This window comes from Babylonia areolata, chromosome 18 (genome assembly GCF_041734735.1).
Source record: "Babylonia areolata isolate BAREFJ2019XMU chromosome 18, ASM4173473v1, whole genome shotgun sequence".
Classification (NCBI taxonomy): domain Eukaryota; kingdom Metazoa; phylum Mollusca; class Gastropoda; order Neogastropoda; family Buccinidae; genus Babylonia; species Babylonia areolata.
This window is the reverse complement of record NC_134893.1, coordinates 52,535,095-52,679,273: the sequence shown is the minus strand read 5'-3', so window position 1 is coordinate 52,679,273 and position 144,179 is coordinate 52,535,095. Positions and strand designations below refer to the sequence as shown.

General features: G+C 39.9%; 5 protein-coding genes and 2 non-coding genes across 11 annotated transcripts in view; 6 read left to right on the top strand and 1 right to left on the bottom strand.

Moving 5' to 3' along the window:
• The window catches only part of Trnak-uuu (transfer RNA lysine (anticodon UUU)), a 73-nt gene extending 25 nt beyond the window's left edge, over window positions 1-48 (top strand). Inside the window, exon 1 of the tRNA in view lies at window positions 1-48. This exon is cut by the window's left edge and continues 25 nt beyond it. This is a non-coding gene — a tRNA (tRNA-Lys).
• A 1,691-nt stretch (window positions 49-1,739) lies between these two features.
• Window positions 1,740-1,812, top strand: Trnak-uuu (transfer RNA lysine (anticodon UUU)). The gene has a single exon. It is a non-coding gene; the product is annotated as a tRNA-Lys (tRNA).
• Window positions 1,813-5,207: 3,395 nt separating this feature from the next.
• LOC143292057 (uncharacterized) lies at window positions 5,208-12,685 on the bottom strand. 4 transcript variants are annotated; one of them, XM_076602233.1, is made up of 5 exons: window positions 12,571-12,684; window positions 7,613-7,663; window positions 7,377-7,418; window positions 6,882-6,968; window positions 5,208-6,117 (listed from the first exon to the last, which is right to left on the bottom strand). In XM_076602233.1, the coding sequence occupies exons 1-5, from the start codon at window positions 12,632-12,634 to the stop codon at window positions 5,645-5,647; spliced, it is 717 nt and encodes a 238-aa protein (XP_076458348.1). In that variant the 5' UTR covers window positions 12,635-12,684; the 3' UTR covers window positions 5,208-5,644. The 4 variants fall into 4 exon arrangements, with proteins under 4 accessions (XP_076458348.1, XP_076458349.1, XP_076458350.1 ...); XM_076602234.1 differs by lacking the exon at window positions 7,377-7,418 and having other exon boundaries at window positions 12,571-12,685; XM_076602235.1 differs by lacking the exon at window positions 7,613-7,663 and having other exon boundaries at window positions 12,571-12,658.
• An 818-nt stretch (window positions 12,686-13,503) lies between these two features.
• LOC143292887 (core histone macro-H2A.1-like) lies at window positions 13,504-23,541 on the top strand. Its single transcript, XM_076603553.1, has 8 exons — window positions 13,504-14,171; window positions 14,925-15,031; window positions 15,555-15,803; window positions 16,790-16,897; window positions 17,851-17,941; window positions 19,522-19,611; window positions 20,366-20,540; window positions 21,992-23,541. Exons 1-8 carry the CDS (start codon window positions 14,000-14,002, stop codon window positions 22,152-22,154), a joined length of 1,155 nt encoding a protein of 384 aa, XP_076459668.1. The 5' UTR covers window positions 13,504-13,999; the 3' UTR covers window positions 22,155-23,541.
• An 11,518-nt stretch (window positions 23,542-35,059) lies between these two features.
• LOC143292886 (heterogeneous nuclear ribonucleoprotein D-like-A) lies at window positions 35,060-53,415 on the top strand. 2 transcript variants are annotated; one of them, XM_076603551.1, is made up of 10 exons: window positions 35,060-35,312; window positions 38,825-38,865; window positions 40,733-40,860; window positions 41,118-41,270; window positions 42,269-42,400; window positions 45,047-45,164; window positions 45,626-45,853; window positions 48,788-48,826; window positions 52,683-52,754; window positions 53,274-53,415. In XM_076603551.1, the coding sequence occupies exons 1-9, from the start codon at window positions 35,143-35,145 to the stop codon at window positions 52,748-52,750; spliced, it is 1,077 nt and encodes a 358-aa protein (XP_076459666.1). In that variant the 5' UTR covers window positions 35,060-35,142; the 3' UTR covers window positions 52,751-52,754; window positions 53,274-53,415. The 2 variants fall into 2 exon arrangements, with proteins under 2 accessions (XP_076459666.1, XP_076459667.1); XM_076603552.1 differs by lacking the exon at window positions 48,788-48,826.
• A 22,034-nt stretch (window positions 53,416-75,449) lies between these two features.
• LOC143292885 (uncharacterized) lies at window positions 75,450-119,575 on the top strand. Its single transcript, XM_076603550.1, has 11 exons — window positions 75,450-75,691; window positions 89,539-89,632; window positions 95,501-95,660; window positions 98,887-99,032; window positions 99,835-99,929; window positions 100,808-100,960; window positions 102,682-105,318; window positions 106,597-106,704; window positions 107,713-108,093; window positions 109,356-116,288; window positions 118,896-119,575. The coding sequence occupies exons 2-11, from the start codon at window positions 89,542-89,544 to the stop codon at window positions 118,899-118,901; spliced, it is 10,710 nt and encodes a 3,569-aa protein (XP_076459665.1). The 5' UTR covers window positions 75,450-75,691; window positions 89,539-89,541; the 3' UTR covers window positions 118,902-119,575.
• Window positions 119,576-134,942: 15,367 nt separating this feature from the next.
• Window positions 134,943-144,179, top strand: part of LOC143292056 (uncharacterized) — an 11,098-nt gene continuing 1,861 nt past the window's right edge. The window contains exons 1-6 of the mRNA XM_076602232.1: window positions 134,943-135,250; window positions 136,537-136,746; window positions 137,856-138,022; window positions 138,745-138,883; window positions 139,651-139,791; window positions 142,114-142,284. Of these exons, the coding sequence (XP_076458347.1) occupies window positions 136,564-136,746; window positions 137,856-138,022; window positions 138,745-138,883; window positions 139,651-139,791; window positions 142,114-142,284 (801 nt within the window). The 5' untranslated portion in view covers window positions 134,943-135,250; window positions 136,537-136,563. The remainder of the gene's footprint in view (window positions 135,251-136,536; window positions 136,747-137,855; window positions 138,023-138,744; window positions 138,884-139,650; window positions 139,792-142,113; window positions 142,285-144,179) is intronic.

The window sequence follows — 144,179 nt, the reverse complement described above, 5'->3', positions numbered from 1 at the left end:
ATCAGACTTTTAATCTGAGGGTCATGGGTTCGAGTCCCATATTGGGCGCTGTCTCTCTTTTTTTTCTTTCTTTCTTTTTTTTTTTTTTTTTTTTTACTTTCTTGGTTTTGTTCACCAGCCTAGAAATATGTGTGTGGTGCGATATTTTCTCATCCTGCCACCATGATCAACTGCATTGCAGATATCATTATTTCTTCTTTTTTTTCTTTTTTCTTTTTTTATACAATGTAGTACGTGTACTATACTAGCCAGCTGCCTAAAGCTCTGTCTCTGTGAGAATGGCTCTCTCTCCCTCAGTTTTTCATAGACAACGACAGACTGACACTCTGTCTGGCTCTCTCTCTTTCTGTCCTCCTCCCCGCCCCATCCGGCCCCTCTCTGTATGGATCTGACGGTCACACACACACACACACACACACACACACACACACACACACACACGTTTCATTCAGTTCCCAGTCTCTCTCTCTTTTTAAAGGTTCAAAGAAATTCATCTCCCACTTTAGAGTAAATCGTTGCTGCAACAGTTTGGAAGTTTTGCTGACTGAGGACGGAATATTGCTCAGTTTCACGAAGGTAACGTTTCAATGGGTCCAGCGCCACTGACAGTTTCAGTTTCAGTTTCAGTAGCTCAAGGAGGCGTCACTGCGTTCGGACAAATCCATATACGCTGCACCACATCTGCCAAGCAGATGCCTGACCAGCAGCGTAACCCAACGCGCTTAGTCAGGCCTTGAGAAAAAGAAAAAAAAAGGTGAATAAATAATAGATAAGCTTACATAAATAAATAAATAAATAAATAATAATTATAATATAAAAAAGGTAGTAGTAATAATAATAACAATAATAAAATAAAAATAATAAATAAATAAGACAACAATGATGATAAATAAGCAAATAAATGTAAAACATGAAGACACACATTCACACATGCACCCACTCATGCATAACAGATATGCACCAAACATGCAGTTTCACAGATATGAAAGCACAGTCAAATACATATAAACGTACATGAGCTCCAACACACACACACACACACACACACACACATTACCCTGCACCTCCTCTACCCCCCTCCTCCACACACTCATTTCTAGTCTACGTATCGAAGCTCAGTCCACGGCACACACACACACACACACACACACATACGCCCATATCTCCCACCCCCAACCCCACACACATATATACAAAGATATATACTATATATATATATATATATATATACGTTCCAATATCCTGTTGCTCCCACAGTGTAGGCATGCATACACTCACATACCTCATCCTCTACCCCACCTCCCCCCCCCCGCACCCCCACCTCCTCCTCACACACACAGACACAGACACACACACACACGTGCGCAGAACTCTCCTGACACTTGTGTACACTTACACTCTCGCACATGCACAAACGCACTCAAAAACACAGACCCACACATGCACACAAACACACACACGCACAGAGGCTGCCACTGATTGGCCGCAAGAGGGATGGGAAAAGATATCTGATGCCAAGAACGTGGCGTCTAGTGTGTTGCTCAGTCTATTGTATTTGGAAAAGCCCACAGAGACTCTGTTCCGTTTTGAAGAAATTTGCCGCGCAATGTTGGTTTGGAAATTATGCCGATATTTGTTTGATTTGCAAAGCATGTGCTCTACCTTTCATGTTAGACTTACGGCCGCTCCCTCTCACTGTCTACAAAGAGTAATCCCTGGCTGTCCTCAATCTGTCGACAGCCCGGTTAGCTCAGTCGGTAGAGCATCAGACTTTTAATCTGAGGGTCATGGGTTCGAGTCCCATATTGGGCGCTGTCTCTTTTTTTTTTCCCCTGCAGCAAGAGAAATCCGATGCGATATTCAATTTCACACCATCATCACAGTCATTACCCAAAGTACAGGGACTTATCTATATAAAACATCAGTCTGTTCCGTCGTCATTTTTTTTCTTTTTAAAGTTTTCACAGTGTATAGCCATTCGACCTTCAAAGTCCGCCAAAGAAGCCCGACGGATTGCAAAAGGAACTCGACAATCCATGAATCACAGTTTGAAACTGTTATGCCACTCTAGGCCGCATTTTTCGCGACAGGAATAACCCGTTGGACTCTTTTTCCACCACTAAAATACGGAAGAAGTTTCGTTTTGAGCGGGCAACCATTTTCGCTCTTGTGGATCAAGTTGAAGAGGACTTGCGCTACGACGTGCCACGTCAAGGATCCCTGACATCTGTGTGTGTGTGCGTGTGCGTGTTTGTGTGTGTGTGTGTGTGTGTGCCGTGGAAGCTGCGATACATAGACTAGAAACTCCGAGTGTGTGGAGGAGGGGGTAGAGGAGGTGCAGGGAAATTTGTGGTGTGTGTGTGTGTGTGTGTGTGTGTGTGTGTTGGAGCTCATGTACGTTTATATGTATTTGACAGTGCTTTCATATCTATGAAACTGCGTTTTGGGGGCATATCTGTTATGCATGTGTGGGTGTATGTGTGAATGTGTGTCTTCATGTTTTATATTTATTTGCTTATTTGTCATCATTGTTGTCTTATTTATTTAATTATTTATTTATTATTATTATTATTTTATCATTATTTTCATTACTACTATCTTTTTTTTTTCTTTTTTTTTCATCATAATTATTATTTATTTATTTATGTATGTACGCTTATATATATATATTTTTTTTTTTTTTTTTTTTTTTTTTCTCAAGGCCTGACTAAGCGCGTTGGGTTACGCTGCTGGTCAGGCATCTGCTTGGCAGATGTGGTGTAGCGTATATGGATTTGTCCGAACGCAGTGACGCCTCCTTGAGCTACTGATACTGATACTGACACCAACTCTACAAGTACTTTTGGCACTGCGTTTTTACGCATCAGGGTCTGAACAAGACATGATAGGCGAGCTGACAGGTGTCGATCAGTCCACTGTCAGCCGTACAGTCGACCGAGTGACCAACGCCCTGCTGTTAAGACGAGTGAGTGACACCATCAAAATGCCAAGCCCTGCACAAGTCCGACAGACTAAAGTTCTATGCAATGAGACGATTCCCAGATGTGATTGGTTGTGTGGATGGCACACACGTACCAATCCAGGCACCAAGAGAACGCGAATTCGAGTTCGTAAACAGAAAACACTTCCACTCGATCAACGTTCAGGTAAGCAACTTCACGTATCAAGCATAGTCCCGTTACTCTGTGTGTGTGTGTGTGTGTGTGTGTGTGTGTGTGTTTGTGTGAGACGATCAATGTGTAGTGTGTGTGTGTGTGTGTGTGTGTGTGTGTGCACATCAATGTGTGTGTGTTTGTGTGTGTGTGTGTTTGTGTGAGACGATCAATGTGTAGTGTGTGTGTGTGTGTGTGTGTGTGTGTTTGTGTGAGACGATCAATGTGTAGTGTGTGTGTGTGTGAGCACATCAGTGTGTGTGTGTGTGTGTTTGTGTGAGACGATCAATGTGTAGTGTGTGTGTGTGTGCACATCAATGTGTGTGTGTGTGTGTGTGTTTGTGTGAGACCATCAATGTGTAGTGTGTGTGTGCACATCAATGTGTGTGTGTGCGTGCGTGTGTGTGTGTGTGTGTGCCTGTGTGTGTTTGTGTGAGACGATCAATGTGTAGTGTGTGTGTGTGTATGTGCACATCAATGTGTGTGTGCGTCTGTGTGTGTTTGTGTGTGTGTGAGACGATCAATGTGTAGTGTGTGTGTGTGCATATCAATGTGTGTGTGTGTGTGTGTGTGTGTGTGTGTAGGGAGGGGGGATTTGTATTCCTTATTCTTTTTTTTAAACTCTGTTGTGCATGGAATGCCCTATTGGCTATGGCCTACAGGATACTCCGGCACGCAGAAGAGGGTTAAGAAACACTTTTGACAAAACTATTACTATAGCCAACAGGTGTTCAAAACATAGTGTCATAAACCTACATAATCTTTAGCACCAAGTGCCTTGTTGGCCATAGTAATAATATGGCCAAGTATGTGTTCAAATCATACAATATGTCAAAAGTTAACCTTTCTAATCTTGTAGCAAGTTGTTCAAGAATTGCCTTGTTGGCCAAAATGTTTGCATGTACAGTGGTTTGCACTTGTGTATTGACCAACAGGGCATTTCATGCACAAGTGGGTTCTGGGTGTTTATAGTGTTAAACTTTAACCCCTTTAAGTTCTGTATAACCTTGTACACCCTCTAATGTTTAGAACAACTTGCTGGCTATGCTGTTAGCATGGACAACAGGGTGTTCTATGCATGAGGTTTAACAGAGACCCTGTTCTATTTCTTTCAATCTTTTTCTTTAATATAAATAAAATGGAACAGCATTAACCCTCATGCATGGAACGACTTGTTCGCCCAAGAGGGTTAAGCCTCAAGGGCTTCAATTACACCGCCCTTCCATATATGGTTTACTAGATACTTAGTGACTTACAGTTTACAGTGTACATTTTTTTAGATGTTTTTCTTATTATGTTTCAGGTGATCTGTGACGGAGACTTACTTTGCCTCAACGTCATTGCCAAATGGCCAGGTTCTGTGCATGATGCCAGGATGTTGCGGGAATCAACATTTTTCTGTGACATGGAAAGTGCCAGGCCTCCTCTGAAAGGCATCATCTTGGGTGACAGTGCCTACATGCTGCGCATTTGGCTTATGACACCCATCCCCACACCAGCCAGCCGGAAAGAAGAGCGATTCAACTTCGCTCATAGTTCCACAAGAACCACCGTGGAACACTGCATCGGTGTAGCCAAGCAGAGGTGGCAGTGCCTTCGTGCCCGTTTGCGAGTCCAGCCAACTAAAGCATGCAAAGTAATACTTGTATGCTTTATGCTGCACAACCGTGCCAGAAAGGCAAATATGCCAACACCTCCCTCAGATTCTGAAGCTAGCAGTGATGAAAATGCTGATGTTGATGCTGGAGATTCTGATGACGACGTACTTGCTGCACAGCCTGTTCTGACTGAGAGAGCCAGGCTGACAGCTGGGAAGGAAACCCGCAGGAGGATTATTGATGAGAATTTTTTGTCAATGTAAGTAACATTTTGGAATTGATATAACTAACCACTCCCAATGTATGTCTCGAGAAATGAGCACCTCTCCATTTTCACACACAGCCATCTACAGACACATGCACACATTGTACACACAAGTCCATGAACACTCACATTCAGTGTTTCTCTCTCACACACACACACACACACACACACACACACACACACACAGTGACACACATATGCCCAGAGCCAGCTTTATGCAAATCAACAGGTTCTTCATTGTCATGAAATAGTACAAAGCCTGAGGACCATATTTGAAAACAAAACAAAACACGATGCACTGATGAGATGTTAAACCCGTAATGAAAAACCTGTTAATTGTTGAGTTCAGTCACTCAGTATGAACAAATTATAAAGTGCTTGAACTGAAACCTCTAACAGTAGATTCTTGGGGTGTCATGATTAAGCTAAGAACATTTTTTTACGTTATCACTCTGCAAGAAAAAAAAAACAGAAAAAAAACTATCATTTCTACATCACATACAAAATGCAATATCCACCCATCTAACACAACTACAAACAGCCCCTGTACAACTAGCCCGAACCATCAAACACCTAGCCAGCCTACCTATTTTCCTCATCAACGAACATAAAACTATATTTAATACTCATTAACCATTCAAAAAATCATTTGCAACTGAGGGCTGAAGGGACTCGAACTGAGCCATCTGGAGTTCTAATTTCCTGAGTTCTAGTTCTGTTTTCTTCTGCTGCAGTATAATTAGTGTTGTCTGTTCTTTATTCTTCTGTATCTGAGTTTTCAAAAACTGTTTATTTAACTCTGTTTCAGATTCCTCAGATGGATCTGACTGCTGGGATGGGTGCTTCCGCTTCTTACTGGTTCTTGGAGGATCCTGTGGAAGGCTGGTGGATGTGGAGGAAGATGAAGAAGGGGCCCGTGATGTAGAAGGCTGCGGTGTTGGGAATGAAGACTCTTGGACCTTCCTACTGCTAGGGGTATTAGACTGCGAAGAGCATGTGGCGACTGGTGTGCCCATGAATGGTATTGGACTGACTGCACAGCTTTGTCCACCATCATCCTCGGTGTCCAGGTCTGGCAACATGACAACACTGGGTCCAGGCTCTGAAACATATAACATGAATGCAATACTTTATCAACCGGGATGACATGACAATGACAGGGTTAACTTATGACATCAAGTGAAGTATACTGTATAGTAATTATAAGTATTTAAAATTTCAACCCTTCACTGCCGTTTTTGCTCAGGCTGACATAAGCGAAGTATAGCATTTCAACACGTGTTAACCCTCTTATGTATGTAGCACAAAATTAATAGTACAACCACAGGCGAAAACATCAAAAGAAAACAAAAATGGGATACCTTATTAAAAAAAAAACACAAAAAAACCCCACAAACTTTGTTCACTTTTCTATTGAAAATTTAATTTTTTTACAAGTTAGAAAATCATTGAAAGTGATATATTGTAAGACTTCAGAAGCAACAAAATGCAGCTGTATTTGGACAAAGAAATGGTACTAGCACTAGTAGCAAGCTGCAGTGGTCTCTCCGTCTTGCATTCCTGTCAAAATTCTGGGGGCTCCAGTAGGATCTCCATGCATAAAAGGATTTACTGCAATTTTCAGTATAGCTTAAGCCAAGGTGTGTTAATGAATGCCAGAAAAATGTTAATTGGAGGTAGAAGCTTCAGTTGTGCAGTTTCTTGAGTGTCAGCAGTTCCATTTGTACATTACTGCAAGAATGAATTAACCGTCTCATGCATATGCCCAGCTGGCCATGCAAACATCATGACCAACAGGGCATTCATGCACAAGAGGGTCAATGCTGAAGAAAATTTTACTGTCAGGTAAAAAAGAGGTATATTTACCTAGTGGCACACTTATGTTGTGGACAGTTGTTTCATAATTTTCTTGTGCAGAGGTAACCGTAGCTGATCTGCATGGCTGTTCTGTCACTGTAAAAGAAAAGATAGAGTATATTTACACATGGCTTGCACCAACAGAATAGATCATGCCTGATGTGTTTACACTACATTACAACACAAAGAACAAAGATATAAATGCAAATTACTTTCCAGAAATGTATACTTCAAAGGTAATTCCATGGAAAAATCACAAAAATTGTCTTGTCTATATACCATGGTTTATTAGTTTATGAAGGTAATTACTCAGCAAAAGTAGAAAATTACTGTTTCATAACATCACAGTTTTGTATAAAAGCTTTAGCAATGGTGTATAAATTATTATAATGTTTGTATGTGTTTTTTAACTTCACCCTATTGGGCATGGATCACCCTGCTGACCATGCTGATCAGCTGAATGTCCCAGGCATGAGTGTTAGTCAAGTGTTGTAAATAACTTGCCTGGTGGTAATGGAGTTGATGACACAGCTATGACAGATACATCTGTAAAACAAAAAATAAATACTGTAATACAACATGAGGCTCAAACTAAGTACAATGTACTCTCTCTCTCTCTCTCTCTCTCTCTCCCGTGCACACATTCTCAAACAAGTGCTGTCTATTGCCTCTCATTTCATGTTATGCTTATTCAATTATTGGCTAGAATATTCCAGTATAATTTTTAAACTGTATCTTACCAGCGGTGTTATCAGCTTGGTCCTGTGAGTATGTGTCAAATTCATCTGCACCTTCAAAGAAGAGAACCATTTTTGAATAAATCATTTTTTTTTCAAATTGAAAAACAACAACATTTTTTTATAAATAATACTATTCAAAACAATGAGATAAGGCCCTATAGTGAGCTTTCAGTTTCAGCCTACTCAGGACTTGAATTAGTGGAAATGTAATTGACTCAGCAAAACAATGTAATGTATATAATAATCAGTGTAATCTAATGAAAGATTTCGACACATTTTCCTTTGACCTTGTTTCAAGTTTGTGTGTCACTTCATAAAAGTTGATACATTTTACCACTATGAATGCATAAATTGAAATTAACCCTCTTAATCACAGAATGGCCATGACCAACTGGGTGTTGTATGGTTGAGTGTGAAAACCATGATCAAGCACACAGATCCACATATAAGTTATAACAGCGGTTGCAATTTTAGTTTGATTAGCGTCTGTGACTGAATGCTCAATGTAAGGCCTTATCCCATAAATGGCAAAAATGAAAAGTTTACTTTGCAAAAGTAAAAGTAAGTCTGCAGGGCACATGTGTCTGACCAAGGAACATAAAGAGGCCAAAGCAATCTACACAAACCTTCACAAACTGCTGACATGCCTTCAAGTTGAAGCCTCTTTTAAATTTACTTCATACTGTTCATCTTTCAAGTCTAATGTAGATTTTTGAAGTTTTTCACATGACATGATCCTTTGACAGTAATACAAACTGAACAGCATGAACTGCACATGAAAATTGCAGTGATGCTAATTAATACATAAATAACCTTTTCTATCATTCTTTCAGTGAGATGCTGAGATATAATACCAATATCGGTGCCAAATCTTATTTGTTATACACACACAAACACACACACACAAACACACACACACACTCACACACACACACTCACACACACACACAGTGAGACACACACACACACACACACACACACACACACACACACACACACACACACACACACACACACACACACACACACATACACAAGATTTACTTCTTGTTTCTACAGAGTAAAACTAAATGTACTTCGTTCAAAATTCAATAAAAGTCTCAAGGGTGTCTGTGGTAAATCTCAATGTTTTACAACATATCATTTACTTTTTGATTGTCAATATTTTAAGAAGCAATTAAAAAGACTTACTGTTAAAGACTCTGACTGCATTGTCCATTCACTTCCACTATTTCTCAAGGCAATTCATATGCTTATGAATAGTAGAATTGGTTCCTTTTTGTAATGTTTTTTGTAATTCTTTTTATATGTTTTTATTTATATTGTTCTTGTTAATTATTAATTTTATGTTTAAATGTATTCTTTACTCTTCACACATACTCACACACACATACTCACGCACGCACAGAGACACACACAACCACAAATACATGTACACGCGCGCGCGCACACACACACACACACACACACACACACACACACTATAGAAACATACAGTCACATTGTCACACACACATACACACACACTGAAACACACATCCACACACACGCGCGCGTGCACTCACACACACACACACACACACACAAACATTCGCTTATGAAAATCCCATTGGTTCGTTTTTGTAATGTTTGCTGCTAGTTCTTTATTATTATTTTTATTTTTACTCTACTTGTTAATTATTAATACATGTATTCTTTCTTCTACACACACACGCACACACACACACACACACACACACATTTAATTTATACACAGTTGTACACAAAGACATGCACTTCTTTTTCTCATAAGTTTTCTTCTCTGAAATGTTATTATGCAAACGCTGACATGCTGACAAACAAACTTAATGAACTGGGACTATTGTGTAACATACACAACTTTGATATTATTGCTTTAACTGAAGTATTACCAAAAAACTCCAAGGTTAAAACTGAAAATTTTGTACTTCCTGGTTATACAGGTTTTACAAACAACAAGGGAAGAGGTGTCAGTCTGTTCGTGCGGGAAGGGTGGGAGGTGTCCAGGATTGTAGAAATTGAAAGGATCTTTTCTCCTTCAATTTTTTGTAAAATATCATTACCTGGTAGTAACGAGCACATCATTTTTGGTGTAGTGTACAGATCCCCCAACTCAGATTATGAGGATCATGCTAGTGTAATCAAACTAATAAACTATGTATTTAACAGTTTTAAAAACAAGGTTATTGTCTCTGGAGATTTTAATTATCCAGAAACTGACTGGCAAAATGTGATAAGTTGTAAAAATGAGGGCCACCCAGCTACGAAATTTTTGGATTGTGTTCAACAAAATTACATTGTACAATTGGCTTCCGAGCCCACTCATTAGAGGTTTACAAAAACCTAATGTGCTAGATCTGTTGTTTACTAACCCTTATGAAAACGTCTACACTTTGGATTACTGGCCCCCTCTAGGGAAGAGCCACCATTCTGCCCTCTACTTTGATGTTCAGATCAAGTGGGAATATCCATCTGGTCACTCTGTGAAATATCAACTAGATAAAGGAGATTACGAAGGCATGAAGCATTACGTAGATGAGATAAACTGGGATGACCTTTTGAAAAATGAGACATCTGTGGATGAAACCTGGGAACTTATTCATGATGTAATAGTAAAGTCCATGAACAAATTTATTCCAAAAAAATCATTCAAACAAGGACCCTCCAATAAACAGAGACGTGATCCCATTCCCCAGTCACTTTTAGATAAAATTCATCAAAAGCGTAGAGCCTTTAAAAAATATAAGAAATATCCCACTAGTGAGAACTATAAAATGTATGCACATGCTAGAAACCAGGTAACATGGGAGTCAAGAAAAAACATGAAAGCTAAGGAAACTAAATTAGCTAAAGAATCTAAGCATAATCCAAAAGGATTCTTCCGTTATGTTGCAAGTAAAACTCTGCCAAGAGAACAAATTGCTAATCTAATAAAGGAAGATGGTACCTTAACACAAAATGACTCAGAAAAGGCAGCTGTGCTAAACAGATTTTTTGCTAGTGTTTTTACCGAGGAGAGTAACGTAAATGTCCCAGAGTTTTCATGTAAGACAGAGGTTACTGAAATTTCCAACGTGGAGGTCACAGTTGAACAGATGAAAAAAGCTCTAAAGAGCCTAAACCCATCAAAGTCCCCAGGACCTGATGAGATACACCCACGAGTATTAATAGAGCTTGCTGAAGTTATTGCTCACCCACTTAAGATCTTGTTTGATAGAACACTAGATAAGGGTGAAATACCAAAAGCTTGGAAAGAAGCAGAAGTACGTCCTATCTTTAAGAAAGGTAACAAAAATTCTGCGGGTAACTATCGTCCAGTCAGTCTAACATCAGTTGTCTGTAAAGTTTTTGAGGGTTTTATTCGAGATGCTCTCTGCCAACATTTAACCAAACATGATCTGTTATCTAGAGAACAGTTTGGATTTACCAGAGGGCGCTCGTGTGTTACACAACTACTTGTTGCATTACAAGACTGGTTAGTCATGCTAGATGAGAAGGTACCAGTCGATGCAGTCTACCTTGATCTAAGGAAAGCTTTTGATACAGTTCCCCATCACAGACTCATGAATAAACTAGGAGGCTATGGGATAAAAGGCAAGCTACTATTGTGGATCAGAGATTTTCTAAATGGAAGATCACAGTTTGTAAGTGTAAATAGTAGTAAATCATCAAAGGTTAAGGTAACTAGTGGTGTACCACAAGGTAGTGTTCTTGGCCCAACCTTGTTCATATACTTTATAAATGATATGCCTGGTGAGGTAGATTGTAAAGTAAAAATTTTTGCAGACGACACCAAGGCTTACTTTGCCATCCGAAATATAGAAGATAGAGATCACTTGCAAATGTGTATACATAATCTGGTTAAATGGACAAATACTTGGCTGTTGCAATTTAACAGCGAGAAATGCAAAGTTCTGCACCTTGGAAAGAATAATCCACAGTATCAGTACACGATACAGGAAAAGGGGGTAACTCGAACAATGGATAGTACAATAGCGGAAAGAGATTTAGGGATCACGATGGACCCAGAACTAAGCTTTGAGGCACATATAAATAATATAGTGAAAAAGGGAAATCAAATTTCTGGTATTCTGGTGAGAACAATAACTAATAAATCTCCCGAAATTATGATTCCATTGTTCAAAGCTCTGGTTAGACCCATTATTGAATATGGAAACTCAGTATGGTGCCCTTACCTTAAAAAGCACATAAATATGATTGAAGGAGTTCAACGCAGATTTACCAAGTGTATAACTAGTAATACTATTAGTACTCGTGATCTTAGTTATGAGGAGCGCCTGGCTCTTTTTAATATGCCTAGCCTTGAGTTTAGAAGATTAAGAGGTGATCTCATTGAAGTATATAAGATCATGCACAATATTTATGATCCTTGCACCACCTCTTCATTGTTTACTATGGCTAACTACAATAAAAATCAGGGGCACAACTTCAAAATAAACAAAACTAATTTCGTAACTAACCAGTTCCGCAAGTTCTTTACTAACCGTATCATAAATCTGTGGAATAACCTTTCCTATGACACCATCAATGCACCATCGGTAAACGCCTTCAAAAATCACATTGACAAAAAGTTTAAGAACCATGTATTTGCCACAGAGTTAAATCTTTACTGAGCTGTAGATAAATATAGTATACACTATGCCAGATTTAAACAAGGGTTTGTTCACAACAAGTGATCCAAAAGCACTTAAATGGACACTGATTACGAGGGCAAAAGGCTTTTAGCCTATAGCCAAACATTTCTGTGATTCTGATATACACACGCAAACGCTCGCTCAAATGCATGCATGTATTCACACGCAACTTACATTTCACTTCCATCCACCGCCCCTTTGTCTAATATCACCTACCAGTGAAAAGACGTAAAACTTAAAGAAAGTACACACACACACACACTAAAAAAACAAAAACAAACTCACCTTCTACACCAAATGAGCGAATTCTCTTACGACGACGTTGCTGAAAGTAGTATACTGCGGCCATTTTGAAACTCGCAGTAGGCTGAAGCCTTCTCGCGTAGGCTAGCGAAAGCTCTGCTGTTCAGGCTACCTTCAAGTCAAAAGCCTAACCCACGTGAGTGGGTCCGTGCATTGCGATTTAGCCGACCGTAGGCTGGCCTTGCGATCAAGGCTAGCCTTGAGTCCGTAGGCTGGATTGGTGCAGTACACACGGCACACAGTCATCATAAAGTTATGATAGTATACAGTGACGAAGTTCACATACTGATAATCACAGAACTTGCGAGCGACGTGTGTATTTTTTCCTCATGCAATGAAAGTTCAGCTTCATATTCAAATATATCTAAAAGTTTCACATTGTATCAGCTGAATGTTTTGTAAAAACCATACATAGGCCCCGTGCACAGTAGTGCTAGGCGTGCCTGAGTAGGCCAGAACAGACATCTTGATGAATAGGCCTAAATCCATCGATTCTCCGGTTCATAAACACCGCCAAATTTAATTTCAGTCACACAAAATTAGTACTGTATTTCTTTTGTTGACTGTATGCGTGAATCGTGTGTGTGTGTGTGTGTGTGTTCTGTAACATTTTTCACTTTAATTGAGATATCAGACGTGTAGTGTACGTGTGTATCTTTCTTTTTCTTTTTTTTTTTCTTTCTTTTTTTAAGTCAACATCATGATGGTTGAATATTTCTACGCACGCTTTGATAAGGGGACAGTGGATTAATTCATTTTTATTGTGACTTAATTCCCGGCCGGTTTGGTTTAGCAATAAGTTGGCCTAAAGATATACAATGCAAGTTAAACCAATAGACCATCATTACTTTTCAAAACACACAATAAATGACAGCCATGAAAATAACACGAACACAGCCAGTTACCAACTTTGAAGCCGACAGTTTTGCCCACAGCAGAGGTACATTGCGTGTGCTTGACGTATGCGTGTTCCGCGAAGCGACGATCGATGCTCCGCGAAGCAGGTTTTCCTCTCCTCCATCACCACCTTCTTCCTTTCAAACAAGTCTTGACAAAGCATACTTGTGCAATCGTCAAATCCCCAACCACTATCTTTGAACCAGGACGTTTAATCAGAAGCGCTGAACAGGCAGTTAGTATATCGAATTCACCCCGAATTTGCTAGAATCCTTTTCAAGCTGGACCCAGTGAAACTTTCAGATTAATTTTGGGGGGACTGTGAAGTTGCCAACCTTGACCTCGCACTGGTCTACTTGTTTACGCTTCCGGTGTAGATTTTACCTACCTACATCTTGCAGTTGGACAAGCCTAGCCCCGGCTTGCAGGTAAACCCGAAGCGGCTCAGATTTTTAAGAAGGCACCAGGGTCTTCTGGATACACCTTACACACAGGAACAGGGTGCATATTCGTCATGTCGAGCAGAGGCGGTAAGAAAAAGGCAAAGCAGGTGTCTCGATCTGCTCGTGCAGGAGTATTATTTCCAGTGGCCCGAATGCTCCGCTACCTCAAACGCGACACACACCACCTTCGAATCGGGAGCGGAACCCCGGTGTACTTGGCCGCTGTCATCGAATATTTGACAGGTTCGTGAGGATTTTATCTCGGCCATTCGTTTGCAGCAATGTGTATGAAATTTGTTGTGACTGCATGAAGCTTTATTCCACTCCTTGCAGGTCTACATGCACTGTAACATCGTCGTCGATTTATTGCTGTAAGGCCTTGTGGAGCCCGTAGTCATCGAATCACACTGTCGTTAGACCGGACTCAAAACCCAGCATAGAAGAGTCAGAGTTTTTGTTGCTGTATTTGATGTTGCGGTTTTTTTTGTTTTGTTTTTTATTCGATGTGAATAAAAAAAATATATATATCTGTACCACAGCCATTTAGACAATGACAGGCCAGGTTCAGCTGGAACCGTGAAATAAATTAAATATTTTTACACACACACACACACACACACACACACACACACACACTAACCTTGGCTGGGCGTGGAGGTACCTCAATAAGGAAGCAGATTGACATTTATATAAAAATCTATAAAAACACACAAATGTGCTCATGCTGCATGAAATATGTATGCCTACACACAGTTCAGACATATTTATGACTTGACTGTAAACTATTAGTGAACAAGATTTTTCTTTTATCCCCATCAGCCCATTTTTTTCTGTTGACATTTTTTTCTGTCATTGTTTTCTGCATCAGACAATTGCTCATTTTGATGTTCCTAGAATGTTAATGTTATGAAGAAAAGTAAGTAGACAGGATGAAACTTCAGTCAAGATTTTTGTTGTTGTAAATATATGAATTGCTATGTTTTGAAATGTTCACAGCTGAAATTCTTGAACTGGCTGGCAATGCAGCCCGAGACTTCAAGAGAGGCCGCATAACACCCAGACATATACTTCTAGCTGTGCGCAATGATGAAGAGCTTGATGTGGTATGTATTGTTTTGTTGTATTGTTTTTCATTTGAGATCACATTGTATTTTGTGAAACCATTGTGAATGTAAAATTATCATCTTTGAAGCTGATGTAGAAATGTATTTTAGTTTTTACTGATGCTTCCTTTGGATATTCATTGATCATATACATTTTTATTTGAAAATATGGCATTGAATGATTTTTTTATATGTGACAGAATTTTTGTAAGAAGTTGCAAAGATGGCAGATCAATTGCCTATCCCCCCAAAATGTATTCACATGAAAATATTTTTAATATTTTATTTTTATATTTTGTGTATTGAGTATTCTTGATCACTTAAATAAATAACATATCAAACAACAGAAATAGTTATACTATCAAGGTACAGTTTAAGTGCATTATTATTGGTAAGTCTGTCAAAAAAAAATTTTTTTTAAGTCATAAAAAAAGCATGACATGCTAATATCTCCATAAAATTTGTAGAAAAAAACAATTTTGAAACACCCTTTATATGACTTTCTGCCATATTTGTTATTCAGCTTTTCAAGAAAGTGACCATTCCGGAAGGGGGTGTACTGCCTCGCCTGGTGCTTAGTATGCAGAAAGCCAATGCCATGGCTGCAGGTGCTGCTGCTAATGCAACAACAGTGGCACCTGCTGCTTCCACATCCAAACCTTCTACTTCGAAGGCACCCGCAAACAAGAAAAAGGCCACAAAAGCTGCAGCAAAAATGATCAAAGCAGCTTTGGATGCAGCCAAAACTCCCACTGGGAAAAGGGGCAAATCGGTGAGATGTATACATGTATATAACAGAAATCAGAACAGCATAATAATGGGAGAAAACAAGTCAAGAGTAAACAACTCATTAGTTTCAATAAGATAACTTTCCAAAGGTGTGAAAAATGGGGGCTGGGGTGATAGCAATTTAAAACTTTTAAGGAATGGAGACTTGTTTGAATTATTAGCAAGAGCTATTTGCTATGCCTGACATTCATGAAGTTTCCTCACATGGACTTGTCCAATGTCTCTTAAAGCATTGAACTGTTCTCACACAGTCAGTACACTATCCAGAGACATCACTTGCAATACAGCTATGTCCTGTTTCCAAGGGAGAAAATTTCCAAATCTAATGCTTTCCCAAAGGTGCCAGGGAAGGGTAGCATTTGAAACAGGAGAAGATAAAACAAGGAAATATCTTGCAAAAAAAAAAAGGAAATGAAAAGAAGTAGAAATATCCATATAAAAAAAAAAACCCACCAACAACTGGATCTGTGCTCCTTGTACTTGGGGATTCAAAAGGATGCAAGGGAGGTCAGAATGTCTGAACAGCATGAGAGCTCAGCCAAGCAGTTTAACAAAATCAGACAAACACTGGTGTATGTGAAGTCTTGCTTACAACATACTGCCGACCTTTACTTGGATATCTACCATGAATTGTTGTCCACCCCGTAGTTATTGAATAGATCAACATGACACTGGATTGGAAAGCGTGTGTTTCAAGTATTGTGGACCATAAAAAAAAGAGCAGGTTAATAACAGACAAAAATGTTGCTGGCATCTTGTTTGAATTAAACAAATTGAACAAATACACTGACATAAATATTTGAAAGTTCATATGTCAGGTTTGAAAATTTACAGTGCTGTTACTGAACACAAGTCGCATCTGTTGGCCACAATGTTATAATCATTTTGGCATGTCTTTATTAAAGTTTTATCATTCAGTCATTAGTATCTTTCTCGAATTTGTTGTTTAACCATTTCATGATTTTTCAGGTATCCATCGCTGATGATGACGATAACGGCAAGCCATCGGGTAAAGGAGCGGTAGCAGCTGGAGGTTTCACCATTTTGTCAGAAAAGAAACTTTTCCTTGGGCAGAAAGTGAGTGTGTGTGAGCATGTGCTTGCACTTACATGTACATGTATCATTTGTATGTCACAAAATCCTACTGTATTTGTATAAACTGTGTGTGATTTTAGGTTCATGTTTGTACCCTTGATGTACTATCCCCCAGTTCTCCTTGTTACCCTGGTGCACTTAACAGTAGACAAATCTAATCAAGTCTGTTGTAAATAAGTGTGCATCAGATACTCTTTTAACTTTTGTTCCCATGCTGTTGGCAGTGTATAGGTGTTTTTAACAACTGTTGAAAATGGTTTAAACAAAAAGACATAGGTTGCAGAGGAAAGGACATTGAAATAATAGGGCTGCTATGTATGTAATGCATCGAAGAATTCAGTGTACACCGAATACATTGTAAAAATATCCACTCTAATTTTATAAGGGAAAGAAATGAAACGCTTAATATTACACACTTTTGAAGTTCACTTATTTATTCCTGATTGGCAAACTTTATTTCAACCCATCAAATTGATCTGCTTCCAAAGGGCAATCTCTATTTGATAATTTATGAGAATATGTTAATAGAGTTGTCAAGCTTAGAGGGCAGTTGACATAGTCAAAGCAAAAATTTTCATCGTTTTCCCTTCTGTAAAATAGTTGAAAAGAGGGTATTGTTCTTCAGATACAATCCATTCTGAAATGTTCTGGAGAGAAATGCTCACCAGTTGGGTTGTTTCCCATTAACTGTCTCCTGTAAGTAATGAAAAATATTGACACATCCAGCACTGCACATTAGTATGTGATGAGAAGACACAAGTTAAATGACAGGCAAAGGCCAATGCATATATACACACAAAAATCTAATAATTATATGTGATGATGGGCACATGACAGGTGGTTTAAGAAGGTATGTAAAGAAACATCAATATGTCGATTGAAATTAACCAACTGTGACTTGTGATATATACAGAACTTTGCAAACCTTTTTTCAGCTGACGGTGCTGCAAGGGGACATTGTCAAAGTATCTGCTGATGCTATCGTTCATCCAACTAATTCAACCTATCATCTTGGAGGAGAAGTGGGTAAGGCACAAGTACATGTTTTTGTTCCATCCCCCAGTTGTCCCCCTCTTTCTGCAGCCCCTTGCTTTTGTTGTCAGATATAAAGTTCTTTATCATAAAAAATGAAAAGCACATGTATGTTGAGTCTCTGTATTTTAATTACACATACTTAACCGTGACCCAACTAGTGCAGACTCCGGCAGGGGTCTGACATTCCTGTCCTGTGCAAACTACTATCCGCCTATGCGGAGAAAACAAAAGCAACTATGGCCGATAACCTCCCGGAAGTAGGTAACCTCCCCTTTGTCCCGCTAGCTAGCGCCCTCTTTTGACGGCCTTTTTGTAAGATAAATCAACAATGTAAGACCATAATTATTCAGGTTTCAGACAAAGCTTCAATCAACGTAGACAGGTGAAACATTCATATCAAATAACAAAACAGGACAAACTAAACATTGTTTGATTTGAAAATCACAGATTACTTGTTTGTCAGATGTTATCAAAAAAAGTATTTCTTTTAGGGAAAGAGAATGGATAAAAAATTATCTTTTTTATGAGAGAAAGAATAATGCCACTGGTAGGTTTTATAAAACTAACAGACATACATTGATCATACAATTTATTGTGGAATGGCAGTGTTTTTATGATTGTTTTTGGCTTTATTGATGGAAGTGCATGCCAGCCTTTAAAATGCTGAGATTTATACTCTGCATATATTGCTGGCCTATACATAATAGTGACTGGTTCTGATGTGGTTTTTTTTTTAAGGAAGAATATTAATGTGTCTGTTCATACCTTAACCTTTAGTCCACCTAGCAGTTTGGCAAATAACTAAATCCTATTTGCTGGTGATTTTCATGAAAAGAAAGGGGTAGGTGTAGAAAAAATATTCTGGAATAATTTCTAAACTGACAAATACAAGTATATATTTTCTGAAAGGGAAATCAATGGACAAATCAGAAAAAAAGATGTAATGATTAAATGGGTTTGTGACCCACAAGAATTCAAAATAGATATTTTGGAAGCATGATATTTTTCCTTTTCACACACACACACACACACCATCCCCAACAAGGGAGTGTATGGCTCAAAATCATCAGTCCAGTGTGAAACACTATCTTAAAGTAGGCAAACACATGACCCCTCATGCCCTACTTCACTGGCATGATATAATCTATACTTCCACCACTCTGAGGGTACTTGGGGGGCGGGGTATCATTGGAGTACCCCGAATGAACTCAAATTCTTTCGGCTACCACATGCTTAGCTTTTATGTTCCCACTGTCTGGCATTCACTGCCTGTGGCTCTTTGGCACCAACCAGCACTCCCTCTGTTCAAATCCCAACTAAAAACTCATCTGTCCTGTTAGGCATTTTTGTGATTTTTTTCTACACTCTTAATTTAAGCTCTGTTGTGCTCACAGGTGCGTGTGTGTATGTTTGAGTGTAGTTAGTCATTGTCAGGTGTGGCTGTAGGTGAATGGGTGATTGCCAGCACACTGAGTCTAAATTAACAAATGCACTATACAAATGTCATTTATTATTATTTATTATTATTATTTTTATTAATGCGGCCCGGCCTGTGTTTGTGTTGTCTTCAGGCCAGGCTATTTCCAGGGCTGGAGGTCGAGAGTTCCAGAAGGAAATTGATAACCTGAAAGCTGCACAGTCTTCTATAGGCACTGCAGAAGGTAAGTACCAAGCAGTTGAGTGTAATGCTAGCAATGTTCACATGAAGAAAGTCAGAAACATCTTCCTTCCTTGGGTTTTTGTTTGTTTTTTGTTGTTGTTTTTTTTAATCTAAATTCAATTTCTTGCTTTGGTTTTATTTTTCTCTCATATACCAGCGTCCAACTGATGGGCAATGCAAAGTAGCATTGGTTTGAAATTGTGTGGCATTACATTTGCAGGAGCTACATTTATTGCATTTGATTTCTTGTGTTTGTTTGTTTGTTGTTGTTTTTTTTTACTTAACACTCTTAGACCTTGTTCAGATCTGGTCTCCTCTGTTAATATTTGTTTTGTTCTTCCTTTGATTTTCTTCCTTTTGTACTTCCTCTTTCTTTTTTTTTTCTTTTTTTTTTTCTTTAACTTTGTTCTTACACTATTTTTCACAGATACTGAGAAGGTTTTTTTCAGATAAGCTGATAATCTGTTACTTGGCGTCACCTGCATGAGTGTGTCAAAGATCAAAACAGTTTGAAAGGACAGCTGAAAAAATGCAATATATGAAAAATGATAACAATGATAATAATAAATCAGACAGCTGCTTGTATGAGATCTGTATTGACAACAAGTATACGTAGTTATGATTTTGGGGAAATTTACGACCAGTGATGTGCTTGTGGAACTTCTGTGTTCACCACAAGTAAGGGTGTCTACGAGTCAGGAAAAGTCATGGTCATTGAGAGACTGTAGCCATGGCATAACTGTGGTCTATTTCAGCGGCCATATGCCCAGGCCGGAAGTTCCCAGCCAAGTACGTGATCCACGTCAATAGTCCCTCATGGGGCGACTCTGACGCCCAGCAGCAGCTGAAGGAGGCAGTGGACAATGTGCTGAAGCTGGCAGAAGAAAAGAATTTGAAAACGGTAGCACTGCCATCCATCAGCAGTGGCAAGTAAGTGGGAAGCACAGCTGTATGTATCCTCACCCTGTTTGTTTCAGTTTCAATTTCTCAAGAAGACGTCACTGCCTTCGGACACCTCTTTCTACACTACACCACATAGCAAATGCCTGATTAACAGCATAACCCAAAACACCTAGTCAGGCCTTGAGTGCATGCGTATATATTTATGTACCTATCAGAGTGGATTTCTTCCACAGAAGTTTGTCAGGGGACAGCATTTGTGTTGCCATAGATTCTTTTTGAGTGTGCCGAGTGGAAGCTGCAAATGGGACCTCTGTTTATTGTCTCATCTGAATAATTAGACGCTCAGTTTGAATTTTCAGTGAAATTTGGAGAACGTGCTTGAGCAGGAATTGAACCCAGGCCCTCTGTATTGGCAGATAGGCATCTTAACCATCATGTTTGATCCTCGTAACAAAGGGATACCTGATATCCGTCATTGTATGAGTCCACAGCCTTTTATGTTCTTATTCAGATGAGTATAAATTGAGCTGTGTAATGTGCTCCTGGCACACGAAAAAGAACCCATGGCAACAAAAGGGTTGTCCTGACTAAATGCTTCTGAAAAATCCATTTAGCTAGGAAAAGAAGTACAGGGTAATGAAACATGGGAGAAAAAAGGATGGTACTGCAGTCTAATGACACGCTCTCCCTGGGGAGAGCAGCATGAATTCCACACAGAAAATCTGTTGTGACAAAATGTAATACCATGCATTAACAAAGGGATACCTGATGTTCTGTCCATCACCACAAAAACAAAGTGGATGAGTTAGTGACTGAGCTGTGTGAACATGTTCTGTGAATGATGTTGTTCAGCAATGTCTTTAACTGCACAGCAAGCTCTTTTTTTCAGGCCTTGGACACATCTGGCTGTGGACATACAGACATGTTTCCAAGACCACTTGTTTGGGAATATCTCAGAAATAATACTGTTTAGTTTTGGTTTTGAACATTAGAAGAGAAAGCCTGGAGGTCTATCAGTCACTGTGTTAGTGTTTTACCACTGAGAAAATGTATCGGATATATTTCAGTTTGTGTACAATTTGTGTATAGCTCAAATATAGTTTCATCAAAAGAGGAAGCTAGTCACGGATACAGAGGGGAGGTAACCTACTTCCGGGAGGTTATCGGCCATAGCTACTTTAGTTTTCTCTGCATAGGCGGATAGTAGTTTGCACAGGACAGGAATCAGACTCCCTGCTGGAGTCTGCACTAGTGGGTCACGGTAAGTATGTTAGATAAACGTAATTTTAGGAAAAAAATTTCCTTTTCAATGTATAATTTTTATGCTGATAGGAACTTGTTCATGCACCATGAGTGGAACCTGTTGCACTTTATTTTCTATTTTCTCAGTACATATGTAATCTGTCAGTTTCTGTGAATCTTATACCTTTACATGTCACTGAGTCACTGTTGCTTCACATGCTGCTATCTGTTTTCAGTGCGGGATTCCCAAAGCAGACGGCAGCTCAAATCATCCTGCAGTCCATCAGAAACTACTTCAACACTACTGCCAGCAGCTCTCTCAAACAGATCTTTTTTGTGTTGTATGACACTGAAAGTGTTAACATCTACACCTCGGAGTTGGGTCGATTAGACTCATAATTCTCCACTGTTGTTGACTGATTACTTGATCATCATTGGTATCAGTGGTGTGTGTATGTGTGTACATTCTTTCTTTCATCATGAGTGTCATTTGTGTGTATGTGTGTACTGGGTTTTTTTCTTTTTACACTTCTGTGATTATGTGTTGGTGAAATGGTTCACTTCTGTTCTGTGTGTGAAAGTGTTCAGACCAGATCATAGGTGTTGGTATCATTACTACTGTTCATGGTTGAGAATTAGAGTGCACTGTGATGTTGATTCAAATTTTGAATAACTGGGAGTGGGATGGAATGTTCAATTGTAGATCTGTTGTTTGCTTCAGTCGTGTTTTAGTTCTTTCAGTGTGCCTGCTGTGATCAGTTAGTAATTTTTTAAACAATGTTTTGCTTTTACTTTTAATATTCAAATACATTTTATTTCTTTGTTTGCGAAGCAATACTAATGTGCAAAACTTTATTTGTGCACTTTCTGCTGTAATTGTATGACAAAATAGGGTAAACTTCTGTTTTGAACAGTATTATTAAACTCACGAATTACAAAAGATAACAGCCACAGGCTTTGTCTGTTTCTTTATCAGCAGAAATATTTTGCATACATCAAGTGGAGATTTTCTTTGCTTTTGGAGGTGTAGTGTTCTTCTCTCCTTTTTACCATATGAAAGTCTTGTTTTTGGACCAAACATGCATTGGCGCAGTAGCCGAGTGGTTACAGCTTTGGACTTTCAATCTGAGGGTCCCGGTTTTGAATCATGGTGACAGCATTGGTGGGTAAAGGGTGGAGATTTCTATGATCTCCCAGGTCAACATATGTCCAGACCTGCTAGTGCCTGAACCCCCTTCGTGTGTATACGCAAGCAGAAGATCAAATATGCACGTTAAAGATCCTGTAATCCATGTCAGCATTCGGTGGGTTATGGAAACAAGAACATACCTAGCATGCACACCCCCGAAAGCAGAGTATGGCTGCCTACATGGCAGGTTAAAAACGGTCATACACGTAAAAGCCCACTCACGTATATACGAGTGAACGTGGGAGTTGCAGCCCATGAACGGAGAAGAAGAAGAAGGACCAAACATGCAGACCAAGCAAATGATTTAGATAAGTAGGACAAAGAATTGATTTCTGTTGTTGATGCATTGGCTGAAAGTCCGACATATGAATATGACTGAGTAAAATCCACATTTGACTTTTACAGATTTAAGACAGTGAAAATGTATCTGTGATTTTCAAACATTTATATGTGATTCACTTTGTTGTTGTTTTTCTGTTTGGTAGCATTACAACCTTTTGTGGTTTCCTTTCAATCAGAAACACATTTCTGTGATACTTTATGGTAAGATATGCTGTTTTGTTGATAATAAAACTGATCACTTACAAGAGACAAGAACATGATGTGTTACTGGTTTGTTGAGTTTGGAAGACCAGAGAATATGATCCCACTTTACTAAAAAATTTTCATAGAAATTATCTGTTTCACAAACAGGACCTTGTTTCTCAGAATCTGACTTTTTAGACACATAATTTTTTTTTATTAACAAAATAAGTATTGATGATTAGTAATGATGGTAGGACAGCTGTGATCTCTCTCTCTCTCTCTCTCTCTCTCTCTCTATATATATATATATATATATATATATTTATATATTATATATATATATATTCCAGCCTTCTGATTCTGTAAATTTCTTCTCTTTTTTTTTAATACTTAAAAAAAAATTACTTAACCCCCTCCTTCCCTTGTCCCCCTGTTAAACCATCCTGCTCTCCCCTTTAGTCTTCTTTTTGTTTCTGCTTTTCTGGTCATCTCCCTTTTTCTAGAAAGTCTCCCCTAGCAATTCTGGAGATGTTTGCTTTAGACTGTTCAACTCTTGACTTAAGATAGTGTAATTGTAAATAGTGGAGAGGTAGGGATAGGGTATTTACTGTCTGCATGTTCATTCTGCAGTTTGCCAGTATGACATTTTTTTTTCTTTTTTACCATGTTTTACTTTTTGATACCAGACATATTGTCTATAGCGGTTAGTATTGCATTTGTTTTTGATACTTGAGATATAGTTTGTTGTAATTTCTATTACGGTTTTTTTGTGGGTTTTTTTGTTTTGTTTTTTTTTTCAGTCTAGAAGCCATTCATTAACAAAATAGAATGGCTGGAGTCTACAGCATAGAATTGCTTATTTATATTAGCATGTTTAATGGTGTGTTTTTTGTATGTTGTGTGTGTCATGACCCAACTGTAATGAATGAGAATGAATAGCATTGTAAGTGGGTTTTATCAGCGTGAAAATGTTGGTCATTGTGCAGTTTCAATAGCTCTGGTGAGAGCTTGTGTAGCTTTTTGGATGTCAAGCTATAGGTACTTGTAAATTATATTAACTGAGAATTAAATCATTGCAGTTGTGACACAGAAGCTGAACAAAAGTGAAACAAGCAGAGGGGGAAAGCAGTTTCCAGCTGTAGCAAAATGACAGTGAAGTAAAAAAAATCAGATAGACTGAAGTTCAGGCAGACATAGAAGACTTTTACCTTGTCCCTCTTTATCATTCTCTTTATTTATTACTATTTTCCTCTTTTCAGTCTCAAATATAATCTTCTTCCCTCCTTGCTCCCAACTTCTTTCCACCCTCCCTCTTACATATGGTATTTTCTTTCTTTCGGTGTGTGTTTGTACTTATGTCCTTGTGTGGGTGAATTTTGGATCAAAAGTCTTTTTCTTTGTATCTGCATCAATAGTACATGTAAGCGTATTTTTTTTTGTTATTGTCTTGGCTTTTTTCTTGTTTACAAAAATGAATAGTTTCAACATTTATGACAGTTTAACGGGATCTTATACAGCTTACAATTGTGTCAATGGTGAGTAAAGTTAACAGGAAATAAATACAATATTCACTGAAACGAAGGAAACTTTGCAGAAAAGATGAATAACTTTCTATGTACAAAATATGAACACAATGTTTTTTGTTTTGTTTTTTTTGCAAATATTTATTCATTTGGTCTTAGCCTGCAGTGATGTTTCTGTTGCAAATGTTTTCCTTTAAAGCCATGAAATGATGGGGATTGTTGGCTTGATTATTACGCAGTAACTGTTTTAATTCCTGTTGCAGTTGATATGTTCTGTCAGTTCATTACTTACGTGTGTGCAGTTATAATATTTGTAAAGTGTCCCCACTTCCCTCCATTCTCAACAGCCTCTTTCTGTATTTACTTGTTTTTCTTTAATAAGAGGAAAGCAACACCAAAACTCCTGAGTCAGAAACTGCTGGGGAAGGTAGGAAAGATTTTACTGTATATTCTAAAGTCTTTTTTTTTCTTTTTTTTCTTTTTTTAACCTAAGTCTAACAACCTGGTGTAAATAATGATTATTTGTAAGTACCCTATCTATATCTGGTATCTACGAGGTGTGTTCAAAAAGTATCCGACCTTTGTTCATAAAAACTACTCATATCCAGATACAACAAACTTACACTAATCTCCTTCAAAGTAGTCCCCTTGGGCTGCCACACACTTCTCCCAACAGTTCTGCCACTGTCGGAAGCAGTGCTGGAACGCTTCTTTTGGGATGGCGTGCAGCTGGTCCATCGCATTCTGCATGATGTCTTCTCTGGACTGAAATCTGGTCCCTTTCAAAGGCATTTTCAGCTGTGGGAACAGCCAGAAGTCACACGGAGCCATGCTGGGAGAGTAGGGAGCCTGACGAAGCACAGGTGTGCATCACCAGGGTCCTCAATTGGTCAATGATGATCTTATTTCAGGATGTTGAGGGCCTACCAGAAAGTGCTTCACTCTCTCCTGATGTGCGGCCATCTTTGAAGCGGTTATACTTCTCCTTTATCTGTGTGGTGCCCATTGCTTCGTCCCTGAAGGCCTGTTGAATTTGCGGATCATTTCCACTTGGGAATCGCCAAGCTTGACACAAAATTTGATGCAGTAGCGTTGTTCAAGTTTTTCAGTAATTTTGTCTAAAACAAAAATCTTGACAGCGCTCACTTACACTTCCTCACTCATCAGTGGTCTGCCGTTGACTATCAGCTTCTGCAGGCAAGAAAAAATTCACAAATGCACATTAGGGTCGCCTACATACATGCACCAAACCACGCCTCCCTAGCTTCATTTGTTTACATATAAAAAATTAAGGTCGGATACACCTCATATGTTCTGATTGCTGGTTAGAAGCAGCTGGTGCATTTGATGCTTCCACAATACGCTTGATTACACATGGCGAGAAACTTGAAGGCTTTCAGTCAACATGAGTCTTACTTCAAAATCAGGCTCTGGTAGAGTTCAGGCTTCAGCCTGCATCATTGCTGTTGTTGATGCCTGCAGACATTGACTGTATGGTGTTGGACATAGCTAGGTGTTGTAAACAGCAGCCTGGGCAGACAGTGCCATTACTGTCCCTAACCACTTTGTGGCCTATTTATTATATGCAGATTTTTCTTTTTGTTTTGTTTCTTTGTTGTTGTTTTTTGTGGGTTCTTTTTTTGGTCAACAGGAACTATTGTAAAGTGCCCAGAGCAACATTATATCATTATGTGCATTATGAATAAACTTATTGTTAACATGTCACCCCATAGGTTGAAAAGTGTTGTATTTTGCCATGTAAACTAGTTACAAAGTTATATGGTCTTATTTATCTGAGAAGCATTACTTTTTCTACCTGTCTGACTAGATGGGGGCTGTCAACTCCTTTGTTACTACCATTACCTTGTATCATTCTTGTGCCTAAAGTTTCAAACAAAATTTTGGAATAAATACATTTGATCCTGATTTATTTCATGTCAGATTGAACATAACGGCAAAGATCTGCGTTTTCCTCAAATAATTGTATGAGCCACTTCCATTGCAGCATATTACAATGTCATTAACTCTTTAGCCATACTCTGTTTATTTTTATTTCACAGATATTGTCATTTCCATCTGGTTATGGTGATTTAAATCTGATGCACTGTGTTTATTACAAGAAGTTATCCACTAGTTCAGAAACTTCTTCTTGCCCACATGTAAAAGTAAACTTACTGTTACTGAATCATGTGTATATATACTTATACACCATGTGTCCTGTGAACTTGATGCCTTCGATGCGGAAATGATAGAACATCACCATCTCATAAATGATCAAACATCACCATCTCATAAAAATCCTTCGGTTTTTTTTTTGTCTCCATGTAAACATGAATGATTTTTGGCAAAGTCTGGCTGATTATGTGTGCTGATGACATGAAACTAACTGTTAATTCAAGACCATTCAAGTACTACAATTTGTTTGGCTGTTGGCTTTATGACTGGTTGCCTGCATTTATCCTCCTCTGTTTCCACGCCACACACCTGCTCTCTCTCACACACAAACACACACACACACATGTCCATGTGTGCATGCATATGCTTACACGTTGTATAATACATAATGATAACCCAAAACAGGATCAATCAGACTAAAATCTCAATACTTAATGATGACAAATGCCCAGACTAAATCTTTCTTTCACAGATTTTAAAAGTTAGCATGTATGAACTCACACACATGCACACACGCACACACACACACACACACACACACAGGGAAGTGGATAACTAAGTGGTAACTTTACTGCAACTCCAAGTCTGTTGAACATCACAGTCTTCGCAACTCAGCCTCTGAAGCTCAGGGAGAAATTTATTTGCTGTAAAGGTAACACAACACTTCAGTCATAAAAGGTACATTCATTTCACTGTCAGAGATCTGAAAGGTGATTATGAGTGAAATACGCTGGTTTGTGGTATGAAAGATTTTTCCATTTTTCTGATATTGAATTGTCACATTATTATGATTCTGCAATGCAAGTTGGCATCTTGTTGATTGATGGTACTTCATGGTAAATACTTCAAAATTATGGTGGCAAAAATGGCTGATATCATCAGTGTGGTCCGTACCTTATTTATTTGGTTTCATGGATTTCTGGTAATGTGTTTATTGAATATCAAGTTATTGAATGACACAATTGCATAAATTATACATGTGTATACTGGTCATGCGAAAAGGTTTCCTTCTTCATTAACCTGTGGTTCATATTCAGATTTAAACATTGTGCTTGGGTCACTTTGTAGATAAGTTATTTTGTGTGATTTTTTCTTTTCTTTTTTTTTTTTTTTTTTTTAGATTTAATTTTTGTTTGTAGAAATTATGGTATCAGTTGATTTTTATGTTCAGATGGAATGAGCACATAATGAAATATCACACACACACACACACACACACACACACACACACAAACTCACACACACTCACACATACACACACACTCACACACACATGCAATGCATATACCAGTGCCTCGTGTACTGTCAGACCTGTACCACCCACACACCCCGGGAGTCAGTCACAAGGTTGAAACAAAACAGTATGTGAATAAGGAAGGGCTCTAACTACCTGAACTCACGCGGACAAGGGCAGAAAATCGGTTTTCATTTTAAGAAACAAATCATCGCTTTGCATGCAAATGATCAGGTGCTCTTCCATATGTGTGGTCTATTTACAAACTTGCTTGATTGTGTGGCATCAGTGGTTGCCAGGGTAATATTTCTGTTAAAAATTGTAACCCCATTTTCTGGCTCTGATACACTACACACACCCTCTTTTTCTGTCAGCAGTCTTGTTTTTCTGTCATCACCTTTTTATATTTATCTGCCTACTGATCCAGTGATGTTTATTTTTGCCTTCGAAAGTCACTTTGCTGTTCTTGATATGTGTTGTGTTTGGTAGATTGTTTTACTGTGATGCACAAGCATGTAGTAAAATTGTCAACATTAGAATGAACACTAATTGCCTTGTCACCAGATTTATTTGGCAATAGGTTGTTTTTGATGTATCTTTTGTGTGCCAAATGTATTTTTATTAATATTTCTGTTGTTGTTTTTTTTAATCAGGTGACAAATAGAGCAGAATGTTGTATCCAGTGCAGTCTGTGTTTGTAACCTGTCTTTGAAAGTTTAGCAGTTGTGATTATATATCTAATTTGCTTAATGTTGTACATTCAGTGTCTTAGCTTGATCTGTGTTCTTGGATTTGAGTTTTTAGTTTGTAAATGTTTTTGTTTTTAACATGCATTCATCCCAGATATGGCCTTCGCCATCCACTGAGCAAGAAACCTGAAGTGAACCAGTGTGATAATGACCAATTTCACATAACACAACATCAGTATTGAGATGGGGTGAAGTGGATTTTTAAAGACATTCATTTTGTCAAATTGTCTACATTAGAAGGTAAAATGTGATACATGAAATGTGTGTGATAGTTTATGGATTTAAATGAACAAAGATGCTCTTGAATGGAGTTTCGTTCTCTTTTTTGTGATATCATCTAGTTTATACATTAGATTCTGCAAGCTTCTGTTGTTTTTGTTCATCTCTCCATTATTCATCAGATTGTTATATCTTTTGTCTTTAATTCATATTTCTGGAATAAATGGTCTTCACGAGTAAACACTGTTGCCATTTGGTGGATGGAGGTGTGCTCATTACTTGTCAAACTGAATTCAACAAGTACAGAAGTAAAAGTACACATCTGTGTAAGTCAGTCAGTGAACTGAGGTAGGTTCTTTCCTAACTGTGTAAAACCCAATGAATAATTATTGACACCCCATGAATATGTATTATTAGGTAAAGAAGGTCCATGGTTTATGAATTTCAATGTCAAGTAGGTCCATGTTTATGAATTTCTATGTCACAACAATCAAAACAAATGAATAAATATGAATAATGTTTCATACACAAGTACAATATTTTAAATGCCCTGCTTTCCCTCCATGTAGCATGCAGAGAGTCTAATGAGTCGTAACAGTATCAATCAATCGACTCAGTTTAGTTTCGTCATAAAGAGACATGGAAATTTGGCTTGTGGGCAACAAGGTATCATCAAATATACTTTGAAACTTTTAGAGATAAAATAATTTCATGGTCAAAAAAAAAAAGAAGAAGAAAAAACAAGTATTGTGAAAAACAAACTCAAAACATTATACACATATGTATGACGGTTTTAAATTTGGTTACTTGTGTAAGTTTGATTATGACATGTGACTAGGTCAGTGGTTGCTGTAAGTGTTCAGAAACAATATACACGGACACATACATATACAAGAATATGTCAATGTTGCACTGTGTTCCACACATTGGTATGATTATGGAGGGAGTTAAGTTTGCTGTGCTGATGAAGTTTTCAACCTCACTTATGTTTTCCTCAAGACCAGTGAGTTGCAAGGGCCTTTCTCAGACTTGTGCAGGAGCACATTTCCACTTCCTACACTTTGTTTTTCCCATGAAGATAACCCATAAGGGTCTTTCTCAGATCTGCTGGGAAGACTTTCACAGATTCAGTTTCACCAGTTTGTTGACTGGTCTGCATGATTTCATGTGGAGTTGGCCTGGTGTGTTGGCCAGTTCTGGGGCCATGGGTGTAGCTCTGGCTGTGGCCATCTGTATGGGTGGCTGCTGTCTGGGTGATGAGGGGATCTGTTGAGGAGGTGATGGTGGCGAAAGAGAACCTGAAGATGCGGCGTTCCCAGCAGTAGTGGCTGTCTGCAGTGTTGGTGGGGCTTCATCAGGCATGGCCACTATGTGTGACCTGTTACAGTGGATGGTGCCCTCTGCTTTCCACAATGAAGGAATGTGTGTTTTGGTGTTCCGCTACAACCTGTCCGGTTTTGTTCCTGTCATTGATGCACACAATCTCACCTGTTTTTTTTTTAGCTAAGGTGCCCCTTGTGCAGCATGATGTTTGTTGTTTTGATTTCATGTCATTCTCTTTTTGCTGGATGAGGGAGTGGTCAGGAGTTGATGGGCGGAGGGAGGAGGGTGGGATGGTAAGTTTGGTTTTTAGTTTTCTTCCCATTAGGAGTTGCTGGGGGAGAGACCATTGTAGTAGGGTGGCTCTATAAAGGAGTAGGGCTGCATAAAGGGAGCTTTGGATTTTTTTAGCATCTGTTTCACCATTTGGACTGCCCGCTCTGCTTCACCGTTGCTCTGGGGGTACCGTGGTGAGTTTGTGGTGTGGGTAAAGCCGTAATCTGCTGCAAATGCCTGAATTTTGTGCTGGTGAACTGTGGCCTGTTGTGGGAAATAACTTCTGGTATGCCATGGGCTGCTAAAACGCTCTTGATCCTGGCAGTGGTGAGAGCGCTAGATGTTTTTTTTCTTGGGGGCGAGTCTCGATCCATGGAGAATAGTAATCGATGATGGTGATATACATTTTGCCATCATGTTCAAAGAGATCCATCCTGACTCTGGACCATGGGCGTTCAGGGAAGGAGGAGGGAAATATTGGGCTCATTTTGAGCTGGCCTGTGTATTGCGCAGGTGTGGCATCTGCTGACCATTTCTTCTATGTGGGAGGAGATGGAAGACCACCAAACTGAAGATGAGGCCAAGGCATGGGTTTTAGTGATGCCCTGTGTCCCTCATGGAGATGGTTGAAGATGTCCATTCTCAGGTTACAGGGAATGATGATGCAATCGTCAAAGAGTAGCATGTTGTCAACTACTGTAAAGTGCTGTCTGTTGGTCCAGTATTGCTGGAGGAGTGGAGAGTAAGGTAAGTAGACGGGGCCAGCTATTGGTGCAGTATTTGCACACTTTAATGATTTCTGGGTCAGCTTTTTGTGACAGTGGTATTCAATGCAACTTTTCTGCTGATACTGGGAAGATGTGGATGCACTGTTGGGCATGTGCTGCTGTATCGTCAATGAAGTTGACAATTTTTGTTGGGCCACTAGCGAAGCCGGTGTGCGTGACAGCGCATCTGCTGTTATCTGATTTTTTTTCCTGCTACATGGATGACTTTGATGTATCGCTTTAGGCGAAAACTCTTGATCTAAGGTGCACCTTTTTCTTTTCTGCTTTTCAGTTTGGTTCCATGTCATGCGGTCAAAATTAAAGTTTTTGGCATTGTTCAATATAGATTTTTTTTTTCCAAATATATATTCATTTCTTTTTTATTTTACAATCGAGATAATGGACGCATTTTAACTCACTCCGGACAATGGAACGCTATAGCGTTCCTGATGAAAGGTAGTGTTCTGGACGACAGAATGCTATAGCGGTTTCGACAATTAAAAATTTTTCCATGTTTTCCTCATGGGGTAGCATAAAAATTGCAGCTATACCAGGCATTGCGAACGTGTCAAGGGTCGAATGGAAAGTTTCTTCATGAGGTTCCATAACTACACACTCGCTGGCCAACCGTTGACCTTGGTATCTGACATGACAAGCTAATCTGCATACGTATTGAAAATGGCGTCACAGGTGATACAAGCTTAAATTTTTGGAGCAAACTAGATTACAACAGCAGCTTTTTACTGCTGCTGAAGTGATTGAAATGCTACAGACTGAAGGTTTCGACACTGATGAGGATGATATAGATGTTGAATAAAGTATCTGCAGTGAAGAAAGCTACCAACAAGAAGGTACTGACAGTGACTCAGCTTCTGAGGGCTGTGAAGAGAGGAAGGGGGTTGGGTGTACACATGACATGAGGAGAGGGGTCAGTGGGTCAAGTACAGGGAGTTTCATTCAGTTACTTTGTGTTTTGTATTTTTTGTGATTTTTTTCCCCTAACCCTAACAAATGGGTTTTTCTGCTGGGGAAAACAAGGGAGAAAACTATTCGTCCGGAGTGAGTTAACCAATTCAACCCTGGGGAGTTTTTATCTTTGGCAGGCTTCCATGCCTTAATGATGCAGAAAAAATGTAGAAAATATACTGTTTTTCCTACACTTCTGGAAATTGTGTAGGTTCCCTTCATTTGTGGTTTATGCATAGGTAGGAACATGAAAACCATTCCAATGAGGTTTTTTTTTCCAGAGCAATGCTTGGGTGCAGGGCTTGGTGAATTAATCTTTCATCACCAGCTATGTTCAAGCTGCTAACAGCTGCTAGCCAGCTGTCAGCTGAATAGCACAGCTAAAAACCAGCTGTGCAGCAGAGCAGCCATATGGGAATGTGGGGTGCTTGTTTTTTCGCTGCCATGTGGCACGAACTCTTCTCTACTGTCACCGTCAGCAGCAAAATCATGCTCTGCAAAATGACTTTCAATTAGACTTACAGTTTGCTACCCCACATAGAATGGTATAAAGCGAGACTGCTAGTTACAATCTGAACTGGTTGAAGAACTCGCCATCGTTCAATTTTTTTTTTTTAATAAAAGCCACTGAAAATCGCTCCAAACCGCATGAGAGTTGGTTCAACAATGAGAAGGCTGTTTCTTGTACATGTGGCAGGAAGTGCTGGCTAAGTCTGGTGTTATTTTTTGAAGAGTTGTGCAAGTTTGTTAACTGTAATGTTCAAGTCGCCGACTGGCACCAACATCGTTCTCCCTACAAGTCGCCGAGTGGCGACTGTGGTGTTCCCGCTCCAAGTCACCGAGCAGCGACTATAAAACACAACTGAGTAAGTAGAGAAATAATGGAATAAGGTTTGGCAACATAAATTGTTCACATGACACTATATATTACCACTGTTGTATTGGCACATAATGAATTAGCACAACATTTTTCTCTTTTTTAACCCCTAGACTGCATCAGACAAGTACACTCATCAGTGAATGCCTTTCGCCTCACTGACATGAGATTGAGTTTACAGGTTAGAGCATAAGTCTCCATTGCATGTTTGAACTTCTTCCGCTTCAGATCACATTACTTTTGTTCAGTCATACACCATTCCTACAAACACAAAATTACTGCCTTTCACACTCTTTGTTTCACGTTTCAGCAATGTTCATTAAGCCATTTAGGCCTTGTGTACAAGATGCAGAAATGTCAGACTCTTACATTGACTCAGCATTCTTGCTTTCACACAATTATGATGATGATAATAATAATAATAATAATATTGTTAGTTTATTTACATAGCGCCTAATCAGATAATTTTTCTCTTAGCACTTCAGAGTCCCAATAGTTCCAATTAAAAAACAAAACAATTATTATCCACATTAGTAGCCATTTGCCTGAGTTTTAAAAAGCAGGCACAGATATATGTGGTGCCAAAACATTCTGTTTGCCAGAGATTGCAGATTGGTATTTTTCCACTCTGACTCATCTTTAATACATTAATGTCTTGCACGTTTTATGTATTTCATTCAGATTTGCAATTTTTTTTGGCAAACTGAACAAATAAGTCATTACTCTCATGATGCTCCAGTTATTGTCATTACAGTCCCACTTACAACAACACGAATTATGATCTTCAACTTAAAAAATACTCAATATTATTGTTAAATTAGACAAAGAGACCTTTTCCTAAAAAACTTTCCATGGATACAACAAGGAATGCCACTGACAAACTATTTATTAAGTATTCATCAACTAACATTCGAAGAAAAAAAATTGTTTTAGCAACAGAATTGCACTTTACTGGAATACACTACCTCTACATGTTAAGATGGCTAACAATGTTAACACCTTTAAAAATCGCATAGAACAGGTAAATGGCAATAGTATCAGCAAGTTGAAATTCATTTCTGATGAATGATAAAGAAAAAAATATTAAATATTTACAACTATTACTCCTGAGCAAGTGTACTGGCAACTCAAATCAATATTCTTGTTTAGACTGTGACAAAAAACAAAAACAAAACAAAACCAAAAAAAGCCGCAGTGCTTATAAACGTCCCAAGAACTGAACTATTGATTCCAGTGAGAATCCATACCCAAAGCGTGCTTTGCCCTGTTAACCGAGTTGCGCATGCGTATTGTACCTCTGACGAAATAATTATGCTTTCTTGAAAAGAAGAAACGCGTTAGAATTAACTAAACATTAGTGAAATTTAGTTTTCGACGACTTGTCAAGTTTCAAAGTGCTATGTGAAATATCAAATTGATTTTTAAAAAATTTTTTAAATTTTTATTTTTTACTTGACCGAAGCAGAGTCACGTGATAACATCGCTCTTTTTCTTTTTCCTCCCGCCGAAGTGGCAGAGAGTCACAGTGTCTTGAACTAGAAAGAGTTGTGAACAAACAGAGGGGAAAATGGAGGACGATCAGCAACAGTTCGATAAGGATGATTATTCAGGACTTGATGGACAAAATGGAGAAAATTTCGAACAAGAAACCACAGAACAGCAAACGATTGAAGATGGGGGCGACCAAGCAATGGAAACCGGTGGTGAGCAAGTGGAAGACGAAAATGAAGATGAGAGGTAATACTTTTAGACGGTTATTTCGTCCAGTCCCTTTGGAGTGTTGTTACCAATACGTACATATGTCGGCATTTTTTGTTTGCTTTTTCGATTTGCCAAAAGGCGTATAGTTAGGCAGATAGGTGTGTAAATCGACGTCGGCGTTTTGAAGGATCACAAGCAAAATGGCGACCACGTGTTGCCGACATAAATTATTGGCACCAAAGTCCTTTCTAATTCTGAAGCAGCAGTGATAATGATATTTTATTTTTGTGATATATGTGATACATGAGGAGAATGAATTGACCAGTAACACGAAAGTCGCGGATTTCGTGTATGTTTGATTTTTTCTCGGCGCAAGTCTATTTTTCTGGAGGAGGGGGGAAATCTCACGTAAGTTGTTTCCCTTTGTTGTGAAAAAATCAACTTGCAGTTAGGTGACAGTCGTTGAATTTTGTCATGATTGTTGGACACTACTATTTTAGGGTTAAGGCAACCCATCTAGTAAACTCTAATTCGTAGACACGATAGATTATCTGTCCCCAGTTCCTAATTTCAAGCAGCAAAGCTGCCTCCACTAGTCCATGAACAGTTTTGGTTTGGTTCAGGACACCATGTCATTTGACCGGTTCACCATAAAATAAATGGGTCAGGAAAAACAACCCCATATTTCTAGCCCAAGCATCCCCATCAGGGGTAGAGTCCTGCTTTACCATCCTAAATTCAGGAACCTGTAACAGTTCGACATGTTTTTGTACTTATTTAAATAAAAAATTTTTTTTAAAAATCAATGTTCTTAGCTGGCGTCTGCCCTTGATCGATATACTTCATGCTTCATGGAGATCCTAACGAGAATGTAAGTGAACTTCATCGGTACTCCTAAATGGTTACATTTGGTGCAAGTCGTCGGTAGTTGAAAAAAAAAAAAAAAGTTCATTGGTATATTTAGTGGGAGGTTTAGTGAATACGGAGTCAGGAAGAGGTGTTGGGGGTGACCAGTCTTTGGATTAAGTTTTATTCCTGGTTGGACTTTTGTGTGGGAACTGGTTCTGTCAGTTAGTGAAAGGTTATGTCTGACTGCAGTGAACGCAGACTCAAAGAATCAAGAAAGCCCCGCATTTCTCTGAAACGCTGAAATTGAAGTAAGCGTAGACTTGCATTGAATTAGAATTGAACGTTACATCAGTTAATTATTCACTAAATTCAGGATCGATGTTGAGCTGCTTGCTGCACATCAGTCAAGGATTGGTGCCTAGCGCCAGCCTAAAAAGTAAAAAAATTGCTATTAATAGATGTTGTAACCCATTTTCAGTGGATTTTGACTGTGTACGTTTATTCAACTTTGATGCAGATTCAGTAAATAAACTAACGACTTGCCTGTTACCATCTTGCTTTTTCCATTTTTAGTCCCACAAAACATTAAAATGTAACTAAAAGGTTCATTGATTTAGGATGCTAAGATAGGACATTACTACCAAGAGGCCACCCCACACCCCCAGAATAGACTGCTCGAGAGTTATCTTGGCTTTTGCGTGCACATCTTTCACTCAAGTTTCAAGCATTGCCAAAGGCGATCGACATACAAAAGCAGCAAACGTGCTGCCCTCCTATTTCTCCAGTTATTCAGCCTCCATTGTTACATCCAAACTTTGGTCAATGAAATGGCATCGTATACATGAACACACACAAAAGGCAAAGATTGGAGAGAAAAAAAGAAACCTGTTTCACTCGAGGTTCTGCATTTGTTGATCGAGTTTTTTTTGCTCGAAAAAAAAAAAAGAAACCTGTTTCACTCGAGGTTCTGCATTTGTTGATCGAGTTTTTTTTGCTCGAAATTTCGGAGAGTCAGTTAAGTTCGAGAGCACAGATCATGTTTTTGTAACGTGCCTTTATAAGTTATGTAAGCACAGAACTCTCCAGTGGTCCATTTGTGAAAGAAATATTTCATCCATCACCCTTGCTGTGTGAAATGGTTTATATGTAGGAGGTTGTCGAGAAGCTAATAGACCTCAAGAGGGTTCAATGCTTATATGACTTAGAGTGGCGTCACATGATTTGTGCTCTTGGAAGTGGATTGGCTCTCCAAAGTAAGTCTATCTAAAGAGGCAGAACGTGCGAAACAGCAGACTTTAAGAACAAGATTGCTGCTTTTTTTTGTTTTTCTTTAATTGTAAGCACAATAGCACATCATTGGTTGTAGCAATGGAAATTACCAGCTGCAGAAATGGAGGACAGTGTATGTTTGCTGCTTCTATCTATGTTAGTCACCTTTGGCATTGCTCTCGATTTCAAGCAAAAGTTAGATGCTCATATAGCAAGATTCAGGGTGGCCACGGAACTCTCCAGCGGTCTTGGCACTGTATTTCACCACAGTCTGTGATACACAAACGGTGTTGCTTTTATAGAAATATAACTCATTTTGTTTTGCGGCTCAGTTCAAGTTCGGATTTGATGTTGAACTGCAGAGCAAATGATATTTGCATTGATGGATTTATTTCAAAAGAGTATGTGCCAGTCATTGATAACCAGGCAGGAAATTTATACCATGCATAACTTTAGGGTTCAGTTTATGCAACTGCCACGTTGACTTACTCCTCTGTGTCATGTTCCATTTTCTGCTCAATATTAGACTGAAGCATTCATTAAGGGTTCAGCTAAGTTTTATTGTAATGTCAGTCATGTTGACAACTTTCAGCAATCCATCATAACCAATATCAAATCATGCAACATTTTATCATAATTTCATATGTAGGGAAATGTATTTAATAGTATACACATGTATTTTATTACACTCGGAACCTACTAGTTATAGTATATGTTTGACTGTTTTCAACCCACCCGTCAGGCAGCTACACTTGGTTTGTTCAGTTTCCATAACCCATGAATGCTTGTGTGACATGGATTGTGCAGTCTAACTTTCTGAATTTCATCTTCCGCGTGTGTGTACATTCAAAGGGGATCAAGGCATTAATTCTAGTAGCATGTCTGCACACATGTTGACCTGGAAGATTAAAGGAAGTAAAACGTTTTACTTTGTACCTTGCTAGTTCATGGCTAGTTCGGAATTAAGCCAGTCTACTTTCAGCAGGCAAGATGAGATAATTCACATATTTGTTTGAAATGTTCACACTCCAGTGCACAATTTTCGATTGACAGAAGGTATTTGGTGAAGCACTGTCCTGAGTGGGAGCTTCAGCAGAATCATTTTCCAAATTTTGACCACCTGATCACTTGCACTCTTGTAAATGTTTTTTGGTTTATGCTTGGAAGTCATACAGATAGTAGAATAATTAAGTGAAACATACATTAATACCATGGAAATTTGGTTGGATGTGAAGTTATGAAATGGTTGTGACATCACAGTTGAGTTTGGATGCAACTACTAGTGCATCAGAATGTTAACTTTAAAGTTTTAAAGTCTGTGTCAGCTATTTGCTGTGTCAGCAGCTTTGTGTGATAATTTAATATTATGTTTTCATTTGATACTTGTGAAAGTATCTAATTATACAGTTTGAAATATCTTTGTCTTTCAGAAAAATATTTGTCGGTGGATTGAGCTGGGAAACAACAGCAAGTGAGTGCAATTATAATTATATTAGACTGACTGATAGAAGAGATGTTTTGCATGCTTCACAGTTTATTACTTATTTTATGACTGCAAACATTCAAGATTTTTGTCATATTGCACTGAACTTGGCACAAAACATTGGAAATTCCGTTGACTTCTACTATCTTCAAGAAGCGGAGGCATGGGGGATGATGTAATGGAAGGCAGAGGAGGGGGAACAATGGAAGGACCTGTAAAGTTCTTTAATGGGTACATTTTAAGACTCAAAGGGCATGTACGGGGTTGATTCAGCCATTTGGTATCTCAAAGGATCAGTTCACCCATCTGGCCTCATTTTAACAACTGCATAAAAGTGTGTGACAAATTTTCCTGTGACTGCCTGGTTTAGACTTGCAAGTTGCTTTGCTTTAGTTTTTGTGTGCCAGTTACAGTGAAAAAAATTCTGCTACAAAGATCAAATGTATGATCTCATGAATGACAACTTAAGTTGTCATTCATGAGATCATACATTTGATCTTTGCATCAGAGTCTTAACACAGTGAATGACTACTAAACACAGAAAAGGAATGAATCTGGATGTAAAGAAAGCAAAATATTTTTAGATATGTTGGTCCAACCCCCAACCGTACCACCGAGTCTACACACCCACTCCTCCCCCAAAACCAGGTGGTCTTTTGTCAAAGTGGGTTCAGCATTCCTGAAGAAGGGGAAAAAAGAGCAAGCTGAACTAGTAATATAATGATAGTATTTATATAGCGCTGAATCTTGTGCAGAGACAAATCTGAGCGCTACACCAGTCATTCACACTCATGCATAACTCTAAAACTGAAGACAAAGAAGAGGTAGAGGAGGGAGGCTATTTTGTGAAGAGGTGGGTTTTAAGGCCAGACTTGAAAGAGCTGAGTGCTCCGCGACCTGATGAAGCGAAAAAGGAAATTCATTCCAAATACAAGGTCCAGAGACAGACAGAACGACGTCCAATAGTGGAGTGTTTGAATCGGGGTTTGCGTAAACAGAGTGGATCTGAAGCTGATCGTAGAGAGCGAGATGGAGTGTAAAGTTGAAGGCAGCCACAAAGATAGGAAGGGGCAGATTTGTGAATACATTTATAACATGAGTGCTGATTTTATACTTTATTCTGTGTGAGACTGGGAGCCAATGGAGATGTTGCAAAATAGAAGTGATATGCTCAGATCTTTTCTTTCTGAGGATGAGTCGGGTAGCAGAGTTTTGTATGCACTGAAGAGACTGAATGGATGAAGCAGGCAAACCAGACGATAGGGAGTTACAGTAGTCAAGGCGAGAGAGAATGAGAGAAACAAGTTTTTGGATGGAACTCTTCCCAGACTGAATCTTTCACACTTTTGTCTTTAAATTTAAACTCTAAATGGAAGCATTTATTACCCTCTTGGTTCCAGTCAAATGTATATTTTGAATTGCTAGTCTTCACTGGTCGTCACATGCACACATACTTATTCCATACCTCTAAAGACCATAGCCACCTTCACAGATTCATACCTGACAGTGGGCTGAGATATAATTTTGGTGTTCTCAACATATTCTGTTCAGTTAACCAGTGGTAAAATATGAGTGCCAGATCATGAGATGTGATTTAAGTTGTTCTGAATTATCTGTTCTCAGAACAGTTTCTGCTGAATTAATCTGCTTTCTTAAAGCTCACCTGCACTCCTGATTTTGCTTCACTGAAAATGATCAATTTTTTTTTAATTATTATTCATTAAATTATTCAGACCAGTACCTATTGTTAAGAAGAAATCTGGTGAAAATTCTAGTTTAAGAATCACCCTGCTTAAATTTAAAAGTCAGCAAAGGTTATTTCAATATCGTGTGTGTGTGTGTGTGTGTGTAACAGAGGACCTGAGAGAATATTTTGAGAAGTACGGAGAAGTGACCAGCTGCACCCTGAAAACAGATTTGGAAACAAAGCAGTCCAGAGGATTTGGATTCGTGGTTTTCAAGAATGTAGATACTGTGAAGAAGGTAAGGTGTGTCACTTAAAATGTCTTTTTGGTGTCCTGTGACTGATTTTGTAAGTATATAAGACACACTGAACTGATACGTAAGGCTGTGATTACTGAAGAATCTTTTGTCATGCACATACATTTTAGTGAAATTGGAAATAGCACAGAACTTACGTAATTTGATTACGTGCATGATCAGAGAAGTTGTACACATACTCCATGTCACATCTCTTTGGTCTTTTTCATTTGATTACATTTTTGCTATTTTTCTTGCAGGTGTTGGACACCAAAGAACATAAGCTTCATGGGAGAACCATTGATCCAAAGCCTGCGAATCCCAGGGAAGGAATCAAAAAGATTTTTGTTGGAAGATTGGACCCTGGGGTTCCAGAAGATGATGTCAAAACATACTTTGGCAAATTTGGAACGGTGGGTTGTCTTCATTTTAAAAAAAATAATAATAAAATAATGATTCATTTTAAGAATTAAATACATCTCCAAATACATCTCCATTCTTTTTTGACTCACTTGTGTTGGGGAGAAAAAAAGTCTGATAGTTATGGGAAACATGAGAATTTGTTGAGTTTTATAGATCAAACCATAAACAAGTTGTTTCGGATATTAGTGAAAAGTAGATCAGATGTGGTGGAAGGCTGTCTAGCACAGAAAGCATTTTTTTTAATTACTTTTTTTTTTTTAATTTCTTTCTTTTTTTCACATTTTTGAGATTGCAGTTTTTATTTATTGTCTAATAACAGTTATATTGTTGCTTACTAAATAAAGAAAATGTTGAAGTGAGAAAGTTGATAAGTTCAGTACTTTTGATAGATCTGTCTGTTAATTTGTAGCACACATTATTTGGGTTTTACAAACATGTTTCAGTTGGTGAGCAAAACTAAATGGATTGATACATGTAAATACTGGTAACACCTCTCTCCCCAGTATTGTTACTGTAATGTGTGTTTTCTAGGGGCCTACAGGTCATACTCGAGAATAGTGTGTATCGGTTGAGATTTTTAGGGTATACTTTAGGGTATAGTCTTGTTTAGAGAAAAAAAAACAACTCTGAAAACATGCAAGGAAGGAGAGGCCAGATTTTGCCTCTAAAAAAAAAGTAAATTGTTGTATTCTTCCGGTGGCCTTGGTCCCCCGGGACCACCCGCAGGCCGTTGCTTCTGCATCCCAACAGGGCCTATAGGTGTCCCCTGGACGCCAGCCCATCTTTCAGTATTTTTCGCAGTTGCCTTTTCCCATCTCTTTCCAGTGGTTTGGGTTTTATTTTACTTAGCAGGGATTGGATGTCAGTCATGAAGGCATTACCATATGTTTCAGTTATGGGTAAACAGTAGAATTACTAAGAATTTATAGGAAGTGATTGTGCTGCTATGGCATTCAAATTTGATTTTTTCTCAAATCTGTGTGTGCAGGTGGCTAAAGTTGACTTCCCTTTTGACAAGGTCAAGGACCAAAGAAGAGCCTTTTGTTTTGTTGAGTTTGAGAGTGACAAAGCTGTGAAGAAGGTTCTGGAACAAGCCACCCACAAGCTTGGTGGCCAAGAGGTGAGAAGTTGGAAACAAGTCAGAACTGTACTGTGTAAATCTTCTCATAAATTTTAGCTATTTTAAATGACATTGAAACACTGGAAAATGTAACTGTAGAAATGGAGGAGTCTGACAGATGCATTTTATGGGGGGCCAGGGGGGGGGGGGGAACAAAAGGTGGTTCAGGTATGTATATTTGTTGTAACCTGTATTCATCTGATTGGTTTTTTTTTTCCTCAGTGCTTTTATTTGCAGGGCTGCATTTGTGTCCAGATGTTCCAGAATGCTTATTTGTAGAAGTTTGATTGTTGCGAGATTGGTGGTTAAACATTAGACTGTGTTACTGTCTCCTGATCCAGTTACATTGAATCATGATCATGACATGTTACTTTTGTGTTATTTAAAAAGACAAGTATTGTCCACATTTTGGTCACTTGCAAACATGTGTTTATGACAAATAACCGTAGCAGATTGTTGAGACAGGTATTCCTATTTAGGAGAAATATTGTTTTCTTGCACATATATTGCAGTTTTGAGTTAATCTACCTCTTCAAGTGAACCAGACTTGTGGTATAGAATTTTTTTTCAGGTGAGGCGCTTTTGTGTCTTAAAAGGCTGGTGTTTGTATTTGGTTTGCTCCACAACATTAACTATTTTCCGGTCATTATTCCAGTACAGTAGAAACCACCTAAACCTGACTGCATTAAATGAAATGATAAAAATAAAATTCCCAAGTCCCCTGCGTCCCATCAGTTACTATACCACTAACACATCTGTTGCTGACAGGTTCCTGCAGTAAGCCTTTTTGTTCAACATTATTTATGCAAACAGCAGTGAATATAGATTAGTGGGGTTAGCAATTTCTGAACACAATTTCTGTCCCCTTTGTGTGTCTAGTGAGTTTGGTTAGTCTTCTTGAGAAAAACGTATCTTGTCATTAGTGATTACTATTTTAGCATCACACCAGCTCTCTGTAATATGTTTACATTTTAAATTGAAATCTTTTATATACATTTGGGATGGATGTCAGATATTGCTTGAAATGCAGAATTGCTGTTTAAATGAATCTGTTTTAGATGTTTTTCAGGCGTATATTTTCACATGAAGCTGGAGCATGAAAAGTTTGCTTTCGAAAGGGAAGAGGCATGCATATTTTGAAGGCCCTGTTATGTGATTTTGACTCTTGTGTGCAGTGAGTCTGTGCATTTACTTTGTTTCGTTTGTCTCTGTGAGATACTGCGTGTGTGCTCATGGTAAAGTTAGTATATAACAGTATTTCTCAGTATCTGTGATAGATGGAGACATCGAAAAAGGCAGGGTTTATCAATAAAAATCTATCTTGCCATCATCATTTCATGTTACACATCAGTGAAATTCTATGATTTCAAGTATTATGGAAGTTTTCAAACAGTACAAAATGTTTTTTCTTGGAACAAGTTACATTAATGCCTGTTGCTTTCTGCATTCTCAATTTTTCTTAAACAGTTGTAGGATCAAGTTCTTGTCGGTTGCAATTTGAGCATTAATGATGGCGGCCAAAAGTTACTCTGTAAGGTAGCATTTCTTTCTTGTGCGTACAGATGTAAAATCTCTCGCTATGTATGAAAGATTTTTCTATGCAAGTGTTGATGAAATGAATCCCATTAAAATGGAAATGACTGCAGCACTCTATAAATCATAAGTGTTTTCTAAAACGATCATCCTTATTTTTGAATGGTGAATTTGGTAGGACACATATGAGAGCTGTTAAGCTTTGCATTCCTTATTTTGTCTGCTTCCTCTTCAAACAAGTTAAAAGCCAGTTGAATGCAATTTCTATATCTCTGTATTTTGGGTTTTTTTTGTTTTTTTTTAATACTTTAAAAAGCAGAACAAAAGATCAAAAAAATACTGGAGTGAGTTAAAGATAATAAAGTTTAGAAAACAATTGAAATATATGACTGTCCTCCCATCCACCTGTCACATTTTTTCGTATTTGATTTTTCTTTGAAGGGAGATATAAAAATCGTAATAAATAAGTTTTCACTCACGTTTTGAACAGATTTTCATCACTCCCAGGCTCTGAAACCTCTGTAGGTTGGTTGAGGAACATTACCATAGTCATACTGAGATAATGGTTCTGGGCTTATCGGTGATGAATGACCGTGGTTTTGTTCCACTTTCCTGCAGGGGACGCAAATGGTGGGACAAAGACGCCAAAAACCGCCCTTTTGAGGTGAATGACCCGTGAGGTTCCTCAGCTTGTGGCAGTTAGTGACGTTGATAATCATAGCCACATTACAAAATCATCTAATTTCATTATGTTTCAAATGATCAAAATACTTTATTTTTTATTTTCCTCTTAATTTTGTAATCTTGTGTACATTTTGAAAATGATTTCTTCGTTGTAATGTGGTGTTCTTTGTGTAACTGTAATGATGTTTCTGACATTTCTGCAGCCTAACAGGTTTGATGATTGGCAGCAATGCAACTTTAAAGGGATTTTCCCGTGAGAACCAGATCCTGCTGAAATGCAAAGCGTTAAAGGTGTCCAGACACAAATGTAATGCTTTGTGGAAGGCAAGAGAAAACTGAAAAGAAAATGAAAGAGACCTGGTGAAACCCATGTTTGACTGGCTGTTTGTTGAAAATGATTTTTGTGGCTCACACTGTATTGTGTGTCAGGTGGACGTGAAGAAAGCTACACCAAACGCTTCACAAACTGGCCCTGGCAGGGGAGGCCGTGGCCGCGGATGGGGTGGTGGCCCAGGATTTGGCTTTCGGGGAGGTCGCGGTGGACGAGGTTTGTTTTTTTGTGTGTTTTTTTTTAGTTTATATTTTTTGTTGCTTATTTACCTGTTTTCCATGCATTTAGCTGTCACATCAGTTATGATAAAAGTCAAAAATTTTATCCTGGGATGCTGGTACATCCAGAAATGTAGTAGAAATGTCTGTATCATGACTGTTGGATGTTTGAGTTTGCACTTGAATTGTATCCAGTTTAGTTACATTGTGGTTTTTAAGACAAAGCACACTTTTTGTGTACAGTACTGTCTGTGCAGTTTAGGAACATAATCAGTCATCCAGATTTTTGTTGAAATCGTGTAATCCCATTCATTTAGCTGTGACTGCCCACAACATGACAAAGTTGGTATGGATCCAGTAGCCTTGAATGCTAAACGTTTTTCTGGATCTTGATCTCATGCACCCATACATTGATGAGTGGTTGATAAAGTGGAAGCATCGGTTTTGAAACTTTGTCAGGCGGCTGGAACCAGGGTGGTGGCTGGAACCAAGGTAGTGGTTGGAACCAGGGTGGTGGTGGCTATGGAGGAGGAAGCTATGGTGGCTATGGACAAGGTGGCTACAACAACTATGGGAACTACGGTGGTTATGGCGGCTGGCACAATGACTACTATGGTGGAGGGTACGGTCAGGGTGGATGGGGAGGATACGATCAAGGCTACGGCTACGGTGGATACGGCAATGATGGTAAGTGATCTTAAATTGCGCTTCAGCTCAACTTTTAGACATGCTGTGGTGGATGAACTATACTGGTAAATTTTGATGACATCTGGTTAAAACCAATGTATTCTCAGCTACTAACAAGATTTTTTCTCCTCTTTTTCATGTTACTAGCTTTCTTAACACTGTTCACAAGGCCTTTATATGAAAATGCAGTAATATAATTGCATCAAGAAAGGTATCACCTGATAAGGGAAGTTGCATGTGTTAGAAAGGTTCTGTAACTGCTTTTGACATTTTGAGTAGATTCTGCTGTTTCACACACTGTAAATCATGGTAAAAATCTTGAAATTAATTCCCCCCACCACCTTCATCATTGTTTCTGTTGAGATTTGGTCTGCTAGAGCAATCCAGTGGTCAGGAAAGGACGTTTTTCACAGAGCCATACTCTCATCCCTCCCTCCCTGTGTATTAAAGTGATCATTTGCCAGCATTTTTCCCTGTGGAGGATTCACTTGGACACTCTTGGTATAGTTCTGGAAGCCTGGTTACCCTTTTTTATATTTGTATTACTTACCTGCTTACCACTCTTGATTTACTTGTTATTGTTGAAGAGTACAGTGGGCGTAATGGTTTTGCCAGATAATTGGCATCATTTGATTCATCTGTTCCATTTTTGTTTTGTTTTATTGTATGCATATTTGCTTCAGGCTGTATTGGTGTGTTTGTCCTGTCATTGAGCATATACAGTAGACTCCTAATTGCAGTTTACAAAATTTGGAACCTGAACCACAGCATCAACTGATAAGGAAGCGTGTAGTCTAATGCAAGAGTTTAAAACATTCTACATTTTCTGACAGTATCAGCAGCAAGCAAATTGCTGAGTGGCATAATAGTACCTTGAGATATGATGCATTCATCAGATTTTTTTGTTTAGTTTTTTTGTCGTTATTGTCAAAGGTTAGACAACTCCGTCAGTCTGAAATGTCACAGATTTTAGTTGAGCTGAGCTGGCCAAACTTTTTGTTTTTAACCAGTATTGTGGTTCTTTTGATTTTGGTGTGTTATGGACAATTTGGTTATATTACAGGGTTATCAATTTCCAGCAGTTTGTATAGAGAAAAGAAAGACAACATAAAGTCTGAATAACAGGCAACAATGGTTGTGTATCAGAAATTAATGGACCCACATGCATACACCTGATAACATTTTAATGTGAATTCTAGAAAACCACAAGAAATTTTCCATGCCAAGTATGTTTCCACTAGAAAAGAATGCAGCTACAACTAAACCCCCCCAAAAATTAGAAAGGTTCCCTTTTTATTTTATTTTTTTGCCTCCACTCTTGCAAAATCCTTTGTTGCTACTCTGTATGTTTGTTTATACATATATGTCTGTCTATATATATATATATAGACTCTCTTTTTTTATCAGAACAGATTTCTCATCTGATGTTGGCCACTTTGAGGGTACCATTGATGAGCGGTGGTGGGTGGGAGGGAGATTGAAACTGGTTAAGGAGCAAAACAACTGTTTTATTTTTATGAATTTACAGATTTTCTGTCCAGACTATTGATTGTGGAGACACTTTCTTTGTATGTTTTTAAAGCAAAAAGCTTAAGTTATAAGCAGCACCACTGTGGGAATGGATCCATTCAGGTAATAGCAGCAATTTGATGCTGGGCTTCCATGTAAAGATAAAGTGTGCAGAACCCTGTTGTGGGAACAAGCATAAGTTACACTTTTTATTGTATTAAAAATCTGATAGGTAGAGATGCCAGCTGTTATAATTTCACCGTATTTTGTTGCACCCGATCGCAGTTTCTTCCGTGTTATGCTAATATCAAAATTGTTTTAAGTTCATTTTCCACTACATAGCGTGGTAATATGCTTTCCTGTTATAACATTACAAAGACATTCTAGACCTATCAGTCACGAGGCCAGAGCAGTCACTACTAACCTAGGTCTTACTTGATGATGTTCCACTAATCGCTTGTGTGTTTACATTGAGTGGACCAATCAGCTAAATCATTTGCCCAGACATGAGAGAACGTGGCAAAATCAAGTAGCGTCTCGGTCAAACAGTGTCTGTGCCAGGTGGATTAAACTGTGGAATACAAGGAAGGAACAAGCGGCTCAAGTGTTTGTATGCCTTGTAGATGAAATGTACATTTGCTGATGTGGCTCGGAGTCCGAGTGTTACTACCAAATTCAAAATGTTCCTACCAAAATTTCCTAATTGTTCCTTCAAACACTTGACAGAGGTTGGCATCACTTGATAGGGCAGAAGTTACAGTGTATCTGCAGTCATGGCAAAGTAAGAAGACATTGCTCTGTATTTGGTATCTTTTTTAAATTATCACGTGCTCAGTTCCTTCTCTTATTTCACGTGAATCATGGCTTATGCACTGCTTGAGATTGAAAGATCCAGTGAGTCTGTGGGTAAAATTCTCATCCTTGTTACATGCCTCTGACATAACATTACAGCCTGCTGTTGCAACACAAGGCAAGTCATTGTACATCAGATTTACCACAGTTGTCAAACTGAGATAAAATCAAACCTTTTTATCTTCAAAACATTTAACCTGATTAAGGTAATGAGGGTAATGAGACAGCACCGCAACTTCGCAATTATTGTTGGTAGGAAGCATAGTAGGTGGTGCCCCACATGTGGTAAATCAGAATAGGCAATACTGAACATTACCAAAATGACTGGACAGCACTTCAGGGCCTCCTGTGTCATATGGCAATCTGGCATCCCTGTTGGATGCAACACTGGGACTGCAGCAGAAGATCCATGGTGTGGTTGTGTATGGGGAATTTAGGATGAAGGACAGTGGAAGAACACCACTCACCGGCATGGATGAAGAGACAGCAGTGATAATAAAGATAAGGTTTAGGAAAAGAATTCTAACAAAGGGTTAGTTGCCAAGTGTAATGTAGTTTTCTGTAATTTTTAAGGTTATGGTTACGGCAGCTGGGGCTATGGCCAGGACCAAGGTGAGTCCTATATCACCAAAGTAAAGTCAGACCAGTTGCCTGTCCATTTTGCTGTTGGCTGCATGTCTTAACTGGTTACAGTTTATTCATCACTAATTGCCATTTGCTACAGTGTTTTTGTTGTTGGTTTTTCTTTCTTTTTTCTCCTTTGTTTTATTTTTATTTTTTATTTTTTTTATTCATAAGTTTGAGTTCGTCTTGTTTTTCAGTGTGCTTGATTTTGTTGTTTCCGTTGTGCTTAAGTTTGCTGTGTACAATGGCCAAATTTGTAGCCCCTTCCCACCGCCGTTTATTTTGTTTTTCATGCAAGGGTTACAACTGTTGGTACATTCTCATGTCATGGTTTTATCCCTGCCCTTCTCAGAAAGTTTAACAAAGTTAACAATCCATTACAAAGTGTTTGGATTTTTTGGTGTTTGTGGTGGGGTTGTCACCATGCAGAAATACTGAGTTTACTGACGGTACAGAAACTGTTCATGTATGCGCGCGCGTGCACACACACACACACACACACACACAAAGTATCTATTGAAGTGGAGTGATGGCCTAGAGGTAACACGTCCGCCTAAGAAGCGAGAGAGAGTGAGCATGCTGGTTCGATTCACAGCTCAGCAGATTTTCTCCCCCTCCACCAGTCTTGAGTTGTGGTCTGGACGCTAGTCATTTGGATGCAACAATAAACCAAGGTCCCATGTGCAGCATACACTTAGCGCACATAAAAGAACCCACGGCAACAAAAGGGTTGTCCCTGGCAAAATTCTGTAGAAAAATCCAATTCGATAGGAAACGCAAATAAAATTACACGCAGGAAGAATTACCCCCCAAAAAAATGGTGGTGCTGTAGTGTAGCGACGCGCTGTCCCTGGGGAGAGCAGCCCGAATTTCACACAGAGAAATCTGTTGTGATAAAGAGAGAAAAATAGTGGCATGCATTACACACATTACATCAGATTACCAGTATTTGATGTGAAGAGGTTATAGTTAGCATTGGCATTGGCCATGTTGGCTATTGTGTATTGTGTCACTCAAGATCCATGGCAATTCAGTTAGATGCTGTGACCATCATTTAGTTAAAGATTTCACCATTGTGGTTGTATTTGAGCTGGTTTGAGTTTCCTAAGTGTCCACTTCATCTAGTCAGTAAACCAACCTGTATCCATTGATATTGGGCATCTCATATGTGGAGTCCGTGACACTGATTACGAAACTGAATTATGCTAAGTTTTGAATAATACATTAGCAAAACAAGAAATCAGGGGTACATTTTGTCTTGTGACTTCAAACCTGTACTGCTGCTTCATGTTATACCACATTCTTAATATATAAGTTGCTTCCAGTGCTGTCCCAGGATTTGCTCCAGCAAATTCAAACCTGGACGCAGAATGTCAGGATAGTAAACTATCTCCTAATTTTGCTGCAGCATGAAATTTAAGGTTAAAAATGCTTTTGCGGTGTCTGTCAGTTTCTCTCATTTCAGTTTTGTCTTTGTGCGATGCACTGTTCTATGAGTCTGGTACTGCTGATAAAGACATGAGACCAAAAGTCAGTGTTAGCGATGCACTGTTCTATGAGTCTGGCACTGCTGATAAAGACATGAGACCAAAAGTCAGTGTTACAAAATTGACAGATTCTGCTTGTGACATTCTTCAAATCCATAGTAGTGTGATGACCTCACTGACCATGGGGACATGAGTTTTTGGACCAGACGACAGCCCCTTGGTACTTGGCAGACAAATTCATGGTTCCTGTAATTAAAACTAAAAACCTTACACAGGTTTACATCCAACAGAAGTAAACAGACCTAGATAATTGAACATTACCTCAGTGATGCACTGCAAAAATGGTTGTTGCAGAGAGGGGATAAATCATACTGGAAGCAAAAATTAGGATGTTGATTTACACTTAACAATATTCCAGAAAATATATACCTTTAAAGTTTCCACATTGGTGCTGACAGTAGTAGTTCTAACTGGTTCTTGAATATGCATGGTATTTGGGGAATAACATAACTTGCAAGGAGGTACTAAGTTTTTTGGTTTGTTTTTTAATGGAAAATATTGTTAAGACACATTCTCTTTTTGAGTCTGTCCGAATGAATGGATCAATGTCTCCTGTTCCCCATTCAAGTCCTCTTCCTCTCAACCTTTTTTTTTATTGTGTGTGTGTTAAATCCTTTCCTCTCAATTTCAGGAACACATGCACACTCTGTTGCATGCTTATTCATCCTTAAGCATGTTTCTGAAACCCAAATTGTAATCAAGTCTGTACAGAAAATAGATTTATATATATATATATATATATATATATATATATATATATATATATATATATATATATATATATATATATATATATATATATTGATAAAAAGAAAATGGGGGGGTGGGGGAGAAAGTTCCTGTTTATACCTTATTTCATAATTTGCTTCCCACTACCAGAGCACATTTTTAGTTGTTTTTATTCAGAACTGGGGTTTTTCTTTCTCTTGATAAATGATGAGTGGAGTGTTCGCCTTCCACCAAAGAAGCAAGAACATTAGAGCGCACTGGTTCCATCCCCACACTCACCAGCATTTATTCCTACTTTACTAGACTTTGAGTGGTGGTCTGGGCGCTAGTCATTTGAATGAGACGATAAAGTGATGCCTGTGTGTAGCTTGTACTTTGTGCACATAAAAGAACCCATGGCAATAAATGGGTTGTCCCTGGAACAATTCTGAAGAAAAATTTGCTTGGATATGAAACAAAACACACTATTAGAATTTAAAAAGAAAAAAAAAAGGTGGTGCTCTCATTGTAGTGATTTGGTTTCCATGGGGAGTAGCCGCCCAAATTTCATACCCCAAAAAATTGTGACAAAAGAAAAAAACAGCACAATACAATATAATATTGTCACACATATGTCACAGAGTTCTGTGAAAGTCTTTTATCATGTTTATCTGAAAACTTTGTGAAGTTGCTCATCCTTAAGCTATGACTTTGTGATTGTCTGCTTGAAGCTTCATACTTCAGTGTTGTAAATGTCTTGTCAGAGATCCTTGTGTTGAGCATTTATGATACATGTTCCTCATCAAAACCCAAATATCTGAGAGCACTCTTTTAGAAAACAGATGTAACCTGTGTTCTTGGGTTATGTTTAAGTATGAAGGATCGTTTTATGCAGTTATGACGTTTGTACCTTCTGTTTTGAATTAAACCTGAAGAGTTGATGTTGTTAAAGTCCGGAGCCGGAATGAAGGATCATGTAAACCATAATCCTTTTCTGGTTGGTGTGTCGATGAGGCTTCTGGCTGCTGTATTAACCTCTCCACTGCTTGATTGGTGTCCCATGCATACATATGTTCTTTATTCAGATATTTCTTTGACAACTTCAGAGTAACATGCGCATACTTACTATCAAAGTATCTATCATGTGCAGTAATTATTTTCCGAGTGTCATGTGCATACTCAGTATTTTGTTGTCATGATAAGTACCGCACATATTTCCACACAAGGTATAGGGGGGGGGGGCTGTGTGTGCAGGTTTAGAAACTGATGGCGGAAGTCGGAATGTTTTGTGTGCTTGTTATATGTAAATTATATTTTATATTATATTTTCACTTGCTAGATTCTGCTCTTTCTCTCTCTCTCTCTCTCTCTCTCTCTCTCTCTCTCTTTGAAACTTGGCATTTTTTGTGTTGAAAAGTAACCGAGTTTTGTGTTTGCAAGGAATAAGCTAGTTTTGATAATGAAAACTTAAAACAGATATGTCCTGTTCCAGAAAATTCATTCATCTTACATGCTTAGAATTTGGTTTACCACTTACACTGCATTTTTTTATGGTATAATCAGGACTACTTATGTGTGCTGTGTTGCAGGTGGTAGCTACGGCAAAACACAGAAGAGAGGGGGACACTCTGGAGGATACCATCCGTACAACCGCTGAACCTGTAAGTATAACGCTGCTGCTGAGATACTCAAGTGTGTTGTTTCAGTTGTGTTAAATAATCGCAGATTTTTCCATGTATTGTTTGTTGCTTGTCTATCAGTTAATTTCTCTTTAATATGTATGTTATGTTAGCCTGGGGATGAATAACAAATACCTTTCTGGTAAACATTTTTTCTTTTATAATTTGATTTTTGTATATGTTAAGGTCTTTTCGTTATTTTTTTCTAAACCAGTTGGTAGATGTTATTTGCTCAGATATGTTTACTTCCTTCACAGACATGAATCACAGCCAGGACTTGTGCCAAAATTTTATATGAGCTGAGAGAATCAATTTTCATGTTAACAAGTCACACACGCGCATGCATGTAAACAAGTGTGGCACATTGGGCTTAGCAGTGTAGCAGAGACATGAGATGTAAATTGGTCAAAGAAATGAACAGAAATTATTTATTTCTTGAAAGTAAAATGACAGATTAGTATGTATCCTGTGTAAAAATTATCTTCAAACATTTTGTTTCAGACCCCGCGCTTCCCAGCCTGTGCATGCTTTGGGGTATTCGTCCATGATTTCCATCAGAAAACATCATGTGGAGTCAATTGTGAAAAGAACTTGAATAAACTATTGAGCAAGACTATTGATTGGAAAATATCCCATGGTGTACACAGTAATGTGTAAGTTTTAGTTTTCTTTTAATAAAATGTGTGTGAAAAAAAATGTTTGTTGTTTGTATTTATTCTTTTTTGTTTTTATCTTGTGTGCATGTGTCCAGATGGAATATAATGTTAAACAGTGGATGATAATATTGACCATTTCAGTGCCTACATGTTAACAAAATTAATTCACCAGTGCTCAGACTAGTTAGAGCTTTTCGGATAGATACACATCTGTTCACTGATTTCAGAAAACTCACTGAACTATCCATTTTTTATTTATAAATTGCTGTGTACATTATCCTATAGCTGAAATTGGTTATCTTGCCAGTCTGAAAACTGGAAAGGGTTCCTGTGCTGATTGAAAGACTAAGTACCTTTTTCAAAGCCCTTCGAAATTTGGTTGATTTGAATGCCTGTGTAGAGGCTTTTCTTGGTTAAAAAAAAAACAAGCTCTAAGAGCTTTACAAACATGTCATTTGCTCAACAGGCTGCCTGCCAGGGCAGTCGTCTTTAGGCACTCATTGAGCCATTCATTTCCTGGCACATTCAATCAGGCTGAAGTTGTGCTCATACAGACAACACACACACACACACACACGTCTACTAGAGTTGATTTTACTGTGGGATTTATCAAGGGACAACTCTTTTGGTGCTGTGGATTCTTTTACATGCACTTAACTCTTTCACCACCAAGTTTCTGTGTGAAAAACACTCCCCAGTTTCAAATATTTTAGGCACGATGCTCTTTGTCACAGGCTCAGTGCATGTCAAAACAACACAATGGACTTGTTCACTTTTGCAGAGAGAGCACTCTGATGATATTCCTTTGAGCCTGATCCAACAAAGTGTCTGCTGTGCATCCGGTTTGTCATTATAAATAAACTGGTCAGTAACTTTAAGCATGCAAAAGTATATTGAAAGAAAAAGAAGTGGTTACCGTCTATTGTCTGTCCACCCTAGATTTCAAAGAAAGTCCTGGATGATTGCCTGTTGCCATTCCCAGCAGTTGACAACAGTGAAAAGAGTAAAATAACAGCTGAGTGAGGCCCATTTACTATGCCTTCTGTCTGGCCTTCAACCTATTATCTGACACCACTCCTCCCCTCTCCCCCTCTTAAATTACGTGAAAGTACATTGCTGTCAGTCACTTGCTCAAAATGATGTCCGGATAGATGGACTGACAAAAGAGTAGGATGTAGTCAGTTACGTAGCTGTCATTGACATCACCTTCAAGTTCAAACCAATCACAAGACAAGACAGATTTCTGTCTCTCATCATTATACTCCTACAGAACTATCAACCCAGTCTGCAAAATTGTGTAAATCTGCTGACTGGGACCACTTGTCTTCTCTTGACCAAGTGTCTGATGCCTTTTGGCATGTGAGGCAAGCCCTCTTTACATGCATACTCCAAGTGGTATCTTGAAATTTGGCACACTATTGAAACGCATGCACAGTAGTCTGCCAATTTTTTTATTTTTTTTAGCTGATCTGACCAAAGAAGCCAAATTATGGGATTAATTGATGACGTTAGTTACTGGTACATCTGCTACTACTAATCCCAAACTAATCTCTTATTTTACCGTTAAGATATGGAATGAAAAGAAATTTGGCAACAGAACACAATAAGATACATTTCAAACTTTTAGAAAATCATTTACTATTTATTTCAGAAAGCTGAAAAAAAATTTTCATTAGTCATTAATATTACATTGTCTTTATTTTCACAACTGCACTAGTTAGAGTTTTGTAATGTCTTACTATGATCAGCAGCCAATTTCCATTCAAGTATCTCCACTCAAACCCAAGATATAATGTTCCTAAATAAAGGTATGACTGAAAATGCCACTGAGAAAACGGACTATAAAGTTAACGTAACTTTACCCATGTACATTATTTTAAAATGATATCCAAGTCTTTTTTTTCTTCTTTTTTTTTTCACTTACTCTGCACATCTGTGTACAATGTGTTTTCCTGCATTTCGGAGTGTGCTGAGCTTCAGAGAGCACCATGCATGTATGTGTTTGTGCACGTGTTTGTTCAGTATCAGAAAAAGGAATGTCACACACACACATGCACACTCTGCACTTAAACCTCTCATACATTTCAGTCCTGTTTCGCATGCTTTCGTGATTAAAGTCACTAACCAACACAATAAGTTGACTTTATCACCAACTAAAAAGAAATGGGGGATCACCCCAGCTTTCTTGTACAACCATCTTCAGAGTCGATCCACTGCTATAAAAATAGACCAGTGGATCCATCCCCGCTATTACCACACTCCTGTTTCTTGACTGCTACACTTGTATCCGCTGAACAGCCCTCTGTGCGTTTTCATTGACTACCAGACCTGGTTTCTGGCTCAGTCTTTTCGAACCAGACTACTGGAGTTTTGTGGACGATGTGACTGCACACATGTGTCAAGTCTGAAATTCATAAGCAATTTTCAAAGATTTGGATCTGGATGGAAATCTCTAAAGGCGACAGACTGAACTTTGCACCCCTCAATTGTCTCTCAGCGTGCTTCGTGGCTTTAATCCGGAACTGGTTTTCTTCATTGATAATATTTGGACTTTGCACTGAGATTGTTTGCATGCCATCTAACTTTCGTTGGCGACCTCCGCCACTGTGTTATCAGGTCTTGTCAGTTGTACGATTTAGATCACCCCCACACCATTGACTGAAAACTCTCTCACACACAATTTTTTTCAACGAGGGGGCTGCGTGCAAGACCTGAAAGAAGACTAAAAAGAATTTGAGAACAGCAAGTTTACTCTATTCCGTTTTATGTGAATGCCACGGTGCGTGTCGGTATTTGAGTTAAGATACTGTGGGTAGGGAAAGGGCGTTTATTGTTTTAATGTGGTGTTATGTTGAACTGTCCACTCTAGACAATCAAGTTTCAATATTAAACGCTAGCTCTTGGGTTCTCGACACTGAACCACAACAGACAGGAAATGGGTCAGGTCAGGTCTCAATCAAGATAGAAGTGAGCTACGTCACTGAGTGAGTGTGACGTGAGATATGAGATGATATCACGTCATTGGTCAATGCTGATTATATGATGTGGTCTTGTCAAGTTATGGGACGAAAATAGATCAGTTTGGAGTGTCCATCTGTACTTTGGCTGTCATTTTGCCCTTTCCACACAGACACGCACACATGCTCACAACCACTGACTAACAAAAGTATATCTTACTGGCAGGACCGTGACACTGCATCCCCTGCAATTCACCAGCAGATGAGTGCGTGGTGCAGACTCGACGTTTTGCGTTGCACAGCGATGGAGTGCGTGTTTTATAAACCGTGTTTGGTAGGTGGTGAGCAGCAGATTTATGGGGGACTGTAGTTGGAGGGACGGTTTTGTGGCTCTCTCCACCCTGGGGTGGGAACGCTCACTCCGGCACGTCTGGCCGGCTCAGCAACTAAGCTATTAAAAGTAGTATTATCGTCAGTCGGGAGCTAAATAAGTCAGTGGTGTCGTAAGTACGTCAGAACAAGCTACACTGAACACCACCGAAGTGACTCAGCATCAGTGCAGCGTCTCCTCTGGTGTGTGGCCTGCTGGAATAATCTAGTTTCCTGTAGACTGCTGACCGTCGCTGGAACTGCAACAGATGACGAGCCCCGGGTGTTGCTGTGTAACGAGAATCGGTATGAGGAGCGACGGTAGAAGTTATGCCACTGAAAACGGTGCTGATGACGGGACAGAAAACACACCTGATACACATACAGTGGTGGTGGTGTGTGTCCATCGAGATCGATGATGACCATCGTTGTCATCCTGCTGGGGGATGGGGGGAGGGTGGAGGTGGGTTGGGGGGGAGGATGCTCATGAATCTATCTGTGAATGCGCAGATGGCTGAATAGTCCAATCTGCGCACGAAAAGTTCGCTGACAGTTGGGGCAGACAAAGACAGGCATACCATTGTCAGGGAGCTTGTTTGTCCGTGACTTTCTGGCCTGCCTCTTCTGAACAGCTGCAGCAGTCCTGTTGGCCTCGCACAACTTGGCGCCTTTGTGCACAGCAGCACGCCATTTGTCACGGTCCACTGCAGATTCCTCCCAGGAGTCAGGGTTGATATCAAACGCTTTCATAGAGACTTTCAGAGTATCTCTGAAGCGCTTCTTCTGACCTCCGTGTGATCTCTTCCCTTGTTGCAGCTCGCCATAGAAAAGCCTTTTGGGCAGCCGATGGTCTGGCATGCGCGCCACGTGTCCAGCCCAGCGAAGCTGGGACTGCATCAGGATGGTGAAGATGCTGGGAAGGGTGGCTTTTGCGAGCACCTCTGTGTCTGGGGTCTTGTCTTGCCACTTGATGTTCAGTAGCTTCCTGAGGCATGTTGTGTGGAAGTGGTTCAGCTTCTTGGCATGTCGTTGGTACACTGTCCAAGTTTCGCAGGCGTACAGTAGTGTGGGGAGAACTACTGCTCTGTAGACCTTTAGCTTGGTCTCAAGACTAATGCCTCTTCTGTTCCAGACATTTGCACTGAGTCTACCAAAAGTTGTGCTTGCTCTTGCAATCCTGACGTTCACTTCATCGTCGATGGTCGCATTTCGTGACAGTGTGCTGCCAGATACACATACAGTAACACACCAGAGAAAGCCGGGGAGTAGAGGAAGAAGTGGGAACTAGAAGGAATTAATTTGCCACACCATTTATTCAGTCTTTTATGCGAAATATGGGCCCCAGCCCTTTCACCAACTATTTCCCCCGAGTCCCAAAGATCAGCAGTATCCCGGCAGTTCACCATGCTTCTCATCTCTGCTTATTTCAGTTCTTGTGTCAGGAGAGTTCTTTGCACGTGCGTGTGTGTGTGTGTGTGCGGGGGGGAGGTGGGGTAGAGGATGAGGTATGTGAGTGTATGCATGCCTACACTGTGGGAGCAAAAGGATATTGGAACGTATATTTATATATATATATCTTTGTATATATGTGTGTGGGGTTGGGGGTGGGAGATATGGGCGTATGTGTGTGCTTGTACAAGTAAGTGTTCATCTGTGTGTGTGTGTGTGTGTGTGTGTGTGCCGTGGAAGCTGCGATACGTAGACTAGAAATGAGTGTGTGGAGGAGGGGGGTAGAGGAGGTGCAGGGTAATGTGTGTGTTGGAGCTCATGTACGTTTATATGTATTTGACTGTGCTTTCATATCTATGAAACTGCATGTTTGGTGCATATCTGTTATGCATGTGTGGGTGTATGTGTGAATGTGTGTCTTCATGTTTTACATTTATTTGCTTATTTATCATCATTGTTGTCTTATTTATTTATTTTTTTATTTTATTATTATTACTACTACTACCTTTTTTATATTATAATTATTTATTTATTTATTTATGTAAGCTGATCTATTATTTATCACCTTTTTTTTCTTTTTCTTTTTTTTCTCAAGGCCTGACTAAGCGCGTTGGGTCACGCTGCTGGTCAGGCATCTGCTTGGCAGATGTGGTGTAGCGTATATGGATTTGTCCGAACGCAGTGACGCCTCCTTGAGCTACTGAAACTGAAACTCAACCTTTGAAGACTCCCCACCAAACGCAATGGCTGCATGACTTTTTTGTATGCAAAGTATGGGTCAATGTCCAGCAGCCCTTTCACGAACGGATTTCCGAGTCCCTAACCGGATCAGCATTACCCTGCAAGTTCGCCTCAACGCTAATCAATGTGTTATGAAAGCTTCAAACTATCAGAAATTGATAGTCTGTTCGTTCTTCTTTCAAAAACAGATCAGTGGGTTATGTCAGTGTACCTTCTTGTGGCAGTTTGCGTGCGAGAATTTATTGTTAATTATTATCCTTCGCGAACAATGAACCGCCTGGCAAATTGGTACGATAGTCGTGTCCGACTAATACCATCAGAACAACAAAGGAGGCAACTGCCGTCCAAACTATCTAGAATTTGATTACAGTGGAGAGTGTCTTGCCCAAGTTACATTCCCACTCTCTCGGCGAAAGTTTGGATCAGTCGGCGTTGGGATGGTTTCCAAAGGCCAACTAGCCCCCAAGGCTGCAGCATTGAGAACCAGTGCAATCTTGCCTCCTAGTTTGAGAGTCATAGTCCTTCACAAAAGACTGTAAAGGACTTCCACAGCAATTGAGAAACCATTGATCATACAGCTCTCACTTTGCTCAGTGTTGGCATAACTGCAAGCTTAAATCTGTGATGTAAGCTGAGCGTTGGACAAATTGGAACTTGAGCAGAAGCCAAAATAACGCACAGCACTGAAAGGTTTAACGTTATACGTACTCAGCCAAAAGACAAATTTCTGTGCCTTTACAGACCGCAATAAAGTTGTATCTTATCTTGTGCACTTAATTACGAATGCAAATGGCTCGAGTCAGCCAGATCGGATGCGGTAATTGACATCCAGATCAAGTTACCGTTTTCTTCGTTGAAGTCGGTCTCAGTCCAAACTTTTTCCGTTGCTGAACTGGCATCCCCGCGTCTCTTGTCGCTCATCCCTCATTCATAGTCAGAATGATCCTGCATTGTTGCTGGGCATTGTCCGAAATTTTTGGTTCACTGCTATAGTGCCGTGATGCAGCTGCACATCCGTCAGAAGACCTGCACTGGCAGCTATCGGAGTTGTTTCGGTGGTCAGTAGTCAGTGGTGCCTCACTGCTCCAATGGCACAACTGAAGACAGTTAGTGCAGGACACTAACTGACACCCTTTACCGACAATAGTAGTCCATTAGCTAATGAAGTCATGGAGCTGGATCGAGAGAGAGAGCAGAACAGACCACTGCCACATCCCTCAGCAATCCAAGAGCAGTTATGCGATCACCGCAAACGTACCCACACTGAAGAAACTGCACTTACCATCAGTAGGTATAGAACTCGAAACTAAAACGGAACATCATGACAGCAGGGCATGAAAGACAGCAGAACGGCTTTGGGACAACTTTTCAATATTCATTTGTTTTATGATGTATGATGATCTATGGACAGGTCTGAGGCTAAGCAACTGAGGCCCTTAGGTAAGCAGAAAACAGAGAAGGATGGAGGAAGGTTGTTGACAGCTGGGTTATCTAGAGTGCCCAAACGGTCATCCAGACTAAGGGACAAGTGAAGAAGAAGTGAACATGATGATCTTGACAATACAGAAATTAATGCTGCTATGGGGCAAACAAGCAGACCAGTCAGCCATCAGACACTGGTGATGGACTCGGGACACATGAGCTATATATTTGTCACACTGATCTCGCAGTTTGGGTGAACTAGCTGACTAATATGTTTTACTGGAAGAGTTAATGGTTCAACACAGCCTCCGACTGATAACTACTTAAAGCAGTTCAGTTTGTGTTCTTTTCCATAATGACTGACACAGTGATTGTTAAAAGTGAGTGGCTACTTATCCAAACAGCTCGGTTGCAAATCTGTGTCACTGTGTCCCCGTTGCCGGAATGGAAATTAAGTTTTCAAAACGCGCCAGACTCGTGGCCCCCTTTTCATGCATTGGCCCATAGCGATTGTGGCATCAGTTGTTATTAAAGTTGTTTCTGACAGACGGAATTGACACGCTGTGTGACGTTACTGAACAGGTGTAATAACAGTGACTGACTGTTGTGACAGCTGGTGCCAAGACTGAGTAACCAGCAACGACAGCATCAGTTTTCCAATGAGAGGCAAAGCCTTTAAGACTCATTTGCGATACACACTTCATCAAGTAAAAAGAGTTAAAGTGTGCTCTCTTCACTGAGACAAAAATGGAGTATATTCGCAGGTTCGACTGAACCAAACATTCGGTTTGAGAATTAGTAGACTTACTCACACCACTAAAGCGCGCCTATGGCAATGACGCTAAAAAACAACAACAAAAAACAAACCAAAAAAAAAAATAATAATAATTTTTTTTTTTTTTTTTTTTTTTTGCATCATAAATACGGTATTCGAGGTGATAACACCATTTGAATCTTTTTTTCTTTTTATAAAATATATCATGTAAAGTATGTAGTAAAGGAACATTGCAACTGCCTCATGCACACTGCAACATGTACCTTTTCCTCCAGATCTGTGTGTTCAATGTTTTAATCAGCTACAGTACGGTCCATTCAATTTCGTTTTCATGTTCATTCTTGTTAATTCAGTATCAACTTTAAAATATATATATGCAGTAAACATGTCAGTGGTGTCGTTAATGTCACGGTGTGTCAGTTCTGTCCAAAATTTGTATTTCACCAAGAAAAACTAGTCCAGATCGACTTCAAACCAAAATTGTGACTTTTTGGATTCAGATCCTCAACGAAATAAACCGCTGATGATCCGGAAATACAGCTTAATCCAGACTACTTACAACCTATTATTAGTATGGCTGTTGTTTTTTCCCGGCCACTGTGTTTAATCCAAATTTGGTATTCCCTGCTATTCAGTGGTATGACTGCTGTTGTTTTTTTTCCCACACTAAGTTTAATCCAAATTCGGCATTGGAAAAGTATTTCCAGAGAAAATGACCATGTTAAAGTTTACCACGGACATACAGACATACTGACACACACACACATAGACTGGTAACTGACTGAACACCGGCAGGATCAAGTTACATAGACTCACATTGTATACATAAGTGAGTTAAAAAATATATACGTTGATGACAGAATAGTCATAACTCATTGACACAATGGGCTGGAACACAAACAACAAAAACAGATAAAACAAGATATACTGCACCACGTGTGAGAACACACCCGTGCATGGCACGCGAGGATAAAGAAAATCATCCATAGGATAACAGGAAAGCATTCAAGGCTTGTATTTTTGCCGGTCCCCGGCCACAATATCAGGCACTGTGACAATAAAACTCAGGAACAATGGCGGCACGTTTCTAAATTAATAAGATCTGTCTTTGATTTGGCGAGTATGATAGCAGGCCCATGTGTGCACAACGGCAAGCGCGCACTGGCGCCGGGCTGAAAATGGCCTCAAGTTCTCACGAGGGCCATGGCAGTGGGCTGACTGAGCCTGCGTGGCTGACACTCGCTGGTTACTGATGTGTCTGTGTTGGCCAAATGTACTCCTGATCTGGTCACTACTTAAGAAAAGGAGTCTTCTCAGTTCTGAGGTTGTAGTTGACTCATTTCGGCATGTCAGGTAAGTGATAACTTATATCACACAAACTGGATTTGATTCTTTTCAGATCTCAGTTCTGATTATTTCAGTTCGTGCTGACGCGGATCGACTCAGTGCCACGGTGACGGAGTCTGTAATACTCAGCATGCAGTGTGTGTGTGTGTGTGTGTGTGTGTGTCCTGTCAGGTGGTGTCATCAGTGTGTGTGTGCCTCAGGCTGAGAGAGACAGACAGCCAGAGAGACTGAGAGAGAGAGAGAGAGAGGGAGACTGAGACTAGAGAGAGAAAGAGAGAGAGAATGTACATAGTTATACGGCATAATGAACTTACGACTGAAATCCGGTGCCGGGTTTGAAAGCAAGTTCACTGGTTACATTTGAAATATTTCACGGCAGTTCGACGTCTTTCCAATGCCGCCTTGTTTTTTAATGTATGAACTGCCGCACTACTAGCAGCTCAACTAATGCTACAGGGACGGCTCCCTGGAGTCGAAACTGATCAGTTCATTTCAGTACGGCCGACCGATTACTGCCAGAGAGTCGAAGAGTGCCGGCCGCGGCCGGATTAGGAATTATTACCATATCAATCAGTCTCAAAACGTTAGTGAAGAGTGCCGTGGATTAGAAGTATCACCTTGACATCAATCACTGGTCTCAAATCGTCCGTGATATCTGGCACCAGTGAATCTGGACAGGAAGAGTGCTGTAGATCAGAAGTATCACATTGACATCAATCAGTCTCAAATCGTCCGTGATATCTGGCACTGAATCTGGACAGGAAGAGTGCCGTAGATTGGAAGTATCACATTGACATCAATCAGTCTCAAATCGTCCGTGATATCTGGCACTGAATCAGGGCAGGCCTGCATGCTAGCCGGCTGTGACGTGTGCCGGTGAGTATAAACCGTGTATTAGTGTGTCACTGACGTGCGACGGTGTGTGTGGCAACTGAAGCATCAGTTCCGGTATCAGTGAGTCACTGACTGGTGTACTTGCACACACACACACACACCAGAAAAAAACCCGTGTGTATGTGTATACGGTGTGTGTGCGTGTGTGTGTGTGTGTGTGTGAGTGAGTGAAAGGGAGAGAGACTCGGAGAGAGTCGGAGAGAGAGAGAGGGCGTCAGTTTTTACTCGAATTGAGCCAGGCTACTGGCCTCAGCCACTGATGTCAAGCGGGTGGCGGGATGACCAAATAGGAATATGTGTAAATTTATAAATGTGTGTGTGTGTGTGTGTGTGTGTGAGAGAGAGAGATTTTGTCGGTGCTAGAGTCGGGGTACATGCTGCCTTGGGCGGAGGACCGCTCTCCTCTAAGACCCACTCCTCCTCCTTAGGTGCCCAGCTCGACGGAGCAGCGTCTTAGAAAAAGAGATATCGCACCTACTCCTCATAGGGGCTATATCTCAACTCTTGGACCCGGGCCCCGGTTTTTACGGCTGGTTGTTCGTGATTCCAAAGGTCTCGGGAGGGTGGAGACCAGTTTTGGACTTGTCCCCCCTCAACAAATTCCTCCCCAAAATCAAATTCAAGATGGACACACAGGCACAGATTCGGGAGACCATCCAACAAGGCGATTGGGCTACCTCTATCGATCTGGAAGATGCTTATTTTCATATCCTCATCCATTCGGCATCCCATCGGTACCAAACTCCTCCTGTCTTCACTGTAGCACACAAGTTAATCATATGCAATTTCAGCCTGTGTGCCGAGAACTTCCACAAAAAAGCCGACTGAGTCCTGTTCACTGTCACTTCAGTTGATGTCGGTGCGCGAGCGCGCGCATACAGTACACACACACACACACACGCGCGCGCGCGCGCGCGCGCTTATCACCGACTCCAACCGGACCGGAGTCCAATCCGGCCGGAAGTGTGACACACACACGCGGCTTTTGGAACTGCTGACCAAAAACAAAACAACAAAAAATCATTCAACTTCAGTCGATTTCAGCATCCCATCACACGAAAGGAATACGCGTGAATTTCTACCCTACGTGGTGTTACACTAAATGGAATTGGGGAGCCATCTTCACCAACTATGGCACACTGGCGAAAAGAAATACGCGTGTTTATCTCCTATGACAGTGTGAGAGTTTGGTTGTTCTAAAGAAGGAAGCTTTGTTCTTCAATTAACTTCTTCCTGGTAGGCAACGACATTTATTCACAGACTAAAACGACATAGAGCACCAGGTCGAGTCCAGAGACAGAGTGAGATGAGAAGAATTTCATCACTAGCTAACATTTCAAGCAGCAGTAAAGAGGTTCGAATATCCTCCTCAAACTTTCAGTCACACCAAGATGAAACAAGGTATTAATTAGCTAAACACAGACACAGACAGTGTTTGAATTTCTAGCAACACGTTTATTGCAGCCACATTATTCTTGGTTTCATGCTAAGTTATGATCATCATGCTAAAATATTCTATGCCCTAACAAGAACATGGTAGAGGTCACACATACCTGTCTAGTAAACATATTGCAGGTGGCTAGCGCAGGCTCGGAGGAGCTGAAGGGCTGAAGAGCTAAGGGTGTTGGTCGTCAGTAAGAGAGACTTGGTGTGTGAGCGACCGAGGGGCTTGTTGGTAGGTGCCTATATAGTGGGGTTGGGGAAAAGTATTGACTAATACTCTAGCGTAAACCGCGGCGTGTTGGCCCTTCTCTTGGAGAAGCCGTTGCCACCAAAACATTGTGACTGTAACTTGTCAGCTAAGTAAACTTTCCATCTTTGTGGGATCTCTGAACAGCCAGTGTACCAGAACTTGACTTTGTGATTCTTTGGTCAATCGACCATGTAATGAGGACCCTGCTGTAGTTTGCTTAACCTTTGGGTTTGACATGCTTGTGTTGTGACGTATACTGCCCGGCATTTACAGTATGACATTTATTGGTCAATTGTGGTAAACTGACCAGGACTGATGTGATACTTTGGTCTACAGACCATGGACTGTGGACCTGCTGTAGTTTGCTTAACCTATGAGTTTGACCTGTTTGTATTGGGACTTATACTGCCCGGCATTTACAGTACATTTATTGGTCAATTGTGGTAAACTGACCAGGATGTGATTCTTGCCAAACCCAGCCTTTTTAATTTTAGTAATTAAAACAGGTTTGACGTTACTAATGGTGTACACCTTAAAATACCTATTTTGCCTCATGTGATAATCCCTTCAGTTCTCGCCTCGGAGTCTGCCACGGTCCTTACGCGTCCTCAACACCACCACACTGACTGACGACTGAATCGGGCGCCTTCACTGGCACTGACAGGAAGTGTGCTGTCGCGGCAAAACCTTCGTCTGTGAACCGCCGGTGACCCGCGAACGGAAACAGACCGACATCACACACGAGACACATATGATTACTTCGTAGTAACAGACCGACAGTACACACGAGACACATATACATTACTTCGTAACAGCGAGACAGCAAGACACTTCTACTGACAGCAATACAAGGGCATCCAGGACCGAGTCATGAACTGGGTGCGGCCCGGCCACCTTAGAGTTTGGGTACCGTCCCGGCAGCTCACCATGGAGTTTCTTATCACACAATATCCCTATTTCCCTTTATTTTCTTACAGACCTGCTAACTTACAGACTTGAGCACACACACTGACACGAAAGCTTTACCAGCTCACGCAACGTGACACACTGCTCACTACATACAGGCCTGACCTCTGCAAATTAAAGGCACACATTCAAACAAGCTTTACTCAAGAAACCACACACTGAAAAATACTCACACAACTGAGCTTTACCTCACAAATCACAGACACAAATTCACACATGCAATGTTTACCATCAAATCACACACAAAGTTTTTTTTCCGAAGATTCATACACAATTTGATCACATACACAAGCTAAACCCGGTACTGAATAACACATCACACACACCGAGACACACTGACACTTTACTGAGCACTGACGGTCAGCAACTCATACAAGCTCTTCTGCTAATTTAACCAAACATCTCACATTGAGACACTGGCACTGACGGCAAGCTTTACCAAACAACTCAAACACAGACACACACAAGCTTTACCAAACAATATTGTATACAGACGCACACGTGACGCTTTACCGGCTATCAACAAACACAGATACACTCACTGGCACACAAACCGTGGCTACTGTGACAACTGACAGGCAGACACATACGAGCTTTACCATCTTATCTGTCTCGGCCACTCAGTGGCACACAGGTGACAAGCTTTGTATCCACCTACCAAAACACACACACACACATCAAAGTTCACCCAAGCTTTGCATGGCAACTCAGTCAGGAGCTAACCTACGTCACACACACACGCTCTCTTTAGGCCGACAATTCAAATACACACACTTCAAACAAGCTGCTAACACCTTACAAGCAAGATTTGCACGGCTTACAATAAACACACACACAGACAAGCTTTACGTAACAACTCACACACAGACATGCTCGCAGGTAAGTAGACTTCATGTAATTGGTGTGAGGTCACCCTCACCTTTCCAGTTCAGTGCCACAGAGGCCTGAAAAACTACCCCTGTGTGTGTGTGTGTGTGTGTGTGTATAGTGTGTGTGTGACAGAGCTGACTCGGAAGCACACAAATGCACAAACCTGTACGATACTGGTCCTGCAAGGCACACCCCTATTGACTTGCCTTTTGTTGGACGTTATTCAGCACGCCGTTTATCATGCGACAGGCTGTGCTCATAACACCAGGATGAATAGACGAGGTCTAAACTGGCTTCAATGGAAGGGCCTCTGAAGAGGGATTTCTAAGGCCATTCTGTTAAAAAGTATGCACGTTTCGGGTATAACAATGACTGTGTGTGCAACTGAAACGTCAATGCAGTGGAAAAATCGCCAAAGCTTACGTGACAAATGTTGGAGTGTAGGCCTAAATTATATTGTTTGTACAATGCATACGCATGCACGTTCTTTCTGCAGACAGTACCTTTGGACAGTGAGCTTTCACTGAACAGCCTGGAACGTGACACCGGTTCACAACTGACAGATCCCGGCAACACATAATGTGCGTTTGTCTGCCACAGTGTGTGTGTGTGTGTGTGTGTGTGTGTCAGTGAGAGTCAGTGTGTGGTACAACTGACGTCGGCCATGACAGACCGGACACTCAGTGACAGTTGGCATACCAGCCTGAGTCTTAATTAAACCGTGTAATAGTTTTATCAGTTCCTAAGAAACTGACTCCATGGGAAAGAAAAAGCTAAGTAACAGACAAAAAATATAAACAATAACACTTAGCAGAAAAACACTTGCGAGATCGAGACGAACACACACACAGACAAATGAATATATCACAAAACCGGCTGATGTGGAAAAACGTATAACCGAGGACTGATTACCACCACTCAACACATGGCAGCTACCAAAGAGACAGAGAACATGGAAACACTGGGCTTTTTGTTTCAAGAACCAATATGTTGGATCACCAGACCAACATACGGAGTGAAAAAGAGGGTAAATTGATGTGTGGGATGAGGCCGCTGGCATGTCGGCTGCAGTTACACATCTCAGCGAAAGATGCCGACTGCCAGCACGGTGTACACTGAACCCTGTCTGGATCGAGCCAGATTACCACTTGCCCCGACAATGAGTCTTTCCTTCTCTCTTTCTTTCCACCACCTGTGACCAGACTTTACCCCGACAAGCAACTGTCTGTAAAGTGGTATGGCTGCAATGAGAGGGAAGGAGAAGATGAGGGTGGTGTGGAGCATGAAGGGCCGGAAAATAGGCCCATGTTGAGCGGAAAAGACTGCTTGAGTGACTGGGGGTGGCACAGAGTAAAAAGAATCTGTGTGTGTGTGTGTTCCGTTGGTTTCTCCCCGCCATTGTGACTTCCCTGAACTTTCATTGTAGTATCTTGCCGCATTACAGGCGCTTAGCAAAGATATTCAGATCATAATAATTATGATACACTTACTTTCTCACTGGCACTGAACCGGATTTCCGGCCACGGAATATATAACACGTTTCGCACAACTTGAATAAAACTAAGTTTCAGGTAGCTGTGGTTTTCTTCGTTATATTGATTAGAACGACTCTATGAAAAGAGAGAGAGAGAGAGAGAGAGAGAGAGAGAGAGAGAACAAATTGAAAGAGAGGGAAAGCTCTCTGGGCCAACAAACGTGAAACAGGGAGGATGGAGTGGGTGCAAAAGAATGGCACAAAATTAATTCTGAGGTGGTGTCCGGGCTTTCATGGTAACCGGTTAATGCAAGAAGCCACACACAACGGACAGCAACAGCTTTTTCTGCACTCCCGATTCCATGAAACCTTGACATTCTTTTCTGTAATTCCACCCAGTCAACTGATCAATACACAGACGAGAATGTCGATTTGTTTATACTTCTGTAGAGGTTTTCGTTAACAGGACTTAAGGGCGTTAGTAAATTCAAAATGGTGTGGTATTTTTTATGAGCAAAGGACAAGGCTTTATCATTCAGTGACGGATATCTTTACTAGTCCGGGGACACCGGCACTATGGACTCGTAGAAAGAGAGAGAGAGAGAGAGAGAGGGAGGAGGGGCGATGTGGTAAGGCTACAACACACTGACATAACACTCACATGTGACTTTCACAACGTTGGTTGAGTGGGCTGAGGAAACAATGAAGGAAGATGGGATAATGTTCATGATGGGAAAACTGAAAAGTGGAGAGGACCCCTTCTCAGTGACAAGAGTTCTGTACATTCGGACCATTCCACCAAACTGTCCCCTGCGGATGCCTTGTTTGTTCTAGCGAAGTTTAGGATACTGCGATATTTAAAATGAAATTAGATTTAAAACTTATGCTGGCAAAAGGTGGCTGCCGTGGCGAAAGTTCAGGCTGATTTCACTTCAGTCGTACACGCCTTTTCTTCTTCTTTTCCCATAACTCGAACAAGTTTGATGACTGTCATTTTGGATACGGATAGGCCAAATTGCGAACGTTCCACGGAGTCGAAGCAACCAGCTCAAGTGACGTGAGCCTCTTCACAGACATCAGGTCATCAGTGCTATTGTCAAATCAGTGTACTCTTCTGTTTTTGAAGGCTTTCTGCGATTGGTTGAACCCAAAAAAAGTTCAACTTCTTGTTTCCAACGTGTTTTCACCAACAGGCCTTCTTAAATTCTTCCAGCTCTGGTAATGCATAATTCATTCACATATCCGGCAGTAAAATCTCAGTATGTTTTAAACTGTCATTGTCGAGTCTGGCTTGCTTCCTTTGACTAGTTTTTGGATTCAGTTGTGACAGCACGTTTGTGAACTTGGTCAGCAGTGGTGTGCGATGAGAAGACTGAGCGTGGCAATAGCCAGATATAGCTGATGTTTGACTGGTTCATGAAAATGAAGATTCATTAATTCTAAGGTAACAGTACGAGGTCGAAACAGGCGTTAAATTGTGAAATGTGTGTGGTGGGAGTTCCTTCGAAGAAGGGCGGTACACCGTTCGCAATTACGCATACCTCCCCTATATCCTCTGGAGCCGAATTTTTAAAAAAAGAAGAAAAAAAAGTGATCGACCTTTCTCCGTAAAAAACAACAACACACAAACAAACAAAAAAAAACTTGACCAATCCGTAGGATACGTTATCAGTTTTCCCAGTTTTACTATTGTTGACAACTTACATCCCATACTTGAACGCGTCTTTTAAGAACAACAATAACCGATTCCGAATATTATCATTTTCTTATGTAATTTTTAGCTATGAATCAACAGGACAAACGTTAAGTTTTCCATTTCAGCAGTTCTTACCTTAGAAGACTGACAGGTTTTTCGCCCAAGTGTATGACTGGTCAAAGGTAACTTATCATACTGTATACGTCTCTTTTCACATTACGTCATTCACACTTGAAAAAAAAACCGCGAGACCCGAATATTGGATATTTCTTTGTAATATCGCGGATTTTTGTGGGTTTATTTTCACTCACAAATGTAAGACTGGTTGAAAAACTACCTGCTTTAGCAAACTAGCAGTACAATTATCCTCCCCCCAAAACAGCAACAACAAAAACCCACAAAAAACCCCCAAAACAACAAAACAACTGAAACACACACACACAGAACCCTCACCCTGATAAAAAGAAAAAAAAGCAAGTTATTTAGAACTGATTAAAAAAACAGAGAGAAAGAAACATTCATACGTATAAATTGTGGGAGCATACTATCTTACAACTGCATAAAGGCAAATAACAATGCATAATTTCTATAGAAGGATACACTGTCATCTTTCATTCTGGAAACCGGTATCTGGACAGCAGTTTCATTAACCTTAATAGGCATGAGTGACTCAGGTTTTCATTGTTGAGGGGTCAGGTGACACATCTGGTCCTGGAATGATTCAACAGGCTGGTGTAGTCCTTCTGGGTTTTTATTATTTTTTGTTGACCAGTAACTTCACATGCGGTCCAACTGATTACATCTAAATACTATGCAATCACAAATCCCTCACCTCTGAGAACACAGATACATAAACAAATATACAACATTATACATAAACTCTCACACCATCTCACACACACATAGAAAGAAAGAAAACACCTGGATTTCATGACAGATAATATATTTTATTGAAACGAAATGAATGCACAAAATTCAAACACAAAGAAGAAGACAATCAGTTTGATAAGAAATGGGATAGAAATTTAAAAACAAAGTAAAATCCAATCAACATTATTTCTTCAAAATTGTAAGGTTTGTATATATTCTATCACCCCTATGCCCCTCACATAATGATGCACCCATCATATATAAAACAGTAATAAACATACTGGAAAAATAAACTGGACATACTAAGCTATCTAAGAAGAATTATTTCCATAAGGCAAAAGTTTTGACATGCTCTATGAATTTGGGAGTTGTACAGTAATGAATGTGATGTAACTATAAAACACTGTTCCTTGTATAATTAAGTTACTAATTGCTGGCAGTCTTCCATATAATGGAATGAACAGTAAGTGTGACAAAGTACAACTAACTTACAGAAGATTACAGCAAACCCCTGTCTTCTACAACTTCATAAGCAAATAAATTTGCTTGAAATATACATTATCACATACTATATTACTTACTACTAAGTCTACTTTACTCAAAACTATGCTGATACCAACATTTTGATCACTGCTCATGAGTTATTTTATCTCATCTCTCCACAAGCAGGAAATATATATATATATATATATATATAAATATTCTATGTGTGTGCAAGTGTGTCCGTGAATTGGTTTGTTCCTTGCTTCAATGTAATAAGGCGCTCTTCCCTATTCTCCATGTATATCTATATTGCCAACTTATCCATGCTGATCAGTTTTGTGTGTGTGTGTGTGTGTGTGTGTGTGTGTGTGTGTGTGTGTGTGAGTGAGTGAGTGAGTGAGCGAGCGAGAGACAGAGTGAGTGTTCAAAAAAAAAAAAAAAGTTTGTGTAACAAGTATCAGTAACACACTACTCATCATTCATTTCATTGGCCAAACTGATTAGCCCATTCTGTTTTGTGACAGCTGTGACAGCAATGTTAAGTTTGTGCCATTGATCTGTGTGTGCATGCGTGCGTGTAATGAGGGTGAGATGTGTGTGTGTGTGCTTGTCCGGTCTGTCAATTTCTTAACACTCAAAATCCTTGGTCTCTGTCAAAGTCAGGGTTCTTGACTCAGGACCCAATTTTTTTAAAAACAAAAATATGATAAAATGTAAAATGAAACTGACAAACTTATTAAAAAAAATATGCTTCTATACTTTTACCATGTTTGGTAAAATATATTTTCTGATTTCTGGAGACAGAAGAACACCACATTGCATATGAAGTCAGAAAGACTAATTTTCTTACCCCACCATCTTTCTGTGAGCTGCATCAACACTGGTCAAGCTGTTTGTGAGAAATTGACTGTGGAAACAGATGTGTCATGACACACTTACGACCTCTTGTTGCTTGGTTGACACTGGAACCTTCTGACCCAGCCAAACCAGTGTTTGTAGTATCATCGTAGCTGTGCTTGCCATTACTTTTCTTGTGCAGTTCATGTCTGATCTACCAGATCTCTGTGGACATGGTTCCCGTAATCTTTCCTTTTTAGACTGGAAAACATGTAGCTGATGGTAAGTTTATTCTCACAAAATGCAAAATGATATATTTTTTCACAAACAAGGCATGGGATAATGATCCGTCAGCACAACACTTTGTTGCTGTTTATGTATAAGTATTTCAATGACTTTCACAGTATTTAAACAAGATAATGGAATAATGAGCACTTCACAAGACATTCAGTAACTTTCTCTCAGGTCAGAAGCTACACGGGCATACAACCTCAACTTGATCATACTGATGTTCAAGCCAGTGCTGTTTACTTGACATCAGCTTGCAGCTGCACACAAGTTAACAAGAAGGGGGGTGGGGGGGAGGAATAGTATGCCCACCTAAACCATGTCAAACTGAATACTTTATGAAGAACTCTACATTATCGTTATACTGAGAAAGTTTGTTTTAGTAACTTTAATACAGCACATGTGAAATTATCATATGTCATTATCTGTATGGCAGGTATATGGGAAAAAATACAAGACCAGTCTCGTTTGTACTAAAGCTTTTCTAATTATCAAGGCCACTCTCTAGACTGTTTCATAGTGTTTGATGATCACTGGATGTATGACATGAACTATAATAATAATTACATTAAAAAATAAAATATAAATAAAAAAAAAAATCCTTTTTGCAAGCATGTTTTGATGAACATTGGATGTTGCACAGGAACTCTATCATTAAAAACTATCATTTTCCATCTCCTCTTTGCAAGCACGTGTATGTACATGTTGTGTTGTGTTGTGTTGTGTTGTGTGTGTGTGTGTGTGTGAAGAGTAAGGTTACAAAAAGTTACATATCTTATTTAAATGGTTATGTGTAAAAAAGAAACTTATTCAGAGAGATTGTTTAACTGAGTAAAAGTGGTAAGAGTGATTATGACCAGACTAAACCAGTACAATTTTTTTCTTTTGTTTGAGCCTGTGTCACAACAGCATCAAATGTACCATGTTAATGAAAGAAAACATGAAAATCAGCTGATGCTGTCAACATTAACATTTAATGCCTATTGATCAGTAACATATCCACCATTCCAACAAAATATAATTTTTTCCAACAAAATATACTTATCATAGTCCACATCGATAAAGTTTAAATTTTTTTTTTTTTTATTCACTGGTAGAATAATTAAAAAGAAAAGGTAAAGGTGAAAGTCTACCCCCCCCCCCCCCCTTTAAACATACATACATGTGCATATGTGTTCAACTCATACAGACATTACATTCATAGTACACCTGTAAGGAGCAACTGAAATAATTTAAATATTAAAAGAGAAAGGTGTGCGAGTGTGTGTATGTGCCCCCCCCCCTCTCTCTGTGTGTGTGTGTGTTCCATTGTTTTAACATCTTTGCACAGGCGATCCTTAATTAAATCATTTGACTGTCGGTGTCACATTATCAATGTATTAACTATTATTAAAAAAAATATTAATAATGAAATGAGGTTTTTTTGTTTTTTTTAAAGTTACATTTTTCTTTCGTCTATGTAGGTTAATTAGTGTGTCTGTCAGTGTGTGTGTTGCATGAGAAGCCAGCAGAAAACATGTCTTTGGGAATGGGAGGTGTGTGTGTGTGTGTGTGTGTGTGTGTGTGTGTGTGTGTGTGTGTGTGTGTGTGTGTGTGTGCATGTGCAAAACCACAATTTTGAAATACTGATTGCATCAAAATGGAATTTTGACAAAATAATATAGGCATATTTATTACAAGATTCAAAAACAAAACAAAGGTTGTTCTGAAGAAATATGAATGTAATTATATTATTTCAACTGTTAAAATTGAAGTATTAACTTTAAACATGTATACTTCGAATCTGAAAACAACAAAAAGCATCATCATCATCATCTCCCCATTTAATTATTTCAAGAACTGAAGTTTGTGTGTAAGTGCATGTTGGTGTGTGTGTGTGCTCCACTATGTATGTCACTGTCAGTGTCATTAACAATACTAGAGTCATGTGCATGTGACTGTGTATGCATGTCTGCAAAATATTTATTAAGTGTGTTCATAGAATACTCTCTTCCCTCCATACCTGCTCATTACTGACACTGAACTCCCCATACCCCACCATCTCCCGAAAAGAAAAGATCTCCAAAAACACAAGTTTATTGTTCAAATCCGTTAACTCCATTTCCATCGAGCGCAGCTGAGTCAGAGATTTTCACATTTCAGTGTTTTCACACAAAGTATCACTTCGTGCAGTCACTGCCTACGTGCTGGTGGTGCATTTCGCCTTCAATCAAGTCAACAACTCTGGAAATAAATATTTCACAACAATAATAAGCATGGTAGGTACAACGAGCTCACCTACTCGTCTGCTGTGTAGACGGAACTTCGAAAAATTTGCAGTCTGCTCTGCCTTCGGACTAGCATTGAATGTGAACATGTACAAACTCCACTACGCACACAAACATCAGGAAGTGAAGAGTAAATTAGGTCGAATAAATCATCATTGTTCATTTGAAACGAAAATGGTGTCTGGACAAGAAAACTTCTTAGCATTCGTTGTGAACTGATTACTTACGTGCCATTCGTTATGTTTCCCCCTGATACGTTATTTCCATGCCACAAACTGGTGAAGTTGTTTGTGAACGAAGAGGACCGGACCAGGATATTGGTTCGTTCTGGTGTCCCTGTTCATTAGAACAGCAATCGATATGATGTTTCGCCACAGCTTCTCATCTTTGTAGGATATACTACGGCCTGCATGCAGTAAAAACAACAACAGTCTTCCAGCAGCCTGATATTCGGTTTGTTTTCTTACAATTTTTTTCTTCTATGAGTCGACATAGTCGGGCCGGGTTTGACTTCTTACGAGTTAGCTTGTTGGGGTTCGCAGCCCCTGCTTGGTCACGTGAGGTCTATTTATGCACAGCCATTGGTCTTTGAGTTAGACATCTCAACGAAAGATAACCGCCATTATGTGTTGCAGACAGCAACTGCGAGGAGTAGGAATGCTGTTTGTGTTTTCGGATGTGACTGACGTGAACACTTTTTCAAAGACCAAGAGCAGTTTTGCATAATCATCGCGGTTATTTTTCCCTCCTTACCACTCGTATTCCAGACTGTGATTTGTGTGACATGAAATTGAAAGGTGTCTTCTGTTGCGTTGTGAAGTCACGGCATTGATGATTGAATGCGCACCACAGTGAAGTTCACGGAGTGAGTAATCTGGGTTTTGACAGTTGACCGTAGGTATTGAGAGGTTACCATGTTAATGCTAGTGAAATCGTAAAATTGACAAAATGACAGAACGAGGAACGAGATTTTCATTCTGATTTCATTTTTGTCCAAGACAACAAAAAACCGTGCCCTTGGAATATCGAAAATAGGAATTGTTACTCCATACTCGGGACAGAAGTCAGTAGATCTAATGATTTCAGTGGCTTGAATGATTAACCAGACTAATAAAATCGATAAATGTGAGAGGATGTTGAGGATTCAAAGGATGAGGGATGCAATCTTTTTAAGCTTTATGTTAAAGTGTTACAGTGATGGGTACTGAGAATATTCACCATGTGAAGCTGTGGTGCAGATTATAGATTTATGGTCTACGAGCAAGATCTAAAGAATTCTGCAAATTTTATTACCATTGATTTAAATCTTAGTATATTTAGTTCAATAATGCAAGAACATGTCTGTATTTTGTTTGATTGGAGACAGGATACTAGATAGAAGCAGAGAAAAGTTTGGACTTTTTCCCCTAAAGAAACCTTTGCCAGTGCTTCAGCATTATTGAACAAAAAATATACACATAGTTTTTCTTACAAATTAGAGATTATAAAGCAGATTATGTTTTTATTAGAATCTGTTTGAGTACTGCTGTGTAAATAGTTTAGTTTTCTGGGAGGTTGAACATTAGCTTATAAACTGTTTGTCAAAGGCATCACAATCTTATTGTGAGACTTAGCTGAGGCCAAGGTAGAACTATAATAAGCAGTTGTGTCAAATTTTGATGTCTATTTTAACACAAGTGTGTCAAAAAAAACAAACAAAAAAAAAGTCAAAATAATCCGGAAAATTTGCTGTTATCACTGATATGATCTGTGACTTCAAGTTCCAGGCAGTTTTGGTTTGTCACAGCTCACATTTGTGTTGCATACATGAGGTCATGAATTAACAGTTGAAGAAGAAGAAGAAAAAAGAATACTAATTTTACCTGAAGAAGTGAAGGTCAGATTGAGTCATTTTCAATAGACTCTGAAATACTGTATCTTTTTATGCAAGCAGGATGGAAACTGGTCTCAGGATTTATTCAGAAATGAAGTTTTAGAGCAGTGTATTTTTATTAACTTTAAGTTCCATACCATAAAACCTTTTTTTTCAGAAGCAGGTCACAGCTCTTCTTGACCAGATACTATGATAAAGTCATTGTTGTTATTTTTTGAAATTTTGAGGTATTGTAAGTTGTACATTGAGTAACACACACCTAAAATCACCTAAAACCAGCAGACTTTAAAGCTTTTGTAAAAGAAATGGGTAATTTCAACGTTTTGTTGTTGCCATTCATCAAACTCAAAAGCCAGTGTCACTTATTGTTGCATTTATAGCTGATATTTTGAACACAGTTAAAAAAACAAACTTTTATTTATATAAATACAAATCATCATCATCATTAACACTGCAACAGTCAAGGAAACAAATTGAATAAAGACATATAGCCATCACTTTGGAATGGAGGACAAAATAATTAAGATACTTATTCATTGCATCCACACTATAATTATAGAATCATGCAGGATTACAGATGGGATAGATTCTTTCATACATTATGAATATGCTGACCAGGTACATCTGTGCTTGTACTCAGCAGCCTGTGTAAACAGGAAGTGACAGGAAGTGATCAGTTGTTTATTTACTGAAATACATCACTATAACAATGTATGGTACAAGCAGGGTTCGTCATTAACATTTTTTCACATGAGCGCCTGCGCTCTAGTTTCAGAATTTTGATGAGCGCAAACTGAAAACTAAGAGCGCACACTAAAAACTTCTTCTTTTCGCCATCCCCTTCACCGTCAGCCTTCCTTTTTGGGATCAAATATTTCAGCATTTTGATTTTGCACGGCCGCGAAATCGATCGTGTGCTCCACTTTTCTACTCTTCAAGTCTGAAGAGCGCTCTTTTGCATAGCTTCCCCTGATTCACTAGGCCTACTTCCGGTTGAACTAACAAAACGTAAACAGACGGCTTTCAAACTTTGGTAAATGCAAAACGATCGCGCTTTTGACTCTTGTTTGTGATGGACAATGGAATAACAATTTAGATACAGTAGTGTATGCTTATGTCTTTTCAAAATCAAGAGCGCAAGCGCTCTGAGTCAAGGAATTTTCCAGAGCGCAATTTGTTTTTTCAGAGCGTTCCGCTCAGCGCTCCCGTTAGTGACGAACCCTGTACAAGTTCAGAATGTCTGAAGTCTGTTTGATGGAATAAAAGAAATATAACAACAGTACTCAATGAAGTTTTAATGAATGGACATGGTTTTATCCTATTTATATGTAAACTTGATCTTGATCCTCTTTCGGCTGATTTGATACTTGGCCAAAACCATTTTTCTGTAGTATGACAAAAAAAGAAAAAGATAAAAAAAGAAAAGAAAAGAAGACATTATCTACACAACTGATGATTTAGATAATCACAGCTTTGATGTCTGTGTGCTTCATATTGGCAGCAGAAGTTGATATTTCTGATGTGTACTTACTCGTATTTTACTTTGTCTTTATATGAATACCAGGTTGTTGACAGTGGTATTTGTGCAATCATTCAACAATTCTTTGTTCTCATGTCAAGAGATTAAACAAAAGATAAAAACAAAGCAAAAAAACTTGGCAAGTCCTTTATTGGGTTTTTCTTGGTCTTTGTTCCTCTTTTAAGAAATTGATTTTCTCTCTCTCTCTCTCTCTCTCTCTCTCTCTCACACACACACACAATCTCACACACTCATACTTGCACACATACCTCCGCATAGTCTTGTTACTATCATTGTACAGAGAAGATTTTCTCTGGTTACAGGTTGTTCATTTGATTTTGGAAACACTTGTATAGTTGTAAGATAGTAAGATAGTAAGTCATGTGAGCATGACTTTTATGGCCTCTACTTTGGGTGTAACAGTACACATACAATTTGTGTTACATGATCTTGTTGCACAGTCTGAAAGGTATGATATATTGACAACAGCCAAAGTTGCTCTGGAGTTATTTTGAGAAAGAATGTGGACTAACTAGCTAGGTAAACTGTTTTTGTCCTAGATTATACAAAGGAGGATTAAATTAAAATGAAGACCATTCATGACTTGAACTGTTCCTTCGATATGCTCTTTTAATCTTGGAGGTAGGGTTTATCATTATATTTCAAGAGCCTGTGCAAGAGTTCATTACCCATGACTGACTTCAAGTTCAGTGATTTGATATTAGATTAGTTAGGATGTTGTCTAAATAAGGTTTATGGAAATATTTGTCAGTAATTGATAAATGTGACATTTGTGATAGATATTTGAAATACAACTTGTACTTCAACAGACTGAATACTCTGATGTTCTTGATTAAAATCTTTTTTGATACATATTGTTTTAAAATGAAAATATAAATGATGCCCTTACGGTTTCAGACTGGTGCAGGACAATGAATTGAATTGTGTTGAAATTTATGCTTCAGTCAGGCAAAAATTATACCCAGAAATAATTTACATCCTAGATAAGTTCTTTATATTGTATGATACATTTTTTTGTTTGTTTATCACTTGAGGAGAGAAAAAAATGATATACTGATATAACACAATTTTAATCAATCAAAATTGGAATGAGCTTTTTACATTTGACTGTTTTCATGCATTTACCCGCATCTGGTTTGATCTTAATTGTACTTAAAGAGAAGTAATATAGTTTATCAGCATTATTTATCATTTATCTTTTTTCTCATTCCAAACTTTGCCTTCCATGTATGTTTTGCAGAGCTCAGACTAGTCAGAGGGTAGCCAAGTCTTCTGACTGAAAGAATATATATATACTTTCATGGGCTGATCTGTTGTCTAAACCCTTCTGCGTTTTGGTAGAATTTGTTCTGATTTGTTAAACTTCATTCTGCATTCTGATTACCTAAAATTTATACTGAATCAAAATCCAAAACAATGACTTTGTTCAGTGTAATCTCACAGATCTGCATTAGTGCCAGCATGCGTTCATGTTTACTAACCAAAGACTTATTTTGCTCCAAATCCACTGCTGTCATAAAGTGCAAAGTTAATGTGTTGCCAAGTGGTTGAATAAGACAGACATGTTTTGCACAAACTGAAGTTCCATGACAAGCATACTGAGAAAATTGTACCCACTAGATTGTAGGGTCAGCTGTCACAGTGTCAGTGGAATTTTGTTTATTTTTTGTTTACATTAGTCACAAGTACACAGAAGAAGTTCAAGTCCAAAGATTATTTTGAGTGTTAATAATTCCCTCTTGGTTTTCAGTTGGGATTGAAAAGCACAGTAATATTTTGGTCTCCTTTTCCTGAAGCCAAGGGCACAGAGTTTCATGTTTTAAAGAGATTTTATGAGTTTTCGTCAAAATGTGATTGACTTTTGTTCAAGGGAGGATTTGTATGCACCTACTAGGTGAGAGCTTTGAAGTTTCTTCACATTTCTCAGTCAGCTGGGTTGATTAATTTAGTTCTACTAATTTTGGAATCTGAACATTGTTTTAGTGTGTAAATTTGTAGAACAGTGGATTGAGCCTTCCATGCATTTGATACATCTCTATTGTTGCTAACTCACTAGATTGCTACTCATGCAATGTGGGCTTAATGTGCTGTATGGAAGGTTTGTTATGGAAGTATTTGCAAGATGTGATGAAAAAAAGGGTATTGGATCAGCAGCCGAACGAAATTGTTCAAAATGTGAGATAAGTAATGCACATAACTTGATTTACTCCTATCATCATGAAATCACCGTGTTAAATCCCTGCATCATTTTGGAGACTTAAAAATTAATTCATTAATGGAGAACACATATATACAAATATGAATGGGAATGAAGTTTACTTTTATATGTTTTTTCAAGAGATCACTGTGTATTTTGGAGATTCATGCAGTGTTGATCTCAATCAGTCAAGATTATTATTTGAATGGTAAATAGTTGCGTTCCAGATGCCTTGGTTTCTAGTACTGTTACTTTCAGCTGGACTTGTCACACATCGCATTTTCCATCTTTTATTCTCTTCCTGGAGGTACTTAGTCTGTAGAACTAGAGTTACAGATTTGTGTACGGTTACTGGTTGTCCACGTGTGGCCAGTCCAGACATTTTACCAAATTCTTTACCTGTTGACATACTTTACAGTGTTTTTACCATGTGAAGCAAATCATCTTGTTCCTTACAAACTTCACCAATCCAGGAACAGAATAAGTTTGTTCATATGTCATGACTTGTAGGTTGTCAAGAAATTATATAGCAAAATGGCATTCCAGCAGAGACTGCAAAGTGCAATACACATACTGCAGCATGGAGACATCAGGTGGAGAAGCGCTACAACAAGCAGTTGTACATGTCAAGAAAGGGATTGCCTGTTCTGAAAGCAAGAACTATATCTTTGCTCTAGTTCCCAACCAGAACTTTTACCAGTCTTTTTTTTATATAATTATTGTTTTTTCTAACAGAACTTTAGCCTTAGGGTTGCAGAATTGGCAAGGTGTTGGACTTCTGATCCAGTGGTCAGGGTTTCATCCCCTGTTTTGGTCTGGTGTTGTGTCCCTGGGAAAGGCACTTTACTCTGGTTTTCCTCACTCCACCTGTGTGTGAATAGGTACCTGACTTGGTTGAGGAAGGTTAAAACGGTGGAAGGAGAGAATTGGAGTCTGCCTTCCTATGCCAAGCCCAAGACAATGGGTATGAATTCACTGCCCCAATGGCCATAAAAAGCTATGGAACCTTTTCAAGGATGGAAAGGGTAAAGCATATCAAATGTCAGCCACAGTGTAGAAAATCTCTTCTGTCCTTTATAAGGTCTTATTGGTTGGGTTTCCCCAGTGTTAATTTTAATCCTTTATATGATTATGTTGTCTGCAGTTAGCAGTGTTCAGTGTCTATATACAGATTGAAAAAAGACTTGCCTTGGATGCATAGTTCAGGTATTGATTTCTTTTCCATTAAGACCCTGATTTGGTTTTCTGCAAAATGTCAAAATGTCTTTTCTTCCCACAGTTATTACTCAAGGTTCCTTTTCTTTGTCTTTTTGTCTCAGGACTGAAGGGACATTTCTTCTTTCAGGACTGAAGGGACAGTTCTTGTCTCAGGACAGAAGAGAAAGGCACTGTGCCTAACTGATATCAAGTTCAATAGATAGAATGCAACTTTATTAAAAAAACAAAACAAACAAAAACAAAAAACAAAAACAGATTCCATTTTTTTGTTGAAGTTTAAAAACAACACATGCATGTGCAGAATTGGTGGTGTCACCATGGTTAACACTTAGAATAGCTGCTATTTGATGATTTTCAACCTGACCAAAGACTTTGTTTAGTCAGATCTGGATGCTTACTGCAACACATCAGAACTAAATCAAGAGAACTTGAGTCTTCGACTGTGGCCAAGTTCTTCATCACTTTGAGGTAACCATATTCCAAGATCTTTTTTTAATTAATTTAAAAAAAAAATTTTTTTGAATACTTCATTTTGAGGCAATGAACAAAGTCTAATCAGTGAAAAGCATGCATTGACAATTTCATATAATTTTCTCTTCATTGCACAAGGTCTTCTATGTCAAAGACAGTTGATGACATTCCAGTGGTATTGAAGATTACTGCCTGGTGCCTGAAAAATACTTTTAGTAAGGGTCTACTTTCCAAACCAGTCTTTTTCTCAGAATTTTGTGCAGTACTTCATTGTGAAAATGGTGGACAGTTGCACTTGCAGTCTTTAAAATTTCACTTGACTTAGGCTTCCTGTGCAAGTTTCACGAGACAAAATGAGCAAGTTAGACGAGCTTACTTATGAAGTCTAACTTAAGTTTTGTTAAGAGAAATGTGGGCAGGAACCAATCAAGTGTTACACCCATTTCAGCACCACTAGATGAAATTAAACAGTGAAATATTTGCAACTGTTGCAATCAACATCCTGTGTTTGTTGTTTCTGTGAAATGACTGTCACATGCAAAGTATTGTGAATTGCATGTAACAGTATCATGAATAGTACTAGTAGTTTTTCATATTTTCAGAAGTCAAAAGAAAAGCATCGATTTTTGTACAAGACACAACAACATTGCAGGCAAGGCAGCAGTCAAATGGTTTGATATCGAGACTGGACAAAACGTATGCAGCATTTTGGTTTTGTGTTGGTCATCAGCCATAGATGCAAACAAATTTGAAATGACCCATCGATGTGGCAGCTAGTTAGTCACTTTGACTCACTAATTTTTCGTGAAATCAGTTTTGCAAAAAGAACTTAAGTACATTTCTCTTACTCTCCTTTAAAATAGCCATGATTGCTGTTTCAAACTCAGAAAAAGATATATTGATTTAGATGTTAGTTTTTTTGCAGTTCAGTATAGAGCAGACGAACATTGTAAAAAAAAAAAAAAAAAGAGGGGAAAAGAAGAAAAAAGGAGAATACTTGTACAAAGCCAGGAGATGACATGAGTTTTTTTTTGTTTTTTTAAAATTTTATTATTATTATTATTATTATTTTTTAGAAAGGCATTGTTGCTTGCATATTGTGAACTTTGGTGGAATATAGTGTCAATTTAACTTTTTTACTTTCCTGTCAGTCTTCAAGTTCTTGACTGATTATGGGTTCAATACATATAGAACAATTGCTGTAAAGTGTAAGAAATCATCCCTGAATTGTGGAGATTACTGCAGAATGGAGTCACCAAATGTTGAGAAAGAGTGAGTGTTCAGAACAGTTGTAATCTCATCCATTCTTCAAGTGTCTGGAGAGTTTGAATTTGTAAAATTTCTTAGTGTTTGTGGGCAACTTGAATGTTTATTTTGTTGATGTTATGCAAAAAATGTGGCCCTTTGAAGTTTGAAGTAATACCTGTGCCTGTTTCAGACCAAGCTAGTCTAGACAAGTTCCGATGCTCACTCAGCAAGGCTGTTGCCATTACCAGTGCACATATTCTGGTAGAAGGGCGATCTCAACTTCCAAAGACGAGATTGAAAGAAAACAGAGTTGAAGTCCAACCCTTTCCAGAAAGATGCTGAACATCATCAATAATTGTGGCATGGAACAGCTGGTGGAATTGCCAACATGGCTAGTAAAGAGTGACACCCTAGATTTGTTAATCACAAACGGCCTGGAATTGATACCACATATCAAAACGCTACCTGCACTGTTAGATCGTAATGGGACGTACAGGTCCTTGGCCAAAGGAAGAAACAGGTTTGTATACTAATTGATCTCTACAAACAAGCAAACAGGAAAGGGTTGAAGACTTTTGTAGCATTTATAGTTGAAAAAGAAAATTCTACATCACTACAGAGGCCTTGTGGTCAAAATTTGTCAGCTCTTAGGATGCAGTCCAGAAGTTCATCCCTCACAAGTTGGCAAGTACTAGAGAGTTCAAGCCCCAGATCACCACAGACCTGTGATGGCTGATCAGAAGAGATTGATGTTTCTGGAAGATGCACAAGTGTGCTTCAAAAGAGCTAAAAGAGGAAGTAAAGAGACTAAGGAGAAAAGTTCTGAGATGGACTGAGCATACTGGGAGTACCTTGATGGTATCTTCACAAATGCTACTGACTCAGGAGACCAGGTGCTAATATTGAAGAAGAAACACTTCTGGTCTTTCATGAAACACTAGAGGTCATCATATATGAGTGGCCCTGCTACGGGTTTACTGATGCCTGAGAACAGAACCTTCAGCACAAGCTGAGATTCTGAACAGGCATTTCCAGTTGGCCCTGAGTGCAGACAAAGAGCACTCAGCAGAGGAATTTTCCTGGAAATGCCATATGAAGCTGCTTGGCAGACTTCCCTGTCCTTAGTAACATAAACATACCAGAGGATGGTGAGAGAAAGCTGTTATCAGAGCTGCAGCCCAGTGAAACCAGCAGACCAGACAATATCAGCCCATGCATACTGAAAGAGCAGTGTCAGAATTAGCACAAGTTCTAACACCAGTCTACCAGTTGTCTATTTCCATCATGACGGTTCCATCTAATTGGATGGAAGCCAATGTAACTCCAGTTTTTAAGGAAGAAAAGCATTTCAATCCCTCCAACCATTGAGCAGTGTTCCTGACCAGTGTACCTTGCAAGATCATGGAGCACATCGTCATCAGTACCGTCATGCATCACCTCAAACAACATGGGATGCTTTGTGAACAACAGCATGGCTTCAGAAAAGGGAGATCCTGCGAGGTGCAGTTTTGGAGTTTGTTGAAAAATTGCTGGAAAGTATGGAAGGGGGCTGCAGACAGATGTTCTTATCATGGACTTTGCGAAGGCCTTTGATAAGGTCAAGCACAGTTTGCTCACATACAAACTCCATTTCTGTGGCATTTATGGTGAAACCAACGGTTGGGTAGCAGACTTCCTCAGCCATAGAAGACAGGGGAAGTTGTCAACAGTTATAGCTCCAGCTTCACTGATGTCCTCTCAGGGGTACCACAGGGTTCAGTCCTTGGCCCTTGCCTTTTTCTGATCTACATCAGTGATCTGCCTGGGAAGCTGACATTGAAAGCATGCCTGTTTGCAGATTATATGGTAGTGTACAAAGTAGTAGCAATGCCTCAGGACCATGTTCAGTTACAGCAAGACCTCCACAGACTCGTTGAGTCTGAGAGGAGCAGGTACATGGTGTTCCACCCTGGAAAATGGAACACCTTATCGTTAACAAGAAGCAGTAAAAAACATGGGAGCAATTCTACAAACTGCATGGCCACATACTGAAAACAGTGTACCATGTATATATAACCATGCAACATCTGTGGTTAAAATGGTTGTACACAAAGTTTAGGCTGTATTGAATACAGTGGAAACTTTCCCCCAAGTTAAAAAAAAGTATCCATATGGTAACCTTAACTTACCATTGCTTCTGTCAAGGTCATTTAGGAAGCTTTGAGGTTCGGGAAATATATTTCTTTTGCTGAGATATGTATTTCTAAGTAAATTTCATCTGTTTACTTCATGTCAGCCATCACTTGCATGGCAATTCATTGAAGCAGTATTGCCTCATTGTTGAACAAAGAAAGCAGCCCAGCTGCCGAGGTTTGATGGGCAAGATGAGAGCAATTTGCTTTGCCTCCACACAAATTGTAAAACATTCTGTGGGTTTGAGGTCCAGAGTATATGCTGACTATGGTATCAGCTCACTCCACGCTGCATGGCCATGGCTCAATGCAGCTTGGCATCAGCGCCAAAGACCGCAGCCAAGCCAATCTACTGGAGGGCCAGAATGATCAGAGGCTGCAGGATTCTATGTAGATATACCAGTTTCCATTTGAGTTGTTGCTTATATATGCATCAGTATGCAATTTTGGGTGTTTTTGTGGCATTTGCTGATGGGCATGTTAGTGCAAATATGGAAGTATTTGAATGTGTTTTTATACTGGTGTATTTTGCTCACATGTGCAAAGTGAGTTAAGGTAATCGTCCAGATTGGTTGTCCATGTGTCAGTGTATAACTAATTATGTATGTGTGTGTGTGTCAGTGGTAAACTAAACAGATTCATTTTCTCTTGAAATATTTTCAGTCAACACAAAATTTCACACCAGAAAAACAAAACAAAACAATAAACAACACTCTCTTTCCTCTCAGTACAGGGTGTTACTATTCCGCCTAAAGCCATATTTCAGTCTGGATTGTGAGTCTTTTTTTTTTTTTTTTTTTTTTTTGGTTAGCCTTAAGATCAACAGTATATTTTCATTGGTCATTCCCAGTTCGTTGCCGGATCATAGGTAACTTGAATTGCTTTCTTGTTTTCATTAACTTGATGCTTAATTATAGACTGACAAAAATGACATTCCGAATCTTGTTCGCATTTGAAGAAAAACGTGGACAGATCAGAAAGGAGGATACCACTGCTTGTATAAAAGAAGGTACTGAATAGTAACTGGAATTCTTTCTTTCTTTCTTTTTTTTTTTTTTTTTTTTTTGTAACATACAGTTGGCGACACAATTTAGAACAACTTCCTCCGCCGTCCAGCCTCGTAGTCCGCTTCCAAAGTTTTGTAATTTTCGGCATGTGATTGCTACTTTTGTATTTTTATTTATTTATTATTTTTTTAATTTATTATCTGAACACTAAAGTCATAGAATTGACGATAACCTTTACCGTTCGTAGCCAAAATTTTGTGCGCCTTACGACGTGAGTGTACTTGTACTACTTGTACTTGTATATTGCGGTGTTGAAGGCCTAACCGGCCAACACTGTTTTTTGTGAATGAACAATCCTTTGCCGACCTCCTTCCATATAATGACCAAAATAACATACTGATTATTCTTTCACTGTTCGCCGTTCATCATAGGTGTTAGCCATGGTATCACCACTGTACCCCTCGCCGTACGTTGTGGACGTGCAGTCACCAGTGGTTTTCTTGAAGGAGCGACTCCTCACAATTTCGTCGTGGGTGTAAAGTCACCCATGGTTTCTGTGAAAAAGCAGTACATTGCCGTACGTCGTGGGTGTGCAGTAACCCATGATCAGTTTCTGTGAAGGAGTCTCGACACGTTCCGTCGCAAACGGGAACCAGACTTATCCCCGCAGACCTTCTGATGCTCCATGTCACGTGGAGACATTGCCGTGATGATGTAATAAGTCGGAATACCGTCTTAGAGCTCCGGAATCAAGGTTATAAGTCTGACAGATATGAATAGAAGTTGCTAGACATTATTAGTGAAATCGGGTGTGGTCAGGACCGACTAGCAGTGCCCTCACATTCCAGCACTTGTAATTTGGATGATCAACTTTTGCAGTTTACATATCATGGTGGCAGTGGCTTGAATGTTGACCCCCCCCCCCCAAAAAAAAAAACCAAAACAAAAAAACAACAACAAAACACACACACACACACAAAAAAACAACAACGACCCCCCAAAAAAACCCCAAAACAAAACAAAAAGACAAAAACAAAAAAAACAACAACGGAATTCTGCATATGATAATATTGTCCAAGCTCGAAAGTTATGAGGCAAAAATTGAAACTTTGGAAGATCAGTATTATGATTTTAAAACAGTGATATGCTGATTACTGTAGGTTTCTTTGGGTGGAATCATTTCCATTTCACTGCACATTTTCTGTTTAACACACACACACACACACACACAAGAAAAAAAGGAAAAATTTTGATGGTGTGCAAAAATGATTTGGATTGAGATAATATTTTGCATTGAGATTATATATATATATATATATATATATATATATATATATATATATATATCATATGCCTATATATCTCATTCTAAATATTGCTTGTTATGATTACAGTGTTTTTCAATTTTATTTCAATTAAGCTATAACTGTGGGTACTTCACAAAAATTGCAGAAACTGTGAAGTCAGTCACCCACTTCTGTTGAATGAATGAATGAATTCTTGTATTGATCAAGTCATATAAATTACCTCTTGGTACAAATTTGCTGCATATGACTGTCTCTCATTTGATGTATACTTAGTTTGTGAGTGAGTTAAGGGGTTTGTGAAAAACAGTGATGATGATTCACGATGAAAGCATTTTGAACTTGATTTTTGAAATTTGGACGTGTTATTCACATAATATCTTGTGACACAATAAAATACAGTGGAGTGTGATGTTCTTTATGTGTGCGAATGTATGAAGATGTAAGTACCTATCATTAGGTTAAATTGTGATTGCAGGATCCTAAGAAGAGAATTAACTCATTGAGCTCTGAGCCCGAGCATTGCCCTGGTGTCAGAATTTGTCTTGTGAAAAATTTTTTTTACATTCCTACACATGCTTGAACAGCAAAGAAAGGGAACTTGTTTCTGAAGTATTTCTGGGTGTGTCCATACACAATTTCGAGGGAAAACAGTTTATTTTCTGTGCTTTTTCTATTTTCTGTGTTTTTTTTCTTCTCTATTTTCTGCGATTTTTCTGCATCAATATGGTTTAAAAGCATGCCAACGCTGTAAACTCTCCAGGGTTAAATAGATTAAACCATGTTTAGCCATGTACTGCATACTAATGGCACTCTGATTTCAACAGATGTCATCAAAGGACTGTAAACTTAAGCTATTGACATTTATCTGCTTAGTATGCTTCCATCCTATACCAGCATTTATGTTGTAGTCAGATATCCATATTATATCTTTTCACACAAGTAAGTCAGTAATAAGTGAAGTCTCTGGAACTGGAAGGTCAAACACAGTGTTAATGAAATTGTGTGATTGGATCTTAGAGAAGGCATTAAATTTTTTTTTTCAGTGTTTTTTTTTTTGTGGGGATGTGGTAGAGGGAGGGTGTAGTTGGATGAAAATATGATTGAATGACAAAATTAGCTTTTACGACTAAATATGGTGTTGATTGGTTGCACTAAGTGATCCCTTTCAACATGATCCAGTCTGATTCTCTCTAGGTTGTATGGTAATACTTTTCTTATGTGTATGTAATGACTATGAAATCAGAAAATGTCACATTAGCAGTCATTTAGATAAAACAGTACACATCTTTTTATTTTATCCCATTGACCCCTACCAAGTTAAGCAAACAGACAAAACAGCAACAACAAAAACATGAACACCAAGCTGTGACTTGCACAAGCACTCGAAAATTAAAGCAGTGCTTCACTTTCATCTTTCCACAATGTATAAGCATTTTATTTATTTATTTTTTATATTCTTACAGTTTGTTGGCTGTGCATTCATAGAATAAAAGATAAAAGTATTTTTACTTTTTTCAGACTGAGGCAAAAAATTAGGTGAAATAGATGGCACATTCAGAATAGCTTATATGTCTTACAGTTCACAGTGAGTGCTTGACTTGTGTTCAAGATAGCCTTTATGGATGGCGAGACTTCTAACAGTATGAAATCATTGATGTATTATATATTTTTTGGTTTCAGATCATGGCGAAGAAACTGCAGCCTAAAGACCTTGGGATACAGTCAACACCAGCAGGATTTAATATTCCTAAAATAAAGAAAATAAAAAGCACAGGTAATACTGGAGTTGTATCCCTTTCTTGGTGATTGAGTTAACATGCTTTCAAGAGCATGCAGTTGCCAGCAGGGAATGTCTTACAGGATGCAGCAGGCTTCAGACCTGCAGGGTTACTGTAGTCTGTTAAACACACTACGTGATCACTGCTTGCTTACACATGCACACCCACCCACTTGAATGAGACCACTCACATGGCTTGTGCATGCACACAAGGCTAAGGAGTAAGGCAGTGCTCGAAGAGCATAATGCGGAAAGAGTTACATATCAGCAGACGGTGATTGAGAGTGAGGGCATACTAAATAGATTGAGGCATACCAGTGAGGCACACCAGTGGAGAGAAGACTGACATATGTCACACTGAGACATGAGAGCCAGCAAAGTGGAGAGAAGACTGCAAAAATGAACAGTTTAGCCAAGGATTATCACCTGCTGCCATCAGGATGACATTACATGACTTTTAAATTGAAATCTAGAGCTCAGAAAACTTACATCACACACTCAATTCACCTTTTAAATTCTTGATAGCCAGATCTCTGAGTCTGTGTGTGAGTGTATGCAAAGTGTGTTAAAAACAGTTTGTACTTTGTTCAAATCACTTCTATTCTCTCTCTCTCAAAAAAAGAAAAGAAAAGAAGATAGTATCAAGCTGGAAATGTGACTGAGCAGAAGTAATGTGCAATATAGTATGTGCAGTGTTAATGTTGGTGTCATCCAGCATGTTTACAATAATGATTAATTAAAAATGAATTAAGTGAATATAAGCAGTACTTTTATATGAATGTCTTGTATGTTTATTATTTATCATGTTTTTTTGTTGAGTACTGTGTTTGTTTTGCCGCATCAAATATAATTATCTTTTAACCTTCGCTGGCTATTGTGGGTCGTACACGACCCAGAAGGGTACAAAAACACAGATATCTCAGCCAATTCGTAATATTTTTCTACGAAATTTCAGAAATGCTTCCTACACCTAAAAGGCCAACTTTTGCCAAAAAATGAAAAAAATTCATTTATTAGTTAATGAGTAATTAAAGGTGGCGTTTTAACTACACACGGACGCTTGTGTGGGTCGTGTATGACCCATGCTTTTTAAAGAGGAAAAAAACGTGGTCACCCCTCGAAAGCTTGTGTGGGTCATGCATGACCCATATCTTTTTAATAGTGATTTCAGAAGGTTTAATTTGCAGTTACTGAATTAGTTTTACTTTCAATAGCCTCACTACCCCACTACTCTCCCACTACCCGCCCCGTCGCTTTCGCCTGTCTTCAGCTATAACCCCCTTCCATCCCTTTCTCTAACAGCATGTACCTGTGTGACTGAATATCTTTGATTTTGCGTGTATAGGATGCTATGAGTCATCTCTCTCTCTCTGTCTCGCTGTCTCTCTCTCTTTCTGTCTGTCTGTCTCTCTCTGTGCATAAGTAGGGTTTGTATGTATGTGCATGAGGTGTTATGTATTTGTGTGTGTGATCAGTTGTGTGAGTGTGTGTGTGTGTGTATGTGCGTGTGTGTGAATGTGTGAGCATGTGTTTCTTCTGAGTGTATGTGTTTGTGTGAGTCTGTGTGTGTGTGTGTGTGCGAGCGCATGTGTGTGTAATCAGTTGTTACGATATGTTTTCCTTTTCTATATTATAAGCTTTGGAGGAATATACAGGTTTTTGTCTCTTTACAAAGTATGGGTCATGCACGACCCACACAAGCTTTGGAGGAATATACAGGTTTTTGTCTCTAAAAGGTATGGGTCATGGACAACCCACATGAGCTGCTGTGTGTAGTCAAAAGCGACAGCGGTATGGGTCGTGGACGACCCACATGAGCTTCTGTGTGTGGTCAAAAGCGACAGCCAGTGAAGGTTAATCTGATAATCACAATAAAAATATTTTTATATCTTATTTTATCAGTTGTCTTATTTTAAAGGGAAAAAAACATGGTCTAGTACATACTCATGATACTGATGTCCAGACTATATGCTGACCTACATCCAACACCCCACATTGATGGAGACTATGCTGAATGGCACCTTGGAGGACATGCATGGAATAGTGGCCTTCGTTAGGGTGTGAACGTGTGAATGAAGAAGAAAATGGTCACATGAATACACACAAACCTGTCATCTCAGTGTCGCAACCAGTCACAAAGAATGTGTCCTGAAGTGGATGTTTTATACTTTGTTTAGTGCCATAACAATGTCACAGTTGCTAGCTTATAAATATATCCACAAAGTGTATGTTGCACATTTGCATTAGTTATGCTTGTTCAGAAAATACATACATATATACACTCATATAGATCTGACCATCACGTGAAATTTTTGTCTTGTTTAATGTTTTTGTGTTGAGTGCTATGTTTTGCAGCACCTAATGTAATTTCTCTTAATGAGATAAAGTTATTGTCTTGTCTTATCAGTTATCACTGTATAGAGAAAAAGTGATCCAGTGCATACCAATGCCTAGACCAGATTCTGATCTACACCCAACACCCTACAGAGACTATGCTGAATGGCACCTTGGAGAACACGCATGGAATAGTGGCCTTCTCCAGTGTGTGGATGTGTGAATGAAGAAGAAAATGAAAAAGAATTTTAAGGCCACAAATATGGTCAAGTTCAAATTAAAAAAAAAAAGTGTACTGAAATGAAAATGACAGCCTGTAGATTGGAAAACAGGAAGCTGTATTTAAAAAAAAAAATCCAGAATTGCGGTGTCAGAAATATATGATTAGAACCTACAGAGTGTGTATTAGACTTGGTGCATAAGCAAAATATATTTTCCTGAAAATCACTGAAGTGGACAAAAAGGTGTTTTGTGTTACCATTCATGGGTTGGACACTTTTTTGGTCCACATAAGTGGAATTGGTAGTGCACCTTTAATTTTTTGTTCTCTTTTGTATGCACACCAATTTACATCATTTTGTAGAATATCATAGCTTTTCAGTTTAAGCCACAAATCTTTTTGGCTTTGTGGTGAAGCACTGCCATCAAAGTGGTTTCACAGATGATAGATAAAACACCTCAGTTCTGTTAAATGGTTTCATGAATACACTCAAACAAAGCTGTCTCAAGTGCTTGCTGAGTTGAAGTCTGAATCAGTCATACCATCTCAGTGTCACAACCAGTCATAAAGAAAGTGTCCTGAAGCGATTGTTTTTATACTTTGTTTAGTGCCAAAGCATTGCCACAGTTGCTAGCTTGTAAATATATCCACAAAATATATGTTGCAAATATGCATGCAATTATGCATGTCCGGAAGATAATTCATATATACACTCACATAGATCTAATCATCACATGAATTTGACATTTTGCCTTTATAAACTTGTTGATGTCAAATCTGAGTATACCTGATTACATTTCTTCTATTTTCCTGGCAACACACATATGGCACACAACACCACAAGCAGATACAAAATTTGAGACTTACAACTTTGGTGGGAAAGAGGGAAACTGAACTGAACAAAAATGACGGCTCTGAAAATTAAACTGGAAGCATGCATGCATCAAAGGAGTGGACAGATTTACCAACAGTTGTGTGCATTAAATGTTTTATGTGACTAACTACCATGTCATCCATTCATTTAATTGTACAACATGCCCTTTATATGTCTTTTTGTGCATGGCCTGTATGTTTGAGTTAGTGTGTTTATGTGTTATCAGTGTTGGTTTTGACCCAAATGAATTGGATGAATTTTGGAGAGCATAGTTTGCTTCTCAGGTAAATCTGTATTTCCCTTGCATGCACACAGATTAGTGGCAGATAACAGTATTTTTTAGTGCATTTTAATTAAAGCCACAAGCTACCTGTTATTAATCATCACAGCATTTCAGAGATGGCAGATCAAATATCTTATCCTGATAAATTAATTTTTGTTTTGAAATGAATAAAGGAAACCATTTTGTCTTGCTTAGCTCTAAACTGCCCACAACATTCTGATATTACACACCACCATCCCCCCAAAGAAAAAAGAACTTTAAAGCACAGTTTTTTTTTTCCACAGGTGTGCTAACAATTTGGTGTAGATAAAATGTTCTGTGTGTGTGAGTATGTGTGCGTGTGTGTGTGTGTGCCTTGTAAGCTTTAATATAAGAATTTTCTCAGCCATTGCAAATGATATAGGTACAAAACTAAGCAGAATGGTAGTTATAAATATGATCATTCTTGTCTCTTTTTTGGAAAGCAATGTGAAAATTAAAAGCTCAAAGTCTTTACTTGATAAAATGGAAAAATCTTGCAGGCACAGTCACAGTGAATCTCATATCTTATTTACAATTTTCATCAAACTTGGTATTGTATTTTTGACCGATCATTTTGAGAGCATCTCTACAAAAAATTCAAGTTCAGTGGTCAAGATTTCTGTGTGACATATTGATATAAAAAGGTTGTAGGTATGAGAGACTTCCAAGGTCTAGTATCCAGTTTTCATTAACTCACTCAGTACGGCCAGTCTTCTCTCCTCCTCTATACAGACCCCCTCGGATGTCCAGTGGGTGTCTGAATGACCCAACCTTTAGCTTCCGTCGTCAGAATTGTGGTATTCTTTGTCAACATTCACCTCTTTAGTATAAGAGCCTTCCGCTTGCAATATTTTGATGATGGTAATTGGGGTGAAACGCTGTTAACGTCGTCTCTTTCGCCGTTCGTATGGAGAGAGTTAAACTGGATACAATGACTTGTGATGATGAGATTCAAACTGGACAGGAAATCAAGGTCAGGCTTCAGTATTCAAGGTCACAGCATGCACATTTGGAACCAGAAAAAGTGTGATAGACCTGGGTTTTTCATCCTAATTTCATACAAATTTGTACATTGGTGGGTTATTGCCAGCACATAAATCCTTCTGAAAGTCAACATTAGAGGTTAACCTTCGCTGGCTGTCGCTTTTGACTACACACGGAAGCTCATGTGGGTCGTCCACGACCCGCACCTTTCAAGAGACAAAAACCTGTATATTCCTCCAAAGCTTGTGTGGGTCGTGCATGACCCATACTTTGTAAAGAGACAAAAACCTGTATATTCCTCCAAAGCTTACAACAAAATATAGAAAAGGAAAACGTAACAACTGATTACACACACATGCGCTCGCACACTCACACACAGACTCGCACAAACACATACACTCAGAAGAAACACATGCTCATGCATTCACACACACTCACACACACAACTGATCACACACACAAACGCATAACACCACAAGCATATACATACAAACCCTACTTATGCACACACAGATATACTGAGACAGAGAGAGAGACTGAGACAGCGAGAGAGAGAGATGACTCATAGCATCCTATACACGCACAATCAAAGATTCAGTCACACAGGTACATGCTGTTAGAAAAAGGGATGGAAGGGAGTTATAGCTGAAGACATGCAAAAGGGACGGGAGAGGGGGTGGGGGGGCTATTGAAAGTAAAACTTCTTTATTTTCCTTCACTAATTGCAAATTAAACCTTCTGAAATCACTATTAAAAAGGTATGGGTTGTGCATGACCCACATGAGCTTTCAAGAGGTGACCACATTTTTTCCTCTTTAAAAAGCATGGGTCATACACGACCCACACAAGCGTCCATGTGTAGTTAAAACGCCACCTTTAATTACTCATTAACTAATGAATGAAGTTTTTCATTTTTTGGCAAAAGTTGGCCTTTTAGGTGTAGGAAGCATTTCTGAAATTTTGTAGAAAAATATTAAGAATTGGCTGAGATATTTGCATTTTTGTACCCTTCTGGGTCGTGTACGACCCACGATAGCCAGCGAAGGTTAAAGGTCAAGGCCATAAGAGTGTTTAATGAAGAATGCCCTGTTGAAAGGTGATTTGCAGTCTCCTTGTGAATTTTTTCTTTCTTTTTTCCATTTTTAACAGCTGTACTCAACTATGTATCGACGACAGACCGAGAATCGCTGGGCCTGATCAGAGAAATTGATCGCACATGTTTAGATCCAGATCAGAAAATCAGGAAACAATGGAAGCTGAATGCTGTTCACATGATCAGCCCTGCTTCCATTGTGGAGACTCGATACAGGTAAGTCTGTGGTAAACATTTCTGTGCACCGATGCAGTTAGTTCCCACAAAATGAACATTATTTTACTGTCTTTTCAACTGTTGCTGTCAGTGTTTTGTTTACATATTCAATGAATCGTTCTTTCATTACTGTATATAAATAGTTTGTGTGAGTAGCAGTATCAGAAGTTATTGAGAAAGAAAAAAAACAAACATGTTGAAGCAGTCATACTCATTGGATTATGTTTTGCTGCAGTTTTGAGGTGGTAACAGAAATGACTTCCAATTTCTGTCTTGGATTTATAAAAGAAATTGACACAACATAACAAAAACATATAAACTGTATCCATTTCAGGCTGATATTTTTAAACTTCATGATCAGAATAGAAGAAAATGTTGACTAATTAATATCAGAATGAAAGTATCTGATGTCACATAGCTGTAAAGCATTAACATTGTTGGTTTGATGCTGTCACACCTCGGTCACACTCATGCCAGTATAAATCACTGTCCAAGACTGCAAATGTTGAATTAGATCAGACAAGTGAACATCATTAAGTAAGCTGGCAGCCATGCTGAGTGTCAAGTGTGGGGCCTCATGGCTTAAAGAACTGCACAGATGCAGCAAAAACAAACAGCAACAAAACAAACACACACACTCGCTCAAATAAAACTAGCATCCAGAGAAATAGGGTATAGGAAAGGGAGAGAATACTGTCTAAGAAATGTTGATTTCATGTCTGTGTCGTGAGGAAGAGAAAAAATTGGTGGATATATCGGGTGTCCCCAAAAAAGTGAACCGCTTTTTGACAAGTATTTTCTCAGTGATAGAGAAACCGAATTCATTGAAAATTTTCACACAGTAACCTTAGGGTATAATCAACAAGTCTGAAAAATATCTAAAAGTTTGGATGCAAATTATGCGAGTCCAATTCAAAACAGCATGTCAAAAACTCCAATTTCAGAGGAAAACTCACTTATTTCAGTTTATGCTCAGTTTGGCCTCATCTTCCTCCATGACTATGACTAAACGAAGTGCTTGTACATATTCCACCAATATCTCCTCCCATGACATAATTATCCTGTCCTTTAATGCCTGCTCAGTCAATTTGTCTCTCACTCCCCGGTAAACTTTCTCCTTCAGAGAGTCCAATATGGCATAATCCATTGGGTTACAGTCAGGACTTTGTGGAGGCCATTCATCCTTCTTAATGAATTCTGGTGTAGCTTCTCCACATGGGCCTGGGTTACCCTACGTGTGTGTGAAGGAGCCCCATCTTGCTGAAGCATGTAATTGTTTCTAGGATAAAGACGCCTGCCTACAATCAGGGAGAAGATTGTCATCCAATAACTGAATCAGTGAATGTAGCTTTCACTGTTAACCATGGCTCTATCAGTCAATAAAATGAATGTTTTTCCTTTCCAGGATACTCCAGCTGAAACCATTATCTTTTTTGAAAATCTAGAAGTCTTGTGATAGAGGTGAGATGGCTGACTTTCTCATTTCTGTTTCCCAGAAACGCAATCGTTTTGGCGATTTTTACTTATCTCTTACATTAAGTCTTTCTCGTCTGTGATCCTTTTCACATCAGTGGTCGAGTAGCGGTCATTCAAGTTATGGCAGTGAGTTTCTTTTCCCTCTAACATTTTGGTCCCTCCTTGATACCCGTATCCTCTTGAAGGGCTTCAGCTCCAGTTCTTTGCCATTCTTTGCACAGAAGATTTGCTCACTTGTAAATTGGTTGCAACTTCTCAAAGAGATTTGTGGGTCCCTGGGATTGAATCAGTTCCTCAACATGGTCCTTGTTCTCCTCTGAATATGCAATCTTGGGTCTCCCACTGCCAATTTTACGTGTAGTGCATATTTTAGTGATAAGTCTATTTACAGTGACATGACTCCACCCCTGCCTTGAAATTCCTTTATGATCCTTCTTCCACACCTGCCTTTCTCCTTGAAACAGTTTTCAATGGTAACCTTTCACTCAAAGGCATGGTTGATCCTTCCAAACTGAAACTTTCGACAGAATTGACTTTGGATACAGAGGACAAAAAAAAAAAAAAAAAAAAAAAAAAAAAAAAATCAATAGACTTGACACCCAGACAGGCTATTTTTAGATTGACATTGACTGACAGATGCCAACACCTGGCAGCTGGCATGAACATGATGAAGGTCACATTGCACAGCTCTGATATTGGATTGTTTGTATGTTTTGAATTTGACAATACTCACATAATTTGTGTCCCAACTTTTAGATATTTTGCAGACTTGTTGATGATACCCAAAGGTTACTGTGTGAAAAATTTTCAAGGAATTCAGTTTCTGTATCACTGAGAAAATACTTGTCAAAAAGTTGTTCACTTTTTCTGGGACACCCAATATAATAAGCATCTCGGTGGTGGTTTTAGAGGTTACTTGTCTAAAAAAAAAAAAAGAAAAAAAGTTTGATGTCTGTCTTGTTGCTGTCCAATTGATTGCCTTTTTTTTTTATTATTTTTTTTTTTAAACAGCAGATTTTTTAGTGTAAAATTAGGGTCACAGGGCAGAATGTACAGTTATTAAGAAAGAACTGAGCAAACAACAACAAAAAACCCCAGTCAAATATGAAAACTGTGATAAGTGAAATATGTGAGCATTGAATCTGTGATTTGTTACTGTTGCTGTGGAAATGAATTCTTAGTTTCGCATGTATACATTTTTTTCTGATCGTGTGTTTTGATCATGTCTCTGAATTTACTTTAGTTGTCTGTTTCATCTAAGTAAATGATGACTCCCATTCTGAACATTAAAAAATATAGTGTATTTTCCCCTTCCTTTTAAGAACTTTAATTATTTGTGGGTCAGATTTATTGTTACATGATTTAAAAGTTTTGATTTTGGAAAAAAAAAAAAATCTCTTTTTTTTTTTCATTTCATTTGGTTTCCTCATGCCAAGTTATGGTGTTTTTGAACAGTAGAGTGAATACAGTTGTTTCAAAGGGTATTTTATGATAAAGAAAGAAAAAAAGCCGAACTGTTTCTGTCCATGAAAGAGTGCGTAGAGTATTGCAAAACCCTATGTTGCAATCTCACAAACTTTTTATTATTTTTTACTTCTGGTTATGACATAGAATTACAGCACCCCCCCCCCCCCCCCCTGCTCCACCAGCCACCCATGCTCAGCTAAGTTACGCACCACCACAGGATGTGAGATGCTTGATTCAGTAACACATGCATTTTTAATAACACGTGCATTTTGCTTGGTGTTAGGGAGAAGCGGGCAGAAATGAAGGAGCAGGGTGGAGCCCGTCTTCAGCAAGAAACCTTAGGTTTCTATATCTGCAGAGACAAAGGTCTGGCAGTGGAGATTGCCAGAACAGGAATTAAAGCAAACCCTTATGTGAAAGGATATCTTGGTAAGTCCTTCAGCAGCTGTTCACTACTTCTGTCTGACAAGTCAGTGTATGGCCAGATTTTTAGAGCTGTTCTGAGTTATGTATGTTTTTAATGGAGTTTGTTCTCATGTGTTATGTTTGTTTTGCTTTCCTTTGTTTCTTTATTATTTTCTTTGGAATGGTGCATGGGGATTGTGTGATTTCTTTCTCATATAGTGTTGTGTCTGAAACATTCATTTTGATAATTTTTGTTCTTGGGAGCTGTATCGGTCTCTTGATTTGCAGTATGTATATTTTCCTTTGATATGATTTTTTTAAAGTGGTGCCAGTGTGATCAGCTGAAGAAATTGTGCAAGCATTGTCCGTGTCATTTTAATCACTACTTCTTAAGCTTGATCTGCACTGTAGTTCATGTAGTTAAAAAAAAAAAAAAAGAGGTTAAGAAGACTTTTGAAAGTTGATTTTACTCACCAACAATAAAGCTAAAGGGGGTGGGGGTATTCCTTTTCTTCTGCTTTTTTGTGTCCTTGAATCTTGTCTTTCCTTATCTGGCTTAACTGTATGTCTGATGCCCCTTCTTGTCTTTCATTTTCTTGAATCTGTTAGTGAATGCAGCATGGCTAGCTGCTGCTAAAATCACTTGCAGTGATGCTCTTAGATTTCTTCTCCATGTAGTGAGTTCATTTGGATTGCCTTAATTCTTTTTCTTCTTTTTTGGCATCGTTTCCTCTGCTCGCTTACTTCTCTACTTCCTTTTATTCTTATTTCTTTTTCTCAAGTTATCCACAGTTAATGATTTCACAGGTTTGTCTCTGGGTTTCAGGTAATCCAAGCCAGGGTGTGTACCTCTTCAGGTATCTTGATGTAGCATTACTATCTCAAAGGGAGTCCAGGAATGCTTTTGTTATGGTGTTCAAGGTAAGCATGTTTGCTTATCTCAGTAAGTGGTGCCCAGAATATTACAGAAGTTGGAGTTGATGGATGCTGAGTACATTGTGGTGGCACAGGTTTGATGCCCACAAGACTGGTCCAGGGAACATTCTAAACTATAGCAGCAAAACCTTTGCTACTGATGCAGTTTGTAGCTCTTGTTCACTCTTCCAGACTGAAGAGCAGACATCTGTGAAGGAGGCTACAATGGCTGATGGCTTGAAAAGTTTTGGGGACCCCTTCATCACAAATATTTCAGTCCACAACACATTGCCAGCATTTTCATGTGCACATAGTCGATAAACACTATATTTCAAAGAGATCTTGTAATGATAATTGTGATAACAGTATAGTTTTGGCAGGATTCAAACTGTGGATTCACAGATTTAGTGGCTGCTCAGCAAACTTGATGGTGCATGTCAGACATAGGGTAAATTTGAGTAAAAATTGAAAATGAAATTGAATGTTGACAGGATCACTGACATGTGTTCATTAAAGGGAATCATACATCAGCATTCACACATATACACACAGACACACACCAAAAATGGAAAAAACGAAACTCATTTACACACATGCGCACACATATGCTCACACACTCACACACACACACAAACAAGAGAGAGGAAAACACAGAGAGAGCAAATGTATATTGGTGCCTCATGTATTTACTGTCCTGAACTAGCACTGTGTGTGGGAGTGTGCATATGTAGGGGTGTGAAAATGCTGGGGGTGGTGGGGCTTGTTGGTAAGGTCAGCATTTGCGACCTCCAGTTCTGAATTTTTTCTTTTTTTATGAACAAATCAAGTTATGTTCCTTTCATTACTTTTTTGACAAAGCTTTGACTTTTTGCCCTGGATGCTAGGTTCTTCAAGGTCGAGCGAAACCAATACCTTTGACAGAAATGGGTTCTGTGACGACTGGCATGAAAGAGCCGACACCAAACTTTGACTGCCATGTCAGTCAGTCAGCACCTCACAGTGGTGAATCAGTTTACACAATATTCAGCAAATCACAGGTGTGTTTTTCTTCTTCTTTTTAAAATATTTTTTAAAACCAGATTGTTTTTGGATTGATTGCCTGTTTGCTTAACTTAATACTACTATTTCTTTTCCACAGATGTTTTTGTGGCAGGTTCACATAGTAGGTATCACTTGACTCTGTGAAGGCTTTGCCCCTCTTACTGTTTCAGCTTGTGTATATGTGCGAACTTTACTTAAAGTAGGTAGGTCTGGCCAAATTTTCAAATTCATAGCAGAAGCCTCATATTTGCAGGAATGAAGAGTGCAATAAAGTAAGAACCACACCAGAGTTCAAAGCAATATCTCAAATATGTTTTTGAGATATAGAGTTTTGAATTTTCAAAAGATTCTGCAGTTTTAGCCAATCTCACAAAATGGCATTTTGGAACCTGTGCAGAATTGCCACTAATGCATTCTCATAGTCAAAACTCTTCATATATGATCTATAAAGTACGCAGAAGACCTTAGTTGTTTTTTTGTTTTTTTTAGCTGGCTGTTAATGTTATTGGCTGAATGCCAGTGTCATAAATTCTGAAGAAAATGCTTATTTTCTGCATGTCCTTTCCTGCAATTTTGATGGTAGCGTTACTAAAATGACTGAAACTCAAAAACTATTGCATCTACACAAACATTTAAGATATTTTCAAGTTCAGGGAAGACTGTAGACATACTAGACACAAATGTTAATAATAAATCTTGATAAATGACAGCTTTTGATAAGATTATATTAAAAAAGCTATTCAAGACGATCGGAGATGATGTGCTCCACTAATGCTAGAAATGATTCTTTTTTTTAGATATTTTTCAGGAATTTGTGTGTGTGTGTGTTTCAAAATCAGAATGTATGTATCACTTTATGTAATTGTTTTCTTGTTTATACATCATTATTATGATGATTAACTATTATTAATCAGCACAGCTGATCATACCAGTTCTAAAGTACAGACAACCAGCTGAACTAATGCATGCTCCGTATCAGTGCTGAAAAAAGAAAAGGTTGAAAGGAAACAACAGTCTTACAATACAGCATCAAGTGTACCCCTGGTAGAGTTATTTTGATTAGATTTTCTTTTGTGTGTGTGTGTGTGTGTGTGTGTGTGATGTATACTATCTCTCTGTAATATATATATATATATTTATAATTATTATTACAATAATGATAATGATGATGGTAATAAATGATTGTGGGAACAAGATATTTTTAGGTATTGTATTCAATCTTCATCAAGCTTGATAGAATGTTTTTATATGGTGAGAGCAAAACCTATGGAGAATCAAGGTCACAGCTTAGCAGGAAAGAGATAAAGTATGATATAGCATGGGGTTTTAATCAGTGACTGGGTAAGGTCAGAGCTTAAGTAGTTTTGAAAGTCATTGTTAGAGATCAAAGATCCAAGGTCATAATGTACTAAACACCATTATTGTGACTCCGCAGCATAGCAGGATATTGTTTGGCATGTGACCTCATGACAAACTTAATAGATTCCTTGTGGACTGCTGGCACTGGGAGACAGACCTGGTGTGGCAGTGCATGGTGATTTTGGGATTGGTGGCATGATGATAGTTTTCCTGGAATAGTGTGAATGATGGACAAAAAAAAAAAAGATTCTCAAATGTTGTAAAGCAAGATGAACTGTTACATTTACTTGCACTTTTGTTCATATATAATATTTTGTAATGGTTAAAAATCACTATATTGATTTCTTCATGTTCACAGATGTACCTTTATGAGTACACAGAGGATGCAGTACCAACTGAGTTCCCACGACAGTGTCTGCCCTACGCTCTTTTGGAGTTTGGCAACAGGAGTGATCCAAGGATGGACAGTGGTATGGGCACCATTGGTCCGAAAAGCATTTCTACCTCTGCAGCAAATGCTGGCTGGGCATCAGCCCGCAGACTGAGTGCTGAAAGCAGCAGGAAAGCAGGCCCTGAACTTCCTGCTGCACAGCCTTCAAAGGAGTATTCTGGGTTTGCCATTCCACCTCCTGTACCATCTTTAATACCCAGTTCTCCTAAAGAAACTCCGCCAGCTGTGGCTGGTGGTTCTGTTAGCAGTGACAGTGGAACATGGCGGGCTCCACTGGACAGCTTGGACAGCAGTCAGCCTGTTGCCAAGGAGCTGTCTGGTTCACCAGACAAGCTTTCTGATGTGGCTCAGGCAAAAAGTCTACAGTTAAAAGATTCTAATCACCTACCACTGCCTGCTGACAGTAGACTTGAACATGATGTGTCGGCAGCTGCACAGTTTGGGCAAGGCCCCATGCCTGCCTCTTCCATGGCAAACAGAGATCCCAGACTCCAACGACTGTCCAGAAATGGCTTTCCCATCAGCTCCCTAGAGAAGGAAGTTCTTCTGCCAGGTTATACCACAGGTGTGGGGCAGCAGATTGGTGCAGTAGCACAAAATGTAGTGACCTCAGTATGTGGACAGTGGGAACGAAGAAATAGTGTGCCTGAGGTCACTTCAAATCCCAGTAACACATTGGGTTTGACAAGGAATGGGTCAAATCCCACGAGAGACAACAATGAATATGCCTCTCGTCTGCTGTTTTTTGGGAGAGAAAACCAGTCTGTGGTGTGCCCCTCAAATACTCCAGTGAATGAAAGCACATTTCCTTTGGAAAAGAGTTGTGACGGTAATGCATTACCCGGGCAAGAACCTGAAAGTAACACAAACAAAATGCCTTGTGTTCCCTCCTTAGATCGCATTCCAACAAAATCTGCTCTGAAGAAGCCAACTGATAGGTGGCCGCTGTCATCTCAGGTGGATGGCAGTAAGAAAAAGAAGACACTGTCATACCAAGACTATTTAAAAAAAAAGAAAGCAGAAGCAGAGGCAGGCTCAGAAGGGACAGCAACAGTCAAGTCAGCAAGCTTTGATGTATCCGGTGATAAAAGCTTTGTGAAAGGATCATCAAAAGATGACATGATTCATGGTAAGCAGTCCTTTGGCTTTCAGAGGGAAGAATTTCAGGGTTGTAATTATCACCCACCAGAAATGATAGAACAAAACAAAACACCTTTTACATTGGCTGATGCTGATTCCTGCATCCCAGCCAAAGATACTGTGGCATACTTCAGTGAACAAAAGTCTGAAGCACACAGGACTAAAGCAGACTATAATTCTTCTGAAAACCTAGTTTCATGCTCAAAACCAACAAAAAGTCCTAAACCAGCAAGGAGGGACCCAAGGCTTCATTCATCCTATATTTCATCTGTGTACTCTCAGAAAATTGCTGGAGTTGAACCGAGTGATAGTGGAATGCTTAATAGGCCAGAGGGAACAACATTTACAGTGACGTGTTTTGAGGACAAAAGTGAAAACACTTCTGCCATGGAAACATCTGTGGAGTTGCCTTCAGATTCACAAATAAGACTCAGTGCCACACAAGGTGAAACAGAGTCCAGAGAGCAGAAAGAATCAGAAAATGAAAGTTTAAAACATGATTCTGAGCCAACTGTGAAAGATTCTGCCAAGAAGGAAAGTGCTAAACTCCATTCTGAGCCAAATTTGATAGCCAACCAGGAAATTTTGAAACATTATTCTGAGCCAGATCTGATGGCTACTTCCAACCACATAAGTTTTTCACACAATTGTGAGCGAGATTTGATGGATATTGCTGCCAGTCATCAAGTTCTGTTTGCAGACCTAGAGGAAACGGATAATGAAAATCCGTTAAGTATGTTTCTTGATGAAACTCCCACAACAGAACATTCTCCTGAAGAGGATGAAGAGGAGACTGGTAGAGACTTGGAAGATGTCACTACAGTAAATCCAGACAACAGTATTATTGGAAAAGATGCCCATGATGTGTTGAATCAAGGTAATGTAACAATAAAAAGAGAAAGCTGTGATCAGAAACTGCTGTCAGCAGCAGGTGAACATGTGTCAGAACATGTAAACGTCAAGTCAGAAGATGGCAATATTGCTAAAGGACTGATTGACACAATTGCTCCAGCAGTTGCTGAATCTCCTGACTCTGGCTTATCCAACATGAAAAGCAGTAATGTTTCCCCTGCTTCAGGATCATCTCTATCAGCTTCTGGATATTCGGCCAGTTCCAAAGATGCAAGCCAAATTTTATCCCCTGGGGATATAGCATTAAACTTCACACAGGGTACTGGTGGAACGCCAAAATCAGCTGGTGGAAAAAAACAGAAATCCAAAGGAAAACGAAAAGACAAAATACCAGAAATGGATATTTCAGAATCCACTGTGGACTATGCTATGCTTCGACTGGCAAAAGGTCTCCGTCCAGGAAAAAGCATTCATGTTGATGGCCTGGGGAAGAACCCAACAGATGATCCTCTACCAGTTCTGGAAGGCAAACGGCGGAAGAAAAAATATCCAGTAAGAATATTTGAATGAGAAGAAAGCTTATTTTGCATTCTGTCATTTCTTGATTGGGTTTTTGCCTAATCTTTACTGATTTTATTTTTAAGTGTATATATATATATATATATATGTGTGTGTGTGTGTGTGTGTGTGTGTGTGTGTTTATATTTATATACAGAGCATACTTTTAAATTTAGAGAAACAGTGTTCATTAACCCTTTTTATCTGGACAAAATCTAACTAAGTCATTTTGATTCCCGAGACCAAAAAGGTTTCTAAGCATAAAGGGTCAGGTCAGAAAAATATGCCCCCTTCCCCCTTGTTTTTTTCCATTTATGATGAGCTGACAAATAGTTTATGAATTATGCTGCAGTGTATATTTAACAGATTTTGTAGAAAAGTTGATTCTAACATTGACAGACTAAACATAAAAAAAAATTCCCATGTCATTGCATGCGACATAAATAGAGCTGATGTTTTTCACTTTTCAGTCGGCAGCAAAGCATTGTTACCATTGTTGCTAATTTTTCCCTTAACACTTCTCTAGTTTAATGACATTTATATTTGGTTGCCATCCATTATTGGCACACAAAGGTGCTTGAGCACATGTGCACAAACTGACCTGTGTGCACACTCTCTCTCTGTGACTCTCTCTCACACACACACGTACACAAACACATCTGTGTAAAAAGAAGGTAAGCTTAGGTTCCAAAGGTAAGCACTTGTTTAACTTGAGCTGGCTGAAGGACTGAAATGTCTGTTGGAGATGATATGTATTGTCATAGTAACATGTAAGAATTAGTTCAACAGATGGTTTTATATATATATATGTTTTTTTTATATCATTTTTAATTTTATTATAATCATGTGAGCATTCAGAGATTTTTTTTCTCTTAAAGTTAAAAACATCCTTTCATTTCACTGTTTCAAACGTACATTCCCTCTCATCGTGACCCATTTCCCCTACGTCCTCCTTATTCAGTACTGGATTTGGTATCATGCACTGGTGTTTCAACTGCTATGCCTAATTGCTTTAATTCTATTTGTCCTTGTCCACTCCCCTTAAGTTTGATTTTTTCCCCCAGGATTTACAGCTAAGGAATAGAAAAGGATGTACCCATAACTGTTTAATGTCACAAAATAATTTGGCACACTGTCTGCAAAAGTTTGGATTTTTTTTTGTGCATCCAGACTGTGATTTTTAGCTCCTTCATTGGTTGGTCTGTGTGTTTTCAGTTTTTACATGTTTGCAAACCCATGGAGATCTCAACAAATAATTCTGGGGATGTGCAGGAGGAAACAAAGAAAAGCACACAAAAGAAGGTCACTCAGATAAAGAAGGAGAAGAGTCCTCAGAAGAGCCAGACAGCAGCAAAGAAACCCCGAAAGAAGAGAAGAGCGGTAAATAAATGTTGATGATTTTGGTTTTTGTGAAAAACGGTTTTTGTATTATGAAGGACCAGTTCTAACCCTCCAGTTAAAGTGATACTCACTGATACAACTAGTAAGATGGTTGTACTTGTTCAAACAATGTGATACAATGAATACACTTGATTACTGTGCAGATCAGAAGATGTGAAAATGTAATCATGTCCACCATGCACTTGCCTCGCATAAATTGTGACTTTGAGTTTCATTCATATTAGTGAATCATTTTCTTGTTTTAAGTAATCATATGTCTAAAGATTTGAAAGCAAAACAAAAAAAATATACATATACATACATGCACAAACAGCTTGAGAATACACGCAAACAAACACACACATGAATGCACACACACACACACACACACACACACACAGAGTATACATTTCACTGCATACCATGGGATTATGATTAGTAAGGTAAAAAAGACAGCAGATGTTTTAGTTCTTGGGTACTATTGCATTAAGGTATTCTGTAAATCTGGTGTTTTGAGTCAGTGTTACTCTTAGGTTGTTGCCAGATTAACAATGATAGAAATAGTTTGCAACTTTGACATGATGGTAAAATTGACCTGATTATTGCAACGGTGGAATGCCAAATGATTAAAACTACATCTTAATCTTATACATTTTGCAAGTGATGATACAAGACAGATTTGTGAATTCAGACTGAAAGGAACAAAAACAGCATCAAAAGACAAAAAACATACAAAAACGAACATAATAATAAAGATCCAATATCTGACTAAAGACCAACAGTTCAGTGTGTGATTATTTCCTTTGCTCTGAAATCAACACTCATGGGCACTTATTTAACACTGAATTGGAAGAGCATGTGAGAGAGAGTATGTGTTTGCATACATGCACATGTACAGGCATGTATGAAAATACTGGTTTGTGCTTTGGCAATTATCCTTCTGTTTACTTTACAGGTGTGTGTACTTGCATGTGTGTTTGGCTACTGGTACATATGTGTTGATTTCAGACACTTACAGCCAAGAAAAAAGGAAAGAAGAAAGCCCCTGCTCCAGTGTTCCAAAGTCCCCCGAACGACGATGACATTGACTACACAGACTTTCAGTTTGAAGAGCCTCAGGAGTTCTGTGTGTCCATCGGTGATGACATGGAAAAGATCAACAGCATCTCGGCTTCCCCTGCTGTGGATGCGATAGTGAAAAGTGAACCATCAGACTGGCCCTGCATCTGTGACAGTGGCCAGGTGTTGAAGACGGAGCCAGACACAGAGGTCTCAGCCAGTGGGCGGGGAACAGCACTGCCACTCTCCTTTCTGGGCCTTCATCACTGGACAGAGGCACTCGTTCTGCCTAGTCTCAATCCACAGGTGGCTTTGGTGGACTTCTTTGAGGTGAGTTTTGTCAAAAAAAAATTCCATGCATTTTTTGTTTATTATTATTATTATTTTTTATTTTATTTAAGTAGTTTATGGTTTATCCTTACTGATTCCCATTAGGGGAATTGCCCAAGATACCACAAGCAGGGATGGTAGTCTTCTGTCTGGAGGACTAATAATGTGTCCCAAAAAAAGGGAGAAATTTTGCATGTTTTCACTGTTTAGTCATTGGTTTCATATGTGGAATGGCAGCAGGTTTCAGTTTAAATAGTCGTCAAAAGAAAGCTGATGGTGGTCTTACATTATGATAGTTTTGTATGTATCTTTCTATTTATCTTTGATCTTGAACATGCCATCATTGCTCATCAGTGGAAAGTAGTGTGGGACTATTTACTGTCTTAAAAAGTTTTGTCAATTATCCTCAACATCTTGTTTTGTTATTGCTCATACTTCATTCTTGTATGCACAAGAACACATGTGTATGCACCCTCCCTCCTTCACTTTATATCTTTACTGTCTCACTGCTCAGATTTTGTAGATTTTTGCTTTTTATTTGGTTAACACCAGCAAAGCCATGTTAGAGATGGGGTCAGAAAGTAACTCGTTTTGTAGGAATAACAGCCCAGCAGGTCAGATTTAAAAAAAATAATTTCTCCCTCTGTTTGTGCATGCACAGAGATGTACATGCACACACACCTGAAAATGGAGTATGGCTGCCAATATGGTGAGGTAAAAAGTCATGCATTAAAAAACCCACTTGTATATTAGTGAATGTGGGAATTGTAGCCCAAGAATCAAGTACTGAAGTAGACACAGATGCATACATGCATGCATGCACACACATACACACACACGTGCTCACACGCACACATTCTTTCTATCAGTTTTTCACTCTTTTTTATGCAGACGCTGACACACAGACAGACAGACAGACACACACACACACACACACACACACGTTCATAAATCTCACTGCTGCTTTTGTCACCAAAACATCACCAAAACTATGCTAGGGAAAGCTGTTCTGTAGTCTGTAACATAACTGTTTGATTGAGATTGTGTTTATGCACCTTGAGCCAGAAAAGGTTTTTGACAGCAATGTTTTGAAATTTTTTATTTTAAATAGTGCAGCGCTTAAAAGACATGCATCAACATTGGAGAGAGATTTTGTGTACTTGGAACATTGGTTTAGATAATAAAATTGTTCTGTTTGTGATTTGAATGTATCAGAATGAAAATAATCAACAGAGCTTGTTTTTCTGTGTCTCTGTCCTCAGGCATTCAAAGGTCTGGCAGATTTTGACAATTGTGCAATCTGCCAGAAGGTGATTGACCAGGCGATGATAGATGATGGCCAGGTGATGGTTGATGAAGTGACATCAGAGCAGGGCGCAGATCCACAGGATGCATGCAGTACTTCAAGCAAGGGGCATGAGGGTACAGAGGAAACATCTGAAGGAGAAGAAACCATGTCATCTGGAGATGTGTGTGCTGACAAGGAAAAGATCACACCAGGTGATGGCAAACATCGTGATGAGTCACTGTTGTCACCATGGCGTGAGGTGTGTGCAGAAGGAGATGCTCAAATTGCCAAGACAACAGAGCACACAGAAACATGTGAGGCAAAATCAGAACAGGAAGCAAAGATGTTATCTGTTGTATCTGAAAATAAGGAAGTGAATGGAAATAAAGAACCAAATATGATTCTCAGGCAAGGACATGTTTCATCTGGAGTTAAAAATGTTGGTTTGGCACCAAGTGGCTCTGTAAAGATGGAATCAGTGATGGAAACTAAACTTACATCAGATAATGATCACTCCAGTATTGCTGCAAGTACAATGCAGGGATCTCAAGACAAGTCATCAACATCTATCTTTGCCACAAATAAGACTGAAATGAGCAGCAAAGGAACTGAAGTGTGTTCAGATGCAGTGAAAGATACGCAGAATTCAGAATCACCACTGTCCTCAGGACAGTCTCCATCTGCAAAAGATGGCACGGATTCATCTTTTGGAAAACTGCCTTCTAGTACTCCAGAACAGCCTCTTGGCACAGAAGAATGTACAGCATCCCAAGACAAATATTTGTGTAATGACCTCACTTCAGCAGGAAACATAAAAGTATCTACCAAAACCCCATTTTCTTTGGCAGTTCCTTTGACAAGGTTTCCTCGTCCAAGACCAGCCCTCTCTGTGTGTTCTCAGGGCAGCACAAAACAGAATTGGCAGCGCTGGAAAATTAGCCAAGCTCAGCAGTTGCAATTGAAAACCGGTAGTGACACTACTGGGGTGTTACAGAATCATACTGGTGTATCTTGTGTGGAAAGAGGTAAAACACAAGGATTTAGTCAATCCCAGGAAAGTGGTGGCAAACAGCACAGTTCGTCAGGGGGTATTATTGACAGTCAAGAGAATAATACCAGCAAAGACCACACAGACATTCCCTCATCCTCGTCAGACAGTGATATCCCAAAACACAAACCTGGAAATTTTGAAAAATTAGATCATACATGTTCAGAAACTGTCTCTGAGAAAGCTGCATCCAGTGGATCGAACTCTCACGCTCCTGTGCAGCGTAAGAGCACATCACGGTTCGAATTGGGATACTGGCTTGGCATCAACGAATTGGCATCTTTGCATCAGTCAGGAGACAGTGTCCAGTTGAGAGACAAAACAGAGATATATTCACGATGCGCATCCAAGATATCACCAACAAAACTGTCACAGCTGGTACCTGGAAAGGATGCATCACCTGTGCGAACCACACCCCCAACATGCTCCCTTGAAGTGTCATCTGTCAACACATCACACCTTAGCTGTGTTGTGACTGGTGATGTCAAACTATCTGTCAGCTGTAAGCAGACTAATCAAAAGACACAAGAGGACTTTTCGTCTGGTGCATCTCATTTTACTGATGTTAAAATCAAAAGCTCACAATCTGATGTCATCACAGAGCCAATAACTGGCCAGATAGAAAGCAGTCCACCTCATGCAATAAAAGCATGTGACATCTTACATCAACATGCCTCAGAATCTTCTTACATGTTAGACCAACCAAGGAAAGGTGCAGAAGAGATTGCCCAAGTGTATGATCCTGAAACTGCAGAAGCATGTTCTTCTTCACAACAAACTGATTTGATTTATGATGGATGCAAAAGTTCTGCTACATCAGGGCAGAAGGAAAAAGAAACTGAATGTAACACACCAACAATCTCCCCAGAAATAACAGAACTGCCAGTGACATCTGATGGACAGCATGATGTTCAGAAGGTTTGCAAGCAGAAGGAAAATAAGTCATCGGCTTTCCTTCAGATGCAAACAGAACAATCTCTTACTTCAGCTGAACACACTTCTGGTGAGACAGAAAAGTCAGAACTGTCTCATGCGGTGCAGCAAACAGGTGAAGAGATCAGTTCTCAGCTGGGCCAGTCGGAGATGACTGTCAATGTACCTGAACAGAAAAATACAGATTTCTTTGATATTGTCATTAAAAAGAGATGCAGTTTGTCAAGGCAGCCACAGAGCTCTATACCAGGGCTGGATTTGTTGACCTCATCACAAACTGAGGAAATTTCATCCACAAGCTCTTCAGCAAATGTTGATTCAGACAGAAAGCCTGTTTCTGACTGTCAGGCAGATGAAAAGAAAATGACCACACAAGAGAGAGTGGAAATAGAAAAGCAGCAGCATGAAAGTGTTACAAGAATTGTTTCACAGATCTTTGCTGACACAACAGAGACTGACAAAGAATGTACCAAAGTCAAAGAAAATGACAAAGAAAGAAGCAGTCCACATGGTTGTTTGAATCAAGAATTGGATATTGTAGGTACCCCAGGTTCCTCTAATCCGAATCAAAGCAAGTGTGAAAAGAAAACAAATCTTTTGTCTTTTTTGTCCCGATCACTTACCAGAGAAAAGGAAAATGCCAACAAAGTTAGTAAAAGATGGGCTGATGATGAGAAAAACAGCAATGATAATCTACAGTCTTTTGGAAAAGATGTCAGGGGGGCAGTTGATGGAAATGCTTTGGGGTCAGCCAGTGGAAAGGATAATGAAGGGGAAAGGGTGACTGGTTGCCCCATTCCCAGTTTCACAAGAGTAAGGGCCAATCAAAAAGGTGACTGGAAAGACATTAACAAACAGTTGGATTTATTGAAAGGAAAGGAGATGGACGACCCAAGAAACATTTGTAAGAAAAGCGTACATTCTCAAAACACTAGTCCTGTTTTTCAAACAGCTGTTTATGGACAGCCTCGACAGCCAGGAACTGATCTGGACAGTGATCCAAACAGGACAAGGCTGGGTCAGTTTCATCAGAATCCACTTCAGGGTCATTTTCATTCTGATGTAACATACATATCAGCTGTTCAACAGCAGCCTGTGGCAGTGAGTAGTGTTTTTGTTCCAGGACTTTCTTTGCCTCTGCCAAGTATGCCAATACCCAGTGTTCACAGACCACCAGATTCAGATCCTGTCCCTGCCCATAACTCAAATCCAGTGGTTATTTCAAAACCAAGTGAATCCATTTCAAACAGTGGACAGCACATACCTTTTACTCAGCCGATGGTTCCACCACTGTTTACAACTCCACCTCCACTTTTAGCACTGATGCCTGCTGTCTCTTTGCATTTAACACACCCTGTGGCAGAAGTTTCAATGGCCACAGTGTCAACACCACAGATTTTCTCTGTGCCAGCGAACCAGGTGTGTGTTACTGCTGCAGACTCCTCTCAAGACAGTGCTGCTGCTTTGCAGACTACTGCACCTCCAACTTCCAGCACCTCCAGATCTACTGATTCTTTTGAAGGAAGCAGAGATAACTCCAAGAAATCAGAAATTGATGTGATCAGTTGGTTTGCCAAGAGAGAGGCTGCTGAAAAAAATCCACCAAAGAAGGATGTGATTGACTGGTTCAGTGACATTATAGATAAGAAAAGGAGTGGTGGTCCTGTGTCAGATTTAGAACCAGAAATAAAAAAAGCCAAACTGGATTTTATGGAATCGTTGAACCACAAGAAAAACAGTATTTGTGAATCCAAGGAGAATGGTGATAAGAACTGCAGGAAAACTGCTCCAACCGAATCAAGAAGTGCAGGCAACAAAGACTCTTCTAGCTTTAAAAGGCGGAATAGTACTTGCAGTTCCGAAAGTAGTCCTGGCACAAAGAAAACCAAGACTGATGGTGGCAAACTGAGTTTTAAAGTTGGATTATCTTCTGATGCAATTAGCAAAAAACGTGGGCCTCTGAGAAAAAGTGTTTTGGGCTCACTCTCTGATTCAGATGAATCCCCAGAATCCGGAAAAGATGCTCACCAGACACCCACTGATGAAAAATCAAAAAGTGATCCAAAGAAAAACAAAACACAGTCTTCAGAGGTTTGTGGTAAGCTGGTTATGGAGATTGTAAAAGGTTCCAAACAGTGTGACACTGGCACATTATCTGTTGAAAGGCATGCACATGATGGAAAAGTGACTGGAGAAAGAAACAAAGACAGAAAAAAAAATCACTCAAGATGGGATCAGAAAGACAATGTGCCAAAGAAGTCGACTGCACAGCATGATGATAACAGTGCACAGCAAAATGACACAGATGATGATATGAATGACTATGCTCATGCCTTGTTGGAGGGAGATTTAGGAGTGAAAAGTCTGGGAACAATTTCAAACAGGATTTCAAATTCAATTTTGAAATCTGTGTCATCAGTACCAAAGTCTTCCAAAGCATGTGACAAATCTTCCACTCTGCAAAAGGCTTCAGATGAAATTGATAAAAAATCTTGCAACCAGAAAGAAACAAAGTCAGGAAAACCCAAATCCAATTTGACAGATAAACCCCTTGAATTCTTGTTGTTTGCTAAAGAAATGATCATGCAAAAGTTACAGGAACAGGAAGAAGAATCTGAATCAATGGACAGCGTCACACAGCCTACAGAGATTGAACCAACAAAATGTCAGGAAAGTGACTTGATAGCTGAATCAGACCTTAATTCTTCACAGCAGATTTCTCAGAGGCTGAGTTCAGATTCAAAACATTTGAAAAATGAGGAGGAAGAAAAGGATTTACAGAAATATGAACCGGCTGGTGTAACAGAGAGCAATGTGCAACAGCATACAGAAAGTTCTGCCTTGCTGTCTGCTAGTAAAAAGAAAGAGGAAAATAATCAAAAGGATTTTGTGTGTCAGCCATCCACTTCAGCAGATTCTGAAAGGAAAGTATCCAGTTTTTTGCCCCCTGCAAGTTCAGAAAGAATGGTCACAACTGCCTGTGTCCAACCAAAAGCAACAAATACAACCTCCACATCAGAGACACCAGATGCATTCAATATGTCTGCAATTACAGAAGAAGAAATCAATAAACTTAAAGACATTGTATGCCAGCTGACAGCTTTGCCTGTGACAAAGCCAAGTGATAGACAACCGCTAGCTACTGTCCTGTCCACAAGTGCGAAAAAGGACACACTAGCACCTAGCATTGGTGGAAATGAGCAAAAAGTAGCGCCTGATTCCTTGCATGGAAAGAACACCCAAGGAGATAGATCACTAACACAAGGAAACAGATCAAAACGAAGCTCATCTGGTGGGCGAGATTGGAGTTTGTTTTTAACGACTCCAAGGTCTAGGAGATTGGTGGCTGGTTCTTCATCAGAAAGAAGAAATTACTATGGAGACATTATTGATCCACCCTTCTTTGTCAACAAAAATGAACCGTGGCAAGGGCAGCCATTTTCAGAATCCCATGGTCGCTCACATTCGGTTTCAAAACAATCTATCCAAACACAACCGGCCATTTCTGCTGATGCAAGAGTGGCTACGCCACAGACCTCATTTCAGAGTTCCAGTGGTTGGGTCAAGACAGAATCGAGTGAAAAACCAAAATTGTCAAACTGGCCTGTTCCTTGTAGTGCTCAACATGGGCACAGAGCTGAAAGATCTGTGGATACTCGGGAACTTTCTGCAAGGGAGAAAGCACACATTTTGCCAATTACAAATGTCACCAAAGCTGAACATTCTGTACCAGCAAAATCTTTCCAGCTGAGCTCTGATGAGAAATCAGGACAGTTTGTCAAAGCACATTCAGATTCAGCACCACAAACAGGTGGTGCAAAAACTCCAGAGCTTACTGCGGCAACTGAGCCTGGCAAACTGTCTACAATGGAAGTGACATCCACACAGCAAATTGTTTCAGAGTCAAGTGCAAGCAGGTGGAGAAGTAGGACGTGTGATGAAGTAAGTTCAGCTGGAGACTCTTTATCAACAGGCACAGCATTAGACCCTCACTTGAGCAATACATTGCAAGGGAAGAATGAAGTCAAAATGTTGAAAGATTTCCTTCTTGAAAACTTCCCAGATGAAGATCCAAATTCACTGATTGATTTGCTGGATTACAAACTGACTGCAGATGTTACCATTATGAGCAACAAGATGAAGAAAAATGTTTTGTATAGAATTCGGAGACATTTGGAGAATACTCGCCCAGTTTCTTCAACAAGTTCCACATCTGTTGCACTTGCTTCTGATCAGAAAAAAATGCTTTTGGAAGATTTTGCTGCTGACCAGATTGAACTGGAATTGCGTTTAGTGGAAGGCTGTCTGAGATTGTTGGAAGCTACCCAGGCAATTCAGAACATGCCTGGTCAGGCAGAGACTGGCTCAGATGGTCAGTCTCTCAGACTGTCCAGGAATGCTAATGCAGCTGTGAAAGAAGCTCTGTCAGTGGTGGTGCAGGATTTAAATTCTGCGATGAAGGATGCATATCGTGGGTGGAGGGGTAGACCTCATCAAAGTATCCCCACTGAACTGCTTCTGCATGATGAGCAAGACAAACTGTACACGAAAGAAGGTGTGTTTATCATGCTAGTGGCAACCATCCCAAGCAAGCCATTTGCCAAGTTACTCCAGTTCAGGAAAGACATTGAAGAAAGTTTGATCAAAATTGGAAAGGCTGCTGTCTCTAATGAAACATTTGTTCTACAACAGGAGAAACAGCGCATACGGCAGATCCACAACCAACGGTTGCTGACATTACAGACATTCACAGGCATTGTTTCTTCAAGTCGTTTAAGGAAAGTGAAGGCAACTCGAGACACCTATGCCACAGCTCAGAATCACTTGCTTCAAGTGTTGGGGGAAAAAAGCATTGCCAAGATGGTCTTTCTCAGAGCTTCATTTGAGGCCATTCAGAAACACCTGCAGAACCTTGAAGGAGAAATGGTGAGAATTTTCTTGTTGTGCATTTTAATATTTTATTTAGTTTTACATTTTATGTATGATATCTTTTCTCACCCTTGTTTATATTGATTTCTAATGTTATCTCAGAAACAAGACAAAGGAATTTGGATTTATTTTTCTCACCTCTTTCAGTAGATATAGTGTAACTGCTAATTTGGTCATTGTGTTTCAGTCCCTTTTTACTTTAAATTGTTGGTTTTAATTGTCTGGAAGGACTGAGATGGAGTTTATTGCTGGCCAAAATGACCTTACTCAAGTCTTTAAGTCTTTGCATGCATGCCTTAAAAACCGTGTCAAGTCACATTTTTTATTTTTTGATTGAAATCTTTTAAAATGTAGCTCAGTTTTGACAAAAAATATAGATATGAATATAAACGAAGCTTTTAACAATCAGATTATTCTTAGATATAAGTGCACCTACACTGACAAAACCAATCTTACCACCATTTGCTTGATAGTGGTTGTATTATTATTAATAGTAGTAGTATTATCATTATGAATATTTATGCTTAATCTTAAAGATAAGAATTTACAAATAGAAAAACCTAAATTAAAATACCAAAAAAGGAAAAAATGAACACAATATACAAAGCATTAACAAATTATTCACACACACACACACACACACACAACACAACACAACACAACACAACACAACACAAACAAAACAAAAAACACACACACATTTGTGAGCATGCACACAAGTCATGGTGGTGGTGGTGTGTGTCCATCGAGATCGATGATGACCATCGTTGTCATCCAGCTGGGGGATGGGGGGAGGGTGGTGGTGGGGGGGGGGGGGGGGGGAGGATGCTCATGAATCTATCTGTGAATGCGCAGATGGCTGAATAGTCCAATCTGCGCACGAAATGTTCGCTGACAGTTGGGGCAGACAAAGACAGGCATACCATTGTCAGGGAGCTTGTTTGCCCGTGACTTTCTGGCCTGCCTCTTCTCAACAGCTGCAGCAGTCCTGTTGGCCTCGCACAACTTGGCGCCTTTGTGCACAGCAGCACGCCATTTGTCACGGTCCACTGCAGATTCCTCCCAGGAGTCAGGGTTGATATCAAACGCTTTCAGAGAGACTTTCAGAGTATCTCTGAAGCGCTTCTTCTGACCTCCGTGTGATCTCTTCCCTTGTTGCAGCTCGCCATAGAAAAGCCTTTTGGGCAGCCGATGGTCTGGCATGCGCGCCACGTGTCCAGCCCAGCGAAGCTGGGACTTCATCAGGATGGTGAAGATGCTGGGAAGGGTGGCTTTTGCGAGCACCTCTGTGTCTGGGGTCTTGTCTTGCCACTTGATGTTCAGTAGCTTCCTGAGGCATGTTGTGTGGAAGTGGTTCAGCTTCTTGGCATGTCGTTGGTACACTGTCCAAGTTTCGCAGGCGTACAGTAGTGTGGGGAGAACTACTGCTCTGTAGACCTTTAGCTTGGTCTCAAGACTAATGCCTCTTCTGTTCCAGACATTTGCACTGAGTCTACCAAAAGTTGCGCTTGCTCTTGCAATCCTGACGTTCACTTCATCGTCGATGGTCGCATTTCGTGACAGTGTGCTGCCAAGGTATGTGAACCGCTCCACCGCACTGAGTCTCTGACCGTTGACTGTGATGTTGGGCTCAACGTAGGGTTTCCCTGGGGCTGGCTGATGGAGAACTTCAGTTTTCCTCGTGCTGATGGTAAGGCCGAAGTTCCTGCTGGCAGTGGCAAACTTGTCAACGCTGAGTTGCATGTCAGCTTCAGATCCAGCGTTGAGGGCACAATCATCAGCAAACAAAAAGTCTCTGATGATGTCTGTCATGACCTTCGTTTTTGCTTGAAGCCTTCTGAGGTTAAACAACTTACCATCTGTTCGGTACTTAAGGCCGATTCCAACATCGCCATCTCTGAAGGCATCAGTAAGCATTGCAGAGAACATGAGGCTGAACAGCGTTGGAGCCAGGACGCAGCCTTGCTTGACACCATTTGTGACAGCAAAAGGAGCAGATGTTTCCCCTTTGTCCTGGACTCGAGCCTGCATGCCTTCATGGAACTGGCTGACCAAGGAAATAAATTTCCGAGGGCATCCGTACTTGGCCATGATCTTCCACAGTCCCTCTCTACTCACGGTGTCGAAGGCCTTAGTGAGGTCGACATAGGTGGAGAACAGATCAGCATTTTGCTCCTGACATTTCTCTTGCAGCTGCCTTGCAGCAAACACCATGTCGGTGGTTCCGCGCTCTTTCCGGAATCCACATTGGCTCTCAGGCAAATGACCTTGGTCAAGGTGTGCTGTGAGGCGGTTTAGTAGGATCCTGGCAAGTATCTTGCCTGCGATGGAGAGCAAGGAAATGCCCCGATGGTTATCACAGGCTTGCCGGTTCCCCTTTCGCTTGTACAAGTGAATGATAGATGCATCTTTGAAATCCTGGGGGATCGTCTCTTCTTTCCACATGAGTGAGTACACATTTGTGAGCATGCACACAAGTCATAGTACACCAAAAAACAACAACAACAAACAAAAAAAAAAAAAAGGAACATACTCATTTACACTCAAGTTTATGTAGCATGACTGTTGTCATTAGAAAGTTGTATTGTCCTTTGATTGTTGCAGATGTGAGTGGTAATGGGAACGATGGTCAAGAATATCTGCACACCTCAGACGCCAATAGGTATTCCACTTGAGTTCAGGTTCTGTATTGTGTGACATCCAGGAAATCAATTTGCAGTGTTCTTCGCTCATTGGCTATTATGGGGTGTGGAGGCAGACAGCTGTTAACCCAAACAGCCCATCCACCGGATGTTTTAACCATTTGTTTATAAGTTTACACGTTATATATTGAAGCTGGATAGAAAATCTGTGCATCGTAGATAAAAGGAAGTTGTATTTATCTGCAGTTTATTTATCATTTAAAAAGTGGTTTGTGATGATGTTTTTGCATTGTCATAAATTTTGATGTAATATTCTCATTTCAGACAGCACTTCATGTTTTGTTGTTGTTTTTTTGTTTTTGTTTTGCTGTCATCTTCATTTTACCACTTGAGAGATTTTGCAAAACAAAGCAGTCCATATGATTTACATAAACTGTTTTGGGTAGTATAAAACCATTTGATTTAAAAATCATGATTTGTTTCATGTTGTTGTTGTAATTTCCTCCAAAGTTATAAGGAGTCACATTTGTCCTTTCCTTTCTGTGCATATAACTATATGCCATATATATGTGTTTATCTTTTGGTCTCATCATTTTGCTTTTTTGGGGGGGTGGGGTTGGGGGGGGGATGGGGATGGGTGTGTGTGCGTGTAGTTATTATATGCTTGTTTCAAAGTGAACAAAGAATCTAGTCCAAGAGATTGTCCATGAAAGCGTGTCTTGTTTAAAATGTTTTGTACACTGTCATTCTTTGGATGTGGGGGTGGGTGAACGGGGCCATGGATAAGTAAACTATTGCATTTTAAAACTTAGCCACAACAGAAATGTCTGTGCATGAAATTGAAGCTGCTTTTCTTTGGAGAGCATGCATGTATATATTTGTTTTCGTATCATTAGATATATTTTTGCATATCAGAGTACATTTGTACAGAATTTGGCATATGTAACTTTAACAAATTTTTTTTCTTTTTCATATTATATGGAATATGGTTTATCATCTCAGCGAGATGCAGATCACTACTCCAATCAGTGGAGATGGGTGGTTTGGGGAGGGGGATACCTATCTGTGGAATGTCCGGAACTGAGGACACAGGATTTCACTTCCAGCAAGAGGCATAACTCCACTGTTGGCTGCCATATTATACTTAAGGGAGTTAATGTATTCAGTTGATTGTGTACTTTTTGATTGTTCATTCTTGTGAGATACCATCACAGTTGTGGCCAAAACTAATGCTTGCCACATGCATTCATGTGCATAGAAATATAACTATGAATATTTCAAAATAATGGACATTGCTTGGGAATGGTTGTTTCAAAATAGTGGACATTGCTTATGTGTGTTTGTACTGTATTATATTTTACTGTTAATTGATTCAGTGTTTTAGCTACGAATAAATAAATGAAAAATTTTACAGATTTTCTGAAGAATACACACACCACTGAGTTCCATTATGTAACATGTTTTAATTGAAAAAGTAGTATTTACTTTGCTTCATTGGACAAGATAAGTGCATCTGAGTTCTACCACAGGGAATTAGTGGCAGCAGATGAAGTCCAGCAGGACGATGTGTTCCCTGTAATACCGTTCTTTGGATGTTCTGTATTTCATTTTCTGGATTTGTGCTTGAGTAGACTTTTAGAAAAGCAGTGAATGTGGATGTCTGAATCTGCTGCTTGATGTTGTTTTAATGTTTAGCCAAGGATTGAAAATATATGTTCATCCTTCTAAAGTTACTCTTGCCATTGATTGTTCATCTTGATATGCAGTTTGTATAGCATTATTGGAAGCAGTGACACATTGACATATCTTTAAAATAGTATACAGTAAGAAAAACATTTTTCTGTTGGGATCCAAACTATGAGAAGCTGGCAGAATGTAGTGCTTTGCTTATTGTTTTGTTTTCCATGTAAAACATTATATTTAAGGCTTATTACCAATAGCAAAACTTAAATACCTCTTTGTATAGCTAGCTGAATCATGGGGATAGAGAGTGAGCTGTTAAATTAATGTGTACTATGACAGTGACATTTTTATAATTTTATGAAAAGATAGTCTCCCACAATTATGTTCTGTTTAATTTTGTGCCTCACTTTCCCCAAGTAAACCGATTCTGTATTTTGACTGTTAGTGTTCACTACTGTTTCCTTTTGTATGGTGAAGTTGTGAAAGTAATCCTAATACTTGTGTGAAGGTGGCATGGATTGGTTCCATGGATGGCACTGTGCTCAGTTTCTGGCTTGGACAGTTTTTGTACTCACCCATGAATTTCTCCACCTTGTAACAATTTTGACATTGTGTTCAGGATAATTGCATAGTATCTGCTTTCTGCAAGGGAGGCAATATGAAGTGGCATTTGGTCAGCTGAAATGGGCAATAACATGCAGTCACCTTACCTGCATTTGAACAAAATGGAGACATGATTTCAGCAGTGGGAAATGGAAGAGGATGTTATGGATCGCTTCCATTTCTGGCACTGTGTTCAGTTCATGGGTTGGATAATTTTTCTCCACACCTGTGAATTTTGTATGGTGAATTTGTTCTCCAATGTGTGCACTTGATGATGATTAAATGCAGCATTTCTAAATCCTTTCAATGAAATCTACTTATTTCCCATTTTTTGTGAAATGTCTCCACCCTGTTACATATGTGAATTGCGAAAAGCAGCATGTGTGTACAGTGTACCATAAAATGTATGTTCTTTGATGTAAAATCAACACATGGTTTAGAATATATTCTTCAATGCAATGGCTGCATGTTACCTTATTTCACTCCCCTTTTTCTGCCCCTTATAATTAATGAAGTTTCATTTGTTGTGTAAACTCATCTGTAGAAAATGAACATTTGGTCATATATTGCCATGAAGTTTAATACCAGGGAATTAATGCTTTTACTGTTGGTACCTAATTTAGCTACCATCCTCATTTTATATTATTTCACACTACATGCTTTCATGTTCCCCCCTTTTTTTTTTTTCCATCATCTCTTGTGAAGGTTATCCTGTGGTTTTGCTGATGTAGGGAACCTGTTTTTTTTGTTTTCAGTTGTGTGTTGGTTGTTTTTTTTTTGGTGCTGTCCCATCATCTGCATTGTTACAGTGGCATTACTTTCACACAGCTCATTCAGAGCCCTCCATACACAGACGCACTCAGGTTTGTATGTCACAGTTCCAGTGCCAGCAGGTCCACAGGGAACTGTTGATGCTAGGAGGCCACACAGGAGAGGAGACCCTGCACTGCTGCTGAGTCAGTTTGGTGGTGTTCAGTAGTGCCTGTTTTAACTTACTTAGGACACTACCTATTAAACCCCTTACTTATGACAATAATTGCTTTGTCGTTGAGCCAGATTTAATGAATACCCTCCTCATGCCCTCCCCAGAGTTGACACTGCCACCACGTCCCTCCAAGTCCACCATGAATCTGCCGACACCGATGACCTTGACAGGACTAACCCCATGCATGGAAGTGAAAGGGGATCAAAACTGAGGTCACCATAACGGGGCATGAGAGGTTACAGAACTGAGACATTTAATTTATTTTATATATATATTGATGATGAAGATGGAGGATGATGATTATAATCATGCTGCTGTGGATGGCCATTTTAGGTTTGGGGCTGTGTGACTTGGCCATACTCCTTTCATTAATGAGGCCCAAGAGATGCGGCCACTGCAGTGTTGAACAGGAAATTTGAGCAACTGCCCTAAAGACGCATCAGTTAAGTAGATGATACTTGATTGTAGTCCCATTCTTCCCATTAAAGCCCATAGCAGCTTAATCCTTGGTATAAACCAGCCACAGGCCTAAAAACCCACCTCTGCTGGGACTCGAACCCACATCCTCCCAGCCATACCCGTGTCATTTCATGTTTGACTGAAGATTGGTTATCAGTGTACATGTACATAGTTTTGTTTGCATTCTGGTTATTTTGTGCATATTACTGCATTGAGAGCGCAGTTGTTGAGTATGATCCGGTTCAGGTGCTCCCTGCCCTATTCTGGGGGATTGAACTCAATACTTACCGCTTCCTATGCCACCACTTAACCTCTAGTTCTTAAATTTTTTACTTTGGAATCTATATTTGTACAATGTTCTGGTTGTAGGTTAATACAAGTTTTAACCTTTTCTCTGGTGGTATCTTTGACAGGTCATCACCAGTTTTGTTGTTGGTTTGAACCTAGATTGTATGCTGTGTACATGCATGTGTTGTTCATGGATTTGACTATACTAATTTGTGCGAGTATGATGTGCAAAGAAGTATATTGAACACATGTAGCTGGAAAATAACTTTGCACAAGCAAACTAGTACACTGAGTCCGTTTGGGAGGAACTTTGTTGGTACTGCACTTGATAAATGAGGATATGGTGCTGCACTTTTGTTCAGACCTCATTGATAACCTTTGTACATTGTGAAAGAAAGTCATATTGAATGCTTGCAAGTTTTCTCTGTACATAGTGAAAGAATCATTCAGATGCTTGCACGTTTTCTCTGTGTAAAGCATAACTGAAAATGAAAGGCGAAAGAAATCACTCAGATGCAAACAAGTTTCGTTGGTTTTTTTTCTGTACAAGGTGAAAGAAAATCATTCAGATGATTGCAAGCTTTCTCTGTACAAGATGAAAGGTCATTCTGATCAACCGAATGCAAGATTTCTCAGTGCTGAAAGAAAGGCATTCAAATGATTCCAAGCCTTCTTTGTACAAGGTGAAAGAAAATCATTTGGATGATTCGAAGCTTTCTCTGTGCAAGGTGAAAGACTACCCTTCAGATAAATGAATGACTGACTGAACGAACTTGATTTTTGCAGTGTGTGTGAACATTTTTACACTTTGTTTGTGTGTGTCACTGTGAACACACATACACGCAATCAAATGTATAAAGAAACAAACACACAAAGAAACATCAAATGCATGTACAGCAGTTCACACACACACACACACTGCATTTGGTTTAGAACGTGGAAAGAAGTGAATGGCTAACACAGGCAATAACATGTTTTTACTGCGTTTTTGAAGAGTGCAAGAGAAGACTTTTTTTTTTTTTTTTTCTAATTTCAAAGTGAGGCGGCAACAGATCTGAAGGATCTCTGGCCATATCGCTTTATTTTAGTATCTGTTGGTCTGGGAACAACAGTCGTGATATCTTGAAGCAAATCTCGAGTGGACGAGACTGAGGGTTGTGAAATTTGAAGAAGCTCCAGATATCCTGAAGGATTTTTTTGTATTGGATTTGAATATGATGGAGAGCACATTGTGATGGATATGTTTCTGGACAGGAAGTCGGTGGAGTCAGAAAACTGGCTGTGTATGTTAAAACGTTTTGACTGTCGCAACAAACTTTGTTGCAACAATTTACACTACCAGAGACGTCTGAGCCTGTGGGAGTCCTACACTGAAGAAGATAGTTGCAATAATCTAGTTCAGATTGTAAGCTTTCTCGGTACAAAGTGAAAAAAGAAAAAAAGTTCAGATGCTTGTAAGTTCACATTGTGGTTTTAGGGTCAAGATGTAAAGCTCACTTACGCAAGGTGGTCCAGATTTAGGTCACGTTTTTCAACCGATCAAGTTCACATTGTGGTTTTAAAGTCAAGGTGTAAAGTTCACTTACGCAAGGTGGTTGATATTAAGGTCACGTTTTTCTGCCGATTGTAAATTGATCATGTTGTGCGCGTGTGTGGTTTGAATGTTATATGTGAGAGCTGCAGATCAAGGGAATGTTCAGTTTGCAATATTTTGTCCAAAAAACCAACGGTGCTTATCAGTTCTGTTACCGTTCTTGCTTTGTCAAACTATATAGATCACTGGACCACACGGTTTTTACTTTGTTGAAAAGAAACCAGAACGCGTATTGTGTCTATGCAATACATTTTTTTTTTTTACCACCATCTCCGTACACCGCCCCCCGCCCCCCAAAGGAAGAAAAAACCGACTGATAACGGTTAATGATCGAGTAAGGCTTGATATGTCTTTTATCATCTGATCAATAATTGAACCAGCTTTGGATCAGATAACTGCCAGTTTTAAGTATTACTTCTCACTGATGCAGACATTGCAGTGTTTAAGTGGAAGTGGAGAAATTATTTCACTAAATGAATGCAGAGTTTTTGGTGAGGGTTGTGGGAGGAGACTAAAAATATGGACTGGCAAGGGGCCTGAACAAACGTCATCTCTTTGATCAGATTTGATTGGCTGATAATTGCACCCATGAGTGATAACTACCACACTAGCTGTAATGGTAGGCTGGTGCTTGTGAACATGCATGGATGGGGAAAAAAGTGCAGAGATAAGATATTTTTGTGGTAAGATGCGGCATTTCTTAAGAGCGGGACATGGAACGTTATTTCTGTGCTTGCTTGCATTGTTTCATATCCCTAAACTCGGTGACAGTTGAGTTCCTGTGTTTCAATTATTTGTAGGTATACTTCTTGTGTTAACTGGGTTATGAGTGACTTTTTAAAATAATTTTTTTTATTGCGTTCCACTGATACCACATACGATAGATTGTATATTACTTCAACTTGCTTCTGTGTTTTAGTGGAAAGGTACATTTATGAATATGTAGTGTTGTCTGGTGGTCACCCAGCTTCTTCCCCCGTAGGATGCCGGGGGTCTTTCAGTGTAAATAGTATCTCCGCCTTCTGGAAATTGTGTGTAAGAAATTTCCTCTTTTCTATTGCTTTTTATTTCTGCCTTCACAGCTGTCTCCTTTTCCCATCTTCCCCTTTCTTTTTTCGAGCAAGTCTTGACACTTTTTCTCTTCTTCTCTTTTCCAACGAGGTAGTGAAAAATTGTGAACACTGATGGGCACTAGTTGTTCATTCTGCAGTGTTATTGCCTTTTTTATGTATTGTTTGGCTTTGAAGTTTTTATTATTATCCTTTTTATATTTTTTTTGTTGTCTGGGGATGATAAATTTAGCGACGGAATGGCCGACGCCTTCAGCAGGGCCTAGTCTTATTTGCCATAGGAGCTAAATGTTATGAACTGTGTTTGGTGGGTTTGGCTTGGTGTTTATATATATATATATATATATATATATATATATATATTTATTGTGTGTAGATGTGACATTTTGTGTTGACGCAGTCAGTTGAGCATTTGTATGGTTTGGCGGTCATGATATAGCCCTGTGCAGTAGGCTGATAAACCCATCTTCTGGAAGACATGCGCTCGTCAGTTAGTGGAGACTTTGCCTCCTTTAAAACTGTTAGAACAAAATTTAGTGCCGTTCTTGCTGAACCCTGCCAAACGATGTGCTTCAGTGTTGTGTCATCGACAGCAATGTAGGCTCAGAACCGGTTATATCTGCCGTCTGCTTTACGGTATCTGACGGACTAACAGTTTAGCATCTGCATGTCATTTAATGTCTTCACCGGTCTCGTAAAAACAAAAACAAAACCCAAACTGACCCCCTAAACTACGTATCTTGTAAAAGTGAATTTGAAGATGGAGCTAATCTCCCCCCCAGTTCATGTAGATTTCAAAAACCGATTCAAAAAAACAAACAACAAAACATACTTGCAGAAATGTATGTATACATGTAGGCCAGTGGCTCAGAATGTTTTGAAACATTGCCTTTGAAATTTGTTTTTCAGGTTGTTCATTGATGTGTAAACGTTTGCATTATGTTGATGCTTGCTTGATTTGAACACGATATGTTCATGACATTTTATTGGTAAATGGAAATTCTATATGAAAAATTGTTAGCTTGTGATCACATTTTTATGAGCAAAGACCAACAGGAAAAATATTTCTTTTAAAGATGTATCGTTTTAAAAAAGAAAACAGCAAATATTTGACACTTGACAAGCATGTTGATTGTGTACGTCTTGGCCATGAAAGAAATTAAACTGACACATAAAATGGTCATTTTCATCATCTCCAGAAGAAAAAAAGTGGATTATTCTTGCATGTCAAGATCATGTTTAATGTATGTGTGTGGCTGGTGAACTTGTGTACCATGCACTTTTTTTCCCCCAGAGATACATTCTCACAGAATAACCACTGGTCACTTATGCATCGCCAGACCTATAATTCAGTAACACACATGTAACATCCAGATGTTTTCAATCGTAGGTTAGACGGCACAGATCCAGATGAGATCAACCCCTTCAGTCTTTTTTGAGACTATTTATGATATTGAAAAACAAAAGATGAAACGACAGATACCATAAAAAAAGAAACTCATGATTGCGTCAAAAATGGTATGAAAAGATGAATTTATTGTCTATGTAATTTCATCTGCGATTTTGAGACAATGCGTATGTGATTACATTTTAGTGTTTGGTTTGCGTTTTGCAGTTTGGTCAGACATGTCCTACTGAAAACTGGAAAATCAAACATTTTGATGGATGAAGCAGAGCCGAAAAGGAGCCGTGACATGTGTACATGCCGTGGAAGCAGTACCCAGCATGCGGACACACAAGCTTAGCGTCTGTCTCACCAAGGACTGCACTTGTGAGGATGAGGCCATTCAGGGTGGGCGAGGGCATTGTAAAATCGGTAATAGGGTGTATTAATGGGCAGGGGTCTCTCCGCTAAGTTTATACATATATTTATCAAAGGAAGAATGGATTTATTTGTCATGGGCACTGATACACACACCATGCACTTTCGTATGGAATCTGCTGAAACCTTTTTACACAGGCATCGGATGAAACTACAGATGTGAAGCGTGTTTTGATTCGGCTGCTGATCAGATTTTATTACTATTTGATTGTGCCTTTCCTTCTTAGAATCCAGCCAGAGACAAGGGAGAAATGAATATATTTGTCATTCAAGTGCATATGCTTTTATGAACGGCCAATCTTTGTCGATAACAGCATCTTGACAGTGAAACTACTAGTAAAGGGTACTATACTGTAGCAGAATCATTTCATTGCATTCTTGCTCCAGTTCTTAGAGATTGTAACGAAAACACAACAGTACACTTATATACTTGTTTATCATGATATTCGCATAAATTACAGACGTTCAACAAGATTCATGCAAGACTGAATGTCAACGTGAATGTGCAGGAGGGAAAAAAGTGACGTGCAGCAGTCTTAGTGGTGAAGTTTTCCTCAGTTGCCCAACTACACCTACAGCTTCTTCAGATCCACCATTTCAGGCCAAGTTGGATACCTAAAATCATCGAAGGTAGAGCAATGCTTGAAGGATGTGTTTGGGGGATCACCTGTCTGGGCAATTATGAAACGTTTGTGTTTGGCAACTGACCAATCCATCCACAGTTTCGGGAGGATGACCTGTTTACTCGTTACTGAGGCGCGTAATGGAATCAGCTGTTATGCAACCCTCCAGACAACGTTTTCAGTTACAGTAAAAGCTGACGGTTTCCTGCTTTTACCTCTGCTTTGAAGCCACATTGAGTGGATTCTTTGGACAGTCTGCTTCGTCATTCCCAGTAACTTCAGTGGAATGGAATCCACTGCAGCTCCAGGTTGGTTAGTGAACTGAGCCAGAGCAGTTCCCTTCTGGGGCCTTATTCAAGACAAAAATAAGTTTGCCTGAAGGCAAGTTTCCGACCTTGACAGGGCAGGGACCCGCGGGTACAGTTCACCTTGAAGGCTAAGTTATCTTCATATTCAAGACAAAGTGCACTTGGGCAGCCAGCCCGCAGTTTAAAAATCGGTGAAAATTCCGGGGATTCCCTTCTGCGCATGCTCTCTCACTGCACCACACCAGAGTGCGACAATTTTGAGAAAAAACAAAAAAAATGCTTCAGTGGCAAAGCATTCGGTGGCAGAGCATTGATTCGAGTCAGCAGCTTGTCGAATCTTGTGGCTACTTTCGCATTCTGCCACATTGTCCTTCCTGCTTTTCAGCTAATTGGAAAAATAAAATAAACCGAGTTCGGATTCAAGCATTTCTCTGGAATGAATGAATGTTGACGATCTGCAAATTTCGGGCCGGCATTCCATCATTTATCATCTGCAAGTTCACTCACTTCGCAGCTACATACATGAGTCATATGGAATGTAGCGAAGTCTGCCAGTCCAAGTACGTCACTTTTGACTGCCAAGCGAACACAGGATAAGATCAAACTATCAGGGCCTGTATTCAAGACCGGTCTCTCCGCAAAACGCCCGTTTTCCCATGATAAAACCAACGCAACAAAAGGATTCGCCATATTTACCTCTGCTTCGTGGGCCGTTACCCATTGCAGATTGTAAGGGTAAATTGCCTTCGGTTTTTGGAGACCCGCGGGTGGGCTCTAGTGTTCCTGTACTGATACCGGCTATTGCTTACCCTCGGGTAGTTTGCCTTGCCTCGGCAGATTACCCGCAGGTACACATTTACCCGCAGGCACGATGGTCACTTGAATACGGCCACAGCTGGTGTCCTGCACTGACGGATGTCACAGGAGTTTTACGTGTTGTGGAGCAAAGTTCCGCAGTCTGTCAAACAATACCATCGTGTCCACGGCCAGTGATTTTGCTGTGTTCAGGGCATTGGCGGTTAATCAAGGGAGGGTTTAGACTCTAGCCTGGAAGTTTGTGGATTATGCACCCTGTGGTCTTTTGTGTAGTTGACTTACTGCCACCTGGAAAACGCATGTGGATGCCACCTGCTTCGTTCTTCACAGCAGTTTTGCTGAGCCGTCTGTATAAATGAGGACTCGTGAGTCTGCAGGGTACATTCTACAATCAGTGTCCTCAGTTTCGAGTTTTTCTATGTAACCATCTCAAGATACGTCGTTCAGCTCTCTAGAATTACACTATTCAGTTTTGGAGCAGTTCTGTGGTTTGAAGGTTCACAAAAAATGCAAAGCTTTGCAAAGCATCGTGGTCACTGCTTCATTTCTTATCTGTTAGATTTATGTGCTCTCGGAGCTTCTCATACAATGGATGTGAGGGCATTCTGAGCTTTAAACGTTGATAGACCAACTTTTTCGACGTCTTCCTTTTTGTGAATGGGGTCCTTACTGTCTTCTACAATGCAGTCGATTTTTCTTGCCTCCACTTATGACTGAGTTGCGAAACTTTTTCAGCCTGACAGACATGGACCGTATAGGGAGGATGCATGTGATCTTTGCTCATGACTTTGCACCTCACTGCTATGTTCCAGAACCAGTCTTCAGTCATGGTTATTTTCATTACAGCCTTGACACTGAGATGTGGAGCCTGTGTGAGCTTTCTGTCCAGCTTTACACCCTGGTAGTGGACATATATTTTGGAATTTCCCGCCAATCCTGTAAGCTCTGCTTCTCTGTTGGGTGAGAGGAAGAAACACTTGGCTTGTGGTTTGGTTCAGTTGATGGTCACCTGCCCAGGCTGAGACAAAGTTAAGTTGATGGTCACCAACCATTCCTTTGCTATGGCTGAAATGAGGTTTGTTTGATGGTCACCAGCCATTAATCTGCTAAGAAACAGCTGCTTCTAGATGTGTCTATCTCTTTGAGATTGAGGTGTTCATAGACAAATATGACATTTGTCCGTGTGAGTGTACGTGCATTTGTTTCTTCCTTTGTCTCAGGCTTTATTCTCAGTCTGTTACTGTCATGTCAGCACGTCCCATCTTTCCTCCACTATCCTTTCCGCTTGCTTTTCCTCATTACAGTTGATTGATGTGTTCCTCATCTTTCTGTTTCAGTCTGTCATTTTTTTCTGATTGACGTCGTTTTGTTTCTGACTCACGGTCAGCTTGTATGTCCGTAGTAATGAGTTGTCTCAGGATACGGAAGTTCAGTGTCACCACACACCTGTGGTGGAAAAGGTGTGACTGAGGTACAACGCACATTTACAATGGCAGTGAGTCATCTTGAAGAACGGACTCCAATGTGATAAAAGACTGATATACTTAGCAGGAATTGAAAATTTCTTCAGAAAGAAATTTAACATGGTTAAGGTTCAGGACAGCAAAACCATGTTGCCCCAAAAATGTAAAGCTGGAAGGTGTTGGCTACAAAGAAAATATGTGTTGAATATATCGATTCACACACACACACGCACGCACACATTGTAAAACAAAATGATACTTGAACGGTCAAGTGAAAGGGCGAAGAAGGAAAGAATTACCTCCAATCGACTGGAAACCATCCAGTGATGAGCTGTTCCACGAGTTTTATCTATCTCAACACACAGATCCAGATAGTTATGGATGACTACTGCATAGGCTCACACACTGCACTTAAGACAACTTGAACCTATCGACAAATACTTCATATCAAAGATGGTCATAGGCAATAGGCCTTCAATATTGGACTGGGAGCGGCAGTTACGGGAAAATAGAAATGTGTGGACTCGACAGCGTGTCTAGACCTGGAGACTTCAGTCTCAGCTGCTTGGGCAGGAAATAAAGAAATGCTCCATTCTGAAGAGAGACTGAGAAAGGGCTCCATTCTGAAGAGACTGAGAAAGGTTAGTCCATGCATGTGTATAATTTGTCTCGATCATAACACAAAACCTAAGCCAAAAGATGTACTCTCACTCTCACACACATATCCACACCCACCCACATACTGACACACACAGAGGTTATGACACGCACGCACGCCGGGACACACGCACACTTGATATGGAAGACAGGCCATCATTCAGTTAGCTGTCATTTCACAGGCGGGCTGACGTCTTGCACGTTGTTGGCAAAACGAAGGTGCCGCCATTGTCAAGGGAAGAAACAATTCGTTGACGTCATGGGCAGGGGAAGTAGGTTGGGGATGGTTGTGGGTCTCATCAGTGGCTGGTAAGTTAATCTCTCGATCTCAGTTCTAAAGTAGGGCCCACAAATATAAATAGATGAAAAACAAGGAAAAAATACTGAACACCGAATAAGAACCGCACATAAGCAGTAAGTGTCAGCATGGGGGAATGTTATTTGAACCGAATGCATGACTCGAAGGGATGGGGGAGAGAAGGTACTGTGGACAAGAGACAGACGAAAATTATGGAATGTTGAGAGACTGACTAAGACTGGCAAATTTGCCATCACTTTTCGTCCTCGTCATTTGTTATACGATGCTTGTGGCTGTCAGTAACTTGAAATTTGATGGAAACTTACTTCCACGTTGGCCAGCTTTACGGAATTATGTAGCGAATATCATGCCGTGTACCTCTCATGGTCAGTATCACTGACTGCTTGTGTGATGAATTGACTTGCCGCAGCACTGGTTTCGAAACACCATTTGTTGAAAAGGGTAACACCGACAAAGTCACACACACAGACACTAACACATTCATACATGCACTAATTCATTCACTCTCAACCAATTCACACATGCTCGCATTCAGTCATTCCCAATAACCCTCTCGGGCAACTCAGAACCGTGACACGGCAAAGCACGTACCATGGTTATCCCAGCACTTTTATCTAACAGCCATGGCGTTCATCAATTAAATGCCAAGGTCATTGATGCATGTGCTGTTTGCTATGGGCTGATTCGCCTAGAATACACACATCCTATAAATGAATATTGTTTCGGCAATATTCTCCCCGTTTCAGCCAGTTTCTTGATCAAACACGTCTCCATTTCACGGTTCGTTTTTACAACGGTATCCGATCGGTTTTTTATTTTTATTATTTTTTATTTTTTATTTATTTTTTTTTCCCCCTGCTAACAAATAAAGAAAAGCCACAAATGAAAAGAAATCTTCGCTACCTTCGGCATCTTTCTTGTTAAGTCATAGTCTCTCCCGTCCGTCCAAGTCAGTGGCTGGATCTGTCCAGTCCCCGTCCCGTTCCCTTGTTTCTCGCCAACTTCTTCACTGGAACCCGAATGAACCCCGGGTTTAGAGCTGCACATCATAACATTGTTATGACTGTCACTTGTCAAATGAACAGTCGGTTTTGCAAGGACGGACCAGCCAGTGAAAATGCAATGCTTATGTAGCAAAGGAGGGTTACTTAGTCGATGAGTACGTGTGTTGTGCCTTCTCGAAAACTGAGATGGAGGAAACAGAGGACAAACAGCAATGGTGTTGAAACGACATTATTGCCAAGTAACGACTCTCAAGTGAGGGTAAGGTAAGGCTGGGAAAGGGAAACACAAGGAAGGGTAAGGGGAATTCAAGGGCATCAGCCACGGTATAGTAATGCCTGTCATGTACCGTGATGAACACGACAGTCGGACACGAACTAATACAAACATCTCTGCATGCATATCAGCATCTATGCACAATAACCATAAAGTTTAGGGATGAATACAATATTATATGCAATGCAGATATCATTCATCAGTGTAAGCTATAAATACATTCAATAAACCCAAGTTGTATAGGGATTATCAATGATAAATACTTTGTTCACTGTTTCGATACCGAATTACAAGGATTAAACTAATACAAATAATGGTTGTATTTCATTGCTGCATTTTTGTCTTGTCTGAACAAATATATATTAACACAACTGAAATCAGTCATCTGACTGGATTCTCTTTTAATACAGCCAAGTAATCTAAAAAAAAAAGTGGAAGTTTGACTCACAAGATTCTCTTTTAACACACTTTTATTATCAAATTGATACAAAAAAATGAACAAATAAAATACATGGCTTTACAATAAATAACAGAAATAAATTCTGATCTCAAAACAGTTATAATTTTGCACCGTGATATCTTACCTCAGCACTGCGTGTGATGAAAGGGCACAGGAGATACCAAAGAATTGCAGCAAACCAAAGATGCTCCTGACTTATCCAACAACAGTGGCCCAAGTGATGTGAATTACAGGAACAAGCTTGGTCAGCTTGAAATGAGCTAAGATTCAACCACCGTGTTGCCCGTGCTTTCGGAAAACTGGTGTGTTCTAAGATAGGGGAAGCCACTGCAGAAGATGTCAAGTGATAAGTGAAAGTGATTATTTCCCACTGACTTTGTTAACTCTGCACAATTACAGCATAAGATTATGCATTCATTCACCAGACCAGGTTAGCACTAAAATAACATCCTGCCCGCACTATTTATATTATTATTAAGCTTGCTCAGTGGCGGCTTATGTCCCAGACAGGACAACGGACGATGGTGAGGTGAGGTGAGGTATCTGCACCATCCTTTTTGCAGTCTTTTATTTTCGACCGAGAGAGTGGGGATGTAACTTGGGCAAGATATTTTCCACTATAATCAAATTCTAGCCCAGATAGTCAGGATAGCAGATGCCTCCCCGAGTGTTCTGGTGGTCATAGTCGGACACGACTGACAAGCATACATACATTCATACATTTTCATGAAGACAGCTAACGTGACTGGAATGTGTCTAGAGAGCGTAGATCGTCAAACCACCAAAAAGATAAGTTGCTGTCATTTTCATGTGCATAATTATCAAAAATGTATGCTGCATGCCGCTTGTAGGCTTTAGTGTTCCCACTTCAGTCAGTTTTGTATTTGTATTTCTTTTTATCAACAGATTTCTCTGTGTGAAATTCGGGCTGCTCTCCCCAGGGAGAGCGCGTCGCTACACTACAGCGCCACCCATATTTTTTGTATTTTTTTCCTGCATGCAGTTTTATTTGTTTTTCCTATCAATGTGGATTTTTCTACAGAATTTTGCCAGGAACAACCCTGTGCATGCGCGAGTACCCGTGTGTGTGTGTGTGTGTGTGTGTGTGTGTGTGTGTGTGTGTGTGTGTGTGTGTGTGTGTGTGTGTTTCACTACTTGTCAGACCACAGCAGCTGATCAGTTCCGTAAATGGTGACCTAGAGCTGAAAAGTCTGTAGTTGCTGTGATTTGTAGAATAATAGAGAAATCAAACTCATCTTCCCAATTTGTGGAACAAGGGCTCAGCCGGCTCTAAATCAGTCTGCTTAGATTTTCAGTGGAGGCTGAAATAGCATCACTCTTTTGTTTTCCAAAAGCTTTCAGTTTCTATGAACAGTAATAACAAAGTTCTGCCAGGTCCATACCCGAAATGATGTACAGGTATAATTACCCGACTGACCAAAAACGAAAGGCTTTCGTCCAGAAAAACTCCGTTCATAAAAATATTTACATGCCGAAAGGAGTGTTCATCTTTACCCAGTAACGAGACGACAGGAAATTGAAGCACGTCATTGAAACAGGACGATAAAAAGATGATGGATCCTCCGCGTCTCCCCCGACCACTCCGAATGTCGACAGGGGATCACACAGTGTACTCTTTCCAGACATCGTGTTTTGGGTTCAACGGTGTGGAGAGTTAAAACAGTTTTTGTGGCTCAGTGCTGTCTGCCAGCCCGCGTGTCGCAGAGTGACGCTGTGTGTGACTCAAAGTGGCGCTCAGCGCTCTTTTCGTCGCTTTTCAGTGATGTGACAGTTTTCATGCAACTTAAAGTGCTGTGTTCTGCGTTCCAGTAACTTACTTTGAAACGAAGGCCGGACCAGTTATTACACTGAAAGACGGTCACATCCAGGTAATTGGTAATGCATCACCACTATGATCACCGTCATTGTCACCATCATTTTTTGTTATTTTAGTTGCCTCGACTAAGCCTTCAGGCCATGGGCATGCAGAGAGAAAAAAAAAGTGATGTGCTCCCTCCCCTGGCTTTAAATACTCTGCTGTCCCATATCTGTCATAGTTGTCAACTTTCACACAACGCAGCCGAATGTATTGCCAGGTGCACACAACCGTTCTGCTGTCCTTTGAGACAAAGAACCATGTTGGAAAGATAGTAAACGAGCACAGAATGAATAATCTTCAGTGTGAAACCCTTTAGACAGATGTATAAGCTGTTTCATAAACGTATGTGAGTGATCCGTTACATTTACAGCACGGCAGTCGCTGTGGCATCACAACTGACATTGTGTGTGTGTGTGTGTGCCCGGTGTGTGTGTGTGTGTGTGTGTGTGTGTGTGTGTGTGTGTGTGTGTGTGTGTGTGTGTGTGTGTGTGTGCTTATTTCTCTATGCTTGACCATAAAATTATGTGTAGTTCAGTTTAAGCTTTGTTCACTCTGACGATCACGACCATACGGGTGGGGACGAGGGGGGCGGGATATGTCCATGAGAGAGAGAGAGAGAGAGAGAGAGAGAGAACAGGCGCAAAGCTGTGCTCACACAGATTTATTGGACAGACTCACTTGTTTTGACGCCAAAATGCATTTTTGCTGCTCTTGTTTGCTGCTCTTGTTTCAGTCGTTTTGAGTATAGTTTCTCTTGTCATTCTGTGACTTGTTCTCATGCTTGTATGGCTTGCATACGTGTCAAGAAATGGAGAAACTGTCGGGCTTAATATATATATATATATATATATATATATATATATATATATATATATATATATATATATAGATAGATGCTAATTTAGTTTCTCGCTATGCGAAAAATACAGTGTAAATTTCATCATAAACTAAATCAGCTTCAAACACTGAGAAAACACGGTGTAAAATAGAGAACGCATTTGAAGTAAAGTGAGTCTTGTGTATTACAAACAGTACGCCGGGTACAGTACAGGCGGACAGGACTTAAACAATCTGGTTTTGTGTTGACCATGGCTGTGTGGAAGAGGAAGATAAAGGAGACAAAAAAAGAAAAATTATATATATACTATACATACATAAATATTGTGCAGAACCCCCTCCATTACAATCAAATACTGGCCCAGATAGTTGGGACAGCAGTTGCCTCCTCTGCTGTTCTGATGGTCATAGTCGGACACGACCTGACTATCACACATACTGTGTGTGTTCGTGCTTCAGACCCAAGGCTTGGCACAGACAGCACTGATGGCTATAGCGGTGCCGCCGTGGTGGGTACAGCGAACGACGCTGCTGTGTCTGTTGTTGCTGGTGGGGTCCGCCGCGGGCGACACCTTCCTGTTGGAGGCGGAGCAGTACGTCAAGGACCGGGTGGCCTACCCGAGGACCACGGCCTCCGGTATCTGGGCCGTGCACTTCTACCAGAACGAGGTGGGTGTCGGGGTGCGCTAACTCAGTGGGGACTGGGTTGATTTCTTGCAGTTGTTGTTGTTGTCGTTGCTGTTGTTGTTTTCAGTCAAGCAACACACACACACACACACACACACAGACACACACACACACACACACACACACACACACACACACACACACGCCCTTACTCCAGTTGATTGAAATCATGATGTGAAAAGTCGTCAAACTACAGCCAAAGTCTGCCAACAAAAGCGTACCTGGGCACGAACCTATATCAAACTAGCCTTTTGAACTCTGGTTCAGTGTGTAAGCAAGGGGCCACATAGAATGAAGCGGGTAACTGGATAAGAACATGGGCACTTTAGCCTCCTTCTGAACGCTAGGACAAAGGGCCATGCCGACACCTGAAAAATCAAGGTCAAGGTCAAGGTAAAGAACATGAGCTCTATAGCCACCTTTTGAACGCCAGGTCAAAGGGCCATGCTGATACCTGAAGAATCAAGGTAACTGGTCTGGGTAGAAAACATGGATTCTGTACACTCCTTTTGAACGAAACGCCAGGTAAAAGGAGACATGCGGACACCTGAAGAATCAAGGTAACCAGTCAAGGTAAAGAACATGGGCTCTATAGCCTCCTTTTGAACACCAGGTCAAAGGGGCCATGCAGACACCTGAAGAATCAAGGCCAAGGTCAAGGACATGGGCTCTATAGCCTCCTTTTGAACGCCAGGTCAAAGAGCCTTGCAGACACCTGAAGAATCAAGGTCAAGGTCAAGGACATGGACATTGTAGACTCCTTTTGAACGCCTGGTCAAAGAGCCTTGCAGACACCTGAAGAATCAAGGTCAAGGTCAAGGACATGGACATTGTAGACTCCTTTTGAACGCCTGGTCAAAGAGCCTGCAGACACCTGAAGAATCAAGGTAACTGTTCAAGGTAAAGAAGAAGGGTACTGTAACCTTCTCTTTGACAAGGTGTCATAACATCTGACTGATCCATTTTCTATCACGTGTTTCCCGTCAGCAGACACCTGAAGAGGAAGCAAGGTAACTGGTGAAGGTGGTGAAAGTACTGTAGCCTGCTGTTTGACAGTGTGTCACACCCTTGGCTGGTCCGTTCTCCTTCAGGTGTTCCCCATCGAGTTCTGCGTGCAGTCCAGCACGACGATCCAGGTGACCAATGTCCGGTACTCCAACGACGGGGGTCAGGACTACGTGGACGTCAAACTGGACGGGGAACAGCTGGGGACCTTTCTCTCCCTGCCAAAGTCATCAGGGGCTGATGAGTGGAACCAGTGAGTGCCTCGAAGTTACACTGGGATGCCTACTGCTTCCCAGTTATTCTCAGTAAAGTTTTTTTCTTCTTCATTTTTTTTTCTTTGGGGGGTGGGGGGGGAGGGAGGGTGGACGGGGCTGGAGGTCCGCGGATAGGGGTGGGGGCCATAGCCGGCAAACTTGCAAGTTGGATGAGAATATAAACCCTTCAAAAACAGCAACTGAGAGCCATTAGAATTCTCTTTGAGGGAGAGAGCCAACTGTATGACTGAACTTTCTGTAGTTTCTCTTTCCTTGTGGACTCTTCAGATATCTGTACGATTGCAGAGAATTATAATCCCCCTTAGGAACGTTCAGGCGCGAAACATGGTGATCCAAAAGGAGCGAAGGGAATTCAAATAATTATACAGCATGAGGAGCGTGGCCCGGTGTTTAACTATAGATGTAAACGTATGTTTGTGCGTGTGTGTGCGTGCGTGCGTGCGTGCGTGCGAGCGCGTGCATGTGTGTTTACGTACTGTATGTACGTGCGTATGTGTGTGTTGTGCGCGCGCGCGTGTGTGTGCGTGTGTGTGTGAATAGAATAGAATAGAATATTTAACTGTCATAAAACCTTAACGTTTATAAGACACAATAAAACATAAACATGAGCATATGTGTGTGTGTGTGTGTGTGTGTGTGTGTGTGTGTGTGTGTGTGTGTGTGTGTGTGTCTCATGTGTGTCTCTGCGTGTCTGTTTGAGGTTTGAGGACTCTGGCGAGATAGGGCAGCCAGTGGCCGTGCTGGCGGGCAGACACCACCTGGACCTGGCCTTCGTGTCCACTGACCGCTACGGCATCGAGATCGACTTCGTGGCGCTGCACATTGCTGACCAGGATCAGGTATGTAGGTGTGGGAACCATCACATCCCAACGAGGGCTGTCTTAAATAAACAAAACAAAACAAAAAACAAACAAACAAAAAACCCTCATGGCCGAGAGAGTGCGGATGTAACTTTGGCAGGACACTCTCCACTATGATAAGAATTCTTGCCAAGATTGTCGGGACAGCTGTTCAGTTGCCTCCTCTGCTCTTCTGATTGTCATAGTTGGACTGTCATACAATGCAGTTGTGTGCAGGGAGTGTGTGTGTGTGGGTGGGTGGATGGGGTTGGGGGTTGGAGGGGGCGAGAGGGGTAGACGGGGAGGAGGGTGGTTAGAAGGTTTGGTGGAATCACTGATATGAGGCTGTTCAGTCCCCCCCCCCCCCCACTGGTCTCTCCCCACCTCCTCCACTCCTCTCTAACATCTCTCTCTCTCCCTTTCCGAATGTGACGTTCTACAGGACGAGCGACTTCTTCAGTGAACGTCACACTCTTGACGTAATCTGTTGATAACTGTCCCTGTGTGTGACGCGTTACAGGACGGCGACCGACTTCTGCAGTGCACGTCACATTGATGACGTAATCTGTTGATAACTGTCCCTGTGTGTGACGTGTTACTGGACGGCGGACGACTTCTGCAGAGCACGTCACACTGATGACGTAATCTATTGATAACTATCCCTGTGTGTGACGTGTTACAGGACGGCGGACGACTTCTGCAATGCAGGTCACACTGATGACCTCATCTATTGATAACTGTCCCTGTGCGTGCGTGACGTGTTACAGGACGAACGACTGCTGCAGTGCACGTCATACTGTGACGACAGCATCAACCACACCCCCACCCTCTTCACCGACTCACTCCCTTCAGCCTGGCTCCGGCAGAGGAGCCGGCGGACCACGTGTGCCGAGGAACAGAACGTGCAGGTGACTGAGGATAGGATAGGACAGGACAGGGCAGGATAGGATAGGATAAAGTATGGTATGATATGATATGATGTGATGTGACATGATATGATATGATATAATATGATATGGATACTTATATACAGCGCCTATCCTTGTTTGGAGACCCAACTCTAGGTGCTTTACAAACACGGAGTCATTTGCACAACAGACTTCCTACCTGAGTAGCGGAGCCGACTGACCACTTCCATTGGGCGCTCATCAGTTCGTTTCCTGTGTCATTCAGTCAGGTTCAGTCGCACACACATACATACTCATACATACATTTTATGTGCATGACCGTTTTGTTTATTTACCGCCCCGCCATGTACGCAGCCATACTCCGTTTTCGGGGGTGTGCGTGCTGCGTATGTTCTTGCTCCATAACCCACCGAACGCTGACATGGATTACAGGATCTTAAACGTGCGTGTTTGATCTTCTGCGTGCGTATACACACAAAGAGGGTTCAGGCACTAGCAGGTCTCGAGATCGGAAAAAAATATCTCCACTCTTTACCCACCAGGCGCCGTCACCGAGATTCGAACCCGGGACCCTCAGATTGAAAGTCCATCGTGGTGGGATAATAATGTCCAGTTAACAAGGGTCACCTGCTCTGTGCTGGGTCCGATGAGGGCGTAAATCGGTTCTATCTCCCGTTCCTTTTCTTCCCCTTCCCCATCCCAAACCACACACTCATTTCTGTATCTGTGTCACTCTCTCTCTCTCTCGCTCTCTCTCTCACACACACTCTATATAACAACATGCACTAAATATATAACAACATACACTAAATGTATAAAATTTTGGTTTAAGACAGTAACTATGCCTTCACACCGTCTACCATTCAAAACATGCAAAATGCTATACAACAATGTAATAATAAAAACAACTGGGTTTCTAATGTGTGTTTCACATTATACCGTTATGGATTTGGACATGTTTGGGAAAACCAAGGGGTGGGATTTTTGTCTGTATTCAAACAGAGATTAAAAGATTGTTTTCTTCAGGACTGGAATAGTGATGTTTCAGGAGAACGGTTTTTTTTTTATACTTCATTTAAATTGGTTCCTGACATTCCCCAAGCTGTATTCAAAATAAATAACAGTGCTGTTAGAAAAGCATTAATACGCTTCAGGTCAGGTGTTTCTCCCTTAAAAAAATCATAGATATCGCTTCATTGCCCGATCACCTGAGAGTATGCTTTGTCCATTTTGTAGAAATGCTCCAGAATCTGAAATTCACTTTTTACTGTTCTGTTCAAGCTATTGTGACATCAGGGAAAAGTATTTACCCCGCAAATTTTTCTCCCGACCATCAGCGTTTTACATGACACTTTTGATGGCCAGTGACAAACACTGTAAAGTTGTTGCATGGTATATTTTTAGGCTTAAAAAAATAGAGGCATTCGGATCTAGAGAAAGTGTATAACAGTTAACTTATCAAATTATTAAAAGTTAAAACGTGCTTAAACTTAAATACCTCCTTAATTAATCGAACAATTATCAGTCGACCTGCTGTGTATGTGTATGTCTGTACTAATGTTTGTATGTGTACTGATATGTGTTCAATGTTGTTTACTTGATTTTGGCGTTTGTTTTCACTGCATTTTTGTTGTTGTTGCTGTTGTTGTTGGGTTTTGTTTGTTTGTTTTTATTTATTTATTTATTATTATTTTTTTCTAATGTTTTTTGTCCTCGTCCCTATGACATGGGCATATGGCCCAGTGCATTAAATCATCTGAGTTCTGAGCTGAGTTCTATCACACACACTCCTCCCCGTATCTCCCACGTCAGACATAAAATACAGCACCCTTGAATAAACTACTCAGTCAAACATTGAGCAAAGAGCTTCCCCTTACCTGCATATAAAGGAGTCTCTTTGGCTGCAGTCAGTTGGAAGGCTGATGGTTATATATTGTACATGTATGCATACACATATACCCCTTCTCTCTCTCTCTCCCCCCTCTCTCTCACACACACACCCGACAGAACTGGAGAAAAAAAAGAAAAAAAGAAAAAAAGAAAAGTGAAATAAACTAAATCCATGTATATGCTGTTTACTGTATCGCATATGCAATGAGCATACACACTAAGACACATGGATACAAACATACATACATACAGACGCACACAACAATAACAACAACAACAACAACACACACACACACGCACACGCACACACACCAACCCCCCTCCCACCGCCCCCCCACAACCCCCCCCACACACATCACCCCCACCCTCATCATCACACCATCACCGTGGTCACCACTCTACACGACTGACTGCATGGCGGACGGCGGACAGATCGAGGTGTACCACCCGGGCCTGCAGAGCTACAGACTGACGGCCCAACACCCCGTGTACAGCACCCGGCTGGACACCCGGCAGCAGGACTTCCACAGCTGTTTGGACACGGACAGGGGCCAGGCCGTCTGGTTCTTCAACAACTTCCACGTCGATGCTTCAGCGGAACAGGTGAAGTTTGTATGTGTGCGTGCGTGCGTGCGTGCGTGCGTGTGTGTGTGTGTGTGTGTGTTCTCCAATATAGTCAAGAACAACAGTTACCTCACAAAATCTGTGATAAGATAGTCAGCGTTGCACGACCTTACTTTAGAGCGTCAGAAATGTAAAGATGAAACAAAGTGTACTGCCGACGCGTAGATGTGTGTGTGTGTGTGTGTGTGTGTGTGCGTGTATGTGTGAGTGCTTGTCAGTGTGTGTGTGTGTGTGCATGCGTGTGTGTGTGTGTGTGTGTGCGTGCATGCGTGTGTGTGTGTGTGTGTGTGTGTGTTTTAGTCTCTTGTTCGTCGGCAGGACGAATGAGATGACGAAGCAGGCTTCGAGTCATTTTCATCTTTAGCTGGAGAAGGTCCTCAGGTACCTATCCTGAATGTACGCAACCGTCCGCATGGCAACACTGCATGGAAAGGAGTCCAGAAGAAGTGGTCAGTACAGGAACAAAACGCCGCGGTGTCGGTCTTCACTCTGGAGCCGGAGGAAGCTCACACAGTCTGGGTCAGCGACAAACGCAATTGTTTGTCGTCAGTAGGGGGGCTTCAGTACATTGGTAGTTTCCTGAACACGTTGAATCAGAACAGACACTGGTGAGGACCACCGAAGTGACTGGGAAGGTGTGCTGTGTCTCCTCTGGTGTGTGTGGCCTCCTGCCCACCCAACACTGATCGACAGTCCCCCCCCCCTTGTCAACTGCCGGTGCTCTTGTTTGGGATGAGCGGTGCAGGGATCGCCTGATATCACTTACAATGAAAAGACGTTCAACTAAAGAACGAACGAACGGCGTAGGAAGTAATGCCACACTGAAATGGTGCAGATGATGGGGCTGCAAAAGAGAGGAATGAAAAGGAATGAAAACTCTGTCTCCAGACAACTAAAATTGTTGTGTCAAATGTACATTCAAGCTGTCGAACACGAACCTCATTCTTTTCTTTCTTTTTATTATGCGGAATATGGCTCGATCCATAGTAAAAGTATTTCACCTGCCAAGCCACACATTAAGACATGATCTAACACGGTGTATTTCATCTGAAAACGAAGACATCGTTTCTTGCTGAATATATTGCAGAGCAAAGTAATACAAGGTAAAAAAAAAAAAAAAAGAAAAGAGTCTCCAATAACATCAACAGCAGAGAATACAACCAGGAAGGGATTTATTTCATAACATGCACTGAATTGAACAAACAGTTAGGCATGGAGATGAATTGATTAACAAATAGTAAAGGGTGGTAACTCTTTCCATTCACAAGGTACACAACTTCAAGTCAGTGCTGCTTACGCAACCGATTCAGCTAGCACACAGGTAAATAAAAGGTGCATTGGAACAAACCCAGACACTTCCTCAAAAAAGGAAGCGCCGGCCCTGTCCTTATACCGATCATCTGACATGTGCACACAGCAGCAAAGACAGAAGAAATGTGCAAACACAAATTAGCTTTTATTCAAGACTGGCATAGCCTCTTTAATCCTGAACAAGCCACACAGAACACATGGACAATACAGAACAAACACATGGTCGCCTCGGTGGTTTTTCAATTGGAAATGAACAAACAATTAGGCATGGAGATGAATTCTCATCTGTCCCCAGATGATAGACTTTGATAAATAAATAGTTGAATGACATACATCTAACACGTTCCTTGCTTTTCTCCTCCAGAGATGGCATATATCTAACCTTTTTTCTCTTTCTTCTGTCCCCAGATGATATACTTTAATAAATGAATAGTTGGATGACATGGACATACACCTAACCTTTTCCTTGCGGTCTGTCCCCAGATGACATGGACATACACCTAACCTTTTCCTCGCAGTCTGTCCCCAGATGACATGGACATACACCTAACCTTTTCCTTGCG

Excerpts from the sequence above, each read along its gene's own strand:
- LOC143292886 (XM_076603551.1), top strand. The coding sequence starts at position 35,143 with ATGGAGGACGATCAGCAACAGTTCGATAAGGATGATTATTCAGGACTT. Across the intron at positions 41,271-42,268 it reads ACTTTGGCAAATTTGGAACG|GTGGCTAAAGTTGACTTCCC; the intron begins GTGGGTTGTCTT and ends CTGTGTGTGCAG. Across the intron at positions 48,827-52,682 it reads GGGCTATGGCCAGGACCAAG|GTGGTAGCTACGGCAAAACA; the intron begins GTGAGTCCTATA and ends GCTGTGTTGCAG.
- LOC143292887 (XM_076603553.1), top strand. The coding sequence starts at position 14,000 with ATGTCGAGCAGAGGCGGTAAGAAAAAGGCAAAGCAGGTGTCTCGATCT. Across the intron at positions 15,032-15,554 it reads ATGATGAAGAGCTTGATGTG|CTTTTCAAGAAAGTGACCAT; the intron begins GTATGTATTGTT and ends TTTGTTATTCAG. Across the intron at positions 19,612-20,365 it reads TTCTATAGGCACTGCAGAAG|CGGCCATATGCCCAGGCCGG; the intron begins GTAAGTACCAAG and ends GGTCTATTTCAG.
- LOC143292057 (XM_076602233.1), bottom strand. The coding sequence starts at position 12,634 with ATGGCCGCAGTATACTACTTTCAGCAACGTCGTCGTAAGAGAATTCGC. Across the intron at positions 7,664-12,570 it reads TCGCTCATTTGGTGTAGAAG|GTGCAGATGAATTTGACACA; the intron begins GTGAGTTTGTTT and ends TCTTCTTTGAAG. Across the intron at positions 6,969-7,376 it reads ATCAACTCCATTACCACCAG|TGACAGAACAGCCATGCAGA; the intron begins GCAAGTTATTTA and ends TTTCTTTTACAG.
- LOC143292885 (XM_076603550.1), top strand. The coding sequence starts at position 89,542 with ATGGCGAAGAAACTGCAGCCTAAAGACCTTGGGATACAGTCAACACCA. Across the intron at positions 95,661-98,886 it reads ATTGTGGAGACTCGATACAG|GGAGAAGCGGGCAGAAATGA; the intron begins GTAAGTCTGTGG and ends GCTTGGTGTTAG. Across the intron at positions 99,033-99,834 it reads TTATGTGAAAGGATATCTTG|GTAATCCAAGCCAGGGTGTG; the intron begins GTAAGTCCTTCA and ends TCTGGGTTTCAG.